The 122,097-nt window shown below is 42.1% G+C and overlaps 10 protein-coding genes and 1 long non-coding RNA gene across 46 annotated transcripts in view; 7 read left to right on the top strand and 4 right to left on the bottom strand.

Moving 5' to 3' along the window:
- The first annotated feature begins 3,407 nt into the window (after window positions 1-3,407).
- On the top strand, window positions 3,408-15,830 carry cdk4 (cyclin dependent kinase 4). The gene is made up of 8 exons (XM_069155911.1): window positions 3,408-3,653; window positions 9,728-9,962; window positions 10,056-10,191; window positions 10,378-10,545; window positions 11,301-11,410; window positions 13,293-13,343; window positions 13,436-13,571; window positions 15,072-15,830. The coding sequence occupies exons 2-8, from the start codon at window positions 9,745-9,747 to the stop codon at window positions 15,171-15,173; spliced, it is 921 nt and encodes a 306-aa protein (XP_069012012.1). The 5' UTR covers window positions 3,408-3,653; window positions 9,728-9,744; the 3' UTR covers window positions 15,174-15,830.
- A 1,365-nt stretch (window positions 15,831-17,195) lies between these two features.
- Window positions 17,196-34,241, top strand: LOC138202117 (arf-GAP with GTPase, ANK repeat and PH domain-containing protein 1-like). Of its 4 annotated transcripts, none has more exons than XM_069155873.1 (20): window positions 17,197-18,140; window positions 18,684-19,956; window positions 25,040-25,098; window positions 25,193-25,280; window positions 25,389-25,474; window positions 25,683-25,824; window positions 25,913-26,047; window positions 26,141-26,262; window positions 26,423-26,581; window positions 27,558-27,641; window positions 27,953-28,057; window positions 28,145-28,292; window positions 28,823-28,951; window positions 29,109-29,246; window positions 29,397-29,456; window positions 29,807-29,958; window positions 30,058-30,148; window positions 31,465-31,687; window positions 31,835-32,138; window positions 32,529-34,241. In XM_069155873.1, the coding sequence occupies exons 2-20, from the start codon at window positions 18,768-18,770 to the stop codon at window positions 32,808-32,810; spliced, it is 3,696 nt and encodes a 1,231-aa protein (XP_069011974.1). In that variant the 5' UTR covers window positions 17,197-18,140; window positions 18,684-18,767; the 3' UTR covers window positions 32,811-34,241. The 4 variants fall into 4 exon arrangements, with proteins under 4 accessions (XP_069011999.1, XP_069011974.1, XP_069011983.1 ...); XM_069155882.1 differs by having other exon boundaries at window positions 17,197-18,269; XM_069155891.1 differs by lacking the exon at window positions 17,197-18,140 and adding an exon at window positions 18,267-18,358.
- A 1,912-nt stretch (window positions 34,242-36,153) lies between these two features.
- Window positions 36,154-41,988, bottom strand: LOC138199255 (phosphatidylinositol 5-phosphate 4-kinase type-2 gamma-like). The gene is made up of 10 exons (XM_069151194.1): window positions 41,839-41,988; window positions 41,653-41,750; window positions 40,876-40,972; window positions 40,281-40,430; window positions 39,034-39,180; window positions 38,584-38,622; window positions 37,162-37,275; window positions 36,852-37,092; window positions 36,628-36,731; window positions 36,154-36,487 (listed from the first exon to the last, which is right to left on the bottom strand). Exons 1-10 carry the CDS (start codon window positions 41,986-41,988, stop codon window positions 36,407-36,409), a joined length of 1,221 nt encoding a protein of 406 aa, XP_069007295.1. The 3' UTR covers window positions 36,154-36,406.
- Window positions 41,989-43,352: 1,364 nt separating this feature from the next.
- LOC138199245 (insulin-like growth factor-binding protein 6) lies at window positions 43,353-45,481 on the bottom strand. The gene is made up of 4 exons (XM_069151183.1): window positions 45,062-45,481; window positions 44,264-44,292; window positions 44,056-44,175; window positions 43,353-43,953 (listed from the first exon to the last, which is right to left on the bottom strand). The coding sequence occupies exons 1-4, from the start codon at window positions 45,369-45,371 to the stop codon at window positions 43,849-43,851; spliced, it is 564 nt and encodes a 187-aa protein (XP_069007284.1). The 5' UTR covers window positions 45,372-45,481; the 3' UTR covers window positions 43,353-43,848.
- Window positions 45,482-47,625: 2,144 nt separating this feature from the next.
- Window positions 47,626-58,025, top strand: LOC138202107 (SPRY domain-containing protein 3-like). 2 transcript variants are annotated; one of them, XM_069155860.1, is made up of 12 exons: window positions 47,626-47,709; window positions 48,893-49,039; window positions 49,140-49,215; window positions 50,539-50,663; window positions 50,901-51,033; window positions 51,199-51,387; window positions 52,932-53,081; window positions 54,676-54,733; window positions 54,922-55,041; window positions 55,173-55,315; window positions 55,414-55,593; window positions 56,870-58,025. In XM_069155860.1, exons 2-11 carry the CDS (start codon window positions 48,912-48,914, stop codon window positions 55,546-55,548), a joined length of 1,257 nt encoding a protein of 418 aa, XP_069011961.1. In that variant the 5' UTR covers window positions 47,626-47,709; window positions 48,893-48,911; the 3' UTR covers window positions 55,549-55,593; window positions 56,870-58,025. The 2 variants fall into 2 exon arrangements, with proteins under 2 accessions (XP_069011961.1, XP_069011951.1); XM_069155850.1 differs by having other exon boundaries at window positions 55,414-58,025.
- Window positions 58,026-58,853: 828 nt separating this feature from the next.
- On the bottom strand, window positions 58,854-72,258 carry LOC138202096 (LIM domain and actin-binding protein 1-like). The gene is made up of 10 exons (XM_069155829.1): window positions 72,130-72,258; window positions 69,100-69,239; window positions 68,326-68,371; window positions 64,457-64,885; window positions 62,285-62,339; window positions 62,103-62,200; window positions 61,631-61,709; window positions 61,472-61,503; window positions 61,232-61,365; window positions 58,854-61,147 (listed from the first exon to the last, which is right to left on the bottom strand). Exons 2-10 carry the CDS (start codon window positions 69,216-69,218, stop codon window positions 60,124-60,126), a joined length of 2,016 nt encoding a protein of 671 aa, XP_069011930.1. The 5' UTR covers window positions 69,219-69,239; window positions 72,130-72,258; the 3' UTR covers window positions 58,854-60,123.
- LOC138202102 (uncharacterized) lies at window positions 63,454-70,834 on the top strand. The gene is made up of 3 exons (XR_011178627.1): window positions 63,454-63,695; window positions 64,499-64,907; window positions 70,763-70,834. It is a non-coding gene; the product is annotated as an uncharacterized lncRNA (long non-coding RNA).
- Window positions 72,259-73,965: 1,707 nt separating the features above from the next.
- On the top strand, window positions 73,966-97,981 carry znf740a (zinc finger protein 740a). 28 transcript variants are annotated; one of them, XM_069155631.1, is made up of 23 exons: window positions 73,969-74,519; window positions 77,089-77,251; window positions 77,458-77,640; window positions 78,279-78,395; window positions 79,148-79,265; window positions 79,510-79,593; window positions 81,379-81,393; window positions 81,704-81,787; window positions 82,856-82,939; window positions 83,739-83,822; window positions 84,306-84,389; window positions 84,935-85,018; window positions 85,210-85,293; window positions 85,965-86,048; window positions 87,929-88,012; window positions 88,389-88,520; window positions 88,866-88,949; window positions 89,412-89,495; window positions 90,133-90,216; window positions 90,705-90,788; window positions 92,738-92,821; window positions 93,259-93,377; window positions 94,154-97,981. In XM_069155631.1, exons 2-23 carry the CDS (start codon window positions 77,207-77,209, stop codon window positions 94,325-94,327), a joined length of 2,079 nt encoding a protein of 692 aa, XP_069011732.1. In that variant the 5' UTR covers window positions 73,969-74,519; window positions 77,089-77,206; the 3' UTR covers window positions 94,328-97,981. The 28 variants fall into 28 exon arrangements, 27 of the variants coding, with proteins under 27 accessions (XP_069011898.1, XP_069011816.1, XP_069011732.1 ...); XM_069155607.1 differs by having other exon boundaries at window positions 73,970-74,483; window positions 78,279-78,425; XM_069155590.1 differs by having other exon boundaries at window positions 73,970-74,519; window positions 78,279-78,425.
- A 1,429-nt stretch (window positions 97,982-99,410) lies between these two features.
- smug1 (single-strand-selective monofunctional uracil-DNA glycosylase 1) lies at window positions 99,411-102,291 on the top strand. 2 transcript variants are annotated; one of them, XM_069155569.1, is made up of 2 exons: window positions 99,411-100,375; window positions 101,095-102,291. In XM_069155569.1, exons 1-2 carry the CDS (start codon window positions 100,043-100,045, stop codon window positions 101,623-101,625), a joined length of 864 nt encoding a protein of 287 aa, XP_069011670.1. In that variant the 5' UTR covers window positions 99,411-100,042; the 3' UTR covers window positions 101,626-102,291. The 2 variants fall into 2 exon arrangements, with proteins under 2 accessions (XP_069011670.1, XP_069011679.1); XM_069155578.1 differs by having other exon boundaries at window positions 99,416-100,327.
- A 1,280-nt stretch (window positions 102,292-103,571) lies between these two features.
- Window positions 103,572-109,243, top strand: calcoco1b (calcium binding and coiled-coil domain 1b). Of its 4 annotated transcripts, XM_069155530.1 has the most exons (14): window positions 103,572-103,657; window positions 104,105-104,404; window positions 104,526-104,628; window positions 104,983-105,185; window positions 105,279-105,491; window positions 105,590-105,738; window positions 105,817-105,886; window positions 105,972-106,226; window positions 106,321-106,446; window positions 106,814-106,912; window positions 107,521-107,596; window positions 107,679-107,776; window positions 108,162-108,244; window positions 108,675-109,243. In XM_069155530.1, exons 2-14 carry the CDS (start codon window positions 104,273-104,275, stop codon window positions 108,700-108,702), a joined length of 1,635 nt encoding a protein of 544 aa, XP_069011631.1. In that variant the 5' UTR covers window positions 103,572-103,657; window positions 104,105-104,272; the 3' UTR covers window positions 108,703-109,243. The 4 variants fall into 4 exon arrangements, with proteins under 4 accessions (XP_069011631.1, XP_069011640.1, XP_069011649.1 ...); XM_069155539.1 differs by lacking the exon at window positions 106,814-106,912; XM_069155548.1 differs by lacking the exons at window positions 107,679-107,776; window positions 108,675-109,243.
- Window positions 109,244-113,268: 4,025 nt separating this feature from the next.
- Window positions 113,269-122,097, bottom strand: part of LOC138201921 (retinoic acid receptor gamma-like) — a 35,145-nt gene continuing 26,316 nt past the window's right edge. The window contains 9 exon segments of the mRNA XM_069155518.1: window positions 113,269-113,426; window positions 113,428-113,598; window positions 113,600-113,711; window positions 114,447-114,605; window positions 114,717-114,921; window positions 115,083-115,259; window positions 115,378-115,541; window positions 115,624-115,765; window positions 116,789-116,937. Of these exon segments, the coding sequence (XP_069011619.1) occupies window positions 113,366-113,426; window positions 113,428-113,598; window positions 113,600-113,711; window positions 114,447-114,605; window positions 114,717-114,921; window positions 115,083-115,259; window positions 115,378-115,541; window positions 115,624-115,765; window positions 116,789-116,937 (1,340 nt within the window). The 3' untranslated portion in view covers window positions 113,269-113,365.

The following is a 122,097-nucleotide window of genomic DNA, read 5'->3' as shown; positions in this document are numbered from 1 at the left end:
TGTAACATCACACACACACCAACACTACACCTGTAACATCACACACACACCAACACTACACCTGTAACATCACACACACACCAACACTACACCTGTAACATCACATACACACCAACACTACACCTGTAACATCACACACACACACACACACCAACACTACACCTGTAACATCACACACACACCAACACTACACCTGTAACATCACACACACACCAACACTACACCTGTAACATCACACACACACCAACACTACACCTGTAACATCACATACACACCAACACTACACCTGTAACATCACACACACACCAACACTACACCTGTAACATCACACACACACCAACACTACACCTGTAACATCACATACACACCAACACTACACCTGTAACACCACACACACACCAACACTACACCTGTAACATCACATACACACCAACACTACACCTGTAACATCACATACACACCAACACTACACCTGTAACACCACACACACACCAACACTACACCTGTAACATCACATACACACCAACACTACACCTGTAACATCACATACACACCAACACTACACCTGTAACATCCAACAGACACAAACATCATACCTGTGACGTCGATGCATCAATAACAGCTTTGCACACTCTGTTGGCTTCCAATTTGTTTGGTTTTGTTTCATAGTTTTATTTCTTTTTTATTTCTGAAAAAAATCAACTTATTTTTTTAGCTACAACTCGTGCTGACTTTCCTTTTTCCAGCCCTGAGCCGGGTTGATGCTCAACAGACCAGAGTCCAGATTGGACCATTGGATCTGGATCTTTCCTTGTGTTTCTTGGCCCCAGTGTTTTTCTTATTTTAATTTGCGTCTCCAGCAGTGGTTTATTTGCAGTAATTCGACCATAAAGACCTCATTTATGTGGTCTCCTTGAGCAGCTGAAGTGGAGATGTACTTGAACTCTGGAACACACTAATGTGGGGTCTAATCTGAGGTACCATCATTATGTGATTTGTGAGGCTGGTAACTGTAATGAACTGATCCTCTGCAGCAGAGATCATTCTTGGTCTTCTTTCCCGGGGCAGTCAGGTTTATTAGGTGCGAATGTTTCATGGATTTTGTGACTGCGACTGAAGAAACTTTTAAAGTTTTTGAAAGTTTCCAGAAGTCGTGTCTCTTCGTTGTGCAGTTCTTGCTGTAATATGCAGTTAAATAGGGCTATTTGCTGTATGCTAACACAAACTCAGCACAGCTGATGGTCTAAAGAATTAAGAAGGCAAGATATTTCCACCAATTCATTTCTGTTAACCTTAAAACAACATGAAGCTGGTTAATATACTGCCAAGGGCAAAATAGCTAATTTGGGAATCTAAATGACGAAACATATTCTGCTCTGTTTAGAGTTTTTTCCTCAACATCTAATTCCATTTGTGTCATTTTAGTTTTTATGTTATATGACATAAAAGCCTTTTATAAGGAACTCGTTCTGACATCAGTAATTGTTTTAGTAACAGCTGAGCACAAGTCAAAGTGTCTTGTGTGAAAAAGGTCCTTGAAAATGTCTGGAAATGGTTGAGACTTTTTTTTTTCCTCCACAGAAATCCCCAGAGCTGAGTTTGTATTTGGTTGCCCCGCGGCAACTTAACATTTCGAGAGAAGCAATGCCTTGTTTTAGACTTCGTGTCCAAGTTACTGAGATAGCCTGCATGCCACTGTCACTGTACCATGTTCTCATTTCTGACCACAAGTGCGGATACTGACAGCGTCTAAGTTTCTTCCCCGCTAGAAACAGCAGGGACCCAAATGTATGAGCGAGTGGCTGACAGGAAAACTGTAAAATCACTGAGGGACTGAATCCCAAACGGATTTGTTGTGCAGGACACCAGAACATAAACTGTGATTGACCGACGGGGATTTTATTCATCGACAACCGCAAGTGTTTTTCTGTGACCGGATGCGTCAGTACAGGAAGATTGTGCAATTCTTTCTAACCAATGAAGATCTATTAAGGAACAATGATTAGCCCTTAATGAGTCCTCAATTTTAAGGTGGAATCTTTAGTCACAAACTTGAATTGCATTCAGTTTATTTGTTCCTATTTGTGCAGCTTCCTTTCCATAACACTAGCGATCCCTGAAAGGCCACCAGGCAGGATGTGCATTAATGCGTATTAGACTTGATTTTTATGACTCACCTGCATCGGCTGAAAGACTAACAAACAATTAAAAGTATTATACATTGACAGTAATAATGTTAGAGTTAACATGGGACACCGCTAGTCATTTAACATCAGTTTATATCAATTTATTCTAAATTTATTTTAAAAAAAGTACGGGATCAGCTGATAACATTACATTTGTAGCCATCAGAGTGATGAATGAGGACAGGTGTAATTATGTAAGTAAATACTAATTCATCTGAAGACATGGTGTAGCTTTCATGGTATAGTGAGTCTTTTTTATTTATTGCATTTTATTTTATTGCTATGTATCCTGGATCCCAAAAAAACAAAGCTGGAACTCATCTCATGGAACCAGAACAAAAACAGCATAAGAGATAAAAAAAAAATCAGATAAAAAGAAGAACAGGACATTTTCTTTTTCTTTTTTTATTTATTCTCTAAACTCATTATTTTGTTTATTAAATGTCAGCTTGGGTTGAACTGATTTGAATGGAAAATAGAACGAAGACAACATATCAAATGTTAAAGGTTATTTTTTTTAAATTTTTTTTTAGCATTACACAATTTTTCCAGTCTTTTGTTGACCCCGTCACAACTTTTTTGAAACGTGCTGCTGGCATCAAATAAAAAAAAGAAGCAAATATGACATTTCTCAGTTTCAACATTTGATGTTGTCTTTGGTCTATTTCCAATTTAATATGGGTTTACATGGTTTGTTTTCATTTGCATTTTACTCAACTTTTTGGGAAATGAGGTTGTAGTTTAAACTGGCTACACCTGCAGCAGCAAAACAGTAAAAAGCTGCTTATTAAATATATTATTAGATTAATAATCTAATGCACTTGTAAAACTGTATCAGTCATAAGGACTAAACCAGCACTTTTATGGCAATATTTGAACTGCTATTTTTAATTTGCATATGCCAATAAAAATGTCAGAATTTTGAAAGATTTTTCATGCAGGACTTTTCCTTGTAATGGAGTATTTTGACATTGCCTTATTAGTACTTTTACTTTAGTAAGAGATCTGTCTCTCTCTCGAAAAAAGAAGAAAATCGGGGGACTTTAAGTTTAAGTTGCTGCGGTTTATTAATGAAATAAACATTTACAACAATAACATTTTGAAGCAGGGAATGCATGATCTCTGTAAAGTTGAAACATGAAAGCCGAGCTTTAAGTTTTTCATACATAATGAGCGGGTGAAGATTTTGGCTCCGCCCCTGCAAGAGTTGCTAGAAGCAACAGGAAGACAACCCAAAAAGGGTGCAGGCAGGCTGGAAAGGAAAAAACAGTGGAGGCCGAAATCACATCGGATGATTGGCTTCACCTTCTCAGATCCACTGCTGGGCTGCCGAACCACCAGCCAGGACCCGAACCTGCCACCTCTGACCCGGCTCTGCGCGAGTTATATACGTGGCAGACTGATGAGCATGTCCTCCTCATAGGGCTGTAAAGTAAGCTCACCTGCCACAGAAGAGACACAGGCGAGGTGAGTACAGTATGTAGACGGTCGATTACACGGAGCTGCGTTCATGTGTGTGACCTGTGGCGGCGGATCGTTTATGTAACGTGCCTACAGATGTTTGTTATGGAAGTTGCAGACGGTGATCTGTCTCCTCCGCCGCCCGCGTGCAAGCTCCCTGGTTTCCCCCTCCGCCACGTCAGTGAACGTGGAGGTGAGGAGGGGGGAAAAGTCCGTGTGGCCGGTTGGTTGTTGCTCCACTTTCTTGCCAGTTTAATTAACAAAGGAGCGCCATGGAGGAGCACCACGTGTCGGGACGGAGGGCTTTCCGTCTGTCCCGGCCTGCTTCGCTCTCGCTCTCCGTCCACCAGCCTGCATTTCATTTGATCAAGTAAATGAATGAAACGTGGATGGGGGAGGAGGGGGTAAATGTGAGCTTCCTGTCTACATGATACTTAATACTGACGTGATCAATAGCTGCTGTTCACAGGCAGTCAGGTGAATGACCTCAGTTTTGTGGAACAGCTGTGAAACTTCCAGATGTTGTGCTAAAAAATCTGACCTCTGGTTCCTCTTATGATGTAAGCTGCTGTGTCACAGAAAAAGGAAACCGTGGGATGTTTTTAGGGTGACATGTCACGAACAGCCTGACCATTTCCTGTTAGAAGAACAGAGGTTTGACAAGAGGGCTGCAACCAGCCTGATTATTCATTATGAAACTGCACTTCTGCAGCATTTGCAATAAGTTCAGCTTAAATCACATTGTTTTGCTTCTAGAGCCTGACTGTGCTTTTGACTGATGTTAACATGCAGCAGAAAGGAATGTGCTGGCTGTTGGCCAATAAATAACACGTTTGTAACCATGGCAACTTTATTTCTCTACTTGTAAAATATAACCTAGAGGTGCAATATTAAAGATTTGAGTCATGTTTTGTAATGCCACTTTTTAACCTGAAGGGGTGATGGTGAGTCACTGTAGCTTCCAGTGAGCTGAAGTGGAAGTGACTTGAGTTGCAATACCACCGAGTGCCACTAGGGGTCGGCTTCAAAAAGCCTCCGACTCCATAGACTCCCATCCATCCAACTTCTCGTGAAATACGAAGTCAATCATTTGTTTCCATTAGTTATCTCGGTGTTGTCAGCTGAAGTTGCTCCTTTTTAGTTTTCTGACGGTGCGTCTAAAAATAAGCCCTCATTAATCCGAAAATACATTTAAAAAAAAAAAAACAACAACTGTTTTTCAAGGTGTGTCTGTGATTGACAGGCCTGTAGTGCAGTTAGATTACAGCTATTGTGGGCGGGGCGTAATGTCTACCAGGATCAACTCTTAACTTTAAAGGGAAATTCCTGGAATTCTTGGAAAATATCATAATTTAATAATAATAATAATTTTAAGATTTTTATTTTTATCACGAGGAGAAACTACAAAGCTTCATGAATACAGCTCCTGGACATTCATTTTTCTTTCAAAGCCTCTTTCCCTCCCTTCGAGAGTTTTGATTCTCAGACTTTGTGGCCCTTTGTGGCGGAGCTGACTCCCACTGCTGATGTCGGTCTGCCTGCGAAGGAAAGTTGCACAATATCATTTTGTGGTGGATGATAAAGAGCTAAAATCAGCAACAGCCTTCATGGGACACTCAACATCTAGAAAATGTGTGTTATATTGATCAATAGAGTCCTCCTCAAAGTAGAGGGAGCAGAATATTGTCACTATATCAGCATCTGAGTGAATACTGAATTAATATCACGACTATATTTTGGAATACAAATATTTGTTTTGGAAATTGTCTGTAGTAAATTGCAGTGGTGAAGTTAACAGTAGTCAACTGGTTGATTGAAAAAAGTAGTCAGTGAATTCACAAGTGTTGTGGTAACTTTAAATACATAAATCTTTGCGTTACATACAATTTGGAGGTTTCTATACAAGTATAATCACGATAAAGTCTACACAGGAAAATAAAATGTGTCTCAAAAATGTTTCTTGGGTTTTATTGGTGGGTTTTTTGTGTCCTTTATTTTATTTTGCGGGAGAAAAGGTTTTATTTACAGAGTGGTATTTTAGTTTAGTTCTGACATGAATAATGTCGAGGGAAATTTGTATTTATTTAATTGTCTTGCAGCTTCATGCAGGGAGATTCTTGTCTGCAGACAATCTGACTCAACGTTCTTTGCACAAGCGGAAGAAATGTGGTGTGTTAATGCAACATCTCTTCCTCTTATTAAATACATTCAATAATTGTGGTTTGGCAGCATATCTGGATATTCAAACCCTCGGCTATAACGGGTTTTAGCTCCATGTTAGTTAACATCATGGTTTGTTTCAGCACTATGCGAGTGTCTGAGATATGAATGACTCGTGTGTACTTGCCAAGTTTTAATATTTACCTAAATATATAGACATATGGGACATTAGATTTGTGATATTTTTCACAAAATATTTGAAATCTTGGCAATGACTCAACACATTTCACACATTGTAACATTGTGTAGAAACTCTCCGAGTTTCTATTTTCTTCTTCAGGGTCGTACTTCAAGTTTTTGCAGTCCAAACATGCTCTCTAATTCAGTCCACCAAATACTTGAGGTTAGATTTTCAGAGTCCTCGTCTCGGAAAGTAATGACAGCAGCAGAGTACAGAGGAGGATAAATTCCTTCTTCAATTGTTGGTCCTTTTCGGTGTGCATTGCGTTTCTGCTCTTTTGTTTGCTGCACTTTTGTCACTCGCCTCTCCAGAAACAATTTGAGCTCCAGACCGACTTAATCTCTTTCACACTTCTTCTGCGACGACACGGAGTCGGACGCAGCAGGGTACCGAAGTATGTCCGTTTTTTTTTGTTGTTGTTGTTTTTTTTAATCTACGTGATTTGCTTTCTTTGAGCGTTTGAGTCATATGAAATTAATTATCTTTCATTTTGATTTTAAGGGCAACCAACAGCAGGACTTTTTTGTTCTCGGTGATTTTATAGACTAGAAATAAAAGCTATCCATATTACGGAGAGTAACGAATCAAAAATCAGTGTCTGAAGATGACATTCGCTCAGTTATTGGTTGATACCAAATGAAGAATAATTTAATTATTCTAAAAGGTGAATTTATTGTCTTCTACTCTGAAGAACTTTACAAAGATTTGGTGGATAATAAATAAATACAGTTTATTTAAAGGGGTATCGAAGGTGAAACACGACACGGTCTAGTTCTTGTTGATGTTTCAGGCTGGGGGATGATGAGGAAGATCACTCCCTCAGGTGGTACTCCAGGATTTGTTTTGGCCTAAACAAGATTTTCAAGACTTTCTTGACAAACAAGACCCCCAATGAGGCGAAGTGGCTTTTGTCATTGTAATAAAGGAGGTGTGTGGATCTTTGCTGATTAATGACACTTTGAAGGCAGCAGAAGGAGGCTGAGGCTTCGGACAACACAACTGCTACCGAGCTAAAAAAAACATGTAAGAACAGGACCTGCAGAGAGATGCACTGCAGGTGTTTGAAGGCGTGAGTGTTGCGTAGAAAGCAGCATGGATGAATGAAAGTAGGTTAGGGGGACGGGCTGAGCAGAGGAAGTGCACCGAACCGGTTTGACAGATTAAAGGCTGAGACTTGAACAAAGGGAAGGAAGGAGGAGGAGGATGATGATGTCTCTCTGGTTGTGCGCCTGCTTCCTGGCAGGACAATGAAGAGATGGAGTTAAGTTGGTTTGCAACAGGGCAGAAATCTTGTTTGTGTTGGAAGGGTTGAAGGTGCTTCCTGTGCTGCAGAGAGTACTTTCTTTAAAATGGTGCCACATTCAGTGAGTGATTTGACTCTTCAGGTGCTGCTGGTGGATTGTAAATCTTTTGGTGAATGGTTTTAGTTTTTGCATTTTGCCTTCATTTCACAGTCAGACAGAAAACGTGGGGTGAGAGATGCAGCACAGATCCCCGGCTGGAATCAAACCAGGCATGTTGCAATAATGTGCCGAGCCTTGTAATCACTCGGCTGCTGACACACTTCACGTTTGGAGGATGTCGAAGAGCGATTCTTCTTTGGACGCGACTAAAATTGTGTCGCTTATTTCGGCACTCTGCGCTCGAAGTACCCTGAGAGCTCTTCCGCTTCAACAGAGGCCAGCACAATTAGCCATAAAATGTTCTCCAGAGCACCGAGCACCGAGCACAGCTGGCCTGCTGCCAGAATATCCTGCTGAAATACACAGAGAAGGTGAAAAGTCAATTCTCTAATGTGTTAAAGCTGCACCAATCAATATTTTTATATTAACAGTGGGTCAAAGGACCACACGTAATGGAAAAGGAGTTGTTTGTAGTAACAAACAGGTAATTATTTCTCTACAATGTAGTTTTCCTCAGCTCTATGGAGCGTTTTAGCCTCTTTCAGCACAGATTTTGGTTTTATTGTCCAAAACTGTTTCGGATTCTCACGGCAGCAGTAGACGGCCATTTCCGGAGAAAAATACTTTGGTAGTCAACTTTGATTTACCGATCTCATGAAACCGTCTTCCATCAACACTTGAAAGTTATTTCTGAGACAGACTGCTGGCAATGGGACTGAAGACAGATGTTGTACTCATTCAGAAAAGGCTGTTCGAGCACAAGAGCTGCTGAGGAGGATCAGTTAGTTCTGGACGTGGACAGTTTGGAGGGAAACAACGAATTTCAGCCTGTAACTGTTCGGCTGAAGACATTTTCTCTTTATTGCCAGAATGAAAGGAGATTGTTTCTTTTCCAGTACAGACAGTTTGTGAGGAGTTTGTTTTACTGGTTAGTTGTTTAAGATTATCAAAAATTGTATTGGATGGAAAAATATTTGTTTTGCCATGCAGGAGTTGTTGCCTTGCAAACGCAGTCAGAAATTCCCTCAAATATCTCAGAAGATGAATCCTACAGACTTTAGTGATTTTTGTTTTTATTTTTTATTTTTTTTACTTTTCTTTTTGCTCCAAAATGAGGTTGACATTTTACTTTTAAAGTGAAATATCTTGATAATTATTTAAGTAGTTGTCACACATACTCATGGATCCCAGGGGTTATAGTGGAATCTCTCTGATGGTATCCTGACTTTTTATTCAGCATCTTCAGCTTTTATCAGTTTCAGTTCAATCGGTTCCTTGAACATGAAATGGAAAACGAAATAAAAGATATAAACTGTCAAAGCAAACACAAAAAAAGAAACATCATTCACATGAGAATAAAACAGTCAAATCAAAAGGATAGAAATCATGTTCAAAGGAGTTCGGAAGAACTTCGACAACTTTTCTAGTCCTCTTCTGCTGATCATAGAGTGAGGAGAAAGAATACAGTCTTGTTTTATAGTTGTACACCAACTGCTTTAAACAAGGCAAACAAAATGGCAAACAGATCACCAGTCTATCACATAACCCTTTTATATTAGGGTTATATATATATTTTATTCTGAAATGATTATTTGTCTTTTTTTATAAAGTGCCACAAGTTTTTATCTCATCACAGCAGTTATTCTACAAAATAAACTCCCTTTGTTTTGTATTAATGTTGTTTTGTATTTATGTTTTTTTGTATTTATGTTGCTATTAATGTTGTTTTGTATTTATGTTGTTTTGTATTTATGTTGCTATTAATGTTGTTTTGTACTTATGTTGTTTTGTATTTACGTTGTTTTGTATTTAAGTTATGTAAATATCTCAGTTGGAACAGCCCTTAGATACTAGCAGGTTATTGTTGATTTATCACTTTGTACATTTGATTAGTTTTTAAATCCACCACATCCTTTAATTTTAGTGCTTTTATTTTGATGAAGAGTGCATTTGTTGCTTTTATTGACAATTCGTACAGCTCTTCTTTCTTTTTTTTTTGGGAGAATGAAGATTGATTGAGTGTTTGTTTTTCAATATGTTCCCCCACACTTCCACACAGTCACAGTTTCGGTTTGTCCAATACTTTGGTTCATGACATATCTGAAAAACTAAAAACATTTCCAACACCGGACTGAACTGCTGAGGAGAAATACTGAAGGATCGTTTTGACAATGGTGTTAAAAAGGATAATGTTGCTCACGTTTAAAGGTGATGATTGTTTTTCATGAGCTTATCATTGTTATTCATAGCTTTTGCGTTTAATGTGTGTCTCTCAGGCTGTTTGACCTTGGCCATGGCCCACGGCGCCAGTATCCAGTATGAGCCGGTGGCAGAAATCGGCGGAGGCGCTTACGGGACGGTTTACAAGGCCCGGGACACAGAGAGCGGGCAGTTTGTGGCTCTGAAGAGCGTACGTGTCCAGACGGACCAAAACGGCCTCCCGATCTCCACGGTCAGGGAGGTCGCTCTGCTGAAACGGCTGGAGCAGTTTGACCACCCCAATGTGGTCAGGTAAGTCAGTCCTCAAGGTGTTTACGGCTGGTGTTGTCTATCGTTCACTGTGAACACCTCTAACAGGACTTGTGTTTATCTCTTTCCTACCAGGCTCATGGACGTATGTGCCACCCAGAGGTCGGACCAGGAGACTAAAGTCACGCTGGTGTTTGAGCATGTGGACCAGGACCTGAAGACATATCTAGAGAGAGCTCCAGCTGCAGGATTATCTCCTGACTGCATTAAAGTGAGAACTGGCGGAAAGAAAAACTGAACTCCACTAAATTTGTTAAATAAGTCAAAAAGCATAAACCTCACGGAAAAGGAATGATTGTTTTCTTTTTTTGGTGTTTTTAAACCTCAAGCTAACACTGTAAATATAAAATTAATTTCATGAAGATATACCTGTGGGGTTTCTTCTTTTTTTTTGCAGGATTTGATGAGACAGTTGCTGTGCGGTCTGGCATTCCTTCACTCTAACTGTGTGATGCACAGAGACCTGAAACCAGAGAATATTCTGGTAACCAGCCAGGGTCAGGTGAAGCTGGCCGACTTCGGCCTAGCCAGGATCTACAGCTGCCACATGGCCCTCACCCCTGTGGTAAGACATATATAATGCCTTTTTATTTATTTTTTTAGGTCAATTTAAATTGCTTAGATTTTCAACCGTTTCGGCTGATTTCCATTTCAGTTCAAATGAGATTCCACTTTCAACCTCTTAAAATTAATTTCAGACAATCTGTGTGGTAGATTTGTTTTTATGATGCATTCAGTGTCTCACATTTTAGTCTCCTATATTGGGAATTATGCTAATTCATTTTCTTGCTGAGAGTTGGCACTCATATCTGATAAGGCGACAACCAACAGATAGTTCGCTTAACACATGACTGGAAACAGGACTCTGTCCAAAGATGACAAAATCTGCCAGGAAATACCTCAATTTCAGAATTTATATAGTGAATAGAAGATATGAGGAGATACTGCTAATGTTCCCAACATTAATTGAATAAAGAAACACTAATTTCAATTGTTATGATGAGAAACTTCGGTAGAAAGTTTGTAGTTGGCTGGACCTTGTATAACAAGCTCAAGGCCTTTTAATTTGAAACTCCGACAGGAAGTTGGAACATTGTCTAACCAAACGATTAATGAGTCCCGCCCATCGACAGTGGAAACCTGACTGCACTCCAGGCCTGTCAATCAAAATGACTGTGGAAGGAGTCTACAGATAAAGTATTTTGTTATTAACATGCAACAACAACAAAAAAGCTCAGTCGGCTGCTGATAGTTATTTTCATTTATCCATGTTACATTTATTCGGTGAAGGTTTATGGACTCCATGTTTGTGTCTCCCAGGTGGTGACGCTGTGGTACCGACCGCCTGAAGTTCTGCTGCAGTCCAGTTATGCGACGCCGGTGGACATCTGGAGCACCGGCTGCATCTTCGCTGAGATGTTCAGACGCAAGTGAGTCGGCAGAACAAATACACACTTTACAGTGTATTTGTTTGCGATATGTTTATAACCATCATTGGTATAATTCAGTACATTTAGAGATTTTTGGATGATAATATCTATCCAGGAAATTTTGTTTGTTTCCCCAAAAAAAGGTTACCATGGTAACACAAATTCTGATTGAGCCAATGATACAGTGCGTTACGTTTTGGTTATCTGATTCTTTAAATTGAAAAGCATCAGACATTTTAAGGTGGAGGTTTGTGCAGACGCAGTGAGTTCTAGTTTCTCATGAAACTCCTCCGGCCGGCTCGGTTTGACACACGCACACACGCACACACACACACACGCACACACGCACACACACACACACACGCACACGCACACACACACACACATACACACACGCACACACACACACACACACACACACACACACACACACACGCACATACATACGCACATACATCAACTCTCTGCTTTGCCAAATACTCTCCGGATAAAGTTTCTTTCCAATCCAGGAAGTATGACATCCTCTTACTGCACATAAATCTGAGGTAGAGAGGTGGAGCGTACGAAGCTCAGGACCGGGACTCATGTCCAGCCTTTTATTTGCTGTTCAGTTCAGATTACTAAAACTCTTGGCTGAGGTTGGAGAAAGATAAATATTGACAAAGTCTTGTGCTTCAAGTCAGACTGACTTTTTCACCTTTAGCCAAGATGATGATCCTTTCCACATCCTAACGAAGTGCTTTAACAGAACCATAGAAACCTTAATAAGGCCTAAATTGGCAGGACTGGAATATAAATATTTCCTTTTTGTGTGTATAAAACAAACATGATCTGTGTAACATTACGGTGCATTTCACAGCTTCTGTTCCTCGCACACTACCATCATATTATTAGACAAAACAGATCATTAGTGACTCGTCTTGTCACAGGTAGATTTTATTCCAGCTTTCGATGTGCCTCTTATCAGTGGGAACGGATGTCTAAATTTTTTTTTTTTATCTCTGCCTCATTTTTGTCCGAATCAAAGCAGTCACGACAAGCCGCAGTTCAGGATTCAGATTCGAGCTGTTAATGGCCCACATTAGCAGGTTATCTGGAGCCTCAGACAGTCAGGGGTGTAAAAAAAACAGCAGCACCAACAAAAACAGGCTGTGCCACACACATTGTGATGCAGCTGTTCCCTTTCGGGAAACATGCAAATGTATAATCATCTTTAAATATGACCTGGATATGAGTTAGAGGTATAGTAGGTGTAGAAGTCATCTGCATCATGCCTGCTCATCCAAACCAACTGACAGCTCACAGACTTTGACCTGATTCAACACATGTAAACATTTGTTGGTGTTACTCAAACAAGCAGCAGTCTTATAATAAAAGTAAGAATTTTGTGAATGGACTGCCTGAGGTGATGCCCAGAAAGCTTCTCCTCACCAACTTCCCCCACATCAGAGCTCAGTGACGCACACAGTGGCTCCATCTAGTGGTGCAAATCACACAGTGCATTAAAGCAATGGCCAAAATGAGTAAATAAACAAATCCCTCAAAAGAATTGCTTTCAGAGCTGTTAATATGAAGATGATGAAGCTACAGTGATCCACCAGAGGTACATTTTAATAATTCCATGAATATTAAACACATAATGGAGGATATGGATGAGATGCTGATAAAAAAAATTTCCCCTCGGGGATTAATAAAGTATATACCTACCTACCTACCCATGCTACAATGTTTTTTTAAACACGAAAATCCTTCATGCTTCATGCTCCACATACCAAACTGCTAATCGATTCACAAACAGGAGAGACGAGTGGAAAAAGTAGAAAATCACCTCCATCAATCGGCGCCAGCCTGTCAACTAAGATTTCCACTTTGTGTTTGTTAGACCTGTGTTCTGTGGAGACTCAGAAGTGGACCAGCTTGGGAAAATTTTCGAGTGAGTACCAAATACTTTGCATCACATTTACCGCATTACAAGTTCCTTCCTGTAGATTAATTTCTATTTCATTTGAACTCGTGTCGTTTCAGAGTTATTGGTTTGCCGCCGGAGGACGAGTGGCCGACTGATGTTACGCTATTGAGAAAACACTTCCCCCCTCTCATCACTCGCCCAATCACGGACTTTGTTCCGGAGATCAATGAGCAGGGGGCACAACTATTGCTGGTGAGACTCACGAATGAAATTCATATCTCAGCTGCACAGAGTTGAACTCAGGACATCTACAGATAAGCAGCCTCAGATTCCAGAGGAATTTTTTTTTTTCTTGCTGGTAACACAAGCCTCAAGAATTTATCTGCTGCAATGATGAAAAATTCTTGTGACTGATGTTGCTTGTCCAGCCAGTTTCACAAGAGGAGAAGTCGGGAATCGGCAGTTCACTCTTTAAAGAAACAGCTTCTCTCTGCATGTTTTGCAAATAAGACTTAAAGCCCCAATATGTAACTTTTTTTTTTTAAATTTTTTTACCTTGAGAATAACTGCTTCAAAATCCTTCTGATGGTACACTAATGTAACGGAGAGTGGCGCCTCTTTCATTCCCACTCAGCGGCCTCTTCTGGCTCTATTACTTCTATTGAGCGGCTCGGTTCAGCTGTAAAAGTGCACTTTTAGCTCGCAGCAGCTTCTTGAGCTTGACGTCGTTGAGAACGATGCTTGTTGTCTTGGCGGCGTTTCCAACCAGCTCGAAGATCTTAGCAGTCAGATTCTCCAGAGTGACAGCGAAGACACAATCCTCATCTTCACCTTCATCCAGCAGCCGACAGGGAACTGAAACCTTTTTCTTTTTTCTGGCACTGAAGTCTCAGTCTCTTTCATGCTAAGTAGAAAAGCTGTTGTTGGGTAATGCATGTATAACCCCAGATTCAATGAATATGCTGTGGGCATGGCCACACTGACCCCAACAGCTGACGTGAAGAAATTCAATGCACCAGAATCCAGCCAGATACTATTTGTGGCCACAAGAGGGCGCTGTTGCCACTGTTCAGCAAATGCCATATGTTGTCGCTGTGAAATCACAACTTTCCCAACTTGTTGTTTTAAAAGGGAAATTTACTGTCGATGTTTCTTTTCTGTGGTTGAAGCTGTGACTAATAATGTCTTCTTCAAGTAGACAGCGCGTTTTACTCTATTTTCAACATTATGTGGAGAGACAATAGGTGCAAAACAATAGAAACACAATCTCGTTTGTTTTGAAAAAACTAAATAAAACTAAAAATAATAAATCTGAATGAATGCAAGCTGAAGAGTTATGGCACCTTCATTTTTTGCACTTCATTATTTTACTGGTTAAATAGTTTGACATTTTTCTACCAGTAACCATCCCGAGTTTCTGTTGGTTGCCGGGCAACTGGTTCAGGCCATTGTTCGGCTCACAACCCACCACACTGCTGTTTTTACTTCAGTTTTTGTCTGGATTAAACAAACAGATTCATTATGTCAATTAGAGCGCTGTTGAGATTCTGGGTTTTGGTTCCTTCGGACGGCGCAAAGCTGCCCGTTTCCTGTCTTTATGCTAAGCTAACTGGTTGCTACATATTTATTGTACAGACATGAGAGTGCTCTTGATCCTCTCATTCAACTCAGTAGAATAAAACATTTGTGAAAAATGTAAGACCGCTTCTACACTGACACAGCCCTAACGATGTGCTATTCATGCCTCTGCAGAAAATGCTGACCTTTGACCCCTTCAAACGAATATCCGCCCTGGATGCACTGGACCATCCGTACTTCCTGGACGAAGAGACAGCGACTCAGACAAACAGCTGAAATCAGGCAGGGAAACTTGCGGCGAGAGGTAACGGTGTCTAAGTTTAGGGTTTCCAGATATTTTATTTTGGAGTATTATTTTGTTATTCCTGAATAAAACAAAACGTTTAAAAAAAGGGTTAAAGCCTGAGAAAGGGATGAGTGAACTCGAGGATCACTAGGATGCCTTTCAACATGTAAATGTCACAAGTAATGATGTCGATGTGTCACGTCTTAAAGGACAGTACCAGTGTTTTTGATGTGTGGTTTGTGCATCGGTGTCTGCAGGGACTGATTTACAGAAATGTGTCGAAGTGACACCTCAGAGAATCAGAAACAGCCTGTTGGTCGTGAATTTACTGTATTTGTGTTAATATTTATCATACAAAAAAAAAATAACTAGCACCTGTATGAAAAGGAGGAAACATAACTGTATATAAATCATGAAGAAACAAGTGAATAGTTTCATGCAGTAGAAGAAAAACGCACAAGAAAGACACAAAATACTGGTATTGCCCTCAATTTAACTCACTAAGCAGGTTTTTTTTTTTTGTCTTTCATTTGAGAACTGAAGAAGTGGATTTCATTTCATGTTTAACACATTTTATTCTGTTTCTAAAACCATATGAACTCAACCATCACTGCAACTACAAATAAATAAAAACGGTTTCAATCACACTCAGACTTCTTTTTTGTATTTTTATACAGATGACAGTCCGTATAAAAATAATACACGTGAAAGAGGAATGAAAACACACATGGGCTGAAATATTTTGGGAAAGATACAGTCAATAAAACGGACCTTCGTGTGATTTCGTACTGAACCTCCATGAAGCCGGAGGACCAACCAATCGGAGACAAACGTTTACAAATTGATGCAGCAGAAGTCAAGATACTCTGAATTTCAGTGACAAAATCCTACATCTCCCAGGATGCACCTCTTCTCTTAGACCCTTTCTGTCTGGTAAATTCTACACATCTCTCTAAGTTTGTAACGCAGTATTTAGTTTTGTGTTTCTGCAACTGTTCCCACAGCTTGAATATGACATGACATGTAAACGTGACATTGATCTGCAAAGTCGGCAAAGTTCCCTTATATATTATTTGCACATGTCACTTTGGTCACAACATTGAACAAACTAATAATTTAATATAAAAAATGTATCTTAAATTGCAAATATCGATTGTCAAAATCCACCAACCGGCACCTCTAAACCTTGAAACATGTTTTATCTAGTTTAAATTAAATTTGATTCTCGTTAAAGTGTGGAAGTGACAAGTTGTGATTTACTGGACTTCATGCACCATCGCCCCCCGTTACACGTATCGTTATTATAATTTGGTTTGTGTATTTTATAACCATAACAAAGTAAAACCCAAGAGATGATACTGAGGCGTGTTAAAGAGCTGTGGAGGAGCTTATCGGCAGATATTTATTTTAATTTTTTTTTCCACTTTAACGAGACCGTTGATTTGATTCCCATAATGGTTCCAGTCGCTGCATCCAGCTTCTCCATTTACTGTGCAAACATCAGACTGACATCAATCTTCTCATCCGGCTCTCAAAGCAAACGAAATTCCATAAATCTATTTAAAATTTGAAGCCCAAAAAAAAGTCACCAATCTACATATGTAAAATATGCTTCAATTTGTGTGTCATGTAAAATATTCACGTGGACTCTGATCTTTTCAAAGTTGATCTTTTTGACAGCTTAGTTTTGCTTATTTTCCCCCTTAAAGTTTTATAGTTTCATCTTTGTTTGGTATTTCTTTGGGTCCATTGATCCATTAAGACCAGAAGGACTCGTGTTTAACTGGGAGTGAAATTGACAGGATTTAAAAAAAAAATATATATATATATCTTGACATTGTTAATTTCCAAAGCATTCATTTTCCTTCTCTCCATCTCTTCTATATTCTCCTCCTGTCCTGCATCTAATTACCCGAACCCGTTACAGTGTCATTAGAATCTGCAGTTTTCTCTTCTGAAATTTCAGAAGACGTTTCTTCGTTCAGCCGTAAACAGCTTTCATCCTCTTTCACATCTGCCTTATTCTTTTCCTATTTTATTTCCTTCAGCACTTATCCAGATTTATCCACCCTCACCTTTTCCCTCAGAGGGGACGTACACAGCGAGGCAGGGAGAGAGAGCAGGAGCTGCCCAGAAGGAGAGAGGAGCCACCGACAGAGCAGATGCACTGGCAGGAGGAGCACAGCTAAGGTTTTGTTTTTTTCTTTTTTTTTTTTTTCCTTCTCCTTTTCTCCCGCCTGTCTCTTTTGTTGTGTCGACGCAGATAAAAAAATAAAAATCCCACGAAGAAGGACCACCATCACCACCGTCACCGTCCCCAGCCTGATCGCCGGAGCTGCATCCAGAGTGGAGCTGGATGTGCGTCAGGCTAACGGCAGGTTAGCGTTGAGCTGCAACGCTCTGTGGTAGCGAGGAGGAGAGGAAAGAAAAAAAGAAAAAGGAGGAGGAGGAGGAGCTGTGGTGGGCTTCCTCTCCCTCACAGACACATTTTATTGACTTGCTAATTGGATGAGGCACTCGGAGGAGAGGATGCAGTGACCGAGAGGAGCTGCTCTCCAGAGGAGGGATACGGGCACGAGACGGCGTTGCTTGGGATGCTCAAATTGGACTACTTTATCTCCTTTTAAAAAAAAAATCGAAAAAATCCGGGGGACATAACAACAGATGTTTTTCAGCATCTCTCAATGATCCTCGCACTGTGCATACATAATTTTATGCATGACATTGTCGAACGGAGGCTCCAGCTGCTAGATGCTTCGTGACAAGTGAATGATTTCCATTTTGATGTTTTCCCAGTGCGTTCGCTTTCACCTGTTTTTTGCCGGCGCTCTCTCTCTGTGTCAGCCTTGTTTGATGTGCCATTTGATATGAATGCTAATCTGTGGCAGGATCAATTCCTCGTCGGATCAAATGCACACGGAGCTGTGAGTGGATGTTCTTCGGGGGAAAAAATGAAGGTATGATACGAGCCAACGCCGAGACGCACACCGTAGTAGGGTGGCGTTATTCAGCCGGGATCAACCCTAGTCAAGAAATGGATCAACCGAGTGTATTGACTGTTGCGTAATTCCAGGCTGAAATCTGAGGCAAGGACCACCAGTCAGCGGAGAGACATGTCTCCTGCGTGTCCGTCCGTGTGTCCGCATGTCATTTCTGTACAGAATACAGGAGTTTGGTGAGCAGACAGGAGGAAGGATTATGAATGAATCAGTGGTAGAAACCAGTAGTAACGGTGTGCATTGAAGAGGATTAATGGAGGCAAGAAAAAAAAAAAACAACAGTCTAGACTTGTTTCACCACTGGGTCAGCCTTCTGAATAAATTCTGCAAATTTGCAATTGAAAGCATTCATCTATTTTTATACCTGGTTTCATGTTTTTAATCAAGGTTTTAGAACGGAAACTGTGATATCAGTCATTATCAGCTGCACAGGGTTTGATCAGATGTCTGTGTTTGATCTGAGATTATTTAATTTTTTTTCTCCTCCTCCCTCTGCTTCAGTCTTGTCCCGGTTGCCATGACTGAGGTGTGCAGGTCTGCTGAGGTCAGAGAGCAGGTGCCACTGTGCTGAGGTCTGCTGTCCCAATGAGCAAAGCGGGCAACCCACAGAAACGCACCACCTACCTCATCTCCCTCACTCTGGTGAAGGTTGAGGCTGTGCCAGAGGATGTAGCGGCGAACCAGACGGAGGCTCTTCCAGAGGGGGAAGGGAGCCCTCAGAGGGAGGAGCAGGAGGAGGAGCAGGAGCAGCAGGAGCAGCAGGAGCAGCAGGAGCAGCAGGAGGAGGTGAGCGCTGCCCCCGTGAAGGAGGAAGGACCCGTGTGCGGGGATGTGGCGGAAAAAGAAAACACGCATGTGGGCGAGGAAGTGGAACAGGTGCAGGTGAAGTATGGCAGCCCCGGTGAGAGCAGAGGGAAGCCTGAGAGGTGGGAAACACACCAAAAAGACATCTTCTCAGCCAAGCAAAGCAAAGACACTTCTTTTGTACACCCACCTGTTAGACAAATGGTGAAGGTGTACGGAGGAACTACCTCTGAGGGCACCGTGCGCAGAGAGGGCCCCCGCTCTGAAGCCTTGCGCCCTAAGACGGAGCTCTACCGGGAGCCCCCCATGCTGTTCCTGAAGGGTGAAAACGGAGCGGACCTGAGCGGCCGCTCGCGCTGCAGCCTCCCCTTCTCTGTCCCGCCACAGATGAGCCAGCGTCCCGATGTCCTGATGAGGTCACACGCAGGAGGGACCTCTGCGTGTTGGAGGGAGCTCAGAGAGACCAACACCACCTTGTATCACTCTGCAAAGACTCTGGACCGAAGGGACAACCGCTTTGGGGACCAGTCCCCGTTAATGGCAGCTACAACTCTGGGGCCTTACAGGGCGTCCTGGGCGGACAGCGACGGCAGGGGGACGCTCATCCGGCCCGGAGCGCCTCCCCTCAGCGGGGGGTTTTCAGGCATCATGACCCGGGACAGCCCCCAGGGGGAGAGATTTAAAACGGTGTCGGTGTCCTTACCTGCACCTCCTGCCGCCGACTTGTCCAGGCCTCCGAGGAAAGGCACGAGTCGCACCCTGGACAACAGCGACCTCCATTCCCCCCCAGAGGACCTGAAGAAGGGGAAGGAGGGCCCGGGAGGAACCATCCAGCGAGCTCCTCCACGCGACCGCAAGATGCTCAAGTTCATCAGCGGGATTTTTACCAAAAGTACAGCTGCGGCACCGAGTGTGAACGCAGCACCGCCCCTCTATCCAGCTGTGGAGAGGGGCTCGAGCGAGGAGGAAGGTAAGACCGCCATCCATCATCCATCTGCTGCATCTGCGCACGAAACTTTTACACATAAATGGCCAGCTTATCACAGTTTCACACATCTTCACTCTTTTTAATGAGCGTTTCAAAACCCCAGTGAGCTGCGCAGACTCGGCAAAATAAAGAGGACTAAATCTATCTGATGTAAAACTATTTTCCAAATGACAAACGTGGCAGAAAATATGATAATATTTTTTGTTTTGGTTCATCCATCAGTGGTGCTTCGGGCTGAAATTTGGCCCCTTTTTTTCTTACATGATTAAATAGGATCATATATTTATTACCATGTCCTCTGCCCAGTGGCCTCTGCAGCCGTGTGGACCGAAACCAAAAACATCAGCTCCCATTTAATCCCAGTAATGCTCTTACAATTCATTAATTTACTGAAACAGTTCATTTATTTTGGGCTCCTGCAGTAAATTGCAGGCAGTTGGGGTATTCAATTATAAGGTGAGTGCAAATGTATTATCATTATTTTAATGCAAAGTGGATTTGAATTTGGCTGCAGCATGAGTTTAAATCCTGTCTTCTGCACTTTTCTTTGATTAAATAGGTATTGTTTTAATTAAATTCACAAGTTAACGCGAACATGTGGTAACTGAGAGCTTCACAGGTGAACAGAATCAGTGTTTGGGACTCAACAGGTACAAATGAACAACATAAAGCTCCAAGGAGAAAGTTTAAAGTCCGCCTTTTCTGTCTTTGGGGGATTTAGTAAAACAATTCTACGTTTTCATTACCACCCTGAGCATCAGTTTTTAAGAGCTTTGAAATAAAAGGAAATAACTGCATTTGGTGGAAATGCAATCACCAATGGATCTAATGAAATGGGGGCTCCTCTGAGAGGTAAGACAGGTCCAAAGAGGGAAAAAATAAAATAAAACCTCGGATGCTCTGGCATTTGGAGCTGCAGAGGGGGGAAACCAATTAAACCCGCCTGAGAGATTAGTATGGCTGTGGAATATTTGTTTCTTAAGGTTAAGTGGCATTTGTCCTTTTAATATTAACATGTCACTTCTTCGTGGGTAGATTCAGTGATGATAAAGAGCTGAGACAATTAGCTGAGGACAGAAGGCTAAAGATAAGCTGATCAATAAAGATGGACCGCTTTGATAATCAGTTATCACTGAAGTCCTTTTTCCAAGTACAGCTGCATCTTTTCTTTGTTTTATGTGAGTTGTTTTTTTTAGTTCTGGATCAAAGAAGAAATTTAAAGATGTCACGTTTAGGCTTTGGAAAAATGCGTAATTCTCTCCATTTCTGGTGTTTTATAGACCAAACAATCAATTACTGAAGTCAGAAAAATGTATAAAGAGAATATGATATGCTCGATTTGCTTGAAAACAGGCTGGCTCTGTTTTTAAAGATCATTTCGGCTCTGCAGGACATGTGGTACAGAGGTGATTGTGATATTAGGCCGCTGCAAATGAATAAACTGCTGCCAGACAATGAATACGGCCGACTTACAAACAGCAGCAGCCAGCTATGAATGGATTTTTAACTTAATTGGTGTTGAAGACAGTGTTTTCAAATGTAGTACAATTTGTTCTCTGTCAGTACGCCATGCTGAAGCTTCACTGTAGACATCAGAAGAGTGAAGCTGCTGTGATCTCTCTCCTTGTGTACTTTCACTGTGATTACGATGTCTGTTTTTTTTTTGTTTTTTTTTTAAGAATTCCCCAAACGCTCAAACAAACAGAAATTAGAGTCAAAAACTACAAAAAAACGCTTCAAAGTTTTTCTGTTTGAGACGAAATATATGCTTGATCAATTTGTCATCGGTTTTATATATTCTAAAGGAAATGATGGGCAACAGAGAGTGTGGGATTGGAGTAAGCTCTGAATAATTTGTCAGGAGTAAGTGGGACATGAATAATTAAGGTTGGGGATACACAGTGCTGTGTTCATCGGCGGAGTGAGGCAAGCGGGGAACCTGCTACTTCCTGCTCTGTGCATGGAGTTAATCAGCCTTCAACTGGAGCCTATTCATCCGTCACTGCTGCGTCGTGTTTAAGTGTTTGCGAGCGCCGCAGTCAACATTGTGCCGGGATGTGCCTTTAATCACGGTGTATAATGTCAGCTGTCTGAGGAGGGAGAAACATCAACGATCCACCTTTCAATTCAGAAACCCCCCCACACAAAAAAAAAAAACGTCGGTGAGCTCTGATGAAATGCGAGAGGACGTATTTATACTCGGGGTGGACATGACGTTGCTCCCTCACACACACACACACACACACACACACACACACACACACACACACACACACACACACACACACACACACACACACACACACACACACACACACACATGTCGCTGTATCCATGAGAGACCATTTATTGTATGGAGACCCGGGCTTGGAGGCTTCTGGAAAACGGAGTTGCCATGGCAACAGCAAAGCCGCGAGAGATGCTGTTTGGTCTGTGGCGTGATGCTGTCGATGGAGGGGAGTGTGGGCGTGGGGATTGCCCAAAGATGGGGATGAAGGGTCTGAAGTTAGAATCCGACCGCGGCTCCGCCCAGCACAACAACGTGTGTGTGTGTGTGTGTGTGTGTGTGTGTGTGTGTGTGTGTGTGTCTCCGATGATGTGGTTGCTGCACCAGCGTACGTCTGCGAGCTCTTTCACAGTGTTAACCAGAGCGTACCGTGTGAGTGTGTCCGCTTCATGTTTGCAGGTGTGTGTGGCGACCTTTCATGGCTCCTAGGCTCGAGGTCTCTTAGCTGTAGTTCTACCGTAGATAAGACTAAGGTGTCATCAGCATGTCCTCAATGTTGAACATAGACCTTTAAAATGTAAAAAAAAAAAAAAACATGTCTGTCAATAGTGTGAACATTGTAAATCATTTCATAAAAGGAATCAGTAGGTTTTAAGAACTGACACCAATGAATGTGCAGTTTCTGTCTTAGATATAGAAACTAAAAGTGATTATTTCATCATAATTTTATGTCTGGGGAATAATATTACTGCTGAATATGAGAATAAGTGATTTATAATTTACATTTTTTGGGGGGGGCTTGGAGATGAAATACATTCCTGACCTCAGGATCAAATAAAACCTGAGCTATAGAGTTTTAAAGATAGGAACAATAAGAATACATTTCAACAGTTGCCTTCGTGCTGTAACTCCCACACTTTGACTCTAACTAAACCGGCTGTCTGTAACTGTTCAAGTGTTTTTGTCACATAATTCATCCTCCTTAAAGCATCTTATTTCAGTCTATTAGCATCAAATCTGATGAAGCAGCTTCTTGCTGCACTGAGCGCTGCAACTGCAGAAGAAAATAAGATCGTTATGATCACAGTTAACCAGTGAAGGAGGTGGATTTTGCCATAATCTCACCATCATTTATCATCATGACATTTAATGTTATTTTACTATTTTTAATATCAGGCTGTCACTGCTAAATGGATGTGTTTATTACTGAAAAACAAACATCTTATTAATTTGTTTTTTATCTACTAATAAATTGTAATAAATGTAGAAGCTATTTTGGTCTGAAAGAAGCTGTGTTGTGCACAAATTATATTTTCACACGGAGTTCCATTGCATTCGAAACAGAGCAAATGCTCTTTTTTTGAGGAACCAGTTAAAACTGCGACGAGTTAGATTTAGTAAAAATTTGATGGGATTTAAAGAACTGAGAGACGGGAGTCATCTGCCTCTTCAGAGACACTCGCATCTGATGATCTGTAACACGACGAGTCACTTAATGTCCTCTATCAATTCTCAAAGATTCAATTCCTTTGAGTCGTGTAGAAATTTCACATAAAACTAACCCAAATCTCACTATTCAACTTCACATCGTTTGGTCCCAGATTCTTTCTTCTTAGGAGAAAAATCAGCAGAGCAGGAACTCCACTTCGGTAGTTTTCCCTCTTAGAGAGAAATTGTGATGTATTATAATGCAGACTGACACACTTGTATATTGTAAAACGATGACATATTTCGACAAACAATGTGACACATTTGGAAACGATCTCAACCTGCTTGCTGGCTGCAAAACACATTTATTAACGTTTTCATTCCAGCTTTTCTGACTCAGATCGTCGTCTTTCTGAAGTCCTTTTTTTTTTTTTTTTTCATCATTTTGAGAACCAAGTGGCACATTCAGTCTTGTTTCAGTTGACAGCAACTTCTATAAAATTCATGAAATGAGGGAAACTGCACGGGGAACAAAATGAATTATCTCACCGCAGCTGACTGGATTCCTTTTTTTTTCCTGTGTGCTTTCTCTCTTCAAAGCTGTATAAAAGAATAAATGCCTCGTTAAGATGGGATTTTGCAGGGTTGCCACAATAGGAGGGTAAAAAAACTAAAAACGGTGGGCCTGACAGTGTTTGTGCACTCTGAGCCGCATATTCGTACACTCGAATGAATTTCCTGGTTGCTCGGTGTCTGGAGGAGCTGCAGCCTCCCTGAAGCCCGAGGGGGAGCTTGGACTTTCGCACTCTGCCGATTCCACCGGGTCGGCAGTCAGCAGTTCCTCCTCTCAACATTTTGGGAAATAGTATTTATTTTCAACTCGGCCAGAGTCAGATATTTGGGTTTGGTTTCAGGTCTTGTTCAGATTATAGCATATTTATCCTGCTTTCCTTCACATTTTCTTGAACTCGAACCAAATAAGTCGTGTCAGTGACGAGTTTTTTTTTTTAAATTTAAGGTGTGTTTTTGGGGTTCTTTATTGGAGTTTGTTTGCTTTTTAGATAATTGCAGACACCCTGTACCACAAACTTCTTCTTCATAAAATGAAAAGTTATATATTTTTGGAAATTTAAGCCATCTTCCTCAGTCAAATGACAAGACCAAATATAATTTCATCTCCGTGTTTCCAGCAAAGAAACAGATTCGAGGTGTGGTTAGCCTAGCCTAGCCTAGTCAAGCACAAAAATGAGAAGCAGAAAAACAGAAAACAAATATTAACCTACAAAAAAAAGTACACTAACTATAGTTACTGCTACCAATTAATTGTAACTCTCTGCTTGTCCTTATGCTTTAATAATGAACCCTTCTTGCTCTTTTTTTTTCAATGTTTTTGTCCATGTTTGTCTTCAGCTGGATGCACCAGCAGTCAAGAATGGACCATGAGCCAAACTGTACAAGAGCTTCACCTGGTAAGAACGAGGACACGGTTGTAACCGAGCTGTGAGTGCGTTCAGAGACTGAATTCATATTTCATCTCTGCTGGTGTCTGTGTGTTTTCTTCAGGGTGTTTTGGGAGGTCTGTGCAGTGGGAAGTCGGCTCTAGTCCACAGACACCTGACAGGAAGTTACCTGCCGCTGGAGAACGCAGAAGGTTAGTTTCACTTCTCCATCTCGCCAACTACCTGTTTGTTTGGTTATTAGCTGCTGTAACATGTGAAATGTTTACTAAGACGGCTGCTGTGTGTTTCTTGTCTGCCAGGACGACAGTACATTAAGGACGTCCTCGTCGATGGACAGAGTCACCTGCTGATAATCAGAGAAGAAACAGAACTCCCAGGAGCTCAGGTGAGAATCTATTTCTATTTTATCATCTATTATATGTATTTTTTTTTTCATTTCTTTATGTATCCTTTATGTAGGGTTGTATTTTACTTGTTTTGTGTGCGGTAATATAAATAAAGTTTTATTTCCTTTACCTTCACTTTTAAACTTTACTCAAGTTCCTCTCAGCCTGTTCTCACGTATCTTCTTCTTCTTTCTGTTCCCTCCTCAGTTTGCCAGCTGGGTGGATGCAGTCATCTTGGTCTTCAGTCTGGAAAATGAGTCCAGCTTCCAGGAAGTTTACAAAATCTACCACCAGCTCTCCGTCCACCGGCCCGTCTCCGAGATACCTTTCGTGGTGGTCGGCACTCAGGGTGAAACTCTCACTCAGCACGTGCTGCTGCTCAGACGTTTGCAGACATGAACTCTTGCTGTAGTCATGCAATGTCTTCCTTTTTGCAGATAAGATCAGCAGCACCAACCCCAGAGTGATAGACGACGCCCGGGCCAGGCAGCTGTGCTCGGACGTGCGGCGCTGCACTTACTACGAAACGTGTGCGACGTACGGCCTCAACGTGAACAGAGTCTTCACTGACGGTGTGTTTTCCCGGTCGGAGCCGGACTCTAATGTGCAGAGGATGAATCTCAAGCGTCTCTTTAAGTGCTAATGTTCAGTCATTTGTTTCACAGCTGCTCAGAAGATCATGGCGGCCAAGAAGCAAGCTGCTCTCCTGGCTTCCTGCAAATCTCTTCCCAACTCTCCCAGCCACTCCGGAGGCTCCACCCCCGTTTCCGGCGTCTTTCCAGGACAGGTAAAACTCACTCTGTCTAAAAAAAAAAAAAAAAAAAAGACTCAAAGCGGTGCCATTTATCTTCTGTTGCTGTGTTTGAGGTTTTCACACTCTTTTATCAAACTCAGTTATCTCAATTATCACTCCATCTCCTCCTGCTCCGTCTGTTTCCTCTCTTCAGGCCAGTAACGGAGGTCAGAGCAGTGATTACTCCTCATCACTTCCCTCCACTCCTGTGATCAGTCACAAAGAGATTGGCAGAGCAGTGAGAGGAGAGAAACAGGACAGCGCTACGCCTGGCTCGGTCCGCAGCGTCCGGCGGCGCACCTCCAGATTTGCGGTAAATACGAGTTACAGCGAGCACCAATCACGCCAAACTCAAGACAAACTTGAACTATATCTCTTTTTTTTTTTTCTTCCCATGTTTGAAAATTAAACTGAACACAAGCTCTTGAAGACAAATCACTGCAAGAGCAAATTTATGGTAATATTGTGAAATTTTACGGTCTCAAACAACGATTTTATCCACGTCTGTTTATCTAAATACTCAAACCTTCGTCTCATTTTTTACAGTATAATATTACTCATGCAAGCAATGAAGTTGTGTCCAGTTAATGTGATATATTAAATCCAATATTCACTTCTATAATATCAAATAAAGCAGCTTTATTCAGATGGTTATTTCATAGTCAAATTCTAAAAATAAGGTGCTTTTAGAACAAAAGTGGGTCACAACCAACGACCGTCAGCACACAAACTTCCCTCTAGTAGACTCAAGGTGATTGGATGCACTTGATGAAAGCCAACATCTGAACAAGAAGCAGATCAACTTGCTGAATCAGTCACCTGCCAGTCGATCAGCTTCAGTTTTGTTTTAACATGTACAAGCATCTTGTTTTTAGACCTTGTTTTTTTGGACCTTTTCCTGTTTGAACTCACTTTGGTACGGTGGTTATCAGGGATTTTTTTTTTTAAATTAAAAAACTGCTGCCGTCTGTGTCCGGTGTTGATGATAGTGAATCAAAACAGGAAAGTTATGGGTCAAAAAGAAAAAGAGCTGAAAAAAACTGCAGTTGAATGATTAATATCTCATCGTTTGATCCAATTTTAATACAAAAACACTGATTAGTGCAGCTTTAATATTTTGTGGAACTAATATTGAATTTATTTCTATAAATATTTCCTCTATTTATAAGCCAGCTTTTACAATCATTCCAGGAGATTCCATTCTTTGAGAGTTATGAATAATTTTTTTGAACTAATGGCCTCCTTCCTGCCTCTGACGCAGTTATTACTCCTCATTTCTTTCCCTGCAGGGTCGAAGAGGCAGCGACTCAAACAGACGGAGCGCCGACTATAAAGGCGATCTGGGCAGCGGACGCTGCATCCCCATCAAACAGGTAGGACACAGATTGAAACACATCCTCTGATGATGGTCTGATGACCCTCAGCTGAGGACAGCAGTCACTTTGGATGTGTACAGCTGGCTTCATCATGTGGCGTGATGAAGCGCTGCCATCTCACATGTTGGGCCTGATGAAAAAGATGGTGGGTGTTTCTTGGCAGCCAGCAGTCATTATGCTTCTGACACGTGTGAAGTGAACACACACACACACACACACACACACACACACACACACACACACACACACACACACACACAGATGATTAGCAATAAATCCTCACTGTTCGGCTCCGTCACCTCCATCAGGGCATCTTGCTGAAGCGCAGCGGGAACTCGCTCAACAAGGAGTGGAAGAAGAAGTACGTGACACTGTCCAACGATGGCATACTGTCCTATCACTCCAGCGTCAACGTGAGTGTTAACGCGGTGTTGCACGAAGCCGCTGCCGAGAGCGTGACCGGTGTTCGCCGGTGACGACCGACTGCTTTGTCTCGGCAGGACTACATGCTGAACGCCCCGGGGAAGGAGATGGACCTGCTGCGAGTGACGGTGAAGGTGCCGGGGAAGCGGCCGCCTCGTGCCGTACCCACCTGCGGCCCTCCGGTCGGGCTCAACGGGCGGGTCAAAGATGCGCCGGGACCCGACGGTAAAGACGAAAACACGTTGTTCTCTGCATTGAAAAGGCTGAAATGAATACGTCAGAGCTTCAGTTCCTGTGATGTTTCACAGCTGATTTTAAACCTTCACCCTCGTCTCTCTAAATGTGGAAGTCGGGTGCATGTGAGTGGAGTTAAATACAGCTCCTATTGTAGCTTTTTTTTTAAAGAAAAAAAAACAATTATAAACAGAAGAAAGGGAAAGAAGAGAAAGCACGAGACAGAAGTACTTTGTATGAACTGGATCGTTCCTTGGATTTTCAGTCTGTTTTGAACTGAGAGGTCAAGACTGAGTTAGGAGGAAGAAAAACTGCCGTATAGTGCAAAACCTCTGCAGGAGAATAAAATTGCATCATAAGGGATTTTACAAGTTTTGCAAGAGAGACTTCCTCAGTCATACTCAGTTACATCTCTTAAATATTTCTGCAGTTTCTACCAAATCAGTAACGTATTTATTAGATGTTAGAGGGTGATTTTTCCATTTGATGTTTGTCTGAATGTGTTGCTGTGACCTCTGCAGTCCCGGTGAGCGCCAGCAGCCTCCTGCAGGTGGAGGAGATGGAGGGGCTGGGTGGGGCTCTGTTCCTGAGGGGTAACAGAGGCGTGCAGCTTGGTCCTTCCACGCTCTCCAACCACGGTCAGAGCATCGGTGAGTAAAGGACTCTCCTTCATATGAAGCTCAAAGGATTAAAAAAGAGGAGGAACGCACGACGAGTGTCGAAGAAATGCTGCCAACGATCATGCGTAAAGATGGAAGACTCTGCAGCAGCGTCACATGATTTATGTTTTCCCGCTCTCGTTGCTAGACTCTGCAGTGGAGGGAGTGTCCAGCTCCTCTTCCACCAAAGATGCCGGCTTTGGCTCCCCGGTGACGGACAGGAAGAAGCACCGCAGGAAGAAGAGCATGAACCAGAAAGGAGACGCCACCATCGGCCAAGCAGACGGTGGGCGCAAAAAAAACCCAAACATCTGTCTTAACGGGCAGCATTCAGCATGTCGCTAAAAAATACACCATCATGTTCCTGTAATCACAGCCTTAATTAAGATAAAGTAAGTTAATAAACCTACCTGATATTTTCTCTCTTCTCATGCAGCAAAGCGCAAAATGTGGAAACTCAAAAGCTTTGGTAGCTTAAGAAACGTAAGCAAGACAGGTAATGTTGATGTGTCACTGACGCTCTGCACACGCCCACCTGTCCGTCACAGCACGTATCACAGCTCTAACACAGCGTGCAGAAATGAAACCGTTCACCACACTTCAATTAGTATTCTTCACTTCCTGCTTGGATGCAGATTTTAGCACGAAGGTCAAGGATTATTTTTTTTTAACAGCAGTTCACGAGCATAGGAAAGCTTGTTTATATCTGATTGTACTCCGACTCCAATGCTCAACTGCGCTGATGTATGCAAACTAAAGCTCACAATGTTCACAAGCTGCTGCTCATATTTCTGCATCTTTAACATTTTCTGTGGACAAAACAACCAATTGGTCTTTCTGTGTCAGATGAGGATAACTTTGACTTCCTGGTCGTGTCGAGCACCGGCCAGACGTGGCACTTCGAAGCCCAGGGTGTGGAGGAGCGGGACTCCTGGGTGCAGGCCATCGAGAGCCAGATCCTGGCCAGCCTGCAGCTGTGTGAGAGCAGCAAGAACAAGGCAAGACCCAACGACACGAGGCAACATGAGCCGCTCTCAGTTTCCACTTCCGTTGCTGAATGGTTATTGATCGTTTCCTGTGGTTGTGGTCGTTCGCAGGCTCGCAGGAACAGCCAGAGTGAAGCTGTGGCTCTGCAGGCGATCCGCAACGCGAAGGGAAACAACTTCTGCGTTGACTGCGACGCTCCGAGTTCGTGATGCCCTCATAATGTTCAGGCTTCACGGCTGCTTCCTCCCGTTCTAACTCTCCTGCATGTGTCATCGTCCCAAATTCCCCCGATTCTTTGTTCTATTAGTCAGATTTTACTTTAAGTTTGTCTCCGTCTGTGTAGCTTCTTCAATATGAAGTTATCTTCTTTATCATGCAAGCAAAAGAAAAAACAATTGTTTTGAGAGCAAATCTTTCACATTGCAATCAAAAATATAAATGAACTGAGAATTCAACTATTTGCATTGCAACCAAATTTGCTTTTACAGTTTTGTTACTTTTGGTCACAGAATTCAGAATTTTGCTTCTGAAACTCTTAAAAACCTTTATTTGTGAAGTTTCTATTGGTTGTTTGTGTGTGTGTGTGTGTGTGTGTGTGTGTGTGTGTGTGTGTGTGTGTGTGTGTGTGTGTGTCAAACCGCCAATAGAAACTTCCGTGTCCTCTATGCCCCGCCCACTACAATTCTGAATTCTGTGACACAAACTACCAAAACGGAGAAAATGTCTCTGCAATGGAAATTATTTTATTGTTAGTTCATATATTTTTACTGGATTTTTTTATTGCAGTGCAGGAAAATTGCTGCTTTTTTTTTTTTTGCTTACATAATGAAGACACAAAAATGCCTTTGTATTTCAAGAGGTTGTGCAGAGTGAGGACATAATAATTTGCTAAACACTTGAACCTCCTTCAGTTTCTGTGGGGGCTGATGCCCCGCTATCTGAATGACATATTCCTCATATGCACTGAAACTTTTATGCTACTTTTGATTATTGTTAAAGTATGAAGGCCATTTTAAAGAAACCTGCTGACGGGTTCAGAGCACAGTTTTAATCCAGTCCTTGAAATGATTTTTTTTTTTTTTACTTACATAAGGAAAGTATCTGGCAAAAGAAAGAATATTAATTAGAAGCTAAGTGAGCCAATTAGGAAGGACGTGCAAACATTGTGACTTGTTTGATTTTGGCAGTGAGCTGCGACGCATACTAACAATGAACTTTTGTTTTTATAGTAGTCAGTGAACATGTCCTATAATTATATTCAGGGTGTTGGATATCACAAAACCAAACAGAAATAGATCGAGCAGTGAATATTTTTATATCGTTTGAACACTTTAAAGGGCCGGAGGATTTATCGTTCTCAGATTTAACAGCCTCCCTGTCAAACTTGTCCCAACAGGATATCACACAGCTTGAGAGATTTCTGTGGGATAACACGGCCAGACTGGCACACACAACAAATTCAAATGTTAAGCAGTGTCAAATGAAAATGTGAGTATATTTTGTTGTTGTTCTCCAAGATCCGACCTGGGCCAGTCTCAATCTGGGCGCACTCATCTGCATCGAGTGCTCCGGGATCCACAGGAACTTGGGGACCCACGTGTCGCGGGTCCGCTCGCTGGCCCTGGACGATCTGCCCCGAGAGCTCACGCTGGTTCTCAGCGCCATCGGCAACCACATGGTCAACTGTATTTGGGAGGCGCGCACGATGGGCCACCGTAAACCGGCACCTGATGCCTCACGGTAAACACAAACCGCATCACAAACCGGCTTCAGACGGATGGAAATCTGAGCTGCACACCGAAAACGTTTCTGTGGAAATGCTTGAACTAGAAAAAGAGAAGAAGCTGTGAATGTGTTTCAGCTTTTTCTGTTTCCCTGTTCGACCAGAGAGGAGCGCGAGTTGTGGATCAGAGCCAAGTATGAGCAGAAACTGTTTGTGGCGCCGATGCCTCCTCCCACTCCCGGCGAGGGCCCCGACATCACTCTGTCAGGCCGCCTGCTGCTGGCAGTGATGGAGCACAACCTCCCCCGGCTGCTGCTGCTGCTGGCCCACTGCACGAAGGAGGACATCAACGCCCCCCTCAGCCTGGCGCTCTCTTCCAGGTCGCTGCTGGCGCTGCGGCTGCCCGGCTCCGCCCTGCACGCCGCCTGTCAGCAGGCCGACGTGGTGATGACGCAGCTGCTTGTTTGGGTGCGTCTCTCTCGGTCTCTGTTGTTCTCACACTGATTCATATCGACAGAGAGCTGCAGAGGAACAGTGTTTCAGACCAGGTGCAGCACAGACGAGGTGTGAAATGACTTCAAATTTCTTCATCCACAGCAAACTTTCACGTTGGGTTATGCAAAAAAGGCAAAATGATAAGCTCAGCAAAAAACAAAAATGGTTAAAACAGCTGACTCAGCAGACGACTTAAGGTGGTCTGAATGTCCGAAAGGCACAAAGTTAAACCTTCTTTGGATGATTTAAAGCAGCTTTCAGGCTGAAGTGGAACTTTATTCCACGTGATCAAACCTCTGTAAAATGTTGCATACAGGATAATAACAAACCGAATCCATGTCGTCATGTCCTCTTTCCTTCCAGTACGGCTGTGACGTTCGGTACCGGGACGCTCAGGGCCAGACGGCGCTCGCTCTGGCTCACTACGCCGGCAGCCAGGAGTGCGTCGACATCCTGCTCCAGTACGGATGCCCGAATGAACCGCTGCCCTCCGTCGCCGCGACGGTCGGCTTCGCAGCGTCCTCCGCGTCCAGCTTCCCCGTTGCCGTGACGCCGAGCCTGACGGTTGCCACGACGCTCAAGATCACTCACAAGAGCGGCGGCACCAGCTTGAGTTACAGCACCTCCAGGAGAGCCGTGTCATAATTGGAAATGTGGTGTGGCATATTGTGTGCGTGTGTGTGTGTGCACGAGTCGCTTTGCCCTCATAATGTCCTGTACATCCGCACACAGGCCAGCGATGATGGTTTTAAAGGTGTGTGTGTGTGTGTGTGTGTGTGTGTGTGTGTGTGTGTGTGTGTGTGTGTGTGTGTGTGTGTGTGTGTGTGTCAGTGATTAAAAAAAAACTGGTACACACACAGACTCACATTCAGTCTGCAGCAGAGATTTAACCAAAAAAAAGAAAAAAAAAGAAAAAAAAAAGAAAAGAGAAACTCTCCTGACGACACTTTGTACTCGGCGGTAAGGTAACACAACCGGACGCCTCTGCAGTCCCGTTTAATAGGAATGTATTGAACTGTGTATCAGACGGTATGATTCACATCTCATCTCCACTTTATTCTCCTCTCAATTAAGAAAGGAAACCCACCTGCAGCCAATCAGAGCAGAGCAGACGTACAGAAGTCTTATTAACTTTAACAATGAATGTCCGTTTTAAATCCAGCTGGTCGTTAATACATAAGTTCTGTTGTGTGAATTCATATGAAAAACTTGGGTCGGCGGTTTTAAAGATGATCAAAATACCTGTATAGAAATGCATTGATGAAATACTATGAATCTAAAAGTTTAAAAAAAAGTGCTTCATTTTCCAGATTGTTATTGTATGATTTGTACAGTCGGTTCTGTGTATAAAACGCGCAGCTGTCCAGAGATTCACCGTTCGGTTTTCTCTTCGATGGACTCTTTAAGACTGAGATTTTTATGTTCATGTTTGTACCTGTGTGTCGGACATGAATACTGTACAGGATGTGTGCGTTTTGGACTCCAGCAGTAGCTTGTGATCGAGGCGAGTGTAACACCGGACGTGTAAATGAAACAAAGTGAAATGCCTTGATTTTGATTGAATGTAGACAAAAAAAGTTCATTAATTCAGATACTAACGTGTTTTCCAGATGATAGTTTTTCGTTGAGCTGGCCGGGTCTTTTATTTTTTAATCAACTAATATATTATTCCTGTCGCGACTGATGGAAACTCATCTCCAAAACCGGGCCTTTGAATGATTTCAAGATATTTCTAAGTGGCTGAAAATGAACATGAAACGGAGGAATGTTCCCCAAATTAATATTTTTTAAAAAAGGCATAAAAATAACAACAACAACCCTCCCGCAGTACTGTATGTATTTTTTGTGTTTTTCTGATGACTCAGCTGAGTGTACAGGTCTGTGATGTAAGCATCTCTCTCCATTTGTACTTTTTTTTTATTTTACTCACGCAATGATTCACAGAGCATTCATGATCAATACACTGAGGCTACTGGCCAAGCTGTGGTGTTTTTGTTGAGACTTGTGTGTATGTGTCTGTTGGGATTATGTTTCTCTATGGACTGATTTTGACCCTTTAATAAACCGTAGAGTTTACACCCGGGATGTTGAAGGGAGTCACTGCATGCTGGTGAGCCGAGGGGGTCGCGTTTCAAACAGTCCTCCATCAAAGAGTGCTCCACCGGCATCTGAACCTGAGATCTTCTGGATCAAACCGGCCTTTGTTAAAAAGCCCCAACCGACTCTGACCTACTTCTTTGTAGGTTGAAGTCACAGATTCATTTATATACCGTGTTACCGCCGCCGAGCCCGGTTCAGTTTCTGGGATTCGCAGTAAATTGAATCGCAGGATGAAAGTGATACAATCTGCGGTGTGAGATTTTGTCCAAGCATCATCTTAAAAATAACAAAAATATGAGGTTTGTGTTAAAAAGAAAATATACCAAACAAAACAAAGCCTCTTTTATGTCACACAGCTTTCTGTCTGCCAGACAAAATGTCCTCAAGGATGTTTGGCTTATCGCTCTCAGAGCTTCAAAGGAAAAGAACATCTACAAAAAAAATGAGGCAAGCTCATCAACAACAACAAGGTTGCTCATAACGAGAGTCGTGAATAGTTTTCATGACGACTGGAGGATTATTGATTGATTCATTGCCTTTTGTGAGTTTTCAATTTATGCTTTTTTTGTGTGATTTGAGCCCCAAAAAAATAAGGTATCAACTTCTCTGCAAAACCACATCAGCGCCGGTTATAGATCACATTTTGTGTTTTCCCGTTAATACAGATGGATTTAATCTACTTCTAACATGTTTGTGTTTACGGGACAAAAATAAGTCAGTCAACAGACTTCATAGCGTGTTGAAGTCTGTTTACTTTGTACAAAATAGGAGATATATGTACAATAATTTAGCAGATGATCATTTCATCTTAGAATAATTTTGTTTTAAAAAGCCTCAGAAAATAAACCCAAACTGCTGTGATGATGTCACTTCCTCTCACTGTATTTATGTGGTTTCAGATAAATTAGTGAAAATCATGTTGAATTTACTCTCACGAGCTTATTTGTCTTCGTCCTCTGCTTCTGTTTGTCCACTCGAGCTGTCCGTCCAACGTGAAATCCTCCTGACAATCACAGAAGGAGGTTCAGGAATGTGTGCCAGCAGGACTGGGACGAGAAAAGAGGACTAAATAAAGACAAAAATTACTGCTTCGCCTCGGAGGATTCATTTTAAAGGAAGACATTTACGGTCAGATCCATATAAATCCCTCCGTTTGCTCCCACTGGCCTGTTTAGAGTTACACCCATCTGAGGGGGATAAATAGTTAATATGACTCCCACATCCACATTATAACGTTTGACATGAAAGCTCTTTGATCAAGTTGTAGTTTAACAATTAGTTTGCAGTGGCGCCTTTCAGGTGATGCAACTTTGAACCACTAAAGTGGAGCAAAATAAAAACTGAGGTGAGCTGAGGAGAAAGCTGCCTGTCTACAGATGTGTCTTTAAAACAACAGACAAAAGGAACGTTTTTGTTCTTAAATCTGAGGCAGTATTTTTGTTAACTATACACTGAATATACAGGTAAAACTGTTTCCAGTGTCAAAACTGTCTCTAATAAAACTTGTTTACCCCGCCCCTTCCTCTACGGAGCCAAGATGGCGACAGTTTAGGGTGGAACGTGTCGAGCGTTTTGTGCTTTCTTTTTTGTGGATTTTTTTGAGTGCATCATCCTGGTACTTCTAGTACACTGCATGTTTCTGTAGTTGACAGCGTGAACGCATTGATGCACTCTGAATAATGAGTGTTAGTACACAAGTACGACATTTAAAACACAGCACACGAGTCTTTTATTTCACGCAGTAACACGTGACATCACAGAAGGCCCGCCGGATGTATTTAGAATAAATGTGACGCTTTTCTTAACGACTCCGCCTCCCTATGACCACTAAAAAGAACACAGAGATGTCAGAGATGTTTACTTGCATCTGTTTATTTTATTTCTTTCACAAATCATGTCTCCGTCTGCCACTCAATCAAAGCAAAAATGAAAGCAAAAGAAAGAAGGAGGTGCAGAGCAGACATTTCATCCAGTGTGCAAGTTCTTCACTCAAAACTAATGTACTAGTGTCTTGCAGTGCAGAACAACATGGAGGATAGAAACCACATGGATTATTGAAGGGGACATTTCCAGTCTTCTTGCTGTTGGTTTTTGTTAATTGCGTAAGTAATCGCACAGTTGAACTCCTGCACGTTCTTGAACTATGCGAGGATCTTGGTGATGAACTCTCTGAAACGTTTGGCGTACTGCTCCGGATGAACTGTTGAGATTTCAGCTCCTGCCTGCAAACACACAGAAACGCAGCTGATTAAAAACACGCCAATGGAAGAAAAAAAAAGAAAAGGCAACCAACGCTTCAGTCTTTGCAGGACGGGGATGTAAATCATGCTTCAATCCCTTTCAGGAAACACTGATCTCTCACCCCGTGTTTGACAGCCTTGGCAGCGTGAGCAGCTTTCCTCTTGGTGTCGTACTGCGTCAGCATGTCAATCAGACCCATGAAATACACCTCCCTCTGGGGTGCACCTACCAGGGAGTGAGTCACAGCATTTAATGGGTGGTATCGATCTGCGGGTGTGATCCTGGCTGCTGCAGCACAGAGACTCTGTAACCTACTTCAAATCAGCAGCAGCTGTCCGGACTCACCTACTGCGCTCTGAATAGCGTACACGTCCACGTAGGGGTCGAACTCCCCGGGGCCCATCGGTTTGAAGGAGTTCATGTAGCCAGCGATGCCTTCAGATGAGGTGGAGGCCAGGCCGTTCTCGTCCTCATCTTCCCCCTCATAGGACGACTCCATCTCCACCTCCTCGTCCCTCTCGGCTCGCCCCACGTCGTGGATGCCCAGCAGCAGGCTGTAGTCCATGATCCTCATACACACCAGGAACTGCAGAGAGACACACACTTACATACTAAAGCCATGAACACAACAACTACACACACAACTCTTCCTCACCTCGATGTCTCTGTTCAGCTTGTCCATGATCTTCTCCTTCTCCTCATCACTCACGTAGACTTTCTGCATGTTATTCCTGAAGTCAACGTCTTTATAAGTGGGCAACTCTTTGACCTGAAAATAAAGACTGGAGATCAACTCAATCACATTCAGCATAAACAAATTTACATTATTCATTTGAATTTCTTTTGGGATTAAAATTTTCCTATTTGCCATTTGATTTTCAGTGACATGAAAGTCAAACAATATTGCCTTGAACGTTGACGGGAATATGAAAAGTTCCCTCAGCTCTGCAGAAAATTTAGACTCCATCCACTCCACTCCGTCTTTTTTATCTAGGTCAGCGTCGCTTCCGGGCAAACAGACGGCCTCTGATGTTACTCACAGCCTGTTGCTAAGATATTCTGCTGCCAAGACATTTCTGAAGATCTAAATTTTGAAACCATATTTGTCACAATTCACAAACAATAACAGTTATAGTGTAGATAGGAAAAATAATTCCCCTCTTTGAAGTTAGACACACACTCAGAGATCCTTTCAAACCGAGACCTTGAACACTGACACTGACTCAAGCTCCTTAAAATATCCTCGTTAAACTTTTTTTTTTTTCCCGCATTTCATTTATAGTCAGTGTGATTTTACTGTAACTCCTCCACGTAATGCTGAAGACTCTTCTGGACTGTCACCTTTTTTTTTTTTATTAATGGAACAATTCAAGAAAATGAAGAAAGTTTTTCCTTCCCACTGTCAGAGGTTTTCTTCCTGTTTAAGGGAGTTTTTCTTCCTTCTGTCGGAGGTTTTTTCCCCTATTACTCATTTTAATATTCAAGTATATAAAATGTGCCTGTGCTTGGACACGCAGGATGATGTGACATTACGTTCGACATAAGCTGCTGTTGATTTCCGCTTGTTGAATGACTACAATTTTTAAATAGGTACAAGGTCACAACAACAGCTGTTTCTCGACACCTCTGCATGCTGAAATTAAGTGATTTTTGTGAGCACTCTGATTAATAAATGAATCCTTTGATTTTGATCAAAGTTATTTTGCCTTTCTGAGGGTATTGCATAACTTTTTTATTTTTGTAAGTCAGGCCATATATAGGCTACAGTAGATGAGCCAAACCTGTTCTTATAAAATGTCTGATCAGGTTATTATTTCATTAAAAACTACAAGAACACTCAGCTACCCTTGGAGCCAATTTATCTTTTCAGTGACTCAAATTATATAACAAATTAAATTCTAGCATATTAGCAGACTGTCTCTTAAATTCATCACAGCACTCATGCTTTATTCTTACAGGAAACACATGAGACTGCAGCCCTTCACTATAATCCCAGAAATAAATACAGCTGTACGACTGCAGAGAGAAGCGTGTAACTAAAGCCTGTCATACAACGTTTACCTTTACCTGACCTCACCTTCTCTTTAAAACTCGCTTCCCGAGACAGCAGGGAGCCCTAAAGGAAAGAAAAGACAGTCATCGGTGTGTTTCTGTTGAACCAACTCACTGCAAAAATCATACTTTGATTCAAAACTATTATCTCGGGTCATTTCTTTATCAATCACAAACCTCTGGAAGTCAATGTCTTCATTCATGATGCATGAAGGGCCATGAATTTAACAGCGTGCTGCACTTTTAAGCCGGTTTTGGGTTCGACGTTACTTTGATTCATGGATATTTAATCCTTTTGTGTGGAGAATTATGTGATGTGATTAAACTGTGGAGTCTTTCAAGTTTAAATGAGAGACTTTAAAATGTTCTAGCATGCCCTCTCTTCATTAAAAGAAGTCCTGTTTGCTTCTTATCAAGACTGAAGAAATTCAATTCGTGAGAAAAATGTAATGCACACGACTCCTGCAGGAATTACCTTGAGGTCATACTTCCTGTGGACATGCAGTCTGTGGCTGAACATGTTCCTCATGACCAACAGGTAGGTGTCCTCGCTCTCCACAGTGACTCTGTACATGGCCAGGAACTGAGGGAGCAGCGTGCTGCCGTGGCAGGTGACAATGTGCTGCAAGAGAGCATCCGTGAAGATACGATGAAGAAAACATCGACGCCGCAGCACGTCGTTCAAAAGTCCTAAAACTAAGGTAGGATTTGTCCTTAAATATTCTTGTTTTTTTCCACAGAAAACATTTTGACATGTCACAATAAAATAAATGAGCTCCATTTAGCTGCTTCGGCTTCAGGTTTGTTCTTTCATGTTAATATTCACATCTGTGCTTCTCCTAAAATACACAAAAGAATAGAAACGGAATTATCTTGTTTTCTGATAATTCTCTGTTTAATTTATTGTTCTTAGACAGCACAACTTTTTGTTTGTTCTTTAAAAAAACTAAACAGCCATGACAGTATTTTTTCATGACAATAGGTATCCTATTTTTATAAACTCCAGTGTAAATGTAAAAACCGGGTCCCTGTTCGTGCTCCATTACCTCCGGAGGAAGACCTCTGTTTGATATTCTAACACTCATCTCTCAGCTTTGATGTAAAACATTTTACCATGGCAACCAGGATTATTTTAAAAAAGGGGCCCATTTTTCTCCCAGCATACACAACATAAGACAAACTAAGAACTAGAAACACCACTCAGGTTGTAGTTTATATGCAGTTCATGTGCACGCATGTTGGTGCCACATGTGTGGAGATTTCTTCAAGGCATTCCTGAGATATCACGTTCATTATTGGGGAACGGATGTGAACTCATAGTGACCTTTGACCTTTAACCACCAAAAATCTTATCAGTTGATCTTTGAGTTAAACTGAACATTTGTGATAAATTTGAAGAAATTCCCTCCCGACGTTCCTGAGATATCACGTTTACAAGCGGAGGCCAATGTGAAGAGGACAGTGACCTTGACCTCTGACCTCTGACCGACAAAATCTTATCAGTTCATCGTTGGTACCGAGTGAATGTTTTCTGCCAAGTTTAAAGAAATGTCCTCAAAAGCGCTCTGGAGATATTCATCATCTTTTGTATCAAGTGAATGTTTTTGCCAAGTTTGAAGAAATTCCCTCGAGGTATTTTTGGGATATCGTGTTCACAAGAACGGGACCGGCTACGGCTGCCGTCGGAGAAGAGGTGAACGACCCCCCGCGGTTCGGGCCTACCTGGTGGTACTCAGACAGGATGTTGTGCATCTCCTCGACCTCCTCGCTGGAAATCTCTTTCACAACCAGCGTGCGGTCGTACGACGTGAGCAGCAGCCCCTCGTGGTTCCCCTCCTCGTCTTTGAGAGGAGAGCTGCGGGCCAGAGACACCTGATGGTGGGTGAGAGGACATGTTTTTAAATATATCCACTGAAACACTTTTACTGCACGAATGCAAGCGTCTGCAACAAACAGGAACTTCAGGAAAGAAAAGACGTATTCGTGGCCCCGACAAGCTGAACTCAGACTTTCTTTTAACACAACTCTTTGCGTTATTCTCACTGTAACATGACTTTAATCGGCAGCTGCTTTTAAAATGCTCGTACAAGATGCCTGCCGTGATTGTGTGCCAAGCAAATGTGCACTCAGGGTGCATGCTGGGAGACGACTCTGTGTGCCACCTGATACATGCAAATATAACACAAAGACATGCAAATGTAGACGGGAGCAAATCAATGCAGACAAAAAGGAATCTGGTTTCTTTGGGAGCAAAACACTGAGAACTTAAAAGTGTTCTGTGTTTTTCTCTTGTTGTAAAATATTAGTCTGTTCGTACCTGGAAGTCTTGGTCCTCGATGCCGAAGCGCTCTCGCAGGTTTCTGAACACCTGCGGACAGTAGTCTTTGAACTTGAACTGTCCTGGAAGATTCTCCCTGAAAAAACGAAGACGTTTTATTCAATAAATTTCTTCAGCATCTGACAGGCTGGCGTTTAAATATTCATATTATTTGACTGCATCGTGCTGTTTAATAGTTTCCGCTTCAGTAAAATCTTACCAAAGCACTTCAACTTGGGAAATAATTTTTTTTTTTTTTTTTTTTTTGTTCTTCCCACCTCTGTTTATAAGTCTTTACACGACCTGGATTCCTGAATGGATTAAAGGATTATTGAAAGCCACTCAGTTTTTCTAGACTCAATCCGTATAGAAACTGAACCTCACGGCAGACGTTGTTTACAGCACAGCTTTCATGAATAATCATTATGTTGTAACATACACTCTTCTTCTAGCAGCCCAAATACATTTTCAGAAAAATCTGTTAACTCTATTCCTTGTTTTTTTCCTAATTCTTCCTAATTTTTCTCGTAATCGTCTCACTGAGCTGAAAACATGCAGCATCATTCTGTCCAGCTTTCTACTGCAGACACTCCATTGTTAGCAGTGATGATGTAGCTGTTAAGTGCTCGAGGTATTCTCTGGGAAGAAAAGCATTGTTCTCTAAAAGGGTCTGTAATTTCTGATAAGCACAAGCAGGCAAATATAAATCATAAGAGCCGCAGAAATCAGTGCAGTTCACAGGAAGCAGGATGAAGGCTGCGGAGCGGAGCGGGGTACTTGTTGAAGAGGTGGTTGTTGACTTTGATCTTGGTGCTGGCTTTGAAGTCGTCCGGCAGCAGCATGACAGGTACAGGCACCTGGCCCAGGTCATTAATCTGCGCATGATCAATGGGTAAATAGTTAATGAACGTTTCACCCTCCCCGGATGATATTTAATACACATTAAACAGCCCACATATCTACCGAGTGATTGACTCCCCACATCAGCACGCTCAGCACCGGGTCACTGGCTCGGAAAACCTCCACCTTCTGCTGCACAAAGTGCTTCTTCTTGGTCTTCCTCTTGGGCGCCAGAGTGCTCAGAGGGTTGGAGGTGGCGCTGGGAGAAGACATCGCTCTCCTCCAGGTGTCCGTGTCTCTGTCTGTGAGCCGGCTGTTTGTGCCCAGTCTATGTAAAGTAGTCCTGTGTGTGGAGTCTCTGCAGCAGGCAGCCTGTCAGAGCCGGGAGCCAACGGTGACTGGTCCTGCCACTTTTTGGTCGTTGTGTGTCTGTTCAGTCCCTGAACAATGAGTCAGGTGCTGAGGCCTCGCAGCAGCAACAGTCAGGATTACAGTCGGTCTGATTAGGCAAATAATCTCCATTCATCTCATGCATTTGTGGCTGAGTTTTTATTTGTCATGTTATTTCATGCATTTTACAAGTTTTCAATTGCAACAACAATTTTTTTTTCTACTTATTATGAAACAAACCTTGAACATTTAAGATGTTGAAATCTCACTGAATTCCTCCAAATGTTAAGACGCAGTTTACACAATAAAATTAAAGCTCATAATCTAAAAATGTTTTGTTGGCAATTGAAATGTGATTTCTGAAACACTGATCCAGTAAAGGAAGAAACATTCAGATGCAGAACCAAAGTAGCACAAATATATTCTATTAAAGGCATTTCAAATGTTATTTACGTAAAAGTACAAAAGTTTCAGCGAGAAATTATACTTAAAGTAACAACAGTAAAAGTTTGTATTTTGCAGAATGGCCCTTTTCAGTCATATTTTATGAAAGATCTGAAGGTGAACTACTTCATACATAATGAGTGGTATAACCTGATTCATATTTTTTTAACTAATTAGTGGATGAAGTATACAAAGAGTTCAAATTCAGTTTGCAGTGACATATTTCTGCCCATACATGACCCTTAGTTTATTGTAGGGTGTTTCTAATATATATATATATATATATATATATATATATATATATATATATAATATTATATTCTAAATGAGGCAGAGAAAATATTTAAATAATTCAACACGGTAGAAAATAAAAGTCGTCTGTATTTATTGAGCGGTGTTTCTATTAGTGAGTTATAGTTACAGGAAGCACCAGACTACAAAGGTAAGACTTTATAACTTTCATGTAATCCTGCAGCTGTGGAACTTATTCATTTTTAAAATAACTCTAGCCTGCTTTCTGTCACATATTTTCTTCTTAAATAAGGCTGGATGGACTTTTATCCTCAGCCACATTATTTTTATTCTCCAAAAATGAAATTAAAAAAAAAAATTCAGTTTCTGTTTTTATTATAACATACAATCCACCAAAAAAAAGTTTCTCAAGGACATTTTTGTAATACTGTCCATCAGTATTTAAAATAATAATAATAATAATAATAATGCCCCCAAGTCTTAAAATAGTAGAAAAAGATAGGTTCTTAAAATGCCTAAAAAGACATCTCGTGTAATCACAAATGGTACGATCAATAATAACATAAATAGTAAATCATAATTAAAGTGATATAAATAGGATTACATGTAGAGATTGTGTCCAGCAATTAAAGTAAGTTACAGTGGTTTATACGTCCAAAAAATACAGAAAATATATAAATATGATACATTAAAAATATACAAAAAGAAATAAACAAAAATAAAGAGAGACCATGTTTCTGAATGGTTCAGAAATTGATGGTGTTGCAACCCAAACTAAGGCTCTGTTTTAAATATGTTTTTAATTGACATGTAACATTATATCATATTGATTTAATACGTGGATGTCAATGGAGGAGTTTTATTGTGTTCAGTAGGGGGCGCAGCGAGACAAAGCTTCCACTCCTGACTGAGAAACAGCTGCTTCCAGCTGATGGAGAACGACACTGACTTCAGTCTCTGTTCGGTATTCCTTCATCTTCATCTTCATCGTCATCGTCATCGTCATCTCACGCTGGTGAAGAAGCTCCAGCCTCCTCCGTGCATGTTTTAACAGCTCGGACTGCCTCTCCGTCTGGTGTAAGCAGAGACCAGCATGCCGCTCTTGTCCACGCACCAACACTTTCCGCGCTGTTGACCTCGAGACGACCAACACTGCACAAAGACGACACAAACAGAGAGTGAAGATCTCTACGTGAGCGTCTCCTCCTTATGATTTAAACAGTTTCCCGTAAATCATCTCGTCTGCAGACTCACCTGCTTCTTCCTGAAGAAGCCGTGCTTGTCACAGTTGGGCATGTAGATGTCGTGATTTGACTTGAATAAATGGGCATCCAGACCTTTGATAAGGTTGGTCAGCAGTTTCCGACACGGAGCCTGTGAGAAGACACAGAGTTCATGTAGTTCACTTGATGCAGCTCTGATTTATTTATCTTTCACTGATGTCCATGAGGAGGATTTTTACCTCTTCTGGATCCACAGTCGGAGCTGGATCTGATCAGATAAAGACAAAAATCTGTGTTTAAATCAATCAACATTAATGTCATTTTACTGCAGGAGTAAAATTATTGTTATAAACTCCACAAATTTACATTTTCAGGGTTATTTATTAATATGGTTTCAACTAAAAGCACTGATAGATAGATAGATAGATAGATAGATAGATAGATAGATAGATAGATAGATAGATAGATAGATAGATAGATAGATAGATAGATAGATAGATAGATAGATAGATAGATAGATAGATAGATAGATAGATAGATGGATAGATAGATAGATAGATAGATAGATAGATAGATAGATAGATAGATGGATAGATAGATAGATAGATAGATAGATAGATAGATAGATAGATAGATAGATAGATAGATAGATAGATAGATAGATAGATAGATAGATAGATAGATAGATAGATAGATAGATAGATAGATAGATAGATAGATAGATAGATAGATAGATAGATAGATAGATAGATAGATAGAGAGGAAAGTAACCCATATTTGTAGAAGAAAACAAAAATAAACTGTGTAAAAATATGTTTCTCTGTTCAGATTTCCTTTTCCTTTACAACATTATCATCATATTAGAATGACAGTGATTGAATGTTTATTTTATTTTTTATTAAATGCAACATATTGAGCTGAAACTCTGTCCAAAATGGACAAATAAATAAGCAAATGTTCAATTTTAGGGGATGAAAATGACCCTCTACCTTCTGAGGTGAGGACCCAGTTATTCCTTCATTCTGGGAGAACCTTACCTACAGTGTGGACCTGCTGCGTCGGGCCGGCGCTGCTGGCGTTGCTGCAGACGCCTCTGCCCTCCAGCAGGGCTCTCAGGGGCCTCGGCTCGTCCTGCAGAGGGGCGCAGCGCAGCCCGAGGGCGCAGCTCGCAGTGTAGACGCCACACGGCTCTCCGGCAGCCAGAGAGGTGGTGTTTAAATCTGCGGTCGGCTGACTCTGTGTGGGTTTCCCTCTGCAGGTGGGACATCCTCTGGACGGGGTGGTCAGCGGGCTGGACAGGGCCATCTGCAGGAGGAGCAGCACCACGATGTTTGAACACAGGAACATCTTACTCTGAAAGTTGTCCTCTAATAAAAAGGGTCCAGTCCAGTCGGTTTTGTTTGCTATGAAGATTTCCTCTTCTAACTCTATTGCCACTTTTGCACGTTTAAAGTTATTGTTCCTCAGACTGCAGTCTCTCACTCTGTCAGAAGGTGTTTGTGTAATTCCTCTCCAGCCAAGACTCAGTGATAATGAAGCTGACAGACACGACTGGCAGCCGCTTTTAAAGAGAAGCGGAGAGGAAAAGGTATGGGAGGGTACGTGATGGAGAATGTTAGCTTTCCCTCTCATTTCCACCCAGCTGAGCACACCCCGTTTGACTTGAGCCTGACACACACTCACGCATGCTCATACCATTTGTTGTCTGTCATCCTGCTGGATGGTAATGTTTCCTACTTTGACATAAATCACTGGCGGTCGCCGTGTGTTTGTAACGCTGCCTTTTTTTTCCCACAAAAGAGGGTCATTTCTTTACGGAAGAGATGCTTTCATGTGACCAACCAATCGTGTTCCAGAGAAGAGAAGAAAAACACTGCTATTGTTTTCAAATGATTGCTGTTTATCAAGAAAAATGGACGTCACAACAGCCACAACTTTCTTCTTTGAATAAATACTAAAATAATAAGATCAAGAGAAGAGTAACGGGCATGATAATGAATTCAATGAAGTACATTCAAGTACAACAAATTCATTTCTTCCATTTTCTGCTGCTTGAGCTGATTAATTAATAAAACCTGTAATGACATAAATGAATAGAACACTAGTTAAATTGAATTGAAAAAAAAAAGTACAAAAATAAAAATGTTTCCAATAAAGTAAAAAAGCTTTCTTTTTAAAGCTACGGTCAGTTTGCCGTAGAAGCGACTTGAATAGAGATAAGGATTAATAAATAATTAATGGATTCATAAAACAACACAAGTAGCCAACTTAAAAACACAATGAAGTTACAGTTACAGGAAGAAAAGTATTTAGTTACTTCCACTCCTTTCTTTTTTAGTTTTTTGACACTGACTTGTCTTTAAATAGCAACCGCCAAACAAACACCTTGTTGTTTACAGAGATTTGGAGGACGTGCTCAGTGCTGAGAGGCTGAAGGAGCGCCACTCAGGGCTGGATGACTAACACATTAATAACCACCAGCCTCCAAGTCCCACCCTGAAAATTCCACACGGTGTGAGTCACGTTAAACCCATTAAATTAGAAGACAGGAACACAAAAGTCTGATGGTGTTCTTTCTCACTCGGTATATCATTAAAGTGAAGTCTGTGACCACCTGTCAGATAAAGTCAACATGGAGAAAACACACAGTAATGATCTCTACGAGAATAACATATCCGGTAAAAGATAACGAGCTGTTCTTTGGAGTCTCTGACCAGAGTATCAATCAAATATGAATGTCAACTGTAATGTATTTTGCAAAAACAATGTATGCCTTTAATATAATACAGGGTTGCTAGGATACTGAATTCATTGGATTTTTTTTTTTTTTTTTTTTTTTTTTCTTTTTTTGCATTAATTTGTTCGGGGCCTTTAAATTTTCACCAGAAAGCAAAACTTCCCAACTGTTTTTGTTAATCAATAAACTTCTTTTTTATATGTATATGTAAAGCTGAAGTGATCATTGAAGTCGTTTTTCAAGCATAAAATGTCATAAAACTTTCCATTTATGACCTTCCCATATGAACACAACACTTTCGGTCTGGAAAGAAGCTCACATTGAAGGATAATAAGATATCTGTTAATATATAATAGAATTACACTCTGATAAAAGATGTTATCCATATTCCCCATGAAAGGGCCAAACACATCAACATCTGTATTCCAGTAAGGTGGTGACATTATCTTTCTTTTCTTTTTCCCACAGGAGAGAATTATAATGGGAACATCCTTTATTTGTGTGTGTGTGTGTGTGTGTGTGTGTGTGTGTGTGTGTGTGTGTGTGTGTGTGTGTGTGTGTGCGCGCGCTCTCAAAGCAGGACTTCCGGTCACATAGTAATGCCTTTCCAGAGGCAACACAACACTGCATCAAGTGTAACTGTGTCGTGAAACAGAGAAAACAGCACCTTTTTGTTTGAAAGCATGAAAGGTCAAACTGCTTTTTTTTTTTTTTTTTCATGTAATGTGTAACCATGTTTTCATGTAAACTAGCAGCAGTAATAATGAATCCGAAGGTAAAAGACACTCAGCCTGGCACTGCGCAGGTTAACGGCGTCCTTCATCCTCACATCTGATTGGCTGAGGAGGCGGGACTTCCGGCTGCGCAGGTTGGACATAAAGTCACAGACTTCACCTCCTTAAAATTGGAGGAAAACCCGACGGACTCGGCGTTACAAGTTATAAAACAGTAAGGAACCGATGTAAGACTGAGCGGCTGTCAATAGTGAAGGTGTAATCTGTGATAAATTCGTGTTTCCGTGGTATAATCAGCCACACGGCGCGATAATGTACCGCTGAAAACAGTTAGCCGGCCAACATGTAGTTTGGGAAATGCGATGCTGCGTTTGAGGCAGGCTCGTAATTTGCCGCATCGGACGAGTTAACACGCAAACAGCGCAGTTAAAAATATGAGTTGACAGCTCACCTACTTCTTTACTTTATTTACGACGCATGATAAGTCAGATCCTGGTATTTGGGAGTCGTATTTAATCATAAGTATGGAAAAACTCGACCGTCATTTCTTTTCAGAGTTTATTTTGAAAAGAAACAACCAACATTTTCAGGTTTTGTTTCTAACTAGACGATTTAAACCTACACGTGTCTGCTAAAATCCACCACTGAAAAGTCCTCACAGCAAGATGAAGGTAAATACAAACAAACAAACCTGAGTTTAAAAACTTAACTTTGAGTACCTTTACTTTAACTGACAAATAAAGAGGACTAATAAAGTAAGTAATAAAGAAAACACAACAGATTGGCAGATAAAACAATCCACACATACATTGACAATAGATTCACCTTTTCATTCAAGTCATTTATCAATGATAAGAGAAAAGACAAATAATCTTTTGTATCTGCATTTTTCAGTTTGCACACTCAATGTTTGACTTTGTAAACTGAATATTTTTAGGATTGAAGTTTTGTTTGGGCAATTTTAAGACATCAGATTGGGTGTTGGGAAGCTGTGAACGGTGCTTTTTGTATTTGCTGACATCCTATAATCGAAAATGACTACTTGAGGATATAATGTGCTTATTAAATAACATTTATGTGCAGCTTTGCACCAGGAAGGTATTATGTTTAAGTATTGGCTTTTAGATTCAGAAGAGAGAGTCTGGGAAAAACAAAACACTGAGTCGAGGTGTTTGCTTGTCGTTGGAATGTGGGACTAAACATGAATGGAAAAAAACCCACAAGGAAGTGTTTGTTAGGATCTACTTCCTCAACCTAACCGTTGTTGACCAAACAGCTGATGTAACTAGACGTGTTCGTTCTTCTCAGTCATCATGATGTTTCAAAGTCATTTTAAAATATTAAAACTGTTTGGTTTTGTGTGTGTGTGTGTGTGTGTGTGTGTGTGTGTTCCCTAGATTGTGATGGTTTTCGGACATGGACGACATAAACCTTCATTATCGCTTTCTGAACTGGAGGAGAAGAATCCGAGAGATTCGTGAGGTGCGAGCTGTGCGTTACCGCGAGCGACTCAAAAGGATGTTAAGAGACGGAGACCTCCTCAGGTAACCATGACGATCGATGCCGCTGTGAGACGGAGAAGAAACAGATTTTTAATGCATGTGGCTGACGTGATGATTATATTTCTCTCTGTTCTCTTTGTAGGTATCACGGGAATTCAGATGAAGTCGGCTGTTTCGTGGCAGCGCGGCCGTTGTCGAAGAGAAACCGCTATTTTGAAGTGAGAGCTGATGATTTTCTCTCTTTCTGTTCTTTTAACACAAGAGTGACCATTTTCACAACCTCATTTGTTGTTTAAATTTCACTTGGAAATAAGCTCATTACAATTATTTCACTGTTCATTGTAACCTTAGATATTTCACTGCACAAACATCCGAGGCAAGTGGCGGTTTCAGAATAAATCCGTGCTCTAACTTGCCTCACGAACACACATCCTGCCCAGTCTGACGTGTCAACACGGTGAAACCATAAACTAACCAGCTCGACCTTCAAACCTTTGTGCGCTTCATGCTCGTGACTCACGTCGTGGGTGTCACGGAGGAAGGGAGGAAAGGAAACCACTTGCGTGAAAGGAGATATGAGGCAATAAATGACTGTTGAATGGACGCTGATTGTAGCTCTGATTGTAGATTTTTTTAGGTTTTACACCAGAAAAAAAACGAGCCGCGTTACTTCTGAGTCTCTGGAGAGCGGCGCTGATTTCATGGGAAAGAAGTTGAAAGTTTCCTCCGCTCGCTGCCCTGGATTTGGCAGCAGTGCTCCGATTGCACCGCGTCCATGTAGGGCTCCCCAGGGATGATGTCATATGGTCAGCATTCAGTTATGATAACAATGGAGCAGGCCAGCATTTTACTTAAGGGTTTTCCCTTTGAACCGTCGTGTGAGCTCGTATAAAAACATGCTACGTGGTTTCAAGTTGGTTGTTGAAATTGAAAAAGAGAAGCAGTGAAAAGCCAAAAAGAAAATGTTGCAGTGTGTAAAAAAATCTGCAGAGACTGAAGTTGGTGTTTTGAAACTTTTGTGTTCAACTTGTCTGATTTTCGCCAGCATGAAATCTGTAAAAACCTTTTCACCAAAAGTGAACACACTTTGAATTACGTGTCTGACCAGCTGTTTGGACTTTTACGGCCTGCAGAGAAGAAATCCTTCAGACTTTACTGCTCCAAGGACACCTTCGCCGTCATCATCATCATCATCATCATCATCTTTTTAACTCTCAAGTCTTTAGTTTATGACTAAAACCTGCAAAGCGAATGTCATTCCCATTAAATTTTTGTTATGTTTTGGTCTAATAAGAAAATATGAACACGCTGACGTCATCAGTATGGTTGACCTTTGTCAGTGTCTTTTAAAGATATGTCAAGAGGAAAGAATAAAATGACTCCTCGTCTTATTTGGAGGAAATAACATGTTCTGATTGTGCCGTCTTCTTCATGTCATGTTGTTTAAAGGATGCAAAGATGCTTCTCCGATTAACACAAAGACGTTGGGAGGATATTTGGTCTCCTGTGTTTCTGGTAACGGGGCCTGCGGTCTTTTTCAGGTGACGATCATCGATACCGGAGTCAGGGGGATGATCGCTGTCGGCTTGGTGCCTCAGCTCTACAAACTGGACCATCAGCCGGGCTGGCTCCCCAACTCTGTGGCTTTTCATGCTGATGATGGCAAGTATGTGACAACAACTTTCTTTACATAAATACATGACATGGAGATGCAGCAGAACTAAACCACATCAAATAGACTGATAATTAACGATGGGACAGTTCTTTATTATTTTTATTAAATAGGCTGCTGGTTTTGTACCAATTTACCTTCATTTTCTGTTACTCAACGCATTATGAACCTGAACAAGGTATCCCACCTGTTGCATTAACCCACCAACCCGTCCGACTCGTCTTCCTGCAGGCTGTATAATGGAAACACTGTCGGACAGCAGTTCGGTCCTAAATGCTGCAGAGGGGACAGAATCGGTTGTGGAATCTCTCTGGACCCCGAAGACGGACAGTTAACTGTGTTTTTTACCAAGAATGGTGCTGAAGTAAGAACCCCACCTCAGATGTAATGGGTTTTAAGTTCGTCTTGTTTTATTTAGTTCACAGATCCCTCTAAACCTTCCTGTATCTGTGTGTGTGTGTGTGTGTGTGTGTGTGTGTGTGTGTGTGTGCGTGTGTGCGTGTGTGCGCGTGTGCGTGTGCGTGCTCAGGTCGGCAGTGTGGACGTCCCGGCCTCCCCCGACGCTCTCTACCCCGCGGTGGGGATGCACTCTCTGGGGGAAGAGGTGCTGCTGGACCTGAACGCTGAGTGGGGGATGGAGGAGGATGACGGGCAGATGATAGTGGACAGTCATGAGGAGGACTGGGGCCGCCTTCATGACGTTAAGGTGACCGGCACGGTGAGTCCTCGAAGTGAGCTGTGTGTGAGTCACTTCAGTCAACGTTCAGTCAAGCCTGAAGATGACAAGGTGAGAACAAGATACATCTGGTACTGTTGAATGAGGAAGACGTGAGCTTCCCCTGCTTCTCATCTGTGGTCGAGGTGAGCAGCTCGAGGGTATACTAAGCTCTACTAGTGTGACACACCCAAAATCTGCAACCAAAGAGAAAAAGTGCAGCGTCTGTACTGTAGTCCCCCTGCAGCAATTGTGATCATTTTTAAGTCAAGTTATTGTAGTGCAGTGCTAAATCAGCAGAGTTTGTAAAGAACCATGTCCACAGACACCAAATCTGCCTCCAGACTTCTCGGTTGGCTTTTCTCAAAGTTGTTGAAGTAATTAAATAAGAGAGGAGTTTATGAAAACGGGGCATATGAGAAAACACGTTAATGAAAGTCCCCTGTTTAGCATTTATAAGCACTATTATGTAACAGTATACTGTATGTGTTAATAACTCAGCCATGAGGTGAGACAGTAATAAATGACACTAGAATAACAAATAGTATGATTTTATATTAATAAACACTTAGAAAGTCCATTAAAAGGCAAAATAGGGTTTATAGGGATATAAAATAAGTGACATGCACGCTGACCGATCTCCACCAACCTGGCCGTGTCCTGTGTGAGTTCAGGGCCAAACACCGCATTATGAACAAACAATAACACGTTTCAGTGTTATAATGCTGCACGCAAGCAGTCGGGATTATAACAGAAGAGGAGCGAAGCTGTTCTGTGGGACTTCGAGGCTCATCAGGGATAAAGCGCTTCAACACAATCTGCTTTGACGTTGAAGTTTTGTTTCAATAGTTTATGGCTGAAAGCGTAATTTTTCGGTTTAATTGTGCATCTCTGGGTTTAGATTCGATTAGAATGATTAAACCAAATGTCCCAGGAATCAAACAAATTCAATTAAAAGTAACCCAAATGATTTGAAACCAACGACACGGCTGCAAAAACAAAGATTAAGATGTAAATGTAGCGCCACATTTGATCACATTAATCTTTGACTGATGAGATGTCGACGCGAGAGGAAGCGTGAACCTTTTGCTGGAACCAAACCATCGTATGACAGAGTTGATGCGTTATTGTAAAGGGGATCAATACTGAGCTGTACCTCTAATGAAAGTACAAACGGTCTCCTGCAGGGATGAGAAATCAAATCCTTCCTTATTAATTTCATGGCATTGCAGCAGATTTTCTTTCATCTTATGTAACATTCCTATTGAGGAACATGTGAATAAAACATGTCATCAGCTCCTGTTTATTCCTTCCTGAAGTTTAATCCACGCTGCTGCAAAGTCCGACATGTTTTCACTCGTTTTTTATAAATGCAGTCGTTGTGATCATTTGAAAAAAATCCTCTTCCAGTTCATCCAACACACCTCAGCAGCCCACAGGTGGACATGTGACCCGTGTGCGTGTGCGTGTGCATGTGTGTGTGTGTGTATATGTATGGTTGTGCGTGTGCGTGTATATGTGTATCTCCGCATGTGTGTCTCCCACAGCTGCTGGAATACGTCGGGAAAGGGAAGAGCATCGTGGACGTGGGCTTGGCTCAGGCCCGTCGGCCCCTCAACACCCGCTTCCACTACTACGAGCTGGAGATCACCGACGCGGGAGAGAAGTGTTACATCGCCCTGGGGCTGGCACGCAGGGTGAGAACCGCCGCCTCTAATGACCACATGTCACCGACACGCAACGTCAATTACCCGACGCGCTCGCCGGTTATCTGTCGGTAAAGAAAACTTCTCTGACGCCTCATCATCGGCCCCCGCTGCTCTCACTGTTTCCAGTCCAAGTGATGGATGACCCGAAGAGGAAAAGCTAACAACAGAATAAATATTGTCTCATTTCACCCCCACATCTGGTTTTCCGTAGAAAGCAGCTTGTTCCGTTTAAATGCTAATTTAACGTGCAGCACTGTGGTCAGGAGTGGGAGAGTTGCTTATGAGATAAGATGTTTGTTTCAGTTTCTTTCTTCTGTATTTTACTTCCTCTTTCTGGATAATCAGTCGTTGTACAGGCGATTCAAATGAGAAAGAGGAATGCAGAATTCACCTCAGGCAAAGCACTTTCATATTTGTTTTAATTTGTCACAGTTAGCTGGTATTCAGTCATAAATAATGGCGGCGAGTGCTGGTCCATATTCTGGAAAAAAGCTGTGAGAAGACTCGCTGAGTGTTTACACATCAGAGAAGAAACCAGCTGCCTTTCTGCCTCGAATGAACCCGTCATAAACTCATGATGTGCACATCGTAACACTTTGCCGAGGGTGCAGTCTTATTTGCATCTTTACAAATGTGAAATAAAGTGTGAATCAGATATTGTTCTCCGCCGGCGTGTTGGTGCACATCCTTCTGACTTGTTGGACAGTAATTGATGGAGCGTCGCTCCTCCGTATCCCGCCGCTGCTTTTCCGGCTGGGAGGTGAAGGATTATCGCTGCAGACGCTCCCGACGGACTCCCGCGCCGCCAGCCGCTGTGTGTGGGTGCGTCCGGCCCCCCGGGTCAGGCGGCGTGGACAATGGAGTCATTTTTGCTGATTGTTTTCCAGGAATTGTTTTTCTCAGCGTGTCTGCGGTTTTTTCGTGGAGCATTATAAATCCATCAGCCGGTCATTCCTGAGTTTTTTTTTTGTTTTTTTTTTCTTCATCCCCCGTCATCTCCTGCAAGACGCATCAGTCTGCTGATTCATCACCTCTCGCTACAATAATCAAAACAAAAGATGTGTCTCTTTCAGGGAGACGCATGCTGAACAGTTACTCGTTGCTCAATGATTGTGATATTGGATAAAGGAGCGATTGTTTCCGGCGCATTCCTTTTCTCTTCTGTTGCTTCAGGGGAAATGTCTCATAGTCTCGGTTTTCTACTCTTTCATCCTGAGATCATCCTTCAGTCTTCTCATGCTCTCTCCTTCCAAACTCCTGGTTTCCTTCCCATTGCTGTGCTGAAAAATCACTGCAGTGCTCTAGTTATAGAAATATCTCTCCCACCAAAAGCTTTACAGTAAAGCCCGTGTTAGGCGTGTCCCAAATCCTCCCTGTACAAAAGGCAGGTGTGTGTTTTAGGTGTGCGATGACACCGTTTTCTGTCGGACCCGCAAAACATGTTCTGAAAAGAGCCGACCCAAACGTTTATGTAACTTTTAAGAGTTCCACTTTGAGATGTAAACACACACTGTTTGACTGTAGTTTGTATCATCCTCCATAGTTTGGTGTCAACAACTACATTTTCTCTTTTGGTTTTCAGGACTATCCCAAAAACAGACATCCAGGTTGGAGCAGAGGGTCCATAGCTTATCACGCAGGTGAGTCGTGTCTGATCAGAACCACCTGTCGGAGGGAGAGAGGGAATGTGTGTCTCTGCCTCAGTGAGTTTTCTGAACAGGATCATTAGCGGATGGATGTTATAAATGTTGGCAGATGTTTTACAGCTGTATCACACACCGTCTGTGTAGTGAAAAGCATGAATCGGCCTCCTCGTTGTTCTCCGTAGATGACGGGAAGTTGTTCCACGGCAGCGGGGTCGGAGACCCGTTCGGGCCGCGCTGCTTCGAAGGAGACATCATCGGCTGCGGCATCATGTTTCCACGTGACTTCAACCTCGATGCTGGAGGTGAACATATTTTTATTGTGTTTTTTTTTTTTTCTCTCTAAGTGCCGCAACACATGCAGCCTCGAAATGTGCTTTTTATCTTCCCTTTTTTTTTTTTTTTTTTTTTTTTTTCTTTGGCTGGGTTCTTTCAGAAGACGTCGATGACTTCGACCTTGATGTGGTTCCTAAGCCCAGCGTGGTGCAGAATGACTTGTATGCAAATAATGAAGAGGAGGAGGAGGAGGAAGAGGAGGAGGAGGAGGAGGGAGAAGATTTAGAGGGGAGGAAGGTCATGGTGAGATGCTGTTGCGTTCGTAGGAATATATAAAACCAGAGACTCTTCCTCCGTCAGTGCAGATGTTCATCTGATCTGCCTTGTGTTTGTTTGAGCAGGTGTTCTTCACCAGGAACAGGAAGGTGGTGGGCCGGAGGGAAGTGGCTCTACCTGTAGGCGGCTTCTACCCCACTATCGGCATGATGAGCACCGGGGAGAAGGTCCGAGTGGACCTGCACCCCCTCAGCGGCTGAGCTGAAGGAAATCGCCGCTGAAATCGGACAAATGATGGAGCTCTGGTGCGTTTTGGAGATCGGACGATGAAAAATAAATCTCCGAAATGTTACTTGAAAGGTCGCTCCAGCTGACATTTGACTATAGTTGACGGGAGGTTAACATGCTGGAAAAATTTTGATCGAAAATGATCTAAATTATGTGTTTAGATATGACATTTGTGCCTTAAAAAAAAGTGCTTTATAAAGTAATAATTTTATACTGTGAGAAATTGTTAAACAAATCAGAAGTTTTTTAGGATTTTTGACAATTTAATCAAACAGTATAAAGTTAATGAAACTGCCAAAAACAGTCTCACCACAGTAACTAATGTAAAAGTGAAGACAGAGCAGAGCCTGGATAACAAATGGACCCTGTTTGTTATCAGCAATAACATGTGAATAAACAGGCCACTCTGCTTCCTACTGACGGTGTGTTACTGACACTCAGTGGTGAAACTGATAGTCTGGAATAATCCTCACAAAGTCTTTCAAAGAAACAGCAGCTGCTTTATTCCTGCGGTTCTGCGTGAGTGTCGGTTCCTCGTGGACTCGTTCCATCGAGTAATTACAGCATATTTTGTGGAAACACGTCAGACTGCCTGCGTTGGGAGTAATTGGGTAATTAAGGGTAATAACAATTTGTTGAAATGAAATCCAAACCATTTTAATGGCCTTAATTGTCTTTGTGGAGTAAGCCGTTTTAAAAAGCAAAAATCCAAATGAGTGTTAGAAGTTTTAATGTCGTGACGAGCAGCTGTCGCGTTTCATCTGCTGTGATTTGGACATGAGAGTAGACGATGGGCAGGTTTTAATCACAGCAACGTATTTGGGTTAAATCTGAAAGATGTGACACTAAAAGACCAACAATCACTGAGGTGACAGTATTCTTAATGTTACTCTCTTAATATTGCTTTGAAAGTGTTTTCCAGCAGCTATTTGTAACTACGTATGTTTTCTTTGAGCTCATATTCGGCAGTTCTGCACAAACAAACCAAGAATAACTCGGCTGACGAAGGCCTGATATCAAATGTATTTTATGTGGATCATAAAGTATTTCGGAAATTACAACCAAATGTCTCAAAAGGAAAACTGTCAGGAGCCGTTCTCGATTATACACCTTGTCAGGACAGGAAATTAAGGGCTAAATACCGCAAAGCACTAAATTTCTTCCACATTTGAATATTTGATCGAAGATCTGAATGTTGAAAATGAAGCCATACTGTAACTTTTACTTGCTGCTCTCAGGTATATCTGAAAATCCCCCCAAAAAATGTAAGATTATATTTTTGTCTTTCATCAGATAGGAGCAGTATAAAGGCAGAAACAGAGCAGAGGAGCGACATGCAGTCGGTGTCTGGCTGGCCGGGAATTAATCCAGAGATTCACTGCTTGTCTGCTGCTGCACCCGTGTGGTGCGTCCTCACCGTGAGGTCGCTCCCGTTGAAAATCTGAATTCATTCTGGTTTTTCTGCAGTAAGGTCATTGTGTGATTTTGCTGCACGTTGAATATTCTTTGCAGCAACGTGTCTCCACATGTAATCCTTGTTTTATACTTTTTCTTTTTTTCACAAATTCTTTTCTTTTCTTCCACCATAATCGAGCACAAATTTAAAGACAGTTTCTTTTCTCCAAAGATGTTTGTGCCAATGCTCCTGTTGTGGATGTTTTTTCTCCTTTATTTCACAGAATGTCAGAGATAAAGACGCTGCTTTATCATCTCTGTGCATTTGTCTTAACAGGTTTTAAATTATTAATAAAAATAGCATAACAACAGGCAGGTAATTACTGTTTTTTAAACTTTTATCTCCAATATAGATTTTTTTTTTTTTTTTTTTTTTTTATCGGCCACCCTTTATTCATGCCATAATAATAATTCATGCCGTCATTTTACAGGCAAATCCTGATTATTCAAGCGTCAGATGTCTTAAAGAAGTGGACGGCTGTTAAAAATGTGACCTAATGAGCAAAGAGTCTGTGTGAAAAATCCAGTTTGGACCCTTTGCAGAATAATATACCTGCTTTTAGGATCCGTGTAGGTGTTACAGATCAGAACAAACATCTAAAAACACCAAGCTGGATCCACGTTGGACTCCAAATCTTGCTGGAATATATAAAACAAGGATGAATTGTGTTCGTTAAGCGCCCCACTAGTGAGCAAGTATTTTTTTTAAAAACTCTGGTTAACTTGATTCTCCGTTGCTGCTATTTGTGTGCTGCGACGATAATGTTGCACACCATCACATCAGTCGGTGCTGTAGACGGGGAGGTGGAGTGTTTTCCTTTTGTTTTCTCTCTTATTGTCCAGTTAGACGGTAACGATCGTCTGTGACTTCCTGGTTCTTTCTTGTATGTTTTTCTATCATTGTGACTTTTCTCTTTCTGTCTCTTAAAGCAATCAGAAAAAAAAAAAAAACATGCCAAAGAGGTTCATTAATAAAATATTTAAATTGACTGCACTACTGACTCCATTTTGCCTTTTTTCTCTTCTAAGTTTAATATGAACAAAAATCTTTTTTTGCAAGCAAAATTGTTCAACCCACAAATTATGTATTAAAAAATATTCTCAGCTCTCCCACAGTTGTGTGTTGTAGTAACAGGATGAAATGAAGAACAAAGGTCTGTTCATTTCTGATACAGGTCTTTCAGTCAACGTTATATAAAATATAAAGCGGCGATGATGTCGAAAGAAGCGTTTAATTTATGGCATCATGTGGGCCGATGGATGCTGGAGGTTTTTTGTGTCAACAGCTCGGATGTCTTAACATATAAAATGTATAAAGTTTGGTATTTAAGTACAGCAGCAGTGCTTCTGGATGGGCAGGTATCAGCTGCTTGTTTTTTCATTGTCAGGAGTACAACGCTGTCCTCAGACGAGAGAATGAGCAGGAGGAGAGACAATGGAGGAAATCCATGAAACCTGCAGATGGGTTGGAGATAATATTTAACATCCAGCTTTCTTTGGCTCAGTAACATTCACAGCTTGTTTCTTTTCGGATGGAAATCGATGCATTCGCCGGTTACAAGATAATGAGGATAGATGGTGTGTTGTGATTATAGTCTGAAGACATCTGGGGACAATAGTCTACTGTGAGAGATGCGCACAGACCAGGAGGCAGGCAGCTGTGTGCTCATCATACATCCAATTAATCGGTGAATTCAAGTCTGGATGGACCTCGATGTTCCCGTTTAGTTTATGAGACGGTGCATTCATATTTAAAACTTCTGTTCCTGAACGCACCACGAGTCTGGGAGTGAGGAAGATGTATCATTGTGCAAACTCTTAATGTCCTTATTGATAAAGTTTATTTGTGTTTCAACAACAGCTTAAAGATCCAATGTGTCATAATACAAATTAATAAAAATTATTTGTGCAAACATATTTTACATAGAAATTATAAAATAGAAAAGAGTTTGGGCCGTTTCCAAGCACAAAGTGTTTTAACAAACAATAGAAACTGGATTACACGTTTAATGAGGTTAAAACACAAAAATAAGATCAGAAGGCCCCGAGAGATGAAACATATTGAGATATCACGCTGAGAAGATGGCTGCCAGTACAAACTTTGGTTAATTAAACGTTCTCATTCAACGTGGGAGAGGAGATAAAAAAAAATATTTCAGGACAGAAATTCAAACAGGCTGAAAAGTTTCCAATATAAATCCAGAGTTGAGCAGTTCTTTACACAGATACACTTATGATTGAGATGAGCCCTTATTTAATTTACCCTTTCAGTGCCAGTTCTTATTTTACCAAACCACAGAGAGCCCCCCGATGTTGTTATAGTTCCCTGACTTGTCTGTTATTTACATTTAAAGACGAGTCAGGTGTTTGTTAAAGACTCAATAACAGTCACAGCAGGTTGCATCCGGATATCATAAATGCCACATGTGACAAAATGCCAAAAAAAATGACAGTCTGCACTGTAGTGATGTGACACTCATGATTATGTGAGGATGGAAATATCAAGTAATTTCAGGGAGAACCAACACCGACAGTTTTATTCCTGAGAACAGACGAGAAAACCGAATCCAGCAGACGCTCATTTGGTTCCGTTTTGTATTTCTTTCCCTTTTTTTTTTTTGCAATTTAAATTATTATGTAAATATCTGAACTACTATATGAACACACATTCGTTCTCCGACATCTTAAAAATACAGATATTTAGATGTTTCGCTGTCTTCTACACACGACACTTCATGGCTGTTTTGCTTTATGCTGCCTGGAATGAAAAAGTACCATTAAGTGCCACTTAAAAGTCGGTTTCTGGACACACCAGCTGCAAATTATATTCACTGGTGATCCATCTAAGGGAGGCCAACTCTCCAGCATAATCAGGAGTCATGAAAAAAGGTGTATAATTAAAATATTAACCAAAACAAAATCAAACATTTTAACAGTTAAAAGCAGTTATATTCACAAACCTACGCGGCATGTTTGCATCTCTCCATGAACACTAAAAATCTGGCAAAGCAAAATTTATCATCTACACAAAACTGAGAAAACAAAACTTCACAGAGTGTTTTATGACGTGGCAACGAGATTGTGAGGTGTTCCTATGACTCCTCCTCCTCCTCCTCGTAGTAGCGGTTCCTCTTGATTATATCCTCGGCGCTCAGCTCCTCGGCGTCGCTTCCCTCCTTGTCCTGCTCCCAGAAGCCCACGTCCTGGGACGTGCGGTGCTGCTTCGGCTGCGGAGGTGGCGAAGGGCAAGGCGACATGTCAGGAGAGAGGCTCCTCAGCGAGCCCCCCTCCACGGCCGTCTTGTCTGCAGCTGCGTCTCCTTTTGGTTTGTCTCTGTCTTCTTCTTGTCCCTCTGAGATGGTCTCACCTGCCGCGTCTTCACGCTGTATCTGAGGCAGCTTCTTCTCCTGCTGGACGTCTGACTTGCTTCCTGTCTTCGGCTCTTCAGATGATTTCTTGTCCTCGAACGACGCTCTCCAGTCCAGCAGTGATTTGAGTGGCCGACGAGGCTCCCGAACACCCGGACCGGTTTCGTCTTTGGGTTTGGGTGCGAGTGTAAAAGGCCGGCTGCGCTCCTTCATGGACGAGCTCCTCCTCAGGCTCTTCAGCTCGGTCCGCTCCGTGCTCTGGAACGATGGCGGCGCGTCGTCCTCTGGAGGCCACTTGGCCCTCCAGGGTCGGCCGGAGGTGACGCCCTCCGTGACGGGGCTGAGTGCTGCGCTCCCGGAGTGGCCCTCCCCGCCCGGAGGAGGCCAGGCGATCCTCAGCCTGCGTTTCTCCCCTGATTTCTCTGCAGACTGATCTTTCTCCGCGGCGTGCGGCTGCACTCGGGTCTCCAGTAAGGCAGTGAGGTCTGTCACCTTCACCTGCGGAGACTCCTCCACAGCTGGAGCTGCCCGAGTGTCGGACACAGCTGGACGCGCCACTGCCGCCGGTTTCTCTTGTTCTTGCGGTTTCGCTGCTTCCTCACCTTCGTCTTCGTCGGCTCGCGGCTCCCAGAGCTCCTTATGAGGCCGATGGCCGAAGCCTTCGTCGTAGTTTCCTTTGGCTTTGAACAGCTGGCTGAAGTGGGGCTTGCAGTAGATGGTTCCATGCAGAGAGGCGTAGTTCCCGAGACTGGGAGCAGACGGGAGAAAGGATGTTAGAAGCTTGAGAATGATTTTCCCTCCATTTCTATGAAATCTTTCCGTCTAGATTTACCTCAGCGTTGTGCTGCAGTGACTACAGCGGAAGCAGCTCTTGTGGTAGACCTGCTGATGAGCCACCAGTCTCTCCAGAGGATACACCGTCTTCTGACAGGCGACGCAGGTCTCCCTCGCCGGCAGGCAGAACTTCTAAAAAGATAAATAATCCAGTTAAATGTATTCCTAACAGCACTTGAAATTGTTTTTTGTTTTTTGTACATATAATGGTCCGTGCATGTCTGCTGTGATGACTCACTCTGGATGCTTTGGGCTGCTCCGCGCTCTCACCTGAAACAGGCAAGACATGGAATGAGCTCAGTTGCTGCTCAGTGACTGAGATCTCACTCCGAGTGTCAAAGTTAGAAATGATGTGTTTTTCTGTATTTATAAATGAGATATTTCCTCCAAGACTCACCGTTGCACTCAGGTCCAAGTGTGTGTTTCTCGTTGACAGCTGCAGATGGTTTTGGAGCAGAAACCTCTGAAGTTGCAGCCTGAAGGAAAACAAACACTGGTGTAAATTTGTTGTCGCATAATAAATCATTTTGTACTTCCTTCTTTCTCTTATACAACAGAACAGAACAGAACAGCTCCATTTAGGGGCCGAGACCTTGTTTCTGCTGTTCTTTAATTCATATTTAAAACTATTCGAAGTATTTAGAAATGAGCAATTTCTGAAAACACAATATAATACAGAATCATTACAAAATTAAATATGTTTAAGTGATGTGTGAAAACATAAATGAACAGCATTTAGTTATGGTTTTTGTTTGGATTTAAGCCTTTAAAGTCGTCATGCAAATGTTTTAATATCCGTGTTTTTTTGCATCTTTTGAGACTATATTTTTCTTGCTTATATGTTTTTCAACATTTTAAAATCATCTCACAGAGCGAGCGGCTCCTTGTTTAGAAACAGCAGCCTGGTACTTGGCCATCTTCTCCCTCAGCGATGAAGACTCCAGCGCTCTGTCCAACACAGACAGACCTACAGATGAAGAGGAGATCAGAGTCAACGCTTTGCTTTAGACGCACATAGAAAATGTTGATTAATCAGCTGATCGTTGCTCACCGCTGTGCTGCTCCATGTCCTCTGATGAAGAACTGCGCAGAGTTGTCCTGCCAACCTACAAGAGAAAAAGACAAAGATGGGCCTAGAAACCAGAGCACCAACTCTGATGATTTAAACTGATTCCCACATTTCTTTATTAACAACATTCTCATTTCTTATTGGAAAAAAGCTTCACAGCTCGTGACTCAGAATGAATGCGATCAGTCATCAGGACCGGTGTTAAAGCGTCATATAAAGCTCTGCACTGTGCCGAGTATGAAGAAGTTATGTTCTCAAAAACAACAAATCTAAAAAAGAAAAAGACATATTTTAAATGACTTTGAAATCTCTGCAGTGTTTCCTGTTTTATCCAGAATCATTCTTGGAATATCTGCAGCCTTTAAAATCAAAGTTTTCAGGGTCACTGTAACTAGCTCCTCCTCCCATCTGCATTCTCGCCTGATCACTCAGACGCCACATGGATGTCGTGTCATAAAAAGATCCTTGGAACATTATCCACTGAGCACCAAACCACAGACTCCGTCTCAGCAGCGCCGCTCTGAAGACAAACCAGACACGAGGTCGAGAGTGGAGAGTTTTACTTCTGTTAGCAGCAGAAATTGTCCTCTGAGGTAAGAAAGCACCTTTAATGGAAGTCTATGATACAACCAGAAGATATATTTAAGTAAAATAAAGTGGATATTTTTTCCAAGCATCCATTAAATACCTCGTAATAACTAGTATCACTGCTGTCTGCAGTGACATGTTTGACCCGCTGTCCTTCACTAAAACTCTGTGTGTGTGTGTGTGTGTGTGTGTGTGTGTGTGTGTGTGTGTGTGTGTGCGCGTGTGCGTGTGTGTGTGTGTGTGTGTGCGTGTGTGCCCACGTGTCACCAACACTAATGATGAAACCAGACAGTTTCTCTCTCTGCACACTTGAATGGAAAAAAAGAGTTTGAGCCACTTAAAACCAGCACCGTTTCTTTCAGGCTTCTTCACTGGAGCTGTGACTTCCTGTTGGGCCACCATCTTCCTCCGAACACCGAGCCGAGCAGAACACAAAAGCAAGGGTGCATTCACCTATTGTACTTGATTAAAGGGGTATTCAGCCTTTTCAGAACAGCACTGACAGGGTTCCTGTTTCCTAGTGGTGATGTAATCGTCCTCAAAAAGACGAAACTGGAGAACCATAACGCAACTGCAAAAGTTAGAACGTGCACGCTAATTAAAACGGCATGACAGGAGGGCTGTGTTCCTCTCATTTGACTAAAAATTTGAATTCGACACAAAAACACGGACTCCCAGGAAGGAGCGGCGTACACCCTGCAGCTAATTAAAAGAGAGAAGAAGACAGCCGTTCCTCAGAGGTGATCCTGTGAGGAAGGAGACAGCCTGAGGTCAGGAATGTTCCTGCATTCTTGCGATGTGGAAGGTGAGGAACGGAGAGCGCTTGTTGTTTTTGGGCCGAGAAGGAGAACGACACGGAGAAAAAAGGAAACCGGGCGGGGGGGGGGGGGAGACGAAGGCAAATTCAGGTGGAAGACGACGACTTCTTAAAATACAGGAAGCAGAGTACAACAGGGAGAATACATCTGAAAAGAAACTGGAATATGAAAATCTTAAATACAGAAATATGCTGAGAACTAAATATTCCTGCATACTTAGATCTTCTCTTTCCTTTACAAACGTATTACTTCAAAATTATATACCATATATGTTTTCTACTTTGGTTTAATTGCTGTAAAGCAAACTGATAATAATTGATAGATTATTGTGAATTCAGATTTAAGATTTCCTCCGAAGATGCAAATTAATTGTGGCTGCAGAAGCAACTTCAGGTTAAAGTTGCACCCTTTTTCTCCAGAGCAGTTGAGAAAACATACCAATGTTTTACAACATCAGGACAGTAAATCCCACCATCAACAGGGTTGTTACAGTTAAGTCCTTGGAAACGTGGCCGATGGCATAAAATGCACAGCTGTTGCAGAGCGGAGGGAGTTTAGAGGCTCATTCATGAAGTACTCATCCAAACAAATAGGATCTCTAATCATTTTGAAAGTATGCAGAAGTTGTGTGGCGGTTTGGTCGTGATTTAATGTTTGTACAAAGCAGAAAGTGATGACCTTGCACATTAAAGTCCCTTTAATGTTATTTATGGACGATGACCTCATGATTACTGACTGAATACTGTACCTTGCCTCCGCCGTCCTGTCCCTGCTCGAACTTCATCTTCAGGTTGTTCAGTGGCACTCTGGGTTTTTCAAAAGAGGCACACGGGCTGGTTGGAACTTGCTGTTCGAGCTTTTCAGGTCTCCTGCCGTGTGTCAGCTCGTCCCCGTCCATCCCTCCCTGTTCGTCACCTTCAGGAGGTGCTGGCGGCGGCTGGACTCGACCGGCTGGCGGCTGCTCGGTCAGCGGGCCCGGGCTCTTCACTGGAGGACAGCGCTCACTGATGGACGCCGGCCTGGTGAGGGATGGAGGTCTGCGGCGAGAGACGGACTGGCTCTGAGGCGGAGCAGAGGACGGAGGCTTGGTTTGATGGAGGTTTCCCGCCTGCTCCCAGCGCTTCTTCAGAGCACTCAGGTTGCCGGTCCGCGGGGACGGTGCTGCACTCTCAACGGACTGAGAGGAAGAGAGGAAAACTGTGAGTACGTCGTTCTTACTGTGAAATTAAAATGGCTTCTCTGTATGGAGACTAACTTCTAAAAGTATGTTCATTTAGCAGCCACAGCTTCAACCTCAGTTAAATACAATGGAATAAAGGAAATGCCTGAATCTGAATTTGGCCTCACTGACAGATTAACTGAACAGCTGTTCAAAGCTGCTCCAGGAAGTAGATGTTATGCTGTAGCTGCAGAAGTCTTGAACAGGGCTGAGCATGCAGGCACATTTTCCAACTGCATTCCTTTCCACATGACAATTTCACCTTTCCTAAAAACCACCGAGGACTCTGAAGACTCTGTTCACCACAGCAAACAAAACGAGCGAACAGCGGGAGGCGCGCTGCGCTGCGGTCGGCAGGAACTTCCTTCATTATAAAAGAGGAATTACTCATCGGAAAAAAAGAGGATCTGGAAATGAGAATAAATCAGCCGCGGACAAATAAACAAATTAACTTATAACTCACTGAGACTGAATGAGAGCCTTTGTATAAAGGTTAATCATAATTCCTCAAAAATACAAACTACCAATAGATTTTCAACCTAAATTAGAGATTATTAGAGATGACAAACAAAAACACACCTAAAAGACATTCAGCTTTAGTACATCAAATGACATCTAAAGAGGAGTTATATTAACATGCGGACAGACTAAAAGAGAAAGAAATAAGAAGTTCAGGAAAAAGGACCGAACAAAAGGGACAAAAAGCCTCCAACAAGGGACAAAAAAACAGAAGCACAATTACTGTCTTTGTGAGCCAAGTCCAGGCTGAATGGAAAGAACCGGACAGTGACGAGATTGTTCCCCTTTTCTCAGGCAAATACAACAAAAAATAAAGTTCACTTTCTGCGAACAGCTAGACAGCGAGGAAAGGGAGAGTCCTTCTTCACAGGTCGGCGTGCAGCGAGACAGCGAGAGGTTCAAACTCTCCCAGATGCTAACAGCTAAAACCAAACTCTGCTGGTGAGAGTTGGTCCAGCCCTCTTCAACACCAGGAAAGTGAGAGACAGAGACAGACAGAATAGCCAGGAAACCAGAGCAGGAAATGATACATTCAGGGAAAAGTTAACTCTTTGTTCACTGCGGAGGCTTTTTTTTTTTCACTCAGAAGATAAGACTGGTAAAAAAAAAATGTGTCTGCAGAGTTTACATTAACAGACTGCAAATGTTTTAGAGAAGGCAGAAAACAGCACGAAATAAAGAAGAGTAGACAAATCAATTAAAAAAAATTAAAACTGGTAAAGTCTGTCATAAATGTGAAACAGGAAGTAGTAATTCTTTACACCAAATTTTAAACAGTATTATTTAACTGACATCAGATACTCATTCTTTCATCAAACACATTAGTCAGTTCTTAACTTCAATCCAAATCAGTGCAGAGTCAGAAGAGCCACATCACATAATATCAAGCAATATGTCTGCAGTTTCTTTTAGGGTTTATGAAATATAATTGCCAAATATTTTACATAAAACTAACTATGATTGGGAGACCACAGACCCGAACCCATTTTATTAGTTTATCCTCTGTGTGTTCTCACTAATACGGACCTGTATTACTGGAGCTACAAGGACTGAACACAGTTATCAGATCCACTGAGCTGCTATCATTATTCCTGAAACCAGTGGCACTAGATGATGCATGAGGAGCAGTTGGTTTTTAGGAGTGTTTGTTTTGCAGATTCGGTGGTTGAAGGGGGAAAGTAAGTCTTGGATAAAAAGATCTGACCTCATGATGACCACTCAGAAAAACTCCAACACAGAAACTGTGAGGGGAAGATGCCCTAATATCAAGTTACGATCCATCCGTCCATTATCTATACCCGCTTTTATCCTGGGGGGGGGCTGGAGCCTATCCCAGCTCACTTTGGGCAAAGGCAGGGTACACAGGGTACACAGGGTACATAGGGTACACAAGGTACACCCAAGACAGGTCGCCAGTCCATCACAGGGCCAACACATAGAGACAGACGGAAACAAAGAGCGTTCACGCTCTCATTCACACCTAATGGACATTTGTAGAATCACCAATTAACCTGACACGCATGTTTTTTTGGACGGCGGGAGGAAGCCGGGGTAGCAGGCACACGGAGAACATGTAAACTCCGCACAGGCCCGGATAAAAGGGATAAAACTAATCTCTCAGACTCATACCGCGATTATTTTCCATTTATCAATGAATTTGCTGATTGAAACTCAATATTAAAGAGAAAATATAATAATTTCTGCTCATCTTTAGCTTCCAGAGACTAAAGTGACGTCCACATTTTTAATGATTTCTAGTCACTGACTCATGTAATTTATCTAATGGATGAATCATTTGATACTAATCAAGTCCCCCCTTCACCCACCCTTTCCCCACCCCCGCCCCTTCCCCACTCACACTCACACACACACAGACAGATGGTCTCTCACGCTGCTCAAACCTGCCATGCCTGACACGAGTCTTAGCTACGAATATCTACAGAACTTCAGATTAAAATGTAAATTATTACAAGTAATGGTTACCTAGACAATTTGAATATGCAGATCTTGACAGAAACTAACTTCCATTCATTAAAGTTATATTATATCTTATCTTCACGCCTTCATATCACGTTTCTATAGGAGTGAGAAAAAAAAAAAGCTGGTGTCACTATAATTACCAGCAAGATCATTCAACAAACGGTGAAGAAGCTAACAAGCTTTTCATCAGCTGGTTGACACACATGCACGCACACACACACACACACACACACAGGTAAATAATAAGTATATTACACACAACCATGACACGGTTACCTTGTATGTCTTCATGGTGTTAGCGGATCATTTAATCTCCGTCGACGTTTGTTTATCAGTCTGTCTCCCTGACGGAGCAGATAACCTGCAGCACTGCAGGAGGATTACACCGAAGTGGGATTATGTGGCTTGATAGCCGGCCCACTGCAACAAGTGACCAATGAGGGGTTACCCGGGACAAGACATTTGCCCGAGACAGCGTGTTGGCGTGTTGGCATGGCGAGCCTGTGTGTGTGTGTGTGTGTGTGTGTGTGTGCGTGTGTGTGTGTGTGTGTGTGTGTGTGTGTGTGTGTACCTCTCATCATGCATGCTGTAATTTCTTTAGCACCACAAACAGCTACTGAGCAAATACAGTAAGACGTGCAGCACACATACAGTTCATTTGACCGTGCTGTTTGCTGGGAGAGGCTCATCGTAAAGCTGAAACCAACATGAGGAGTGACACTCTATCTACTTAAGTGTTTCCTCTTTGTGTGAGAAACCTCAGTTTGTCTTTTGTGTATCAAACTGAGGAGTAACTGTTCACAACTGTTTTCAGGGAGACATATCTGTAAAGTGATGTCACTGGGAAATAAAATGTTTCTACCATCCATCTGTTCGACAAGCTTAACAGAAATACTTACTGCTTTTCTCTTCTCCATACTGGACTCTTCAGCAGCTCTCTGGTACCTGAGTAAAGGAGGAAACACTGACCTCTGCTGACTTGACACAAAAAGGAGCACATACAGTGTACACAAGTCCTCACGTTTTCTTTCAAGAAAGTAAACTATGATTTATTTATTTTTTTGTTATAGTTTTTAAATTTTTGAAACCAAGTTTAGATGATATTTTATCTTTCAGCTTTTTTAGATCAGGTCAATTCATGAGTAATGTGAAGTATTCTTTGTGTATTTTAAACAAGCAACACAATAAATCATAAAATAATAAGAGCTTTTATTTGCCTTTATTTATCGCTAACAACTTATTCAGTCAAATAGGTGATCCTCTGTTTTCTGGTTGCAGAAAAGATTCATTCAAATTCATTCTGCATCTATTTCATCTGAAGTATTTGCATCATAATTGACATAAAACATGGTGAAGCTGAAATTGTGACTGAGGCCGAATGGGCAAAACATTTATTTTGCAGAACGGTGTCATCTAACAATGTATTTAATATTCATTCAATATTAGGATTCAATAAAAGTTCCTTTTTGGCTTTTACTTGTATTACAGGAAGTTTTAAGAGCAGAAATGTTTTTTTTTTAAACGTATAAACTATGTAGTTATTCACAGTACAGATATGAATGTGACTTAAGATTCATCATCATTGAACAGAAAGAAAAAACTAAAACAGAACCCTGACTTTGTATTTAGTTTTTTTTTTTAAAGCAGAGATGTGAACAGGAGGCGTCACTCACTTGGAGAAGCGCTCTGCGATGGCGTTGCTTTTCCCTCGGCCGCTGAGCGACAGCTCCTTCGCTGTCACACGCAGGGACTGCGTCGCCCAGGACCTTCGATTGAACGAACCGCTTTCCATCTCTGCCGACTACCTGAGAAACTGAAACACAAACACGCCCACGTGTATTACAACACACGTAATTCCCCTCTTCTCAAAGCTGGTGGGAGCTGAGTATTATCCGACCGATTCCAAATAACGCTGTTTAATCTGCTTGTTGTCACAAAATAATCTTCCTCTCCTCATCATTTTTATGGATGGTGGCCATGTGAGTGTGTTCAGGCAGCAACTGGCTGCACTGCTACAATGATCGGGTGGTTCTCCATCACACCCAAGAGCTGCTTCCAGGAAGAGGGAAGAACAGGAAACTATTGCAGCTGAAATGTTTCCTTGAAAACAGGATCACTTTTGACAGGAAAGGCCAGCACCTGAGGTCAACTGTTTCTGTTCTCTCTGTCTGCGATCATTCATTTGCAGGTTTATAACGCACGTACGTTCATGCTCTCTGTGGTGCGTGTGTCAGTGGAGGTGTGACGAGGTGTAAACTCACACAGAGCGCGTTATAAACCTGCAAATTAGTGATCGCAGACAGGAGACAGTTTGTCTATATAACAAACGTGGATGCTGCCATCAACCTTCCTACCATACATGTCATCTACCACATGACATGTATATCTTACAATATACATTTATGTGTCAAGATAAGTTTCAGCCTTGTTTATTCATTTAGTATACATCTATACAGTGTACATATACTGTATGAGCCCCTGCAGTTATGTCTGCAAACACACAGGAGTCAACATGCTCCAACTCGCACCGCGGCTCGTTCCACTTGATCGCAAGATAGAAACACAAACTGAAAACAGCAAAGCTCAGCGTGAGCACGTCGTCATTACGAGAGGATAGCTCACCACGGCGGATCAGAGGCAAAGCAGAGCGTCATGATTTACACCCCGACAAACCCACACTTTACTGAGAGCTGTGTGATCGGCCCTCAGATAAGCTTTTCTGTGTTTTGGAGACCAGCCGAACGTCAGGCCGTGAATTCTTTGTGAATCTTCCTTTAATGTTCCGACTGTACGTTTCCCATCGTAAATTAAACTCACTACTGTCTACAGATGATAGATTCATGAATCATTTATCTCACTATCTGGGCCTTTTCACTCAGGCAGACATATTGCATCATCACTCACACGCGGAGCAATACTGGTTACAAGTTTGAGGACTTTGAACCGAACTTCAACGAAGCTCAAAAACAGTCTTCTTACAGGACACCAAGTCCGATCAATTTGGATAAATATTATATTCCATGACAGACATTACATATAAACTACTTGTATTAGAGCTTATTTAATCACTTCCATTTTGCCTCAGGCTAATGTTTTGGTTTCTAAATGAGCTCAGACAAACACTAACAAAAGAAAAACCCGAGTTAGACGCAATACAATGTTAGGAAGGGTCATCTTATATCTTAAACCTCGAGGCTATTTGCTGTTGCTACACGTTTTTAGGCCCGACAGGTGAGTTAGTTTACATTCAGTTGCATGTTGTACTGTTGCTACAGCACTGACATTTTAATGGCTGTACTGAGAAGGCACTTCATAGTTGTCACGTCCTTTTTGCAGGATGTCAGAGGGGGCTGGGGCCCATTCCTGCATGCACTGCATGGAAGGTAGGGGACACACCCTGGGACGGCCACCATTACACCAGCGCTGGTCGACTGAGTTTAGAGTCGACTAGCCACCTGTTTTGCATATCCTTAAACCTTAGACGGCTGAAGGAAGTCGAGCAAGAACACAGGAAGAACAAATGAAGTCCCAACAAAGACGGAGACTCAAACACAAGTCTTTCTGGATATGAGTGCGTAAAGAGAATAGTACGACTCGGCTCTCATCTGTACGTCAACACACAGCAGCGAATGTTCCTGATTTTTAAAAGAAAGAATAGGGTGGAGACGAGGGATGCTTATTTCTGTATGTAAAAACAATCTTTGTGCTTTAAGGATCTGACTTTTTGTTGCGTGACCTGTTTGGAAACCTGAAAGTAAAATCTTTCTCACATTACTGAGTGTTTCAAGCGAATATTATCATTTTAAATAAGTCATCTTTGTCACATTATCAGCACTAGATTTCACAAAAGGATTCTTTGCCTTTATTAAAACACCTCCACAACTCCCGGCTCTGTTTCTCTGAATCCAAGCTTATAACAGGAACATCACCTCAATCAGAGGCAGCATTAGTAACGAGATTTACTTATTCGTTATTTCTTTAAGGGGTGAAGTCCACTGCAGGTGGAGCCGGGAAAACATCACAGGCTACCTGTTAATAGGAGCTTCTGAAATCTGATCATCCGAGCAGCAGATGAATTAGATCCTCCATCACTAGTTATCAAGAAAACTGATAAACTGACTTCTGAACCTCACTTAAAGCAAAGTTCTTCTCAGTAACAAATGAACCACAACAGCTTACAATATGACTCATAAGTATCAGGAGGAGTCCACACTGCTTGAACACATAATTGACCTATGAGGCAATTAGTCTTTAACAACAGCACAAAATCATGTGTTTACGAGGAAACAACTGAAGCTTGAGCTGAAGAGTCAGCAGTGAGGCATGCAGAGGAGAGACGTGACTTCAGCAGTGGCCAACATGTCATTTGAAGAAGGTTAATTCCAGGTGTTATCAGTAAGGGCTCTGAAAAACGTTCATAACACATCAAAGAAAAGGGCTATGGAGCAATAAAAACATAGGTTTCTACTTGGTAACACGGATTTACACATATCCCGAGACTACAAACTCAGCAGCTGGACTGGTTTGGCATCAATTACCTCGAAGACAGCGAGTCCTCTGAGAGCCGGGCGGAGTGTGCGCAGTGGCGTTATTACAACTAAACAATCACAAACTCACTCAAAGCCCTCAAAATACACCTTTTTAATATAACTTATTAGTTATTTACGTACATTTTCGTGTCTTTGCTCTGAGTTTCGTCTTACCTGCAGGAACTTCCGTTTGGTGAAACCAGCGAGACACCTGACACTTGCTGCTGCTGCTCCTGCCGCTGCGTCAACGCCCGGTGTGGACCGACAGAGGCGGGGTGAAGACAAAGGTGTCCTGGGAGTGGAAGAGCCAGGTCACGTGATTCGACGCACCAATGACCTTAGGTATTGCATTACCCCTACCTGGTGCATTTATGACTGCCTGTGTGTGTGTGTGTGTGTGTGTGTGTGTGTGTGTGTGTGTGTGTGTGTGTGTGTGTGTGTGTGTGTGTGTGTGTGTGTGTGCAGACCGCCCACCAAAATTCCTGAGAACAACAGCAGGCATCCCACGCTCATTTTTCAGGGGAAAGAAGATACTAGGAATGGACACGAAGGGAGCAAGTACACAGAACAACAATGTATTTTCTATAATGATGAAAATAATAATAATAATAATAATAATGATAATATAGGAGCTTTGGTTGAAAATGCAGATAAAAAAATAAACAAAAACTGGGATGAGCAGACACTATCAAAACATTTAATGTTCAATGTTAAAGGTAATGCAAGGACCATGTGCTGTATATACCAAAAAAAAAAACCATTAAGACAGCCTATATTTATCCCAGTGCTGCAGAACAATAGACCTTTGTATTATTAACTGTATCAGGAATAAAAACTGGTTGTGGCAGTGCTCGGTGAACTGGATGTTTGCATGATATTTGCCTTCTAAATAAGACCAGCTGGAAAGTCTAGAAAGAAGGCACATCACGCCTTTGATTTGAAGACCTAGTTTCATTTTCCAGAGTTGGCAGGTATCCACTCAGTTCAAGCCCTGGAGTGTCTCTCTTCCACCCCTCAAGGCTGTTACAGTGAACCGGGGCCAAATGTAGTATTTAAGTTTGGTCAATGGCAGGATGGTTTTTCAAGTTCAGTTGAAGGTTTCCCTTTTACGCCAGAGATAACCATGTCATAACATAACACCTGTCGACTTTTAGACCAAACTAAATGTGACAACATCGATACGTAAACTTATGAAAACCCTTTTTATCTATTTAGTTGTCTGAAGAAGAGCCATTGCTCATTAAAATCAACCAGGAAATAGTTTCCATTTAAATAAAAAATAAAGCACACGTGTCATATGTTCAAACTGAAACTGATGTGCCCTCAACAGTACAGCTTGGCAAGACTTTGGGCAATTTTAGTGGCTTATGGGTCTATAATGTTGACTTATCAGTTGATATATTTAATTTTATTGCATTGGTTATAATAAAATATCGAAAGAAAAAAAACCTTCACATTCACGGTTTCTCTTCTTAAAAATGACGTTGAAGACCATAAGACACATAATCTTGTACTCTTGTTCTCATAGTTTGTGATCTTTCCGTTTGACTTATGCTCAAAGTATAAAGTTTTGTAAAACATTTTTCCAAGTCAAAACTCTCAACTGATTTCTTGAAAAACCAGACAAAACAGACCTTACCGGTTGTTTATTAGAGAATAGTGATGGAAGGAGGTGTTTTGCTGCAAGACCACATTTTAATATCACTTAATTTGTAAAAATACATAAACAATATGGGGGATGGAGGGGGGTGTTAAGGCTATGAGCTCCAAAGTTATGTTTTCATACATGGGTGTGAAGGACAGACTACTTAAGTAATCAGCAATCAATGATTTCCTTAAAAAAACACCAAAAAAAACAGATCAATGTGAACTCTTAAACATGATGTATTTATTTTTCAAGTAAACATGCAAACAAAACAGCAAAGGTGCAGGAAAAAAAATAATCATAAAATAAATAAATCAATGATTGACGGTTACGTCATCGCCCCTAAGCAACAGCAGCTGCCTCGTAATGTTAATTAGTCAAGAAGAATTAAAGATGCAACGACGGCAATAAAAGCCGTCATATGATAGTGATAATTAATAATTTGGCCCGAGGGGAGCGAGGAGGCAGCGGACAGCCTCTGTACCTCCTCTGCACCTCCTCTGTCACCTCCTCGCTGGTGTAGTTGTGTTCACTCCTTCCTTTTTTCATCATCTGCGTGTCTTCAGTCTGAATCTGCTGCAGACACCGAGAGAGGCCAGCAACAACCGCGGCGACACACGTCGACCGGAGTGGGCGTCGAACCTCCAACATCACTCGCGCTAAATAAATAAATAACCGTCCTGGATGAGCGGTTCGTCTCCGCGCTGTGAAGCGTCGCCGCGTCGTGTGTTCCCGGGGAGCCGGGGAGGACGATGCCCATTTCCCCGCTCGCTTCAGGAGGCCGTGCCGCCGTGCGGGGGGAGCGCGTTACATCCTGCGGCGTTTCCTGTGTTTGTAAACGAGACGGCGACCGAAACCCGACGGGCCGAGTGGAGCTCCGGAGGTACGGCCGCATCTTTGACGTTTCCCGACCTGCTCGGTGAGTTTTGAACCGCGCCGCCGGCGGGCTGTCGGTCCGGTCCGGTCGGTCCGGTCGGTCCGGTCCGGTCCGGTCCGCGTGCAGAACACACGGCGGCGCGAGGCGGCGGAGACGCTGTTTCTGACCGATATTAGAGCGCCAGGGTTAGCCATTGCTAGGTTGCTAACAAACGTTAGCTCCGTCGTCGGGAGGAGGAGGAGGGAGGAGAGGGGGGGGGGGGAGGAGAGAGGAGGGGGGAGGAGAGGAGGAGGAGGGAGGAGAGAGGGGGGGGGCACTCACAACGACGGCCATCACGGATGTCTTTATCGCCCCGTCTCGTCTTCACCCCGTTCAGCTTGTGTTGGTGTTATGGTGTGAAAACTTCATCGATCGACCTCCCGAGAGCCGCGCCGTGGTCGAGCTGCTGGTTTCGCTCGATGATAGCTCAGGTAGGCTCCGGGTCGGCTCGGCTCGGCTCGGCTCCGGGTCGGAGCAGGTAGGCTCCGGGTCGGAGCCATTACTGGCGCTAACGTTTCAGTGGGCGAGGGCGCCAGCGAGCAGCTAGCTGCTGGCTAGCTTAGCGTTAGCCTGCTTGTTCAACATCAGCAAAACTACCGTCAGGCTGGCGGGTCGCGCGGAGGCCGCCGTGGAGGAAATACGTTAAAAAAGAGAAGCCTGATCTCCAGAAGCGGCTTTTTATTTGAGTCGCTGCGTTTTTCTTTCTCGTCAACGAGCGCGGCGTCAACAAAAGATCAACGGAGTCTTTTTAATTAGCCGATGCTAACGGTCTGCTAGCTGTCTGTTTTCCTAGCAGCACCAGCTAACGTCGGTTATTCAACGCTAATGGCGAAATGTGTTGTGGCGTTAAAGCAGATCTGCGCCTTCAGCTGTTCAGCCGAGCCCGAAACCTGCGGCGGTTCACACCGAAACTAACGAAACCAAAAACTAAAGCGCAAAAAAATAAGAGAGAGAAGAAGAAGAAGAAGAAGAAGAAGAAGAGAGGAGCCTCCAGAATATTTCTCGGTGGATTTGAGGCCGACTCGTAACTCAAGTGAACAAACCTGTCGGTAAAATCACGTCCCCGGTCAGAAGAAAGGATATTAGTATAGTTTAGTGGATGTGGTGTTTTTTCCGGACACGTAGACTCACTCCGACAGCCACACATGGCTGAAGTTGTCGACCCGAGGCCACCGGTTCGGTCCTGGTTTATAACCGGTCACAAAGGATCGTCGCTTATTTGCGTTGAAACAACACTTGCAGGCGAAAACGAATTATAACCGTTGTTTTTGTGCTTGTAAATGTTATATTGGATTTTTGCTTTTTTAAAAAAAACGTTGTTTTTTTTTTTGTTTTTTTTGAATGATTAAAATGTGTATTAATACTTGCTTGTGTGCTCAAATGGCTGGGAATCCAAGATGCTCGTAAAATACTGACTCATCAATCATTCTTTAAAAATGAAAATATTCTTTCTTTTTTCCTTAATATTTTTTTTCTCATCCTCATATGTCTCTATTGTTTTCTCTCGTATAAACACTTATGTAATACATAACTTGGAAGATGTTATCGGCTAAGTTTACCTTCCATACTGCAGCACAAGCCCTAATTAAGTCTTTGTGAATTATCCAGTGGTGCCTTGTTGTTGGGTTGTCAGCATGCAGATTAATGTCACGCAAACTAGTGAACTAATCTAATATGAAATAGCATTAATATAAGTATCAATAACTGAACCCAACGTAAATCCAGATTTATAAGAAAAAATTACTTTCTGATTTGACTTTTTTGTCTCGCATGAAGATTAAAAGCATTTCGTGCAGTTGTTTCAATGTGTTCAATAGCAGTTATGACTCCCTTAAATCAGTTAAGGCTGCTTACATAAGTAAACATAACTGTGAAATGGCATAGTTCAACTTGTGAATGGTTTGATAAAAAAATATTAGCTTTTCTTAAAAGTTAACTGTCGTGATTGTGTGTTTTATGAGTTTTGTCAGCGGAAAGCGTGGAAAAAAAATTTACAAAATGCAACTGTCAGAGTTTTTAGGCAAAATACTCTGTCGTAAAGGAAAACTGGGTTCACTGGATTTATAACACAAGACATAACGAGAACAGAATCCCACACAATGATCGCTTTCATTTCCCAGAAACAGATTTAGGATTAAAAAATATAATACAGAATTGAGAAAATGTCAAATGTAGATTACCCAATCATTTTAATATTTCGCTGAAGTCATTTTTATAGGAGTGCAACTAAAACTAGATGCAGTCAAAATATTTTTTTCTGTATTTTGTAAGGTGCAGATTTTTTTCACGAGTTTGGGTTAATAATAAATAAATACCTGTTGAAGTTATTCACTTGGTTAACGATTGTATATACGAAAGGGGAAAATCATAGCTTGTATATCACAACAAGGTAAATATAAAGTATGATTAATTAAATATGAACAAAACTCAAGCTAAATCTACCAACAGCCATTTGTACAGATGAGGAATATTTGTGTGCTATATTTCTTGGACTATGAAAGGATAAAGACAGCCAGTGATGCTGTTGTAATTTAATGTTTGTCTGTTTCATCCACACCCTCCTCTTCCTCAGTTTTAATGCTAGATGAGTGAGGTGGGTGTGGCTTCCCACCAGCCCGACCATCCTGACTGACGGATCTCTGGATGACCTTGTCCCCACCCCTGTCCCTGCGCTCACATATACCACAGCAATGTCACATCTGCCCAGCAGCTCAGTCCGCGACCATATGAAATGGGTTTGTTTTAAGAAACTCCAAAGTGGTTACAAATAACTTTACTTCCAGTCACGTGTCACTCAGGATGTTGTCGTTGATGACTACCTCGGCAAATGCCGTGTGACTGGCAGTATTGTCTTAGATGCAGATCATTTCAAATTGCATACTGTTTTCAAACGTTTGGATATGGTTTTTAAAGCGTCGCTCTTCATTCTTCTTCTGTGCAGGCGGGGCTGCTCGGCTGCGAAGCTGTCCTCTCCAGTATGGCCCTGATGCAGGCCAGCACCATGGCCGCTCCGCCCAAAAAAATGATGGCTCCACTTGGCCACGGACCACCGCAGAGAGACGGACCTGACCGTGCTCCCCAGAGCCACATGATTCTCCCATCTGGAATGAGCTGTCCACCCCTGGTTAGGACCCTCATGGGAAATGGGGCTCTTATTTGCTATGCTTATAATTTTGTGATGGTTGAAATTGAAAATGTAATTGTGGGAGAGGTTTCACTTGAAATGCAGTCATGATTATTTATCTTAAAGTAAAACCATTGCTACTCTGTGTTTTAACTTATGAATTGAAATACGAGTTGATGGCACACGTGCTTTTAAGGATACAAAAATTGATTGACTTAATCACTACCAGGTTATATGTAATGGTAAATGTATTTACCCTTTTCAAGTTTGTGAATGCATATTGACATCAGACTAAAAGGAGCCTCTTTTAGTCTGATGTCTGTATGCATTCACAAACTACACTTTCATTGATTGTCAAAGTTGATTCATTTCACGTGGACTAAAACCATGTTGTTACCAGAAAGTTCTAGTTGATTATCCTCAACAATAAATTATTGAAATAGTTTTAAAATGTGTTTGGTTTTACTGAAAGGATTAAAAAAAAAAGTGTACAGAGCCACAGCTGGCTTCTTAAAAAAATAAATAAATGCACAGAACAGCGTTTTCTTTAAATCTAGTCACGTTCAGATGTTTGGTTTTTAGTGTTTAAGGCAACAGTTCTGAAAATAGAAAATAATTAACTTTCTCTGGCTCTGTAGCTTATCCGGAAGGAAGGTGATTTCCAAGCTCCCCGCCTGCTGGATGAGAAGGAGATGAGGGCCAACGAGGACATGCAGCAGAAAAAAAAGAACAGGAAATCAGTTACGCCCTGTAAAGTGAGAGACCAAGAGGGAAGGGGTGGGAAGGTCAGTGGCTTTGATTGCTAAATTGGGAATGGTCTCCGCTGCGCAGCACTATTTTTCCTTATTACATAAAATGTGTCTCGGGTTGCTTGTAGGTGTTGGGTTTTTTTTTTTGGAAAGCCTTTAACTTTATTCAAATAGGCCTGACTTGTGCTCGCGCTTTCATGTGAGCACATTTTGTTTGTGTGGGGGTGGGGGGAGGAGTCGAGGAAAGATGTGGAGGGGGTGGAGGAGTCGAGGGAAGATGTGGAGGGGGTGGAGGATCTCCAGAGAGGAAAGAGGGGGGAGGGGAGCGGAGCGAAGCGGAGCACAATAACTGCAGTTGTGTGCATAACAGGGGGAGCAGTAACATGAGGGCATTAGGCCATTGGAGGGGATTGTGGGTTATTTCTCAATTCAAATGTAAATTACATGAAGTTAAAAACTAAAACAAACTTCATGTTTCGCTTATTTATACTGAAGACAATTCAGGTTTTTTTTTTAATTTTTTTTAATTTTTAAAAAAAAATTTTTTTAAGGACAAATAAAACAGGAAAAATATCATAGAAGCGTCTGTGGAGTGTATACTTATGGAAATTTCACAGGTACCAATAGATTTCCTTTAAGTTCTGATGGGGTGTGTTAAACAAATTCTGACCTATACTTCACTATACATTACTAGTGCACTCTTGAGGCAGCCTTTAAAATGCTTAACTGTTTTTTTTTTCTTTGACTATTTTCCGTAGGGCACAGGTGATGAGAATGGTCCATCATCCAAAGTGCAGAAAAACTTTATTTGCGATCACTGCTACGGCGCATTTCGGAGCGGATACCACCTGAAGAGGCACATCCTCATTCATACAGGTATGGTTCATGCTCGGAACAACTCCAGTTCACCGTAGAGCCAGAACAGCTTTTATTGCCTAAATATATGAATGATTTTGTTGAAAGAGGCCCTGAACGCTTGAGTTGGACTGAATCTAGGAGTGTGCAGCAACTGTGAGGTTTTGCAATGGCCTGCTTAAAACCTTGTTTGGTAATAGCTTTTGCCTCACAGCTAATTGGTATCTGTGGGGACTTTGACTAAAACTGGTGCTCTTCGGTTTAGGGGAGAAGCCGTATGCTTGTGCCGTATGTGACATGAGGTTTATTCAGCGTTACCACCTGGAGAGACACAGCCTCATTCACACGGGTATGCGTCCTTTAACCGTACCCATATTACATAAATCTGACTACTTAATGTAGTCTGTCACTTGAATCAATGGACAGATGCTCAGGGTTCATTTTGTCTGTGGACAGTAATTTCCAACAAAGCCACTCCCAAAATCTGTTCAGCCCCCCCTTCCCCCCCCCCCAAAAAAAATATATAGTGCAGTCTTATAAATATTTGTCCCCAACATCAGAAAAATGTACCCAAGGCCGTAAAACACAGTGCGGTCCAATAGTCCAGAGTCCACTATTAAAAACTCTTTTATTTGATTTATTTTTATTTTATTTTTATTTTTTGTTGTATGAACATATGCCATAATTGTAATTCCCATTTTGACTGTCAGTAGCTGTAAAAATATTTTCAGAATTGGAGAATCCACATTGTTTCAGCAGCATTTCAGAGAGAGAGCGAGACAACACACAAATTTATCATTTTCCCCTGAATGATGTAGAGTTCAACTCGCACATTGCAAATTAAAACATTGATTTTTCCTGTAAAAACAGCTTTGTTTGTGTTTTCGACTGTGATACGTGTTGCCCCAATTGTTCTGACGTGTTCTGTTGTTAAATCAAGAGACGCTACATTTCCCATTCAACAAGTACAAAAGGAGTTTCTTTGTTCGTTTGGACCTGTGTTGTTCATGCAAATGCTGTTTCTTCCTGCAAAGATGTCTGCTTGATCCACTGGCTTGGTCACTTGGAAGAGCATCTACACTCAGGCTCATGGTCCTGTGTTTCCTGCCATCTTAGCAGTTGCTGCATGCGCTGTAAACATCTTGTGCAGAACAACACTTCACAGTTCACTGCTGGGCAACGCGGCATCACGGCTCATTTAAGTACCAACATCTGACCACGCCGTCCCACAAACACCTCTGTTGAAGTGTTCTGGTTGCTTTATTCCCAAAGTCTGTCATGTCCTCATTTGGACAATTTGAGAACTTCAGCTTGACCCAGAAACCACAGCTCCCTCCATGAAATTAGCAGACCAGTTATAAATTTATTAGATTACCAATTCAACATTTAAACACCAGCAGTTATGACACTTAGATGACCATATTCACTTTGTCACTATATGGTATATTTGGTTTAAACACCACAAGAGTTTTACAAATGATTTGTGCTTCTATTTGAAAGTTCAGATTTTGTTTGTTTCTACTCTTGTCTGCATTTCTTAGATTAAAAAAATATTGATTTGCCCTTGACGAGATGCAGATGATGAAAAAAGGAAGGAGTGAACACTCAACTACACAAAACAGAGGAGGTTATAGAGGCTGCGTCCGCTGCCTCCTCGCTCCGTTTGAGCCGAACAGCCCCTCGGGCCAAATTATTCATTATCACTATCGTAAACAACTGGAGAAAAAAAAAATAAATTACTTCAGTTAAATTGCAAAATAACAACAAACAGTTCTTTAAATGAGACTTTTTGATAGTGGACTTGAAAGTGGACTCTGATTTCTGGACCCCATTGTGTGAATGTGAAAGCCTTAAAGAACAGGCTGCAAAAACATTCAGTACCTACCTTGTATATTTCTAAAACAATTTTTGTATGCCATCATTACTTTGTCATTGAAAGTAACTGCATGGACATCAAAGGACTATGATGTTAATTATATATATATAATTATATAAAATTTTATATATATAAAATTTTATCTAATTATATATATATAAAATGAAAGTTGAAGGGCTTTAATGAAAAACATTTGCATAGTGTCAATATATGCGTTGCACCCTTTCACACCAAATTCTTTGTTTTTTGTTGTTTAAGAAGTAGGCACTGTGGGTAAGTCAACTTCAACCTAATTGTTCTACCAAGTCAGTGATTACTGCCTCAGGATTCACAGCAGGAGATGCATCAGTGGTAAACCTAATATTAAACAAATCTACCCAACCATGTTGGCTCATATGCACACACGTGTATATTTGATATTTTATTCGAATATTCTGGTAGCTTGAGTAAGCACTTGCTCTTTGTGGCAACACTGCATCTGTTCTTTGTTTTCCACATAATACATTTTGTAATTTATTTTTTTTCTTCACTTTTTCTCCTATCTGATAGACTGACTAGCTAATTGTATGCTCTGTGTGTGTAGGAGTGAAGCCGTACGCATGTTCCATGTGTGACATGAGGTTTTTCCAGCGTTACCACCTGGAGAGACACAGACTCACTCATACGGGTATGCGTCCATTTACCATACCCACTTTAAGAAAATTCTTAGTCAAAATTAATGTTTATTATTCAAGAAAGCCTGAGAACAAAAACATGGACAGTCTGAACAACAGTACAACCACACAAGTGGTATACAAGCAAACATGTAGGCGGAAAACAATCCTAATATTTGGCGAATCATTAAGGAATATTTATTATCCCCTATTGAGAAGAGAAGAAAGAGAAACTGTATGATTGTTAAGGAGTGTACAAAAACACATCAGAGATTGATGAGGGTGTTGGCTGGTAGCAATTCATACATTTTTTTCCCCAACAGAGTTTTTTTTCTAAGGGGTTATTCCCAGCAATTTTAACATATAGAAATATACAGGGGGGGGGGACAGCAGCAACACTGAAATATTTAAACCGTATAATGCAAATAATACAACCTAAATCCACTATAAACAACCTGGCTTTAACTAAAACTGATCCTGTGGACCCCTCAAAGTGCTTTATCCCTCTTGTACCATTGCTGTGCATCAAGATTTCTATTTATTGCTGCTTCACTGTTACTCACAAATAATACTCACAAAAGCTAAAGCTGGTTTTCAGCTATCGTTCACTGTGCACATAGTCACATACTTCTCCACATTTTATGGATCCAGTTATACATGAACAGATTTTTTTTTTTTTTTTATTAATATAAATTAAACGATCTGCCTGCGATTGAAGAGCTCAGTAGGATATTTGAAATACGTGACATTTTGAGTGTTTTAGTACAAGAGAGGCGCTTTCAGACCAAATAGTTCTGGGAAGGTTTACATTCACTGTTAATGGGAACATGGAAGGGAATTAATGAGGCTGATGGTTGGCATAGCAACCATCTGCACCACACACAACAACAGCAACAATGTATCCGTGTTTGGTTTCCTTCTTTAAGGTTACGTGGACAGTTTTTGATTGTGGGTTTGAGGTGCTCATCCATAGTCAGTCTTGTGTTTCAACATCTTAGTTCAGATAAAAATTTCTTTCAATTGCATGTTTTAAACATTGAGTACTTTTGTTTTTTCTAAAATCTGGTACTGTATGCGTTTAGGGGTGAAGCCATACGCTTGCTCCATGTGTGACATGAGGTTCTTCCAGCGTTACCATTTGGCAAGACACAGCCTCACTCATACTGGTATGCTTGAATTAATTGTTCCCCTTTCACTTTGAAACATATTTTTTTATTTTCTTTTACAGTAGTGGATTCACTGGGGCCATGGTATATTATGGGAATAGTCCTTTGATGTCCACACTTTTTACATGTAAACTAATGGCTGCCTAGCTCATGTTTATAAGATGTAACTGTCTGGCTTTTTAAATTACGGCTTTTATCATATAGCTGCCCAGTTGCTTGCACAGATGCTTCTGCTCTTAAGTTTACGGCGGAGATCAGATTGGAAGCTTTAGAAAGTGGAACGCAGATCATCATTTTGGTGTGCCAGGAAATAAGCACACTAGTATCACTGGAATACAAATATTCTTAATGCCACCGTCAATTGAATTAAAGTGCGCTATTTGCGGTAAACAAATTACAACTTGTATTGAGTTGACACCAATAAAGCCTCCGCCGTGCTCAGAAAAGTGTGGTCGAACGGTGTGCTGATGTTTCTGCTTCAGCTGGCCAGTGTGATCGCTGTCTCAGACGTTTGTTGGCGTTGTCGCTGCTGACGTGTTTGTCCTGTTTGAAAACCACTTTGCTTGTATCCTGTTGCTGCTTTTGATTAATGATGTACTCCAGTTTATCTGAAAATGAACTGCTCCTCCATGACAGAACTTTACTAATTAGAAGTAAAACAAATCCCCTCCCTTCGCATGACGCTTGATCAGAATGTGAAATGCCTGCCAGGTCCCAGTGATTTGATGCCTGTAAATGATGTCTCCTCTTGATGCCAAACGAACGTCTTAGCTAATATGTTCGTACTCTGTGTATGTAGGGGTGAAGCCGTACGCTTGCTCCATGTGTGACATGAGGTTCTTCCAGCGTTACCATCTCGCAAGACACAGCCTCACTCATACTGGTACGGGTCTGCTTACCCTAGTTCGTGTTTTATACGTTTCTTTCCAACTCAGAGCAATGTAAACAGATTTCAGGGTGGCTAGAAGAACTACCAGCTCCAACAATTCCCAAATTTCTGAAACAAAGATGTATCCAGACATGTATTAGGATTATAAAACTTAAACATATTTAGCTCTTGATGTAAACACATGTATCCATAATGAGGCATCTCAGTGTAAACGTCACCTTCCCACTGTTAAATGCTCCATATTCTTCTGTGCAATTATTACTTTACTATATTTCATAATTAACTGAAATGACCCATTTGTAGTCGCAATACACAGAACTAGTGTGAAAAAAACCCAAAACATGTTTGTTTCTCAGGCGGATGTTATAATGTGTAGACGCAACAGAAGAGCTATTCTCAGGGAGCAGTTGATGGTTATGTGTTGAACTTTTTTTTTTTCTGTTTCTAGCTAATATTTACATACTTTTATGTGTGTAGGGGTGAAGCCATACGCTTGCTCCATGTGTGATATGAGATTTTTCCAACGCTACCACTTGGCGAGACACAGCCTGACTCACACGGGTATGGGTTCGCCCTTCTTTGCTACACTCCTGCCCAAATACCCAGTTTGAAGTTTATCGGTCCCTTGTTTAGAAAAACGATATAGATATAGATATATATATATCTATATACATATATACACATATATTCTTAAGCATAAAGCAGTCTTCACTGCGGAGGCATATGAGGATGTGCCTTTCCGTGTTTGCCTTAACTGTTTAAGGCACTATTTTTAGACAGCAATTCCCAAATGACCTCCATTAGTACTTCATCCACGTGCCTGTAAATTACACCTTGACTTGAGTCTAAAGACTTCCTCGGCCTTTGCAAAGCATGTCGGCATTTAAAAGTGGCACCAAGCAAAAGATGTTTTCATTGAAGTCCCTTTTTAACGCATGTTGACAGATGTTAGCAGAATGTATTTTAATGTGACACCACAGTGGTGCCGTGGCTTTTTTGGCATGTCTGGATACATTATATAAGTGAGTGTGTCCTGTTAAGTTCACTGTGGTTTTTTTTTTGTTTTGTTTTGTTTTTTTACCAATCATTTTGCTCTGTGTGTTCAGGGGTGAAGCCATATGCTTGCTCCATGTGTGACATGAGATTTTTCCAGAGATACCACCTGGCAAGACACACTCTCACCCACACGGGTATAAGTTTTACTTATCCCTGTTGTACATTTTGTATTTTGCTAACTTCTTTTCGAGTTGACACATTTTATGACTTGCCCTGTATAAAACGTAGTTACTTTGAAATGACAACAGTGATTAGTGTTTGTATAATGACAGTTTGTGCACATAGTTGATGAGTTTTTCTAAAATCTGGTACTGTATGCGTTTAGGGGTGAAGCCATACGCTTGCTCCATGTGTGACATGAGGTTCTTCCAGCGTTACCATTTGGCAAGACACAGCCTCACTCATACTGGTATGCTTGAATTAATTGTTCCCCTTTCACTTTGAAACCTTTTCATATAAACAATTTCACCTGATTTTTTTTTTTTTTTTTTTTTTTGTGTTATTGATAAGTCCTGCTATATACAATACTCCCATTGTTGATAATTGAATTTCCCCTTCTAAAATTTGTTTAATAGAGTTTTTAGGCTTTGTTGGAAAACTGTCCACTGAAAAAGTGACTCTCTGTCAGTGACCCTGTTTTCTGATTAACACCGTAATGATACTTTGCATGTCTATCGTTGAGTACCGTAATGCAAATTGAATGAAAGACACATTACACTAAAAAGCATTTTACGTGCAGTCAACAATACTTTAAAATGTCGGTAAAGAGAGGCTCCTTTGGAAAAGTTTGGCCTGACTGAACAGTGAAATGAAGCTTTTTGAACAAACTTCAACATGAAACTAAAACGGGTTTGTTGGTCCAAAGTGCGAGCTCCATTTCTTTTATTTAAGACGCATCATAACTCTGGATGTCTGCAGGTTATTAGACTCTTTTTCGTGTAATGTGTTTGTCAGTGATAAAGCATGCTAAAATGAACAATCAGGAGCTATTTCTTTATGTTTTTTTGTTTTTTTTTTAAGTCTTGGTAAAATCTTTAGCGGTGTGTTGAAATGCATCTAACATTGTTGTGTTGTGTTTAGGGGTGAAACCATATGCTTGTACCATGTGTGACATGAGGTTTATACAACGTTACCAACTGGAGAGACACAGTCTTACTCATACAGGTACGTCCACGTTTTTATGTCCTTCACGCTCTCTGTTTCTGACTTCAGTCATGCATGTGCCTCGTATGAACGTTAACATGGCTGCTTCAAACTCGAGTTTGTATTGCTTTCTAATATAGCTTTTGTCATGTAGCATCTGTAAATATCTTTATACGCACTTGTGTAATAATACTTCCATCCATACTTTGTATATGAAATGACATGATGACCATGAAGTAAAATGTCAACATGACTCTTTGATTTGTAGTTTTATTCAGCCAGAACAACAATTGCATTACTGGAAGCCTGGTTTCACCTTAGGTACATTTTACATTCAAACATCTTATTTAATTCTTTTCAAACAAATCCTGGGCCGTACATCAGTCTGACTTTGCTGCAGTAACTGGAGGCAGCTGGTAGCTGCTAGTTGACATGTGTGCCATTTAGGGAATATCAATAAATTGTAGCTCATAGCAATAGCTTCTTGAATTGTTAAGCATCGGTAAATTGTTGCTCCAGAGTTACTCTCCCCATCTAAACTGCATGAAAACAAAGACAAAATGTGCCATATTGTGTGATGTCATTTTTATTTTTCTTAGAACAAATTTTATATAATAGTTATAAATATAAATATTTATATAAAATAAAAGTATTGTTCAGGAAGCGGTATCAAAGTCAGGGTATCTGTATCTTGAGTTTTTAGAGTAATACTCAGCCGGCGGCCTGTTTACCTCGACTGCTGCAAATCACTCTAAATTTGTTGTTGGAAAAACAAACACAAACCTGATTGGCTGTAGTTTCCATTATTAATGACTGGGGGGATTTTCCAGGTAAAAGACCCGGAGGTTTTTCTTTTCCTTGTCGGTTGTGCAAATGATTATCGAAGTCTAAATTAAGAGGTGTATATTGGTAACGTGGTCATCTCAGCTGGCCTCTAATGGAAACCGTGTGAGTCTCGGTCAATGAGAATGTTGTCGGAGTCTCAGTTGATATGAATCTGACTTTATATTTAGCTAACATTCAAATTTAAAAAAACAAATTCCACTGATTTAAAAAAAAAAAAAAAAAAAAAGTAAATTTAGAGCTGCTTTCCCACACAGATTAGTCTTTGTGTCATTTCACATTCAAGGTAATGGTCAGGGAAAAACATAATATTCTGGTATGAATAGTTTATTATATTTGAAAAACACATTTTGTGAAAGGATATACTCTTATTTTGTTAGTTGGTTTTTACATTATAGTTTTTAAATTTTAAGATAAAGCAGAGTTTTCTTTTTGTTTAGATAACAATCTTGTTAAACTCATTTTGCTCTGCAAATTAATGTCCAACTTTAATGTATTGTGCATAGTTGTTTGCCAACTGCCTAAAATTGTCGAACGTCTGCGATCAGCGTGACAAAAATTCACAAATCGATTCCAGAAATCTGTGTGCGGTTCGCTGAAATTGTATGATCTCAAGCACCTATTGGCATAGTGGGAAAAAGTTGTGTTGTTAGTTGAAACGTGCCCATGGGGGATTTCAATTTGGCCTCAATTATTTGACTGGTCATTTGGTCGTTTTTTTTGGGAGGGGGTGGGACAGATGGGGCGGTGGGGGTGGGGGGTTGGTTGGTTTCCACTCAAGATATTGTCATTATCCCTTCAATTCTCTCATTGAAACTTTGGCCCAAGACTTTCAGCAGTTTGAGTTCAACAATCAGATGTAAAAAAAAAAAAATTAAAAATGTCATGTCCAATTGGAAAAAGCAGATTTTTGAAGCGTGCTGGAAATTTCCAGTTGAAACAAAGCGCTGATGAGTACAACCAAACTTTACTAAGCAATTAGTAAAGTTTAGCATTGATCATTTTTGGCAGTTGAGTTTTTTTTTTTTCATGCTAAAGTTGGTACTTTGTGTGTATAGGGGTGAAGCCGTACGCTTGCACCATGTGTGACAAGAGGTTTTTTCAGCGCTACCACCTGGCGAGACACAGCCTCACTCATATGGGTATGCGTCTGCCAATCCTAACCCAGCCACAAGATTAGGATGCTGCAATTTCTGTATGCTTGATCTAGCCTTTTTGATATCTGTATTCATACACAAATTTCTGATGAATGAGATTTATTCCAAGTGTAATTTCCATTAGATGACATCATCAGCTCATATGTTGTGTAAGTGGATTTTAGAGCCCCTCTGAGCATCTTCTTATTATAATGTCGCCTTGTAAGATAATTTAGAGTATGACATTGGTTATTAACCACAGATATCAATTTAGATTTTTTTTATTTATTTTAATTATTTTTTTATGAAATAGGTTTCTAGATGAATTTCTTTTCTTTGTTGCAGAAGCACCAAAATAATTCTCTTAATGCTCTGCGTTTAGGTGTGAAACCTTATGCTTGCACCATGTGTGACATGAAGTTTTTTCAGCGTTACCACCTGGCAAGACACAGCCTCACTCATACGGGTATGGGTCCGTGCACCGTGCCCATGACATCCAGTGTTAGAAACCTGCGTGCGTATTTAACTAACAGACCTCTTGCTTGTTTATATTTAAGGGACATGTCAAGTTTTAAGTTTTGACAGGGTTTCCTAGTCTGTTGAAGTTAGCTGACATTAGGATCAGCAGGATAACTATAAATCAGTATTTTGCTGTTTGTTGGTAACAATATGAAATGGATAAAGTCATTATGATGGAAATATTTGAGAGGGGGAAAAAAACAGTTTTGTGTTTTTGCATGAATTGGCAACTGTGTGGTTAATAACCAATAGTGTAAATAATAATTCCTAAATTTAAAAAAAAAAAAAAAAAAAATGGAAAGTGAGGCAAAGTAATATAATATTGCTACTTTGCATTTAGGTGTGAAACCTTATGCTTGCACCATGTGTGACAAGAGGTTTTTTCAGCGCTACCACCTGGCGAGACACAGCCTCACTCATATGGGTATGCGTCCGCCCACCTTACCCATGTCACTGAGATCAGATTATACTTACATGTTGTTAGATACAGAGTCAGCCATCCGTGGAAGTTATCCATGTTGTTTTAAACTGACCAGAAGAATGAACTTGATCGAGTCTGCCCAACGCACCACGTGCGTAAATGTAACGTGAAAACAAGTTTTAAAGTGTAATGAGATGCAGGACTGCAACATCATCAGCTCATGTGATGTGTTAAGTTGTGGATTTGAGAATTGGTTCACAGAGTTTGATGTGTTCTTTATTGCAATTGGATAAAAAAAAAAAATAATAAATTGATTTAAAAAAAGAAAAGATATTAATTGATTAAAGTGGTTAACAACCCATCAATTCTTAGTAGATATTTGAAGTATATTGCTCATTGATGGATTGTGAACACGCACAAAAAACAACAAAGTGTGAAAATAATACCTTAATGCTCTGCGTTTAGGTGTGAAACCTTTTGCTTGTACCATGTGTGACATGAGGTTTGTTCAGCGTTACCACCTGGCGAGACACAGCCTCATTCATACGGGTATGCGTCAGTGCACCTGCCCTTCTCACATTGTATAGGTCACTATTACATTGTCTTAAATGTGCCAGCGTCAGGAGCATCATCAGTTTCAACGCAGATTTCTTCTTGTAGAGATACATTAAGATTATTTACTGGAAATAACCAATGAGTATTAGAATAGCCAATTAGGACATTTAGCCTAAAAACAGCAATACAGACACGTAAAACAGCCCCGTTCCTGCATTTTGGGTCTCACAGTTGTTAGAAATATCTTACTTCACCAGCAAATGTTTTCACATTAATATGAGCTTTTAAAGACACAGATGAGGAAAAATACTTTCTTAATTATTATTTATGAAGTGACTAAATTCTTATTTTAATTGATATTGACACAAGGTACACAAAAGCGACAACTTGATAAAATTCCCCCAAGATTACAATAATGGCTTATTATTTTGATAGATGACACACTGCAGGTAAATTTAATCAGTTGTGCAGCTACTCTGATGCTATCTAGTTTTACACGAGGAAAACATTTGACATATCTCTTTGTTTTTGCATGAATTGTCAAATGTGTGGTTAATAACCAATAGCTTAGGTTATTTATTGGAGAAGGAATGGAAACTGAGGTAATGTAATATTGCTACTTTGCATTTAGGTGTGAAACCTTATGCTTGCACCATGTGTGACAAGAGGTTTTTTCAGCGCTACCACCTGGCAAGACACAGCCTCACTCATTTGGGTAGGCGTCCGCCCACCTTACCCATATCACTGAGATCAGCCTGCACTTACATAATGATAGACATACAGCTGTGTGAGGCAGTTATTATTGTAAAAGTAATACTTTTTTTTTTTTTTTTTAATTTCAGCATGAAGGCTACATTATATGTGTAAAGGCAACGTTAAAGCAAGTGTTAGCATGTAAATAAAACACAGGACTGTGATATCATCAGCTCATGAGATGTGTTTAGTTGTGGACATGAAATTTGATAAACAGTTTGATGTATTCTCAATTGGTTTTAGAGGAGAGAAAAAAAAGGTAAACCTCCACCTGCATTTTTTTAGGACAATTTATGAACGTTTTAACAAGTGAAAAGTGGTTAACAACCCATCAATTAAAAAAAAAATAGACATTTAAGGTTCATTACTGATTGATGGATTGTAAAAAAAAAAAAAAAAAAAAAAGAACCCAAAAGTCCTGAAAATAACATATTAATGCTCTGCGTTTAGGTGTGAAACCTTTTGCTTGTACCATGTGTGACATGAGGTTTGTTCAGCGCTACCACCTGGCGAGACACAGCCTCACTCATACGGGTATGGGTCCGTGCACCTGCCCCCTCTCACATTACCTACAGTACTGTGCAAAGGTTTTAGGCACTGAGTGTTAAGTGGGGATGTTTTCCAAAACAATGTCAGGAGAACTTTTATTTATTTATCAATGAACTTCATGCAAATTGCAGAAAAACTCAAAAGAACCTGAGTCAAAATAGTTTTATGGTGCGGCCACTGTCTTTTTGGTCTCTGCGTGTTCTGCCTCTTCATGTAATCCCAGACTGACTCGGTGATGTTGAGACCAGGACTCTGGAGGGGGGGGGGGGTGCACCATCTGTTGCTCGACTCCTCGTTCAGCTTTGGCACTAAAGATCCTTCTTCATGACTGGCTGTATGTCTGGGGTCGTTGTCATGCTTCAGAATGAATTTGCGACCGATCGGATGCCTTTATGATGGTGTTGTTTGCCATCTAGTGCCTAAAACCTTTTCACAGTACTGTAAATCATCTTTTATTCTGTATTGTGCAGTATCAGGTATACTTTTCTTACAAAAACAAACACATAAAGATCACTATTTCCTCTTTATGACTAATATTTTACACACAAAAGTAGTCAAAAACATTGGTTTTCTGTTGGCGCTCAGTTTAGTTGATGTTTATAAAATGTTTATTTTGACCAATATTTAGTCTTTATGTCAAATTGGAAACACCATGACATCATTTACACCTGGTTCAATGGGATCTGCACCTCGATACAGAAAAGTGCATCGCAAGTACAGATTTTGTACAAGCTTTTAATCCAGCAAGGTGATTTAGCTAAGCCTCTTCATACTAACTCATGCAAACAAGAGCATGAAGTGGTTGAGGGAAGCCAGCGGTCTTCCAGCAACAAACAGGATTTAGAAATGTATGAGACCTGCTCCATGACGTTGCTTCCCTTGACTTTGCTTATTGACAAGTCTGCCAGCTAACTCATTTGCATATTGAGATCCTATTAAAGTGTGGGCACAAAAAGAAATCCAATGAGAATTAATTTTTTTAAATGCAAAAATCAATGGATCAGATCAAAGCCCAAATAATGTGTCCAGATGGCGATTCTAATACATGTTGATACCAGGTGTAAATTAGTTGATTACTGACTGTATTTGAGCTTAATAATTTTAAATCCAGTTCTTTTTGCAGATTCTGGTCATTATTCAGGTCTACGTGAAGGAACCTTTTCAGTACATTTTGCTGTCATATAGTCATGTGTCATCACTGATTTTGCAATTCTGTTTTTAGGTTAAAGGTAAAAGATAATGTTTCTTTCTTTTGTCATGCACACAGAAAGCAGGAGCTCCAAACTTTGCTCTCAGAAGTCAATAAGTGAAACGTAAACAAATCCACAGTTTAAACCTCAGCTTTACCAAACACAGTCCATGAACCAGTCTAAAGGAGTAACAAGGTTTTTGGTCCCAAACGATACCCACCTCGACCCAAACTAGCCTCATTTAGCATGTGTGATAGTGTCTTGATTGCTCTGACCAATTAAAGTCTTTCAGTGTTTGTTTCTCCGTGTTATCACAATTTTTTTTTTTGCAAACCTTAGAAATAAATCATAAATTTAGAGAACTTGATAACCAGCTATAAATACTGATTGTTTGTGTCTTTGTCGTGTAAATATAGTTATAATTAAGACGATGAGAAGAGTGAACTAGTTTTTGCTGCAGTAGCGACTGAAAACGGTAAATTAACGGCACATAAAACCTTTTATTTTTCATTTCAAATCCGACACGTTTAGTTTCATTTTATGGTGAAATATAACTCTTCACATTTTAACTTCTGGTCTTTTAATTGCATGTCTGAACATTATTTCTAAAAGAAGAAATGAACATTGAATTCTTATTTCAGATGAGCCATTATCTCTGCAGGTGTTTTAGTTTAGAGCCAGCTTCAAAGTTGTATTCCTTGCACTTGTGGGTGGTAGGGCTAATATATTGCTCTGTGTGTGTAGGGGTGAAGCCGTATGCTTGTTCCATGTGTGACATGAGGTTTATTCAGCGTAACCACCTGGAGAGACACAGCCTCACTCATACGGGTATGCGTTCCTTCACCGTACCCTTATTACCGAGGAAGGCACTGGTGCTTGCAACGTAACGGGGTCACAACAAACTCGAGTTTGGATTGTCAAGTCATTTGATGGGATGTTGAACCAGTCTCAAAAAAAAAAAAAAAAAAAAAAACTCACCCCAATTTTTGGGGCCACTATGTTGCGTAGATCTGGGCCACGAAAACAAGAAATTCCACTCTGATCTACACATAATGAGTTGATGACGAGGCCTTTTAGATATCACTGTAAAGATGTTGAAAGTTACAGATAGGGCAGTTTGTTTTTTTGTTTTTTTCTTCCAACTTTATGAGTGTTGGAAATTTAGCTTGCCAAGAAAGATTAGTAAGTAAAATTTGCACGCATTTTTTTTTTGGTACAAGACGCTAAAACTGATGCATTGACTGTGTATTTGTGTGCTCTTTTAGGAGAGAAGCCATTTGCTTGTGACATGTGTGATATGAGGTTTATTCAGCGCTACCACCTTGAGAGACACAAGCGTGTCCATAGTGGGGAGAAGCCTTACCAGTGTGAACGGTGCCAGCAGGTATGTACGGACGAACACAAAGGAAACTGACCCAAATGTCCCCCTCGGCCCGGCCTCAGGAAACACATGTTCTGATACTACTTTGGTTCCAACCATAAAATGTATAAAAAAAAAATTACAAAAAAGTTGACGTCGCTTCCGGTTCTGAAAAATTAGGCCACTGCAGAAGCTCCTTCAGCTGCAATACCGCCAAGTACCACTAAGCATTTTGATTGACAGGCCTGTGGTGCAGTGAAGTTACAGCTATCGGTGGGGGGGACGTAATATCGCTCCGCCCCCAGCTCGTCCAAATATGGTTACATTACATTTCATTTATCTGACGCTTTTATCCAAAGCGACTTACAATAAGTTCATTTCAACCATGAGGGTACAAAACCAGAACAACAAGAATCAAGAAAATACAATTTCTTCAAGAAAGCCAAACTACAAAGTGCTAAAGTAAGTCACAAAACAAATTGGCTCACTAAACTCCCATTCAACTCATTACACATCATTTTTGTGTCATTCACTCCTTCTGGTTAGTTTTCTGGTGGTCCATCTGAACCCCACCGCCCCCCTCCCACCCCCACCGAGAACCACTCCCTTACAGTATTCATGTTGGGTTGTTTTTGAATGCGTGAAATTAGCATCGTGATGATTCTTGATATTTTAAAACAGACTTCAGGTTGTTTTTGTTTCTTGCTCTTTATTATTATTATTATTATTATTATTTAAAGAAATTAACCCCTGAAATTGATTTGTCTGATTTGTATCTTTTTTTTCTTTTATTTTTGAAGAACTTTTCCCGCACAGACCGGCTGTTGCGGCACCGGCGGTTGTGTCAGGGCCGCGGCGTCGCCAAAGTAGAGAACCAGCCGTGCTGCGAACCACGCCAATATCAACAGGAACCCCCACCTGCCCCCCCGACCTGGAGTCCCCTGCACCCGCCCCCGGGGCGGCTGGCCGTCTGACATTCCATCTTCCCCGTATCCGCAACGCCGGCGGTGACGGGACAAGCCACAGGGTCTCTTCTTCTCAGCTCTGTGCCGAGTGGAGCCACACTCTCGCACCGACTGATCTCGCAGCTCCAGTCTTGGGATTAATAATGACAGCGGGACATTTTTGTGTTTTAGTTTTTTGTTGACTTTTTACTGTGTTACCTTTCCTTCCCCTGTTTTTTTTTTTTTTTTTTTTTTAAAGACGAGACTTTTCTGTGATGAACAGTGGTCCTGTTTTGTACTTTAATCTATTTGATTTTTTGCAAAAAAGAAAAAAAAAAGTTTTTATCGTTGTTCAAAAAATATCTGCATTTGGTGGTACTCGGGAAGAGCACTGGGCATTGTTTATCTTGATGTGTTGGCAACAAATGGGAGGACGTGGTGGAGAGAAGTATTTGAGGTTTTGTTTTTTTTCTAATATTTTCTTATTGGGCCCATTTTGACGCAAAAGGATCGAAACAATTGTCACTGAGGTCACACGATAATAAAACTGAACTTTCCTTCCAGGTAGAGCTGGGGAAATAATCTGTGACATCACCTGCATCGACCAGAGTTTGCTCGCCAACCGGCGCTGACGCAGTGTTAATCATTTTAAGGTCCCATATGGTGTAAATTCAGATTAAATTTTTTTTGGGGGGGATTATAATGTAAATTCAGCTGTTTTATTCACTATGAACGTATGAGAGCGTGCACAGCCCGTATTCAGCAGCTGTGCCTGTAAACGAGCCGTTTAGACTTTCGTGACTTTGTGATGTCACAAGCTGATGCTTGGTGTCCGTCCCCAGCACGGCCCGCTGTCCAACCTTTTGATGTGGAGGAAAACGCCGAGTTCCTCTGTTGCGGCGCTTGCAAACTTCCAGACAGAAGAAAAACTGTGATTGGTCTGTGTGTGCGTCATTCAGAAAAGTGTCAGCCAATCAGAAAAGAGCATCTCGCTGCTCCTTTAAGACACAGACACCAAAGAGCCTTTTCTTTGTAGAGCTCCGGAGAGAAGTTTACAAGATGGTTTTTGGTACTTAAAACCCGCAAAAATATTTTCCAATGGATATCAAGACTGCCGTTAATACAGCAGAATATAAAATACGGGACCTTTGAGACATTTAACTGAAAGCGTTTTCTGGTGATTTGATACCCAGGAGTTCCCCAACTTTATCAGCATGGAAGGTCCAGTTTTAATCATGACTTTGTGTAAATATTTGAAAATGTTTATTGTTCTTTCACTCTGCGACTTAAAGTGATGTTTTTCTTTTTCTCTGTCAAAATGGGCCAAAAAGAAAACTCGAGTATTAGACTTAGGGTTCAAATACAGTCTGTTACCGTGGTTACAGTCAAGTCCTGAGGAAACCTGAGTAACTTTGTGTGATTTTAAAAGAGGGGGAGAGAGAGGAAAAAAAAAAAAAGTCATATCAATAACCATAAACCAGGACTTCCATGAGACATGGGGCGACGAGAGGGCGACCTGCAGGTGACTGGGTGCGTGACGGACATGAAGGGGGCGGAGTCACAGGGAGTCCCGTGGTTATCCGACGAGTCGGGAGGTAGAACGGGTGCGAGTCCTCCTTCCAAGTGTACCGAGACGGTGTGCTGATGTACGTTGAGCTGTAAATACACAGATTCAGAGCTCTCTCCGTAGAAACCGGCGCGAGACGACGCAGGTCGGCCACTTCGAGTCCCGTTACGTTGTTTGTACAGATTGTCACATCGTGAGATTAGTGGGGGTGTATACAAAATCTCGTGGCCTTAGTATGTTTCTCTTTTTTCTTTTTTTCATTTGCCTTTTTCTCAGCTGTTTATTATTGTGGATCGGATGTATTTACTAGCCTTTCATCGTTGTCATATGTTTTTTTTGTTGTTGTTTTTTTTGTTATCCTACGGCTGTCATGGTTACTGAATGTCAACGGCTTCAGTGGCGCTGAAACAGACTACGTACACGTTCTTCTGTTGAGAGGTGGTCTCGATGGTGATGTTGAATATTTTTGGGTCATTGTTACTGATGAACGGTTTAACACGGTGTTTAATCCTGAACGGAGAGCCACCCCCCCCCCTCCCACACACACACACACACACACACACACCCCCTGCCCTTCCCCACCCCGACCCCCCCGGGGAGTTCGACAGTCCTTCGTGAGAAGTCAGTAGTGCTAAATTGTTTCCCACTGCGGTGCTTCGGCCCGTCGCCGGCCGCAGCAGAAATCAACGCTCGCCGGACTCTGCTACACACTAACTGGTTGCCTTTTCATCCAAATATTATGTGGTTGGTGTGTAACATTGGGTGTTTGTCATGTCATTGGGTTTTAGCCTTAAGTAAGTCGCGGATACTCAAGTAATCATTGTAGTACTAAACGATATTGTAACGACCGATTTCTTGTACTTATGATGATCTCCGATCTGTGGAGTCTGTTTGACGGTCAGGCGGCAGAGCGACGGCCGCTCGGCCGCCTGTAGAGGAATTTCTCAAACTTGATCCCTGTACTGCGAACCGGAGAGGTGGCGGTCGGCGCCGAGTGGGAACTCCTCGGGTTTTATTTCAGGGCTCAGACGAGCCTTCGGAGTCCCGCGGGCGCTTCGTCTGCTCTCTGAATTATCGGACGCGAGGTGATGTTTTACCGGAAGTATTCATGGGAAGTTTCCTTTTTTTTAACGGGCCAGTCATGTCAAGGCGACGTCGTGCGATGGTTAAAGTGTGCAACGAGGTTGTTTTGTTGTTGTTTTTTTAAACCGTGTGGCAGCAAACGGGCCAAGTTTGAGAAATGCAATAATTTGCTGTGGAAACACTATCGAGAATCTGTGGAAGAGACGCCGGTGCTGGAGCGAGCACGTACTGACAAACGGCTAAAGGGCAATACAGTATATAGTTGACGTCACTTGTTAATACCTTTTTGACATTTATTGTTTTTAGTATTATCATTTTCATTGTTTAAACGCAATAGCATCTTTGAGTCTCGGATCATTTGTTATAAGATTGAGGTTTCAGTTTCGTTGTTTTTCAGACGGATCAAATTAACTCTTTGTCTGAGAGTTTCTCATCGCGTTTTGATGATTGTTTCAAGGACCTTTTTTATTCTGAAGAAATTGTAAACACTGGAGTGAAAGGAAAAAGACAAAAAAAAGAGAAATGGATTTTTTTTTTTTTTCCTTCAAACTGTGCTAGATTTTAGGTTTTAGACAAAGCCTATTTCTCCTCAACTCGACGCGGACGGTGGACAGAACCATTTGGATCAGTACAGTTGAGAGCCCAGTACGTTCGGTAATTTTGACATTAGAGGCAGTAGTACCACAAGAAAATGTTTTCTTTCTTATACAAAGTCCCTGGTATTTGTAGTAAATTATATTGATAATGGTATTAGATGAACAACAGCATAACAGTAGCTATCACAGATTAGTTGTTTTCTTTATTAGTCTTGCATGCAGAGTTATGGTCCTCAGTTAAGATAGGATCTTGATATTGATTATTTTGTGTAGGAAAATGAGTGCATAAGAATAACTTCCTAAAAAAATGTTACAATGATTATTGTAAAATGGGCTAACTAATATGTACCCTTGTGATCCAATTAGTTTCAACTGTATGAAAATCAGAGGAGAGGCTTCTTACTATTATGCTGAAATAATAAAAGAATTTGTAAAGGACTTTGCTATGGCTTTTGTTTCAAGTTTTTAAAAAGTAGATGGATAAAGATGAAATGTTGACTTGTTTAAAATCCTGTTTTAAGTCACTTCTATAATTTATGCGTGCATGTATTAAATTGTATTTTAAATGAATTTCTGATGCAACCAAACACAAAAACACCTCAACTCTTTCTGTGCACGTCGGTGCGAAGCCGCGTTTCACAATAACACCTGTTTTATGGATTATAAGTGTAATTTCTTCTAGTTTCTGGACCGAGTCAAAGAGCTGCTGAGTGAGTCAGAAGGTGAAGATGCACACGGCTGGATTAAAAAACCAGGCGAGGTGGGAAAAGCTGGCACCTCAGGTGTTTTCCTTAAACACATTAACTGAGATAAATCCTGTGAAAAGACATAATATTGTGTCAAAATCTGGTTTAAATCACGTTTTCTTTGTTCTACATGGTTTATAGTTATTACATTCCTGCAGGTTTGGCTCAGCTGAAGGAGTTTTTTTGTCTCGGGTTCATCTAACCATGAACGCAAGAGGTGAAGCGATGGAGGTGAAAGATATACGACTGAAAATCAAAACAAATATTCAGAATACACAAAAACAGAAGAACTGCGATGATCCACCGACTTCCCACATTTTAAATGCATTCTGCAGCTTGTGTAGATGTGTTGGTGCGATTGTGTCATTTCCCCTCAGACCTGCGTTCAGATGCTCTCATTCATTCTGCTCTTAAAACAGGATTCATGGTTTTGACAGCGAGAACACGACATCTATGAACGAGGATTAAAGGAGCACCGACCGACAGCAGGACATCCTGGATGTAAGTCACATTATTTGGCCCTGGGAAAGCTCATCAACATTATTAACTGGGATCATATTGATGACAAAGTTGTCACAGTCTGTAAGAGAAAATATTCCTGTAAATTTGGTGGTAAGACTTGAGTTTATTCCAGCTGCCAATAAAAGAAACATTACACATTTTAGGATAGAATAGAAAACCCTTTATTGTCATTGTAGAAAAATTCAATGAAATTTGGACCCCTAATGAGTGCAATTTTAAACACAAATGGACAGTTAAAGGACACCTCCTATAAATGTACACATTTTAAATACCTAAAATTGATGAATAAATCTAAATATTGCACTTAAATGAACATTGCACCGTGAATGTTGTAAGACGTGTTTCTTGATCTTGAGGTGTGTGTGTGGTGCAGCAGCCTCGTATGAAAACCGTGTGGGAGGTGAGTGGTGAAGCTCGTAACCTCGCTTCAAAGAAAAGTGAAACCTTCACCGCTGAATGCTTGTTTCTATGCTGCTGTTGTTGTTTTTTATTCTTTTATGTTCCCGTTTTGTTTGGGGAGATAGATTTGGAAAAAAAAAAAATAACGAGCTAATTGTCAGCACTTGTTTCCATGGAAACAGGATTTGTTAAAGGAGGACTTCTCCAAACCGGCTGCCGATTTGAGTCGTTGGTTACAAAACAGAGCAAAGGGAGTCCTAAAGACTGGCAATGCTTATCTGAGAGGAGCCTTTGGGAAAGACCCCAAACGCTGTGGTGGGATTATATTCAGGGAAAATATGCTGACGGATGACACTTCCAGGGACACTGAGGAACAGCCTGGAGTAAAGACTTAGTTTAAGCCGGATTCTGTCCACCGCAGCTTAACATAGTGATTAATCTAAGTAGTAGTTCAGGCAAAGTGTGTTGCTTTTATGGGCATCATACTGGACGTTTAAAAACAGCATGTTGGGACACATTATTCATTTAGATAGATAGACTGCAGTCCTCTACAGGCAGCAGCTCCATCCACTCAACATGGATCCTCCTGGCTGTAATGACAGCAGAGCTCCGGTAGATGGCAGCAGCCGCTCTGAATGCGGCCGCAGACGAACTGACAGGAAGTTGCAGAGGAAGAAAAAAAAAAAGAAAAAAAAAAAAAACTGCGACAGAAAAATACAAAACCTGAAACACACAAAGTCTTCAGCACGGCGTGTTATCGGTATTAAAATAAGACGTTCATGCTCCGTTTGTATAGCTCACACCGGAAGTTATTTAACGCTCTCGATATAAAATGTCAGAAAGCAGCTCGTCTGCCGGTGAACCGGGAGGGCTCGCAGACAAGCAGGACGTTAAACCCGCCGGCGGGACCCCGTCCTCCCGGGTCCTGCAGGCTGAGCTGGAGCTGAACGTCCACCTCCGCCGGCTCACCTTCAGCGAGCCCGTCCGGTACATTTACAACCCGCTGGAGTACGCCTGGGACACCCACCGCTGCTACGTGGAGAGGTACTGCCAGGCCGGACAGAGGGTCCTGTTCCTGGGGATGAACCCGGGACCTTTCGGCATGGCGCAGACCGGGGTGAGCACCTGCACGGTTTCTACATGTGGAGGGGTCCTGGTCCTGGAGGTGATAAAAGCATCATTTACACCTTCACTGTCAACTCTTTTCATTGGCTGGGAATGCGGAAGCTGCACCGAACAACAACAACAACAACAACAACATGTGCAGAGACACATGCCAAAATGAATCCTGATGAGGAGCTCAGAGGCCATAATATGCATTTCAAATCCTAATATTTATAGTGTGTCCAAGTGTCAGGGCCCTGAGGTGGAGTACAGACAGACAGACAGATAATGACGTACATATTCCTAAATTGGGCCTCTCATTTGTTTAGATTCAATATATATCAGTGTTAAAGCTTCATGTTACAGTTTTCATTATTTATTAATTTGTCAGTTACTTTTACAAGTTTACCAGAAACCAGGGTGATGACATCACAAACCTTTTTTTTTAGTTGACAGAGTTTAAGAACCTACCGAAAATCAGATAGAAAAGCAACACATCCTTTCATTTTCAGGGACAGGAAACGCAGAATATACAGCATTTTATCTGTAACCAGCAGATCATTTATTATTACGAAATAGTTTTAATTGATGAATCTGATTTGAAATGTACCTTTTTGAGTCTTGATGCTGCTTGTGTTTAGAATCTTCTACTTTTTCCTTCCATATGTTTGTGTACCGGTCAGCTCAGTAAACTCCGACTAGTTTCAGTGAATGTCATATTTTTCTTTTACGATTGTCATGAGTTCAGAAAGTTTGAATAATCTGCTCCTCTGTGCACAGGTCCCGTTCGGGGAGGTGAAGTCAGTGGTGGACTGGCTGGAGATCACAGGAGAGGTCGGCCATCCTCCCGACGAGCATCCCAAGCGGCGGATCACGGGACTCGCCTGCACCCGGAGTGAAGTGAGCGGCGCCCGTTTCTGGGGCTTCTTCAGGAAACTGTGTCGTGAACCCGCGCTGTTCTTCCAGCACTGCTTCGTGCACAACCTTTGCCCTCTGATCTTCGTGAGCGCCAGTGGGAAGAACCTGACGCCTCCCGAGCTGCCCGCGGCCCAGCGCGAGGCCCTGCTGGCCCTCTGTGACATCGCGCTGTGCCAGGTGGTGGAGGCGCTGGGCGTCTCCATGGTGATCGGCGTGGGGAAGGTGGCGGAGCGGCAGGCGCGGCGGGCTCTGTCTGCTGCGGGCGTGGACGTGCGAGTCGAGTACCTCATGCACCCGTCGCCCAGGAACCCGCTCGCCAACAAGGGCTGGGAAACCGCCGCTGAAGCCAAGCTGACAGAACTCGATGTTCTGTCGCTGCTGAGCAGCTCCTGAGACGATCCGCCTCCTCCGACTCTTTCTAACGGCAGTCTGGATCAGGAGCTCCAGTTTGGGACTTTAATTTTACGGATGGTTTGCTGCAGGTTCCTCACAGATGCTCACAGTAAACACCTCTAAAGAGAGAGTGGGACACACGAGTGCCTTCTACAACTCTTATCACACTGTAAACACACCTGCTCTGCAACTTTCTCTATTTGAATGTTGTTTTTTTTATACAGATCAGATTTATACTGCATGGCAGTAGATGGTGGAGCTGAAATTATTTCTACACTAATGTAACTCTAAGATGTTTCAGGTATGCTGTATTTGTGCGTTTATAGCCAAAGTATAAACTCAGGGTGGATGTGAATATTCATCGTTGTATTTTTGTTCAGTCGGCCACCTGATCACCTTCTGAAGAACCTGTAGAAGAAAAAACAAACTTTTAATTGGTGAGATTATTGAAAAGATTGTGAAATTACAAAGAACATTTTGTAAAAGTACCGTTTTATTTGTTGTGTGTGGTGGACTTCTATACAACACTATTTTTTACGTTTTTCGTATTTTTTAAAACTATCATTTTTCATGGTGTTTTCTGATTTTCCTACTTTTTTGTTTTTTTACCAGGTCATTAAAAAGCTTCCTGTTGAAATAAATGTTTGATGGATAAAAGCTGGAAGAGTATTTTTTCTCTGTTCTTCCTTTTTCTTCCCTCATGTGCCTGAAACATGTTCAACGTTACCATGGAAACCGTCCTCCACTCTGAAACCTGCTGTGCAGAACTTTTATCAACTTTTTCTGGCAGTGACGGTAATTCGAAAACATGTAAAAACCTTCTTTTTTTTTTTTTTTTTTAAGTGTACAAATTTGCCCCGAAGCAGCGATGTGACATCTGGATCCTCCCTCGGTCCCTTCTCTCCCTTCAGAGCTCTCCAAGGACCAAAATAACTGTGTTTGTGGGTTTTTTTACCTTCATCCTTCCTCTGAAAACTTGTTTTTTTTCGTCAGGAGGTTTTTCCAGCACTTTAGCTTTAGGCTGATGGAAAACAAGTTTTAGATGAAGCCTGTCATGGACTGAAAACTCTCTCTGTCACAGTAGGAAAAAGCACAGGTGTAAGTTATAATGAATAAATATTGTTGATATTATTGCTTTTGAAGTCTTTTGTAACTGTAGAAAACTTCAACTCTGCTTATTAACAAGTTGTATACGAGTCAAAAACATTCAGACCTGGATTCATCTACTCTGATAGTTTCGTTTAGAAAATGTGTGTTTGTCTGTTTGATGATCTTCAGGGTTTAATTCTGGATTTACTTTTCATCTTGACTCCTTAGAAACTGTCCCTCCTGTTGAATGGGGGTTTGTGCTGAAACTAAACCGCCGTCTGGTGGTCGAAGTGGGAACATTTCAATTACACAATCAGTCTTCGTCCAAAATACTGGTACATGGAAATAGTTGATGAGTGTTACACTTTTGTTTGTCTTGTGTTTTGTGTTTGTTTTGTGTTTTTCCCTCCTTCAGTGTTATCAGAGCAGTTTGAAACACGTACAAGATTTCCTCATTTTGTTCTTTATCAGTGAATCATGCATTCAAGAGATGAGCCTGCATTTATTATGCTGTTTTTCTGCCTTCCACTGATATCAGGATGTCAGGTGCACTGAAGTTTATCAAGAAAGATATTGGGAAATAACCCCCCCTCCTCCCCCTCCTCATGTGATGCTACTGAGAACTGCAGTTAGCAGTAACAGCAGCTCTTGTGTCCAGTAACTTTCCAGTAACTGTCCTGTAACTGAGTCCTGCTGTGGGAGTTGAAGTCTGCAGCGCTGCACTGTTGTCTGATGAGCCATTCACACATGAACTACATCTCCCATGAGTCACTCTGTTTACGGGGAGGGGGGGAGAGGGAGGAGGTCCACATGGTTGAGTGAGAGGATGTTGTGAAACTCCCTACACCTGACGGGATGTCTCATCACTATCTTCAGACTCCTGATTCACGCAGCTGTCCTTCGTGAGGTCGCAGAAAAGACTTCACACTTGGACTCTCAACAGGTAAGAATTTATTAGAGTCATAAATAATACATTAATTAATAAATTCAAGAAGCAACTGTCCTCATTAAGACACCAGTAGAAAGATTGTTACTGTTAAGGAACTGAATTGTTGACTAAATGTATTGTGTGTTAATTATGTAAATGCAAAATGTTCCTTTTTATTTGTGGTGATTTTATGATGCAGTTGTGATGTCAGTTTTGTGGCTTTTAGGAAGGAAATATAAAAAAGAAGAAAATGATTTCGCAATTGCAATATAAAGTGGAGTCATTATGACCTTTTAGATCAGTAGATAATAAATATTATAAGAATGGAAGTTTATTGTTTCTTCTTTTTGTTTCTGAGCTCCACAGCATCTGTTTTGTTGTTGTTGTTGTTGATTTTTTTTTTGTTCAGTCTTTATGTTATAACCTCAGTTCTCTGAGTATCTGAGCTTCTTGTTTTTTTAGACACGTCGTCGGGCCACAGGTGACCAGTGTGTTATGATCGAGCTGCATTCCTGAACCGACGCTGCTATCGCCTTTCATCAGCTGTCCTCGTCCACACTGAAACCGGAGCACGTTTCTCCGAGTCCGTGTGAGTGTTTTCTTCTTCAACAGCGAGGCGCTCCCGTTACCATGGATCAACAGGCCGCCGTGGTGTTTCGTAATGTGGGGCAGCTGTACTTCCCCCAGACCCGGGTGGAGTGCCACTACAGCCTGACCCCGGAGCAGCGCTGGAGCAGCAGAGATTGGATCGGGATTTTTGAGGTAGATTGAGCCCCTGAAGCGCCGTCCTCCGCTGTACAGCAGAAAGCATCGCAGCACACGAGAGTCGCGATGGGAGATGCTCCTTCAATGTCGTTAAATGTCTTTTTCTATCCCGCCACAGATGGGCTGGTCCTCAGTCAAACAGTATTACACGTACACATGGGCTCTGGTTCCTGAAGGCTACACTGAAGGAACCAGCGTCGACTACTGTGCACTTTTCCAGGGTGAGAATTCAACCAGACACGACCGAAAAAAAAATTTAAAAAAAAAAAAAAAAATCGTCTTTATTTTTATGTTAAAAACCCAAAAAGTAAAGAAGCACTTTTCACTGCGTCCAGCATCACTGACGGTTGTTTTACGCTCAGTTGTTGCTCTGTTGTCGTAGAGTGCAGATTTCACTGTAAAAAGACAGCAAGGTGAGATGCTGAAGCCAAAATAAGATCAAGATGCTGATGTGAAGTTTCTTGGAACAAAGTCTGTTGTTGTCAGCGTGGATCTTGTTTTGTTTGTTCTGTTTAATACAACAAATTTAAAGTAATCCTTTCAAATGAATCCTAATAAATGTCCCGTCCATGCAGCCTCCTACCTGCCCCGCCCCGGTCCTGTGGAGTACCAGTTTGTGTACGTGGATAAGGACGGAGAGGTGCGTGCCCGCAGTCGTCCCTTCACCTTCTATTCTCCCAAACCGCTGGAGGAGCTGGAGACTCTGAAAGAGGAGCAAGATGAGGAGGACGGAGAGGAGGAGATGCTCCTGGTCGTGCCCAGAGCTCAGCTGCTGCAGGTGGGAGGAGGACACGTCGGCACCGCTCCAGTAAGTTTGAATGTCGCGATGCGGTCGTACAGAACTTTAACTTCGTCTTGTCTTCGTCAACAGAGTCGTCTGGAGGAGTGTTTGAAGCAGCGGGCGGACTTACAGCGAGCTCTGGACGCAGCGAAGCAGGAGACGGAGGACGAGAGGGAAAACGGCAGAAAGGCGAGAACGGAGTGGGAGCGCGAACGAGAGCTGATGACGGACGAGGTCGTCGAGCTCAGAGACAACCTGAGACACAGCGGAGACATGCTGAAGATGATCGAGGGACGACACCAGGTGAGGACGGGTCACCTCGCCTGATGGAACAAATGCAAAATGAGATCATTAAGAAAACGTATCCAAAATATCGTGTCTTCTCTCCACAACACTGAAAGGATGTGAAGTACAGTGAGGAAAATCTGACCTCTGAACTCAGCAAGCTGCTGGATGAAAAGGTCGAGAGTCAGCGGCGGATCAGAGACCTGGAGGACGACTTCAAGCTTCTGGCTGACAGAGAGAGAGAAGAAAACAACGAGGTGGAGAGGTAAGTGTTGGAGGTTGATGTGAACTCTTCACATCGAGTCTTTCCAGTTTGAAACTGAGCTTGTTTTCGGTGCTGCAGGCTGAAAGAGAGGGTGAGGAAGATGTCCTGTCAGATGAAGCACGACGAGGAGAAGAGGAAGGCCCTGCAGGTGAGTGGATGATGCCGACGGTCCTGAAACGCAGACAGGAAGAGTTCAAAGTGTTTCTGATTCTCCTCCCGTCGTCCCTCCGCAGCTGGAGAACGAAGCCGCCCTGGCCGAGGTCCTCGGGCTGCAGGAGCGTCTGGAGGCCGGCGACCACCTCTCCGATAGCCTGCGCCGGGAGCTGCGGGAGCTGGGCGGCCGTCAGGGCCACACCCACACCGAGCTGCACCAGGCCCGGCTGCAGGTGGCCCAGCTCACCCTGCAGCTGTCCGAGGAGAACCTGCTGCTGCGGGAGGAGCGGGCCAACTGGGCTCTGGAGAGGGAGGCGTACAAACATGCAGCGGAGGTGAGGCTGCAGCAGGACCTGGTGGAGGCGCGTGCAGTCACCTACGTGTCCATCTCAACTGATTGGTTGTTTTGTTTTCATGTTTTTTATGCAGATTGAGAAGAAGAAACTCCAAGACCTGAGCTGTGAGGTGCAGAGGAAGGAGGAGTGGCTGCAGGAGGAGAGGACGGAGAGGGAGCGAGTCGAGTCCGACCTCAGGAGAGAGAAAGATTACAGTAAAGTGAGTGAATCAGAGCACGTCACTCATATTTAATTTAATACACAAACACGCTCGGCTCCAAATATAGCTGCTCAGGTGTCGCGTCATCAGTCGCTCAGGTTTTGTTTTTTTGGAAACTGGAGAAGTGTGCTGGAGCTCAGCGAGCTGCTTTTATCACTCTCACATACTGGCACAAATAGAAGAGCTTCCATGAACAGTCAGGAAACATTTCCTCACAGCGACATGTGAGCAGGAGAGAGAGGACGCCAGCAGAGTCAGATGTGTGTGTGTGTGTGTGGGGGGGGGGGGGGGGGGGGGGTGTTGGGGAGGAGCTCAGGTCGGGTCAGAGGGTTTGAGGATCTGAGTGTGATGCTGCTGCCCCCTGCAGGTGCTGCTGAGCGACGCCAAGCGAGAGCTGCAGGAATTGAAAGTCAGTCTGAGGAAGATCCAGGATGAAGAAGAGGGAGAGGAGCAGTCGGACAAACAGGCAAGCTCAGATTTATTTATTCAGGATGCACTTTTCTACCGGAGGAGGGGCTTCAGTCAGGAGCTGCTCTTCTACTTCCTGGTTTGGAGGTTGCCCCGAAATGTGGAGTTTACATGGGTGCAGTTTGAATAACGTTTTCTTGTTCGCCTTCTTTTGTCACCCTATTACTCTTCACTGCCTCCATTACAAGCTGATTAAACCCATAACAACACGTAAAGAAAGACAAAACAGACTTCCAGTTTCTAGTTTTCAGGCTCAAATGAAGTTTCACAAGATACTGCATTTAAATACTTAAGATTTAAAATGTTCTGCCTCTTTGTACTTTTACTGCACAACATTTTAGAGAGAAACAGTTCATTTGATTCCACTACATATATTTGATAAATGTGATCTGTGATGTCAGCACGTGTCGACGGTGTTTTTGAAATGAAACTCGCTGGCATGTTAAAGTAGAAGATCCCACAGTCATCATGTAGCGCATATACATTATTAGTGTTGAGGATATCTTTAATTTTTTACAAAGTAAGCAGCCATTATCACAGCCAGTTCTGCTCTCCTGTGTCCTCCCTGTGGTGCTCCGGTCTGTGTTTGGACCCGGACCACTTCAGGGCCTGCTGGACTACATCCATCAGTTGGAGCAGAGGTTGGCGATTCTCCCGCAGACCGAATCCGACGTCTGTACCTGTAAGTAAAGACGTCTCTCTGCACGCCGCTCTGCTGCTTCACTGTAACGAGCAACAACAACAAAAATGTAATTTAAAAACAGCTGCCGGCTCTTCCTCTGAGGATGACGATGCTTCCTCCAGCTCCATCTGTTCACCTCTTCTCCCCGCTGAGGAAGACGCTCCCGCTGAGGACACTCAGGTAATCCAATCTTAACTAAACAAGGATTAACAGCGTTCAGCTCCAACACACCTGAATCTGAACGAGGAGTCTGATCTCATCATCGTGGAGTCCGTGTGGGACCACATGAAGAGACAGAAGAGTTTTTAAATCTACAGGAGAGCCGAGACAAACTTTATTAGATGCTGAAATATTGTGTGCAAATGTACCAAAGAGAAATGATGCTGCACGTTGAATTAAGTTAATTAATCAGTTGAGACTTTACTTTTCACATCACTTTTCATGCCTAAAATGTTTGCACATTTTTGAGCTATCACTGTGTATCAGAAACATACATTTAATATTAACATATTTATATCTTTATTTATATTTATATGTATCAGTTTGTTTCTGTCTGTTGAATCAGGACGAGAAGACGCAGCGCTGTGAAACCGGAGCTGCTGAAGGGAAGCATCCGATCCTTCCAGAACTCGTCCACCCCGTCCTGAGGTGACACATCTGGCAGTTACACACACACACACACACACACACACACACACACACACACACACACACACACACACACACACACACACACACACACACACACACACACACACACATCCACCCTGTTCAGTGTCTGGAAACACCTCTCTTAAAATGTGATGACTTCATTCACACCTTCCCCGCCGGCAGACCACTGGCTGTTTTATAGACGCCTTCGTTTAATTACACTTTTATTGTGACACACAGCAGAGATTAAAAATATATTTCCAATTAATATTGTAATAAATAAGAGTAAAAACAGCAGCAGAAATAATATAAGTCCATTTTAAACCGAGCAGTATATCAGCAGGGGGAGAGATGTGGGATTTATTAACAGTATTGCATGTTTTATTTCTGTATTTTGTAAAACGTTGACCTCTCTTTCCCTCTGCAGTAATCGGCCCGACGCCCCCATGTGGTGACACGAGGAACCGCGGCTGGACGACCGGCAGGTTGCTTTGCTACAACACGAGTTCAAGTGAAAACAGAAAATATTTATGGTTTAGAGCTTTGACTTAACGAGTGCCTGTAGTCGGAGATTTTTGTTTGTTGGTTTAATCAGGATGAACATTAAGTGTTATTAACACACTTTTTTCCTGTATATATTTGAATCCTTCATACTTTTAGATTCCATCTGTTACAGGATATTTTAGAGCTCGTATTTTCTTCATTTTCTACATTTTAGCTTTTTATTATGTAGATTGTTTTGCAACTGAGGCCACGAGTAGAATTTATTCCACTAGATCTGTTTTTGGTGTATATTAGCTGCTGATCTGTGTGTGTGTGTGTGTGTGTGTGTGTGTGTGTGTGTGTGTGTGTGTGTGTGTGTGTGTGTGTGTGCGCGTGTCTTGTTGAGCCCAGCGTCAGGTCAGAGGAACGTGAGAGGTTATTTTTAGAGACTTTTCTTTATTGAAATGAGCTGCTGTTAGAAAGATGAGGTTCTTTAATAAAAGATCAAAATCAGTACATGTTGATGGCAGTTTTTCACGACTTTAAGGGAATATTTGTTATGTTTTTATCTTTCCGCTCCTTCGATAGATGTTGTTGTCGGTTTGATGTTCTTGTGAACGTGATATCTCCAAAACATCTTGAGGGAATTTGATCAAACTTGGCAAAATCATTCACTTGATAATAAGGATCAATTGATTTGATTTTGGGGGACAAAGGTCAAAGTTCAAGGTCACTGTGACCCCTATTTGAAACATTCACATCTACATGATATGTCAGTAACGCTCAGATAGAATTTCCTCACGTGGCACAATCGTTCACTCGGCCTCAAAAGATGAAGCAATTAGGGTTTGGTGGTCAAAGGTCAAAGTTCAAAGTCACTGCGACCTCACGTTCACTTTGTCTGTCACAACATATAAAAAAAAAACACCTCGAGGGAATTTGTTCAAATTTGAAATTTAAAACATTCACTTTGTACCAACAGTGACCTGATGGGATTTTGGTGTTCAAAGGTCAAAGGTCAAGGTCACTGTCACCTCACGGTAATATATGCCTGTGAACACAATTTTTGAGGGAATTTCTTCAAATTTTTCAGAAATGTTTATTTTGGCTCAGCGATGAGCTGTTTAAATTTTGGAGATCAAAGGTCAAGGTCAAGGTGTGAGTTTAATATCTATATGGGTTTGGACAAATATACACTGCTCCAAAAAATAAAGGGAACACTTAAATAAAAAATAAAGGGAACACTTAAATAAAAAATAAAGGGAACACTTAAACAACACAATGTAACTCCAAGTCATCACACTTCTGTGAAATCAACCTGTCCAGTTAGGAAGCAACACTGATTGTGAATCAATTTCACTTGCTGTTGTACAAATGGAACAGACAACAGGTGGAAATGAGGCAATTATCAAGACAACCCTATAAAGGAACGGTTCTGCAGGTGGTGACCACAGACCATTTCTCTGTCCTCGTCCTTTCTGGATGGTTTTTGGTCACTTTTGCATTTTGCCAGTGTCCTCACCACTAGAGGTAGCATGAGGCGGTGTCCAACCCACAGAAGTTGTTCAGGTAGTGCAGCTCATCCAGGATGACACATCAATGCACGCTGTGTCAAGAAGGTTTGCCGTGTCTGTCAGCACAGTGTCAAGAGCACGGAGGAGATACCAGGAGACAGGCCGGTCCACCAGGAGACGTGGAGGGGGACGTAGGAGGACAACAACCCAGCAGCGGGACCGCTATCTGCTCCTTTGTTGGAAAAAAGATTTCCACAGAAGTTGGATCAGCCTGTGATCTGATTTTTCCACTTTTATTTTGAGTATGATTCTGAATCCAGACCTCCATGGGATAATGATTTTGATTTCCATTGATCATTCTTATGTTATTTTGTTCTCAACACATTCCACTATGTAATGAATAAAGATTTTCAACTGGAATATTTCATTCCTTGAGATCTAGAATGTGTTGTTGAAGTGTTCCCTTTATTTTTTTTTTAGCAGTGTACATGTAAACTACCACTTGTGTGGTTAGTGGAGGTATAAAACTGCCAGGTGGTCATTCTAGTTTTTGATATTGTCTTACAGAACAAAAATAGTGAACATTGAAAACTGCAGTCTTGATAGAATAACCGCGTGTGTGAAGTGATTGCAGAAAAAAAATGACAAAAAGACACTGAAAGGTCCGAGAACGAAAAGCGCCTTTATCAAAATACAAGACACAACAAATAAGCAAATAATAAGCAACAACAACAAAAAAAAGCTGAAAATAGTATAAACTCCTCATAAAAAAGTAAAAACAAAAACATCACAACCCAGTTTTAGTATTTCTGTGTGTGTCAGAGTCATCAAAGGTATTTTGGTACAAGTCAGATTGAAACAGAGTCTGAATCCCTGAACATGAAGACACCATATTTGTGTTTATAAAAAGTTAAAAATGTAACAGAGAAAAGATGATTGAGCTTCAAAGGTAACTTGAAACATCTTTGCCACGAAAATACAAACTCAATATTCACATTAACAAACCCAATAGAATTTATAATAATCAGTATAGTTGGGATTTGTTCGTTTGTCCAAATGCAACGTCCTCATCTGTCTTTGGTCTTTTTTTTGTTTTTTTAATCACATAGTCGAGGCCTCGGTGACCTCGTTGATGGCTTTTTTTATTGCACCAGCTCAAATCCAGGAAAAGATTCAAGAAACAGAAAAACAACTGAAATATCAAAGTTATATGTTGCAGAAACATCTTCAAATACTAAACAACATTGTACGTAGAAAAGGCTGACGATATGCAAAACATATATTGTGTGTGCGTGAGAAAGAGGAAGTGTGACGTTCCTCTTCTATAACGGCAAAATCACAAAATCAAGTCTAAGAAACAGAATCATGGCGTCAGTGTTGATCATTTAAAACAACTCTTGTGTCTCTGATGGCTTTAAATCTGCGTAAATAAAAACTGCTGGTGTGTCGTCACCATGTCTGATTTCAAAATCTTACAATAGCTTCCTTTTGTCCCTCATAACAGAAAAACTGCACCGGCAGCGTTTCATGCCGCTAAGAACCAACGTGCTGACCGAGAATCTTTTAACGGAGTTCAACAAGAGTCACGCCGTCTTTTCAACACACAATGTCAATTTCATACAAAAAAAAAGTTGTATAGTCTCAATAAAAAAACAAATCATAAATGTTTTATTTTACAAACTCCACTCATTAAATACAGCACACATGAAACGCATCACCCGAGACTCTCTGTCCTGGTCCTCAGCAGGCAGCTCGGTCACGGCAAAGCATTTGTCTTGTTGTTGTTGTTGTTGTTTGTGTCGGACGGCTGCAACCTCAAAGATGTGAGGTGCAATAATTACGATCGAATGACTCTCGGTCAGCTTGTGCTGTTTCCCAGAAGTCCTTGATTTCTTCTTCATTTTTATGAAAACCTCATTTGATGTTCATTTTACAGATGCTATGAATCAGACAGATAAACACCGGCTGGAGATGGAGGCGGAATTCATGGTCCAACATCACACTGGGTTTTTTTGGTACACACACACACACACACACACACACACACACACACACACACACACACACACACACACACACACACACACACCTGAGGTTCTGTGAAGTAAACTGTTTTTGATGTGTTTTTTTTGTCTGTTTGGATGATTCTTTTTTCGCTCTTCATGGCTTACCTTTACCTGGCTGCTGTAACCACGGTAACCACTTCATCATGTCTGCTCTGTGATGTAAGAAAAACCCCTCTTGATTTATGTTGGCAGTAAATACTGAGCCGACAGATGAGGCCTGACCCTGATCGAACCAACCTGAGGCTGCGTGCTGGCGTCAAATCTACCTGCAGATTCACCAGGATCTGTTTGCTTGTTGTCGGTGTGCGAGATGAGTCGCTGCGTTTGTGTTGTGCATTTTCCATATTTGGCCCACAAGCACCAGAGTTACAAATTGAGAAAATTTCCACTGAACTTGAAGTTTATCTCGTCACGCTGTGAGTTTGAGTCCCGCTCATGACTCCCTCTCTTTGCTTTTTCCTTTTTGTTGCTTTTCACCCCCAAAAAAAGCAGAAACGCAAAAACAATTAAAACTTCAAAAAAACACACATGTCGTAGTGTCCAGTTAAATGAGAGCAGGACTGAGTAACAATATACAAAAAACCCCCAAAAAACACGAGGTCCCACAAATAAAAGACAGAACAGAAATGTGTACATGCTCAGAAAAAAAAGAAAAAAAAACACATCATGAAAGAAATAAGTAGCATATCTCTGAATCGTAAGAAAAGTAATTCTGAGAAGACATTTTTGCGGCATTACGGACACCATGTAGAGTTCAGGTCGCTGCAATGTATCTTTACCATCGATTTTATACAAAGCATAGCCCTTAATAGATAGCAGAGGAGTGCATTTTATTTTCTTGTCGCTCTCTTTGAGTGGACGAACGCACACCGGTGCCCTCGTCCATCCACTGAAATGTAGTGCTTTTGCGTCTCCGGTTCCTCCTCTGAGTCCGACTCGTCTTCCTCTGAGTCCGACTCGTCTTCCTCTGAGTCTGTGTGAACAGTTTATGTGCTGCGTGAAGCGCCTGAGTCTGGAGGTGATGTCGCAGTCGGAGGAAGCAGCGTCGTCTCGTCTCAGTCTCGCTGCGTTTTCCCCGTCACGCCTTTCTTCTGCGCCGCCGCCCCCGCCTCCCCCCCCCCACGGCTCCCCGTCACTGTCCGCCCCCCGCTCCTTCTCCTCGTCCCAGTAGTCGTCCTCCTCCTCCTCCTCTTCCTCCTCGAAGGCCGACTCGTCCGTGGCCTTCTCCTCCTGCTTGATGGTTTGGGCGGCGGGGGGAGGGTCGGCGGGGGGGGGCGGCGGCGCCGCTGTCGCTCGAGTCGCTGCTGTCCTCGAAGGCCTCGGGGTTCTCCAGCATCTCCCGGATCAGCGGCGGCATGGGGCCGGGGATCTCCGTCTTCAGCGTGATGGCTCTTTCTGCACCTGCAGACACAAGAATATTTATTCAGTCGTGAGCGTGAATCAAGACGACGAAGGAAGAAGGTCGGAAAAAGGGCTCGTTGATGAAAGGAAAACTTCACCGTGTTCTCCAGGTATGCGGATGACGGCATGTTCTCTCTGACATAACAATATGAATAAATATTTTGCGTGCGTGATGTCCTCTACAAGTTACGTTTATTCTTATCTTACTTTCATCGTGAAGGTGAATGTAATCACGGCTGGATTGTGTGCAGAAGTGTTGAAGCGCAACGTTTACAGAGAGCAGACTTCACTTCCTGTCTGCGGTCGGTGGTTCGGTTCGGACTTCCATATTTCACTGACCCCAACACAATACTTTCAGAGCCTCGACGCTTAAAACCTCAAAAAAAAAGTCGAAATAATATTGTAGTCTACACAAGTGGATGTGCACTACAAGATCTTTTTGTTTTTTGCCAAAATATTTGACCTTGCAGTTGCAGATTTTTTAACCCCAAAAATGTATGTTTTTCAACTTCTTCTTCGAAATAGAGTTTGGTTTTGTTTGAATCTTTTTGACGACATAATATTGGATTTGTTTTTACTGATACCAAAACAAAGGTACTGTAAATGTTGTCTTAACATAAAAGAGCCCGAACAATTGAATCTTTCAGTACTTTCCCGTTTTTCCAGTCCTGTGAATGCTGATGAGGTTTGATCCTGAGAAAACTTTGGTTCTGCTGTTTAAAAACCTGAGCTGACCTTTGGTGCTGATTCCTCGCAGGTCCGTGACTTTCATCAGCATGCGGGGGAACATGTGCGGCTTGTTGGGGCGGCGGCGGCGGGTGTAGATCTTCAGAGCCTCCAGCAGCGGCTCCTGCAGCTTGTCTACCTTCTCCGGCTCCTCGAGGTCCATCCGGTCTGAGAGAGGAAGAGTTAGCGATCCGAGACGGAGCTTCTACATCCTGCTCACAGTTTCCTTTTCCTTTAACAGAGCGTCACCTGCAGGTGGAGACGGTGACGCTCACTCACCTCCGCAGATGAGACAGATGGCGCTGAGGAGCCCCGTCTCGGTGTCGTCCATCTCCAAAGGCAGCAGCTGACCGGCGAAGGCGAACACCAGGTCCGTGAGGGGGCCGAAGCCGGCGTTATGCATCTGGGTCCGGTTGAGGGTCAGGCCGTCCGAGAAGGTCATCGTGTCCTGCTCGGGGGTGTAGCGGGTGCATATCCTCAGCATCTGCAGGAAAAACACCAGGAGAAAAAGGGTCAGGATAAAATGTTGTTATTGCAGCTGGTCAAAATCCCAATTCTGTATCTATAGTTAAAGCAGCGTGACCAATGAGGAAGCGTTGGGGGGGGTGAAGGGGGGGAGTAGTAACAGGAGCAAGGGGCGAGTACCAGGATGTCCAGACATGCAGATTTGAGGAGGGTGATCTGGTCAGCGATGGTGAGCGTGGTGAAGCCGGGTAGCCGCTTGGCAAACTCCACAATCTTTATAATGCACTTAGTGGACAGCTCACTGAACTTATCCCACAGGCCCAAGTCCAGCTGCACCCGGTGGTCAGCGCTGGAGTTCTGGGAGAGACAAACAGGGACACGTTGGTCTGCCGGACTGTGTTTCCTGCAAAGCGCTGAGCTGACGCTTCAGCGGAGCATCTTCAGAGGTCAGAAAAAAACCCACAAACCAACTCACCGTGGTGTATTTTCCCAGCTGGCACAGAGACGGGAAGGTCTCTTTGTGTGCTTTGCTAACTTTGTTGACCAGCTCCTCCAGCTCCCCGGTGAGCTCGTAGTTCTCCGGCAGCACCACCTCCTCCTTCACGTCCTTCTTCTTCTTGTTCCGGTCGTTGCGCACCGCTGCGGGGAAACAACGCCGTCCGTTTAACGTTCGGGAGAAGAAGAACTCCTCCTCTGCCGTTTCCTGATTAGTGACACTCACCTTCTTTGGACATGCCGACCTCGAAGCACTTCTGCAGCCGACAGTACTGGCAGCGGTTACGTGTCACCTTGTTGATCTGACAGTTCTTGTCTCGGTGGCAGGTGTACACCATATTCTTCTGGATACTGCGCCGGAAAAAACCCTAAAACACATCAAAGACACCGCTTCAGAAACAAATATTTTAAAATCTAAAAATATGATATTTTCAGATTTAAACAGAGAAACAGCTAAGATGCTTATTAAAGAGTTTTAGAGGTGCTGGAAGATGGCGAGCAGTCCAGATGTTTCCACATGTTTCTAGTCTTTGTGCTATGCTTCTGATATAACAGAGAAATATGATAGTGCTCATATATTTCAGTACAGAAGTGAAAAAGCATAATTGCCAAAACTTTCCTTTAACATTATCTTATTAAAGCCCGTTTCCAGCTCACATCTCCATGTGTCCTGGCGTCATCGGATATCAAAGGATGCATTGAGATCCGATCTGCTCAGGCTGCATTAGGTCTGGGACAGTTGTATTTTCTTTGCAGTGAAAACGCAATGCATCCTGGGTCACATTTGAAGACCGCCTACTCAGCTGACGTCCTCTGAATAAGAATGAACATGAATGCAGTTTGTGTTCAATCCGACGGATTACCATAAAGTTACAGCAGGTTTTTTTTCCTTCTAGTTTATCTCTTGTAATTTCTGACACACATCAGACTGTAAGAGAAGCCCCGCCCTCTTTTATTGACCCGAGTCGTTGGGTTTCCGACGGTTCAAGTTCCCGTTCTTGCGCTTATTTATTTGTTTATTTTCGTGACGTAGCCCACGTCTTCATTTGCATACAGAGCGGGAAACTGAGATCCGATACCAGGTGGGAACAGAAAAGTGGCCACTTGTGATCCAATATGGAAACAGCCTCTTACTCTTTCTACGAACGCAAACATTTGCATGTTTCATGTTTGTTTTTTCTTTAATTTTAAGTTCTAAATCGACTTTAACAGTAGTTTTATTTTATTTAAACACAGGACTCATGGTGTTGTTGTTGTTGTTACATCAATGATGTGCAGTACTAGTAAGGCTCCACTAGGGGGCAGCTCAGCATCACAGCTCTGCACATCTGTCAGGCTCCACTTGAACATGAGCTTCTCACTCTGGTTTGACCTCAGCTGTTTCACTTTACCTTGCAGCCCTCGCAGGAGCTCACCCCGTAGTGATACCCGGAAGACTTGTCCTGGCACACGAAGCAGGGCTTGTAGACCCGGGGAGGAGGAGGAGGGGAGGGAGAGCTGGGCACCATCTCCTCTGAGCTGGTGCTCTGCGTCTCCACGGCTGCAGGAAGAAAGAAGAAGAAGGAAAAAAAAAGTTCATCTTGTTTTAGTCTTTGATGAAAATTAATACAAGAACTCTTGAGGAGCGAGTGGTCAACAGGCAGGCGACCCCCTCCCCCCCCCCCCCCTCCCCTCCTCCCCCAGCACCACCACCAGGGCTTGGAGGCAGAAGGCAACTCAAAGGCAGACATTTTTAAGAGAAAAGGGGGAGTGGGGGGGCACTGCTGATTGACAGGGACTTAAAAGAGATGCAATTAGCTGATGGCCAGATGGCCCTGCTGATAAAATGCTGATTGGCAGCTAAGATTTGATTGGCCTCTCCGTTTACTGGTGATGGGGGGGAGGGGGGGGGGGGATGTTGACTTTTTGACTGACATCTACATTTTTGTGTGTGTGTGCGCGCACGCACATGTTCCCACTTTTATTTGAAAGGGCGTCCAGCCGTACCGGCCCGTATACCTCCAGCCCCCATGTGAACAAACAGAGGTGGGATGTTTATGAGACTCGGCTGTCTCCCTCCGTTGCCTCCTCGCTGTCTCGCTCCAGAAAATGTCCCTCTCTATAACCACCATGTGTCGGCCACAGGCGGAGTCAGCTCATGAAACAACGGAGATCAGACACGTTCATTTTTAAAGATGTGGTGATTCTTCTGTCACAGCGGAGAGAGAAACAGTGAAAGCCGCCGCGCCTGCTACACATTTAAAGGTGACGACTAAAGGACAACCAGATTCCTGCGAACATGCCTTTCAACTTTCACCTTCAGTCACCCCAACTTCACCTCCCTCTGCCCCCCCCCCCCCCGCTCCCTTGTTTCCTGGCCCTAAATTCCTCAGTGCAGGCTGGCCGGGGTTTAATAGTTGCCCGGGCTCATAAGCAGCCCTATAAAGGTTGTGTCTCGGATGGGAAGGAGGCCCCCGGCCCGGGTGACGGCCTCTTTATTGGGATCCAGTCACCTTGGGCAGCCATTCACATCAACAGCTCCATCCTCGGATCCATTCCTAATAAAAATAAAGAATCCCGGGGTCAAAAACTCAAAGTCACAGCCCCCTCCTGTCACCTCCAATGGAAAGCACAGGACTGAACCAAATGTGCCCCCCCCACCCCACCCCACCCCAGCAACCCCAACCTGAACCCGCAGCTCGTCATTAACAAGAGTAGTAAGGTTTCAAAAAACAGAGAGTGCAAAGGCACAAAGGAATCATGTAATAAAAACAGAGAGCGAGAAATGAGAAGAGAAAGAAAGGCGGAGAAGGAGGTGAGTCCGAGGACACAAACTTCCCAGTGGCCGAGAGGTTAAATAAAATCACGACTATTTAACTTTGACCTTGACTGAAGAAGGCCAACTGCTAACTACATGAGCAGCAGGCCGCTTTAAAACTCAGGAATGTGTTCAGTTATGACACCAGACGTTCATTCAATCACAGCCGACGTCGGTCGATTAGTTGATAGAAAGCAGCACAAAATGTGGTGAATCATTTACTGGTTTTTACTTCCTGCTTCTTTAAAACTTCCGTAGCAAACTAACTTTATTTTTGTTTTTTTGGGATGTTAGTTGGACAAAACAAGCGGTTTGTCGACGGCAGTTTAAGCTGCAGTTTCCTGATATTTTATGGACCAAACAGACGAATAAAGCTACTTATCGTTTATTTACTTTATTCTCAACAGAATCATTGAGGGAGATTAAATTAATTAAAATAATACGGAGATAATCTACAATCCAGGGAGGACGGTTCAATAGATTACGATTATTAGAGTAAAGTAATAAGAAAATAAAACGGATTTTAAAGAGATTGAGTTTTAAAAAAAAGAGTAAAATAATGTAAAACAGTTGCAGGTACACGTTGGGAGGTTGAAGGTTTTTAAATTTTTTTGGAAGGCGTAAATCTTATCAAACAGCAATGCTTTTAATTTGAAAACCTGAGATATCTGACATGTACCTACTGTTTTACTTTAAGTGCGTAATTACTTAATAGAAATGTGTTTATGAGTCGCTGGGGAGACGGTTTCTTTCTGAAATGGAAACTCTAATTAACATGTGTGCAATAAACTTCAACAATATTACTGTCATTATTCATCTTCTATTACTCATCTGTAACTTCAAACATCGATCTGTTGTTCTGACATCAGGTTTAATATTTCCTTCAAACAAACATCGGCTGCAGCAGGTTTCTGTTGTCTCGTTCCAAACATTCTCCTTTTTTATGACTAAGTATGAATTATATTTCGAAAGAAGAAAATGCATACAATAATTCATGTATACAGAAAGACAAAGAAAAAAGATGATCTGCATGAGTGCATCACGATGAAGGAGTATTTGTGTCCATAATGTTTTACGTGCTGTGTGACTGCACGCCTAAAAAATGCACGCAAGCTTCCAGCTTCTAACGAGTGAGCAGATTTAATGTTTTTCGGTCTTATGAGAAACTGAATTGAATATCTTTGTGTTTTGCAGGTTCAGGTTGATGCAGCATGGAAGTAGAAGACAGCACGTTGACCCTCAGGACACTGTGAGACATATTTTACTTTTTTCTGACATTTTAGAAACCAAACAAGTTGGTGATAAATGGAGGAAGTCATCTGCAAATGATTTAAAATGGAAAATAATTGTTTATATCAGTTGCAGCTTTAGTGACAGAAAAAAATGAGGATGTATCAGGTCATACATGTCAGATTTAAAGATGATAATTTGCTGTACTTTAACGACAAAAGGCTGCAAATGGTATGCAGTCTTCTGGAGCAGTAGGTGAGGGGAAATCGTTCACAGCGTATTACGGAAAGAATCATTTTCCCCACAAGTTTATGAGTAAACAAAAAGCTGCTGGCTGAGAAATAAACTGTACCATGAAGTCAGTTTTTGGGGCCGAGATGCAGGAGGCTGGAGGTTGAGTGAGTGGCACCGTAACCCGACCGCTGTTTTCTGTTTATATAGTAACACTGACGATGTAAAAAGGGTCCCTGAGAGAACAAGAGGACAAAAAAAAAAAATAGCTCCCATTGAAACGGAGAAGCTGCATCTGGCGCCAGGAGAGAGGTAGTGACTGACAGCGTCTGAGTCAGAAAGGAGCATGACGGGGGGAGACAGGGTGAGAGACGCTCGGCTGGAGGGAGGAGGAGGATGTAGGTGGGGCGAGGGGGGGGGGGACTCTACCTGGCGTGGAGAAAGAGGGAGAGGAGCCCAAAACCTGTCAGCAGCTGTCATCACCCTGAACTGAGCTCAGCCTCACAGCCTCGGCTTGAAAAAAAAAAAATAGCTCTCTCTCTGTTTCTTCACCCACGACTCACCCCTCAGTGTGTCACAACATCAGTCAGCACGGCGCTGTTGGACACACAAGAGACGACCTGACTGGTGTGAATCATCTTGATCAGAGCTTCACCTACAATCCAAGCTATAAATATCACCTGTCATATGTCATATTTCACACCGATAGAAAAGCTCCTGCATTACCACATTGTATTATCTCTTAATGTGGCTTCACTCCTGTCTCCATCTTCATCCTCCTCCTCCTCCTCCTGCTTCCTCAGTGTTTGTTGTCAGATCAGCACATCACTGTTTAGACAACAGAAGCCGCTCCGACAGCAGACACCTTCCTTATCCGCTCTGATGCCTGCGAGTCAGAGCTCAGGGATCAAGATATCAGTCCCGAGAAGCGGTGCGGTGAAAACATTTACTGACAAGAAGGGCCAAAAGAAAATATGGCAGCATCACAGCTTAATGTACTGATTTAGCTGTTTAACTGTTTTCATAACAGGAATTATAAGAATACTTCAATCGAAGTGCAGCAGCATCAAAAACAGTTCGATTTTATCCTTAAAATGCAGATTTGTTTTGATTTTAACATCATTAACATTGATGTTTTTTAGCTGGAAGTGGTTCCTCCATTTTCTTTGCGCATTGCTTTAAAATAAAACAACAAAATCAAGTGTTTTTAGTCTGCATACTGACATGTGAGTAGAATTGACGTGCAGTACAGATTTAGGACGCGGCTTCACGCTGCACAGCGTGCACGTGCTGCAGTACTCAGCGTGTTACTGCGGAGCTGATCTGTCGCTCTGTGTTCATGTACGTGAGAATGAAAACACGGTGACTGACACCTCCGGCCCTGCAGCTACGGCAGTTTAAATGTTATAGCTTGAATGTACAGTAGAGTTCAGACACACACACAGAGGGTGAAGTGTGTGTGAGGACAGACGCGGTGACACGCGGCCTGTCGGACCTGCAGCCGGGTGACATCACACGTCTTATTGAACTCGACTTTGGCCTCGGGGCTCCTCGGAGCCGCACACAGCAGAGAGGAGCAGAAACTACGGACTGTGGTATCAAAACAAAGAGTTTAATGACGACTAAAATGAAGCTGTTTCATTCATTTTATAAGAATTCAGAGATATACTAATAAATAGTGACTCGGATTGTTATAATAAAACACATTCAAATTCCTAAGACAGCAAAACTGCTGTTCAGCTCCACAGTTTTTCCTCCTTCAGTCCCCAAAAGACAAATTTCGATGACAAACTGAGCTTTTGCATAACTTCTCGCCTCACAAAATGTTCAGCGGCGTACTGAGGAATGTGCATGCACATGTGAATATGTGTGTGTGTGTGTGTGTGTGTGTGTGTGTGTGTGTGTGTGTGTGTGTGTGTGTGTGTGTGTGTGTGGGCTGCTGCGTGAGTTCATGGGTGAGTTGGACAGCGTGTGATGGCCGTCCGGCTGACTTTTGAGTGCAACAACATTTGCAAACATGGCGAGGAGCAGAGAGAGAGAGGCGAGGGGGGGGGGGGGGGGACAGCAGGATAAATATTTTTTAGTACTAAACAGCTAACAGATTTCATTGAGTCCATTTCAAAGGGATATTTTAATGCATAAATTCAGATCCTGTTTGTGAACATTACTGTATGTGGAGTAGATAAACAGCAAGGGTGAGTTTCAACCTCAAATATGCTGAGCGAGTAATTACCACGACAGCAGGGAGGAGATGGGGAAGATCTGAGTGACAATCCCTTTCATCAGCTGTTCTAAGTTCAATACCAGTCCCCCCCCCCCCCCCTCCTCCTCCTCCTCCCCCCCTCTCCTCCCTCCCCCTTGAGCTCAACCCTCACTAATAACCCTCTTCCCCCCTCTGTCCTCTCCTGCCTTCCTGCCCTGGCAGGAGGAGGAGCCCTTCCT

The sequence above is a fragment of the Embiotoca jacksoni genome, unplaced genomic scaffold (assembly GCF_022577435.1).
Source record: "Embiotoca jacksoni isolate LCO1_2020_lvr unplaced genomic scaffold, fEmbJac1.0.p SCAF_1, whole genome shotgun sequence".
NCBI classification, from domain to species: domain Eukaryota; kingdom Metazoa; phylum Chordata; class Actinopteri; family Embiotocidae; genus Embiotoca; species Embiotoca jacksoni.
Note: the sequence above shows the minus strand (reverse complement) of the source record. Positions and strands in the feature narration are given on the sequence as shown.

Coding starts and splice junctions, on each gene's coding strand:
- cdk4 (XM_069155911.1), top strand. CDS start 9,745: ATGGCCCACGGCGCCAGTATCCAGTATGAGCCGGTGGCAGAAATCGGC. Junction 10,192..10,377: donor TATCTCCTGACTGCATTAAA/GTGAGAACTGGC, acceptor TTTTTTTTGCAG/GATTTGATGAGACAGTTGCT. Junction 13,572..15,071: donor AGGGGGCACAACTATTGCTG/GTGAGACTCACG, acceptor ATGCCTCTGCAG/AAAATGCTGACCTTTGACCC.
- LOC138202117 (XM_069155873.1), top strand. CDS start 18,768: ATGAGCAAAGCGGGCAACCCACAGAAACGCACCACCTACCTCATCTCC. Junction 28,952..29,108: donor CAACCACGGTCAGAGCATCG/GTGAGTAAAGGA, acceptor TCTCGTTGCTAG/ACTCTGCAGTGGAGGGAGTG. Junction 31,688..31,834: donor CCGGCACCTGATGCCTCACG/GTAAACACAAAC, acceptor CTGTTCGACCAG/AGAGGAGCGCGAGTTGTGGA.
- LOC138199255 (XM_069151194.1), bottom strand. CDS start 41,988: ATGTCTTCTCCCAGCGCCACCTCCAACCCTCTGAGCACTCTGGCGCCC. Junction 41,751..41,838: donor TGTGGGGAGTCAATCACTCG/GTAGATATGTGG, acceptor GATCATGCGCAG/ATTAATGACCTGGGCCAGGT. Junction 40,431..40,875: donor TCGAGGACCAAGACTTCCAG/GTACGAACAGAC, acceptor ACCCACCATCAG/GTGTCTCTGGCCCGCAGCTC.
- LOC138199245 (XM_069151183.1), bottom strand. CDS start 45,371: ATGTTCCTGTGTTCAAACATCGTGGTGCTGCTCCTCCTGCAGATGGCC. Junction 44,293..45,061: donor GCAGCAGGTCCACACTGTAG/GTAAGGTTCTCC, acceptor TTATCTGATCAG/ATCCAGCTCCGACTGTGGAT. Junction 43,954..44,055: donor GCTTCTTCAGGAAGAAGCAG/GTGAGTCTGCAG, acceptor GTCTTTGTGCAG/TGTTGGTCGTCTCGAGGTCA.
- LOC138202107 (XM_069155860.1), top strand. CDS start 48,912: ATGGACGACATAAACCTTCATTATCGCTTTCTGAACTGGAGGAGAAGA. Junction 49,040..49,139: donor AGAGACGGAGACCTCCTCAG/GTAACCATGACG, acceptor TTCTCTTTGTAG/GTATCACGGGAATTCAGATG. Junction 55,042..55,172: donor CTTCAACCTCGATGCTGGAG/GTGAACATATTT, acceptor GGGTTCTTTCAG/AAGACGTCGATGACTTCGAC.
- LOC138202096 (XM_069155829.1), bottom strand. CDS start 69,218: ATGGAAAGCGGTTCGTTCAATCGAAGGTCCTGGGCGACGCAGTCCCTG. Junction 62,201..62,284: donor GGACATGGAGCAGCACAGCG/GTGAGCAACGAT, acceptor CTTCATCTGTAG/GTCTGTCTGTGTTGGACAGA. Junction 61,366..61,471: donor AGCAGCCCAAAGCATCCAGA/GTGAGTCATCAC, acceptor TTATCTTTTTAG/AAGTTCTGCCTGCCGGCGAG.
- znf740a (XM_069155607.1), top strand. CDS start 77,207: ATGTCACATCTGCCCAGCAGCTCAGTCCGCGACCATATGAAATGG. Junction 90,217..90,704: donor ACACAGCCTCACTCATTTGG/GTAGGCGTCCGC, acceptor CTCTGCGTTTAG/GTGTGAAACCTTTTGCTTGT. Junction 93,378..94,153: donor AGTGTGAACGGTGCCAGCAG/GTATGTACGGAC, acceptor TTATTTTTGAAG/AACTTTTCCCGCACAGACCG.
- smug1 (XM_069155569.1), top strand. CDS start 100,043: ATGTCAGAAAGCAGCTCGTCTGCCGGTGAACCGGGAGGGCTCGCAGAC. Junction 100,376..101,094: donor GAGGGGTCCTGGTCCTGGAG/GTGATAAAAGCA, acceptor CTCTGTGCACAG/GTCCCGTTCGGGGAGGTGAA.
- calcoco1b (XM_069155530.1), top strand. CDS start 104,273: ATGGATCAACAGGCCGCCGTGGTGTTTCGTAATGTGGGGCAGCTGTAC. Junction 106,447..106,813: donor GAGAGAAAGATTACAGTAAA/GTGAGTGAATCA, acceptor TGCCCCCTGCAG/GTGCTGCTGAGCGACGCCAA. Junction 108,245..108,674: donor CTCGTCCACCCCGTCCTGAG/GTGACACATCTG, acceptor TTCCCTCTGCAG/TAATCGGCCCGACGCCCCCA.